This window comes from Meles meles, chromosome 11 (assembly GCF_922984935.1).
Source record: "Meles meles chromosome 11, mMelMel3.1 paternal haplotype, whole genome shotgun sequence".
Classification (NCBI taxonomy): Eukaryota; Metazoa; Chordata; class Mammalia; order Carnivora; family Mustelidae; genus Meles; species Meles meles.
Genome location: NC_060076.1, coordinates 95,633,866 through 95,776,595, shown reverse-complemented (window position 1 = coordinate 95,776,595; position 142,730 = coordinate 95,633,866). Strand labels below are relative to the sequence as shown.

Sequence of the window (142,730 nt, the reverse complement as noted above, 5' to 3'; positions counted from 1 at the left end):
GTTATTTGGCCCAAACCAGAGTTCTCCCTTTTTATCAAACCAACAAGTATTAGATTTCTAATACTGTTTTTCCTTTTTGGGGGCCAATTTTTGGGGTCTCTGTTCAATTTTTCCAAATTATCATTTGGGAAAACTTCCCTTTGAACTTGACAGAGGTCTGGCTATTGGCCTCTTTGAGAGCAGCATTTGGGGCAGAAATGTCAGTGAGGTGGTTTCCTTTGGCCTCCAGGGAGTCACATCTGGACTATCCAGGAAACTTGGTAATGGCCTGAGCAGCTGCAAAAGTGTGGCATGTAATAAATTTTTGTTTTATCTTCATCCGAGGTAAATTTTGCTGTTTCCATAATATTCCAAAGTCATGAGCTACTACAAGATGTATCAGCCATCTGTAGAAATGTTTATGATTTTCCTTTGGCCAAAATACAAGGATGGTGAGAAGGAACCCCATCCTTAACTAAGAGGGCGGTGGCAGGAATGGCTGTGAAGCAAGGGGAGATATACGTGAGCCATATTCAGGGTCTGGTTGTTGGCTGTAATGCCCTACAGGGCGATGATGGTCCCCGGTGGGGTGAGCGCTCCAAGGGCATTCCTTCCCTCTCACAAAGAAAAGGGAAAAGGGAAGTTGATGGTAAGATGTCCAAAGGCAGGGCCTTATTAGGCTTTTCCTTGAAGTCGCAAACGCTCTGTCATCCTGATCTTTCCAGGACAAGATGGCGGAGAAGTAGGAGGCACCATTTCAACCTGTCCCCAAAGTGAGCTGATGACCCACCAAAGAACTCCGATCACCCATGAAATCAGCCTGAGGTTAGAATTATACATGTCTGGATCTCTACGGAGGCAGAAGACGCCAATGGACAGGTAAAGCGGAGTGGGAGCGTCGGACTGATACCGGAAGATAAACAAAAGGGGGAGGGAGCCACCAGAAGCGACCCATTGGAAAGTAATACCCCAGTACGAGAGTGCCCTGTGACTGGGGACCAGCATTAACTTGGAGTCTGGTTGAAAGTACACATCCTGATCTTTCCAAACGATAGGAAAGATTTTCAGTACAGCAGTAGAGGTTGAGCTGTAGGAGAAAGTTTGGGATCCAGTCTCGACGGCAGTCAGCTAGTCCAAGAAGACCTCGTCATTGGGGTTCAGTTTTAGGTTTAGGGATGTTCAGGATGCCTTGAGGTCTCCCTGGATCCGAATCTAGTCCTGGTCCCAAGATCAGGGGCCCTGAGATCCAACCTGAGTTTGAACACATGGCAGTTTTTCTTTGGAGGTTTTATGTCCCTTGAAAGGCAAAAGTTTTAACAGATGAACGTTCCCTTCCTGTGAAGAGTCTGAGAAGCGGAGCCGAAGAGCTGATCGTTTCCATACTGGAACAGAGTAGAGCCTGCAGAAAACCTTCTGTCGTCCGAATCCGCTCTTAAGGTTTGTGAAAAGTAAGGACTTCCTGCGTTTATCACTTCCAGATTCATGGGGTGGGAGGATGGAACGTTGAGGAAAGGTTGGACCATACGAAGGAAGGCAGAAAAAGGGAAGGAGAGGGAACGTCAGAGTCACTAGGAAGCACTAAATGCAACAGCAGAAATAAATCTAGTATGTCCCCAGGCGGCCTGAAGACGGTGGGGCTGTGTGTTGTCTGGAGAAATGCCTGCAGCACACGGAGAAGGAAAAGTGGAGGCTGGGCAGGCACAGCGGCCAGAGCCGGACCCGCCATGTCGGTCGGCCACGCATCGGTTCTGAGGCCGAAAATACTGGTAGCAGGTAAAGGTCCCAACTACCAGGAGACTGTAACAATTTTAGAAGGTATGTGCCCAATAGTACATAAAATCATACAACATAAAATATAAAGCAGAAACCCGTAGAAATCCCAGGTGAAACTAAAAATTCTACAGTAGTAGTAAAATGTTTCCCAGTGATTCGCCATTTAAGTCACAGCAACTGGGAAATATCTGAACAGCAGGTCTGATCCCTCTGGAGACACGGGCAGAACACCGCACCCTAAAGTTAGGAAATGCACATTCTTTCACAAACGTTTAAGGGAAAACATACAAACATTGTCCATATCCTAGACCATAAAGCTGGTTTCAACGAATTTCACAGAACTGGTACCCGCCTAGACTACATTTTCTGACCACAACTCAATTACAACATAAAACAGTAATGAGAGAAGATAGTATTACGAAAACAGTGCCTGCAGGCTTAGAAACTAATCCGTCAGTGATTCTGCGTAACTGGCGGACAAAGGAAGAAATCAGAAAGGAAGCTGGGAAGGTCGAATGCTCAATCCCCTTGTCCACTACAGCTCCGCGCTGGAGACGGGGAGCGCTCCGTGAACGCCAACAGTCAACAAAGGAGTGTATTGGCTCAAAAAGCAGAAAGCAGAAAATAATAAAAATAATAGCAGAAATGGATTAAAAAGGAAACAGAATACACCTGCAGGGGCTCCCCAAAAGTCTAAAATGGGTTATTTAGGGGCGAGCCAAGGGTGAGTACAAGCAAGCAGCCGGCCTCTGGCACGACTGTCCACCAGGAAAGGAAGACGCTGTGCTCTGGCCGGAGTTGGGGGCGAGCAGGGGGCAACGTCGCTACAGCAGATTCTTTGATCGTCCTGCGACAGTTAGCACAGAGTGCTTTCCCTGCAGCAGATACTGTTCCCGATGCTTTGTGAAGGATGGCCACGGCAGCCCGTCACGATCCTTGTGTTTCAGACGGAAACTAAAGCACAGAAGGTCGGTGACTCACGGAAATTCAATCATCCAATGAACCAAGCTAAGTGTAAGAAGCAGCTTGCTCCTAGACCCCTGACCCCACCCCACAGGGCTGTGTGCGGGCCACAGTCGCTAGACAGGTCTGTTCTGTGGAGAAGGGCTCTGGGCTGAGGGCTGACCGGACAGCGGAGCAGGACTGGATCATCCCACAGTGACCGGCAAGGTCAACAAGCCACACCCACTTACAGAACTTCCAGGAAGCCCTTCCATTGCTTATCTTCAACGGCGAGCAGACAACCGTGGGTCACCTTCTGAAGTGGAAACTGAGACCGAAACAAGAAAAAAGAAGGACTCAGCTTGGAGGAACAGAAGTCTGTAAAGAAAAGAAAAACTCCAAAGTTTGCATTATACCCACAAACATATGATCTGAGGCTAGTATCTTAGAGGAGATAAGAATATGGATATGGATGCCACAGAAAGGAGCGTTCAGAACAAAAGAAAGCAGGAGGTGGGTAATTAAAAACCCAACAGGATGGTTGCAAGAAAAATCTGAGGACATCTCACAAAGGAAAATAATGGTATACAGAAAAGGAGAACAGAGAAAAGTTAAGGGCGGGGGCGCCTGGGTGGCTCAGTGGGTTAAAGCCTCTGCCTTCGGCTCAGGTCATGGTCTCAGGGTCCTGGGATCAAGTTCCGCATCGGGCTCTCTGCTCAGCAGGGAACCTGCCCTCCCACCGCCCCGCCCTCTCCCTCTGCCTGCCTCTCTGCCTACTTGTGATCTGTCAAATAAACAAATAAAATATTAAAAAAAAAGGTTAAGGAAATCAGGGGTTGATTTCCGCAATCGCGGTGTCAAATATGAGGATTTCCAGAGAGCACTGGAGTTAAGTGTTGAGAAGAAGGGGGTAGATGTAACGCAGTCCTTGGAAGACGTTCTTGTGGTTGTTGACCTGACAGTAGCAATAGTATTTTTCCTCGGTGATACGCAAACTCCAAAGTCCTTCTAAAATGGGGCAAGCGGGGTGTGTCCAAACACCTGCCCAGGGTGCTTGCCTCCATCGAGACCCACTGCGTAAGAATGGCACCATTTTTAGCTCTTCAGAGTCCAAGACTGCATGCAAGCCCTGTCAGCGACCCCACGCACCCCAAGCCCTTCGGACGGCAGAGCAACGCCTAGGGCCTCAGGGGCCAAGGGACATTGTGGTGATCCCCCCACCGCTCTGGCCACCCATCCCAGGTCCTGCCCCCGCAGATCTCCATGGGCAAGGAGGGATGATGACAACCGTAACCCCAGGACTCTTCGTCTTTACTCAGAAAGAAGAGTCAAGGGTGAGGAAAGGAGAAAGAAAAATCCCCACTTCTTGGAAGATAAATAAACGCGAAAAGGTGGCAAAAATGTAAAAAGACAAGGAAGGACCCTCCAGTTGATTGTCCGCAGCCCTACCCAACAGAGAGACTTGGATGCCTGAGCAGGTGGGAAGTGCCCCAGCAGCTGAGATGTGGGTTGGACGGGGAAACCATCATGCGGAGTGTGTCCTTGTGCTCTGGGCTTAGCAGAGGGAGAAGCCTGGGATCAGCCTTTGAAAAAAGAATGTTAAGATGGAAAGTGCTCCTGTCCGTGGGGTAAGTGCTGCCCCCCAGCGCCCGTGCATTGGCTGATGGCTACACACAGACAAAACCGCACTGGTGCTCCCAGCCTCGTGGAAAGCCGCCGGTGACCTCCCAGCCTCTCCCTAGAGTGCCGGTCCCAGCGCTTCTCCCACATGCTGTCCTCTGCGAGGCAGGCAGGGCAGTTGCCAAACCCGTAAGGCCAAGATGCAAGCCCAGGCTTCAGACAGAGATGGGGCTGTGGTGACCCCTGCCAGCCACCATCTACACTCCCCAGAACACCCGCAGGCACCACACCGAGTGTGGGGGTGCCACTGGTCACCTTCTGTCCTCCTCCCAGTCTCTCCTCTCGGAACCGGACCATGTGGGGAGATGAGCACAGGCCCTCCATCACCCCCGCTTCTGCTCCTCGGGCCGCTTGCACCCACCTTCCAGGAAGGGGCCTGCCGGGGAGTGATCACTGCCGAGAGGCTGCAGAGTTAAGGGAGACCTCCTAGAATTCAAATGCGTTCCGGGTACTGACACGTGTTTGGGGGCCTGAATGGGGAAGGATCCCTTGGTCTCGATGTTCAGCCCACCGAACCCAAGGAAAGAATTTCTCAGCGAACATCTTTGCCCCTCTCTGCCCCGGAACCCGGAGCTCAGATGGACAGGTTCCACTCGTGGGTCCCCACTCCTGCCCGACCACCCCCAGCGTGGGCCCGACCCAGACCAGGACCAGGACCAGGAGCATTTCAGAAGTTTCAAGTGATTCATCTGAATGGTGCTGGTATGCCTTTAAGGCATTTATAATTACGTGGAGAGATTTAATAAAAAGGACAAGGAAGGAGGTTGAGTCTGGCTAATTATCTGCTCAGAAGACTTCCTGTAAGGTAGAGGATTTAATTAGCTGAATGGTTCTCGCCCAGATGTTGGAAATAAGACTAGTGTCTTTAAATATTTAGGACATTGTTTGAAATGGGTGAATAATAGTTCATGTTCTAGAAGATCCATATAATTAACCATTCTATATTTCTTAAACTTGGCAAATTTCTCCAATTTTTACTATTATAAACAAAGCTCTTATGCATATCCTTAAATATTGTACTGTGTGATGTCTATTATCATTTTTAATCCAATATAATAGGTAAAAAATGGCATGGCATTATTTTAAGTTGCCTTGCTTTTTAAATTTTGAAATGATTTTTAAAATATGTTTATTGCCCATTTCATTGTAACTTCATCTTGGGGTGTGCTTTTTTTTTTTTTTTTTTTAAGATTTATTTTTCAGAGAGAGCGAGAGCAAGGAATGCACACACATGAGTCCAGGAGGGGCAGGGAGAGGGAGCAGCAGACTCCCTGCTGAGCAGAGAGACAGGCGACTCCATCCCAGGACCCCGAGATCGTGACCAGAGCCGAGTGCGAGGCTTTACCGACTGAGCCCCCAGGCATCCCTGGGAGGTGCTATTCATCATTATCTGAATTTGTTAGTTTCTCTGCTATTATAAATGCTTATTTTGCCCCCCACTTTGTCATATGGAGAGTTTTGTCTGCAGTAACTCTCTCCGCCCAACTTATAACAGAGCCCCCTCTTTTCTCTTATGTTTATGCTTGGAACCATTGTCTTAGCCCAAATGAGCACTCCAGTGCTCATTAAGGAAACTAGGTTGTAAGAGAAATACCGACCCCATAGCTAGGAAGAGTTAGGGGCAGGCCTGAACCCCGCTCCCACTGCAGCTCTTCCCCTGCTCCTCAGACACGGGGACGGGCAGCTGGGGACAGGGAAGCCAGCTGCTAATCCAGGAGTTGTCATCCGAGAAGACCTGGGGCCTCCCCAAGCCTTGATCCCTGTTGTGTATCCCAGACCATTTCCTGCCAAGTACCAGTCCTGCAAAGGCCTTCCTCCCGAGAAGACAAATTCTGTGCTGAGACAAAGAAACCTCTCCTTTGGATTCTTTGGCAGCAACAGGAAGCTTGGAGATACCGGCGGCTCACTTCAGAGAAAGAACATGGCCCACTGAGCGTCTCAGCGCGGGAGAGTCCTGGACCCGGCATCACCCCGGGTGTTTATTTTTATTTTTATTTTTTTTATTTTTATTTTTTTTAAAGATTTTATTTATTTATTTGACAGAGAGAGAGAGATCACAAGTAGGCAGAGAAAGAGGCAGAGAGAGAGGAGGAAGCAGGCTCCCTGCGGAGCAGAGAGCCCGATGCGGGGCTCGATCCCAGGACTCTGAGATCACGACCCGAGCCGAAGGCAGTGGCTTAATCCATTGAGCCACCCAGGTGCCCCACCCCGGGTGTTTAATACATGGACGGCAGGTAACTTCTCTCTGATCCCTGCCACAACCTGGCACACGGTGAAGGCCACTGTTTGTTGATCCAGTCTAACGTGGACTCACATGTTCAAGGTGTTTAGAGATGAAGGCAGGGAGTCAGAATGCCCTCACGTCAGCGCTCAGCCAAGCCCTCGTCCTACTGCATCTGAAGGACGGCCACCACATCCCCGGCCACAGAGCTCTGCTCCTGCCGCGTCTAGCCCCGGCCTGGGGAATCCAAACACAACAGATACACGGCGCAGGTCCTGACAAAGTCCGCCTCGCCACCAGCACCTGGCCTGTGCACCCCTTCAGCAGGGACTGTCACCTGGGACAGAATGGGGGTTGGGGGGTCACAAGGACCATAGGCCAGGAGGGTACGTGCTGATCCACACACCTGAGTGGGCTTTGAGATGGACAATACGGACACGGGGACAAGCAGGGGGACCTGGGGACCAAGAGGCCAAAGCCCCATCATTCACAGAAGTTTTGCAGTTTTGCCAACGTGCCCTTCACCTCCCTCTCATTTCCCAGAATGGCCAGGCAGCTGCAGAGAGACGTGTGCGACCATCAGCCGGGGCTTGGCTCCTGCATTCCCAATGGCCCCGGGGCGACGGGTCTCCTGCGTCCACCTCCGAGCAGCACTTGGCCCTTGCTTGGAGAGCGAGTGGAGCTCATCGCTCAATCTGCTGTAGCCTCGGCTTGATTCCCCGTGAGCAAGAGGGTCTTCATTTCTCCAACCATGAGGGACCATGGCCGAAGCTGAGCACACGCTCCGGCTCACGCCCCACCCTCCCTCCCTCCCCCGCTTCTTGGTGCAGGTGAGTGTTGGGAGGGCCTGGGCTACGGTGTGGACTGGAGATGGGGTAAATGTCATCCACCCTCCCGGCTTCTCTTCTCACACCCACCCCTTTCACGCCACAGCCTGCAGAAGCCCCACACGACTGGACATGGGGAGAGGCGGGGAGAACGGGAGAGGGGCCCCGTGAAGGCCAGGCAGAGGCAGCAGCTCGGAGCACAAGGAGAAGAGGGATGAGCTGTTCCAGGTGCACACAGAGCCAGAGTGAGTCCTCATCCTTTATTGCCAGACGCACACCAATCCCAAGCCCCTTCTAGCGTTTATGGGACATTGTAAGTGCTCCACGTTTACCAATTAATAGAAGGCAGGACAGACAGGGTTTAAAAGTCCCTTTTTCTCCCACCTAAGGATCCCCTGTGGGTTCTCCGCACTTTATGACAGACCCCAGCTGCCTGGCCGCTAGTCTGGGGCACGTCTCCAGGGCCAAGGACACAACATTTGCACTTCTCTAATTCTGCCTTAGGCGTACAGGGGGTCCACTGCTGGTCTCCTCTCCTGTCCAGCAGAGAGTTAAGTCACTTCAACATCTTCAGGGGCTGCCCCACAGCTGTGGGGGTGAGGGCTGGGGTGCCCCGGGGCCCCTCGCCAGCATCCTGTCTCTGACGGAGGTGGGAAAACCGCTCCAGAGGCCGGCAAGCTCCTCCACGGGTGAAGGCTGTGGCCACGGCTCCCAGGGTGGAGGGGACGGCGGTGGCTGCTCCCAGGCCCCAAAATGCTGGGGCAGCGTCTGCTGGGGTGCCATCTCGGGCTCCAGCGTGGGAGAAGGCTGCCAGCCCCACCACGGCTGCTGTTCTGAGGGAGGAGGCTGCTCCCACCCCTGCAGGGCACAGTCCCTGTGGGACAGGAGCTGTCCTGGGTCCCCCTGCTGAGCTCCGCTGAAGCCAGCTTCCTGCTGGAAGAGGGGCTGTAGGGGAGCCCGAAGTGAACACAGAGCTTCAGGGCTGAAGGTCAAGGGAGAGTAATGGAAATTTCTGGAAGGCTCGCCCAGCGCACTGACTGGAGTCTCCAGGTCAGGCAAGGCCACATTCTCGTTCAGGACATCAGCATGCCCCGAGGGAAGAGCTTGAGCAGGAGCAGGAGCAGCAGCAGCAGCCCCGGACTCCGCAGAGAAGTGTCCAGCATCGCTCAGGGCCCCCACAAGATTTTGCTGACACGGGCAGTCTGGGGCGCAGCTGCCACACTGAACGGGCCCTGGAAGCTGGGCGTCGGCCTCCACACCTGGCCGCCTCTGGGTGCTCTTCGGGATTCGGGCTCTCCGGTTCTGAAACCAGACCTGGAGGACAAGGATGGCGTGAGAAGGGGAAAGAAAGAAGAGGCACTTTAAAATGAAGCTCCGTCTGAGAAATCATCACCAAGTAGCTGAGGGTAACTATCAAGTGAAACTTCGAGTTTAGAATAAAGGCAAACTCCTTGGCTCGATTGTTCCGGAACATTCCCAGCTCGGCCCAGCCCGCCTTCCAGACAATCTCCCTGAAACACCCACCTGGTCCCCACCTGTTTGTGGGTGTGCACACACATGGGCACACACCCCGCGCTCCTCTGCTGCGTTAGTCAGGACAGCCACGGGAGGCCAGCGGAGGGGGAGCTGTGGCCCTCTAGCAGGTGAAAGTTAGGGACCTACCCTGGCAGCCACAGGAAGCCAGATCAAACCAGACTGGCACCAGATAAAGGCCAGAGACCCCATTCCAGTGATGGAGAAAAGGCACGAAAACCTGCTCCCCACAAAATCCCCTTCCCAAGTAATAGGGACCCTGCTCCCTAGTTAACCACTGTCCATGAGAGATGGATACCCAGGCCTCGAGGGCAGCTCTCCTGAGCCCGCTGGTGCTGGCTTTACTGCACTTTCCTTCCTGCACCACTCTTCTGCGTCTGGGGCTTCCTCATCTTGGGCCAAGACCAGGGCCTCCAGTGACCGGCTGGACAGAGGCCCCAGGGCCCAGGGCCCTGCCCTGCCCAGTCCAGCGAACCGCACCGGTGCTCTGAGGCTCCCGCACCTTCTCTCCCTGCCAAGTGCAACTGACCCTCTGTTATTGGGTCACCTGCCAGGCAGGCGTCCCCTAGGTAGGGGCATGCAGGGTGCTGGGCAGAGGGCACACACCTCCAGGCTCAAGATTCGCACCTTCCCAGGTAGAGCTCGACTGTGGCTACTAATTCTGTCTCATATACTTGAACGTCGCTGAGAGAGCAGGTTCTAAATGTTCTCCCCACAAAGCGATGGTAACCAGTACCTTCAGACAATTTTTTAAAGCTCTGAGGACCTTTGCCCTCCTTTTCACACAATTAAACAAGTATTCAAAATAGTGAGATTTTTTTTTTAAATGTACTGGAAAACTGAGGGCTGAACATGCAGACAGATGGGGCCCAGAGCACCTACTGCCACAGATCCCCGACCCACAGCCTCTGCGGCTCCAACAGTTGGGACCCCTGTCACCTGCTCTCAAACTCCGGACCGGATGCCACATCTGCTCCCCGGACTGGTACACGAGATGTCGCCTCCGGCCAACTGCCCTGGCATCCCGGTGCCCACAGCCTCCCTGGGAGCATGCCCAGACCCGCAGTCCCCATTCCCTGCCTGCCTTCCAGGCTTCCCTGAACCCAGTGACAGGGTTGCACCTTGCCGCGTCCTCCAGCCTCCTTATCTGGGTGGTCTCCTTTCCACCATACAGGGGGTGAGAGAGACACCTGAGTAAAGCCCTTTCCACCCAGGTTCAATGTCAGTTCCTCTATGGGCCACCTGAGCGGTGAGTCCTTGGTGCAACCCAGGGTTGGTCGGGTCTCCTTCGCCTTTATCCAAACACAGGTGCCCCCTCTTCTTTCCCCATTTCGGAGCAAGGCACAGAATCACCAGACCCACACACTCCCCGCCCTGCACTGTGTAGCTTGAGAGGTCGTTTCCGTGCCTGCAGGGGCACCCCGTCCCCGCGGGGCTCCCAAGTGGAGCTCAGCCAGGCCTCCCTTCACTCCTCCAGAACAGAACAGTGACCTCTTTATAGTCCCTGCCACCAAGCAGGCCTTAAGATCCCACAGAACGATGGGATACACATAGGCAAACAACTCCTAGCATTTTCTCTGCGCAGGGAAGAAACAAAGATCTGGAAACTACGAGATAAAGGTGGGCCATTCCCAGAACTCCAACCCTGCACCCTCCCCGCACACACCCTGGCCCCAAGCTAGGCCCAGGCGCTGGTGCTGCCTGTGTGAACCCAGGGAGCCTTCCCACAACCCTGTCTGCAAACCCTGGTCAGACCTGCAGCCCCCAACTCTGCCCCAAGGACTCACACTGGCAGCCGGGGAGGCAGGCCCAAACGACGTCAGTGTTTCTTCCTGGCTCCAGGACCTCCTGGACCTCAAACCCAAAACCCACCCATCCCACCGCAAGTACCGAACGTCTGTGGCCAATTCTCCCATCTATGAAAGGTCATCAGGTCACACCTGGCACGTAGGGCTGTTTGGGCTTCAAGGAGACCATGCCTGGCAAGCCCTTGGGAATGGGATCAGTCCCGAAGGCAGCGCCGCCTCCCCCTCCGAGTGAGGTTCCAGGCGGCTGATAAAAGGCCACTACATCAAACCACTGAGAGGCCTCTAAATCAAGCATCACAGGCATAGGCCTTTCACTAAGTTTTTGTGTCCAACAGCAGGGGGGCTTCTAGGACAGATACCGGAATTCATTTAGAGAAATTTGGTTTTGGTTGCATTTCTAAGAATAGTAAGCCCCAGGGCCCTCACCACCCGGCTTATCTCAGATGAGCCCACCAGGGTGTTTCTGGTAACCTTCTCCCCTCTGGGCTGATTTTCGTCAGCAAACCCTCAAGGGATGTTCTTCCCAGGCAGCAGCCTCTAGATTCATGCCTCCACTGTGATCAAGCACCTCTCAAGGGGGCCCCCCAGGAGCCCGGTGGGGTGACTCCGACTCAGCTGCGCCCGAGAACCACCTGGGGAGACTTCCTAACTCCCAGGACCAGCTTGAACCCAGACTCCACGGACAGCAGACCCCCACCCCGGGGTGACGGCGGTGGGCAGGGGTTTAAAAGCTTCTGCACACCAGGGGCCACTCCCAGAGACCTTGATGGTCTCGGACTGAAAAGCATCAGTCCAGGACAGACATTTCAGTGCTGGCTACACGGCAGAATCACCCGAGGGGGCTTTCCAAACAACCTTCCATGTCGGGGCTCCACTCTCAAATTCAGGCCGCGCCCGCGCTCATCACGGCAGACTTCCTGGAGGTGGGACCCAGTGCCCCGAACGCTGGGACCCAGAGGATTCAGTGATCCCAGACCCGCAGGATCCCTGACACCCTTTTGGGATCCCTGTGAAGTTAAAATCCAGATGTCATCTGCCTCTACCACATTCATTCCCCATTTCCCAGAGGCGCAACCCCGCCCCTGCTCTTCCCACGTTTTCTCATGCTCTCGCAGAGGCGATTTCCGGCTGTGAGGATACGTGTGCTCGTCCTGGTGAGCAGTTTCAGTTAACATGTAATGGGCTTGCTACAAGAATCACTGAGTATTTGAAATTCTGTCCAAATCCAGAACATGATAAATATTTGGCAAAGACAGGCCGGCCAGAACTGTGACCTGTTCCTAAGCACGATCTGTATTCGCCCAGCCCCACGAACGGAGATAATGAACCGTACTGAGAGGATTAACGCGAAGCGGGTGGTTAAGTTCGAGTAAAACCGACTCCTGCCCCACCTTGCCCGCCCTCCAGGGAGCGCAGGTCTACAGTCACCTGGATTCTGGGCTCTGGAATCTGGGTTCGTCTAGCCAGTTCTTCTCGGGCGATGATATCAGGGTACGAGTCCCTCTCAAAGGCCTCGATGAGCACCTTGTACTGGCTTTTGCTGAACTTGGTCCTTCGGCGTCTCCGACCTCCTTGGGGCTCTGGGACAGATACACAGGGGAAGAGGTGGCATTAGTCAGACCCCACCCGTGTCCGGGCCAGCGAGCAGCCTGCATCCTCCCAAGACAAGGCAGGTGCTTACAGGCACAGGACTCAGATCCCTCTAAAATTCCCTCAGTCTCTCCAGAGATGCTGCCCCTGACCCGGGGCCCTCGGCAAAAGCTGCCCGTGAGCCCCCTTCAGCTCCCTCACCCGGGGCTCCAGAGGCTCGTCCTGCCATAGCCGCTGTCCCCCACAGCTGCTCCGTGAACTGTGGGGACAGCTCGCGTTCCCATCAGGTACCGGATAAGCACACCCGGGTCCCCTACCTCTGCTTGCACCCACGATACACAAACAAGAGGAGACGCCAAAAACCGGAAAGTAGTATGAGCAACCTGGGCGTCAGGGAATCTCTGTACGGTAGCATTTTCCTCTGTGACCGGGGGGGAGCCCCCCAGCCCTCAATTTTAACCTCTCCTCCCCCGCCGCCCTGAGTCCGTCAAAGCTGGGCTTACCCTTGACAGGAGACTGAGGCCAGAACAAAATGCACCGGCAAAATACAGGCCCAGACAAGCCCGCAACCCCGCGCGTCCCGCCAAGGCGAGTCACCCACACTTCTGAACTGAATGAGCACCGTCCCACCTTCCTCCTCCTACCACCTGAGCTCCTCGGGGGGCCTCCCAGGGGCCGCTTTGGGGTGTGTGTCTCTCCTTTCCGGGTCTCAGTACCGATGTCACCGTGAGCACAAACCTTCCAACCACACAGCGGAGATCTGCCTAACCCCGCTCCCCGCCAACCCTCCAGAGTGCCCCCCACCCCCGCAAGGACTCACGGTCTGAAGACATGACCACACCACCACCGGGACCTCGGTGGGAACTGCCTCCCTCTCCCCCACCAGGAGTCTTATAGAGAGGTGGAGGGACCCACCCAGTTCAGCCTCTTTTTAGCACTTTGCAAGGCCCACCTCTCTTAACACCATCTTCGCGGGAACGGGTGCTTCCTAGAGTGGCCGAGCCACCCGTCTCTCGCTTCCGTTCAGCGCAGACTCTCCTGGGCCCTGCAGGGCTGCCCACCCGGTGAGCGCACCTACCTCGTGGCCCAAGACAGACTGCCAGGTGTAGACTCCGCCGACCACGCGCGTCACCCAAGAATGCCGTTCTGCGGGGCTCAGTCACCAGTGAATTCAGTGAAAAGAGTGGACAGGAGCACCTCCCCTGACCCCCAGTGCACGCCTCCTGCCCGTGTGTGCTGGGCTGCAGGCGCCCGGGCTGGGCGTCTCACCCCTTCCTCAGCCCCTGCGCAGCCCTCCACGGCTGCTTGCTCCCGCATACCCTCTGAACTATAACGGGCAAACCGTGACCACAGCATGAGCTTTCCATTAAGCAGCTCCACTGTGCCCACCCGGCACACAGATTGTGGGGAGTCAAGGTTTATGCCGAATATCTGAGCCCCGTTTTCTGGAATCTGGGTGGACGGATCAAGTCCCAGTGTTTTCAAGGGCGTGTAAACCTCTGTGAATAGGACAGCGGGCTCAGAAGGGCCCCAAGCTGCACGTTCCAGGAGAGGCAGCGAGGAGCGGAGGCCCCAGTGCAAACCCGCACGTCTGCTGCCTTATCTCCCTCTGCTGCTGGCTTATCTCACTTCCCGATTAGCGGGGCGGGTCCTTAGTTACAACCACATTTTAATGAGCATCAGGTGCTCCTTTCAAACTCCGTAGAGTTTTGCTTTGTTTTGTTTCTGGCTGGATTGATCTGCAAGTGAAATGTTTTGGGACATCCTCACAAGGTCCTCTCAGAAAAACAAAGAAAAAGAAAGAAATTGCTTTCACAAAAGTCTATGCTGAACAGAATGATTTAAATATCCAAAGGAGCAGCCTTGAGAAGATCTCGGGGGCTGAGAAGCAGAGTGGGGCCCTTTGGGAGCTGCTGAGAACCACAGGAATGGCCACGAGACCTGTCCTGATAATTGCCCTGGACAGTCCCAGGAAACGGGTTCCCGCTCTGCGGCCTGTCTGCCGGCCTGCTCCCCGGCTGTAAGGGGGAAGCAGGCCACAAATCCGGAATCCTTCCACTCCTAAAAGGCACCAGTTCTGGTTAGAAATGGTCCCCGAAGCTGTATATCCTTGAAAGACATGCACAGAGTCTCTGCTTGGGTATGTTCAGTATCAGAGAGCCTGCGTGGGACTGAAGGAGTCACCAGATGTGTACTAAAGTCCCCCCCTCCTCTCCTAGGGGACAGATAGACCAGCTACAGCCTAGCTCAGTCCCCTCACCCCAGCTTCACGCTGCCCCATGCCACCCCAAAACGACCACCACCCCACAGTGATCCCCCCGACCTCACAACCCCACAACAACCCCATAAGGACCACACAAGGCCCCATAGCACCCCACACGACCCCCAATGGCCATGATCAACCCTTCCACCCTTGAAAGCTCTCCCTTCTTTTCTTGCCTTCCACAGTCCCACTGAAGAGCTCTGAGGTTTGAGGAGACCCACTGCCCTTGCAGGGACGAGCAGAGAGACACAGGGGAACCGGAGGCACAGGAGGACCAGGATACACGACCCAGTCAGGTGTGCAAGGGAGCAGAAGAAACTGAGAGGAGTGGACGTGGGAACCGGGGGAGGTTTTTCCGGAAGGGAACAACTCCAGCGTTGTTCTAGGAAAGAATGGATCCAGAGACTGAGGGGGCCGTCCCGCAGAGGAATGAGCCCAGAGTTCAGGGACTCTCGTGGACCTCTGCTGGGGCGGAGCCCTGGCCAAGCCGGCCTATGTGTTAGGTGGACCTCCCTCGGCTCTCATCTCTGTTTCTTCCAGAGCAGAGGTCAGGCCCAGGCCCCTCAGCAGACATAGCCCTGGATTCCAGGGGTCTTGGACATGACCTGCTGTCTGTTTCCTCCCCGACACAGGCCATGAGGGCACTTCTATCCCACACAGCGCGTGACGCACGCGTGCTATTGGGCGCCCGCACAAAGTCTGAGCTGGGCTGTGACATGAGCGCCCGCACATGCTGCCTTTTGAACACTCAACACAGAAAACACCTGTAAAGTAGCTCAGTGATGTTTATATTCATTACATGGTCAAAACGATAACATTCTTGATATATTGGGTAAAAGAAAATGCATTAAAATCAGTGTCGCCTGCTTGCTTTTGCTCCAGATGGGAGTCCCGAAGAGCGGGCCCTGAGGCCTCCAGCAGACCTGACCACTGGACAGCAGAGCTGAGGAGCCAGCCAGGCCCGAGGACAGGGGCTTTCTACGTTTCCATGGCGACACCCGGAGGGATGCCAAGATTCCTACAATCATAGATAAATGTTCTCCTCTTTTTCCCAGTCACTTTGGAAATGGTTGACAGTCTTGGCCTCTGGCCCCTCCTGACCTCTCCAGGAGAGACAGAGGACCCAGAACTCCTGGTGAGTTCATTGCTGCCCCGGTGCACAGGTTCCCAGAGGGAGATGCACTTTGGTGATTGTGGACCGTTCCCTTAGTGGGATGGGGGTCGGCTCTCACCCCGTCCTTGCCCAGCCAGTGGTCTTGCCTAAGAACAGAGGAGGGCCTCGGTGAGACACTTCGCTTTGGGAGCCTTGGAGCCTGGGTGTCTGCATCAGTGCGGTGCTGGGACTACAATAGCCTCCCAAAGCCTTTGAAATGCAAATAGACTGGCCCAGACCCATTTGAACCACCACCCAAGTGTTTCAGGGCTCCAGGCAGAGGGTTGCACTAATCCCAACTTTGTTGTGGCTTTTCTCCAAGATTCTTTACCTAAGAGGTTGTAATGGGAGCCAGAAAATTACCATAACTTGCCCTGGGGTTGGGGGTGAAGTCCAGGGGGGTGATGGGGGGGTGGGGATGGGAAATTATGTCCCCAAAGGGACAGCTCCCACTGGGGGCAGGAGCCAACATCGGAACCTGAATCTGAGACTCTGGGTACAGGACAGTGCCCGGCACGGCCCTGGACACGGGGGGGGGGGGGGGGGGGGCGGGGGGGGGCACTGGTCATGATCTCCACGGATCGGCAGGCTCCACCAGGGGGGAACACCCCTTGAAAACCAGGGTCTGGCTAAGGACACACACAGCGCACAGGGGCCCAATCCATTCCTCCACATCTTAAGTTCGTGTCCGTGGTTCCACTAGAAAAATACACCGAACCAACAAAATCAAAGCCAACGATAATCCCACACAGTTTTAAAAACAGTATAAAATTAGAGTAAAACATCTCCTTCCCTGCACCCACGGCCCCTAACGCCCGCCCCTCCAATGGAAAGCCCAGGGGTAACTGCTCACATCGTTTTGCCGCAGTTTTCTCGTGTTTCTACACATAACATCTTACTTGCGAAAACCGAAGTGTGCTCAGCGGTCCGGCGGCGGCTGGTCCTCCTCCGGCCTCACTTCCCCGCACACAGCGGCCCTGCGGACGGACTGCAGACGTGCGGACTCCCGCCGCCAGCTCCTCCTGCCTCCTTGCGCAAACAGGTACGTTCCTGCCCGGTATTTTGGAGGCCGGGGCACGTCCTTCCAGGGACGTGTGAGTGCGGACCAGACTCCGGCCTCGGGTGGTGAGGGGACGGAGCGCCGCCTCTGCCCAGCGGGAGCACCACACCCGGGCTGGCCGGGCCTCCGGGGAAGATGCCCAGGCACAGGCGGGCATCCCAAGGCCGGAAGGGGTCTCACCGACCCAGCAGCCACGGTCAGGAAGGAGGCGCGGGAACCAGTCAGAGGGGAAGAACTGCCCGCGCGGGAGCTTCAGCGGACAGAGAATGACAACTTTCAGAGCAGAGTGTGTGGCCGTGTTGCAGCCAAGCCCTAAATCATCCTTACAAAGTCCTGGGTAAGGCTCTCGTGGCTCTCAGTTCCCTCTTGGGCAAGCAGTCCACCTGCCAACTCTCAATGTTGCCTTTTCTTTTTTCCTTAGAGACCTAGAGCGAGGGAGCACACCTGGGTGTGCGGGGGAGGGGCGGAGGGCGAGGGAGACAGAAACTTAAGCAGACTCCCTGCTGAGCGCAGAGCCAACCCACCCGGAGATCAGGACCTGAGCCAACCCAAGAGCTGGGTGCTTAACCGACTGCGCCACCCCAGCGCCCCTCCATGTGTCCTTTTTACACTGCCTGGAAGAGCTCTGACCCAGAGCACAGGTGTCGAGGGGGCCGCCCGGCTGTCAGCTGTAGCGATTGCTTGAGGAGGGAATCTGTTAAAGGACGTATTTCTGAAGCCACCAGACACAAGACCAAGGCCATGGTGACGAGACTTGGGACAAGATAGGCTCAGGGCCCATTTGCAGTCCTGTTCTCGCCGCTGCCCCCAGGTGCCCGGCATGGCGGTTGTTGGCTATTTCAGTTATGTGCTGCGTGACCTGACTGATACCTTAAGGCCTCTTCTGGAGGTCGACCTGGACTGTCCTGAGTTGTTCGGCCTGAAGGGAAGGGCATCCTGTGAAGAGCAGACTCCACCCCTGCACCCCCAGGAACCTGGTGCCGGGGACCCCTCTCACTGCGGGCTTGGCGAGTGGCGCTCCTGCAGCCGATTCAGACCCCGAGCCTGGTGCTGCGTCCGCACACTGATGAGAGCGTCTGAGCATCGCCGTGTGGTTTCTAAATGACTGATTTGGGGCTAAGCTGTCAGCATCACATTCCTGCTGGACCAGTGGAGGTGACCAGTTCCAACAGGATGGGTCCTTTTGGTAAGTACACGGGAAGGCTGCGGTGGAGAGAAGCCGAGGGAGCCAAGGGTGGCTGGGACAGTAAAGGTCACCATGTTGCCATAACAGGGGCCGTGTCCGCGGATGGCCTGTGGGTGGGCAAGGTCTGGTGGACTTGCTCCTGGCCTGACACGTCCACAGAGGGGTCTGTGTGTGAGGCCTGACAGTGAGGGGCAGCGGGTAGCCAGGGGGCAGAGCAGGAGGCCGTGGGGGAGGCAATGGTGGGGGGAGCGGGGGGCGGGTATGCCGTGTGCAGAAGCAGAAGCCGTGTTCTGGGAGTGGTGAGCACCGCAGCAAGGGCCCTACCCCGGGAGGTGCAGGTGGGTCACGCGGGGGAGACCCAAGAAATGCCTCTGGTGCTCGGTGTGTTGCGGAAAAATCTGAAGCGGCCGAGGCAACTCAAGGGGCACACGGAAATTGGGAGAACGCAGCTTTGTTGTCCCCGGCGGTCTCAGTGGGGTCGTTCCCCAAAGACTGAGCACCCGGCAGGGTTAGGGGTGAGTGTTTGTGGTTATGGGGGATGGGGGATGGTAACGGGTCTCTCAGGGTTGATTGACCCCCTGCTGGAGTATAATCTATAGGGAAGCTTTCAGGAGAGCGCTAAGTCACCCCAGGGAACTTGTTTTCTTTTCTTTTTTGGGGGGGGCTTGTTTTCTTTTCTTAACCAGGCGGGATGGTCATTTGGTCTTTTCTTCTGTCTCAGCAGGAGCAATGGAGAGCAGCGGGCAGGGAGGGGCTGAGGCCTGGGGATCTCTATCCGCCTCATGTCCCCCTCTTGATCCGCAGGGGTGCCCTAGAGATCATTGTTGTGTGTTGAGAGACGGTATCTCTAATGAAACGGATGAGGCTGTTGCGGAGACAAGGACCGAGGGTAACTAGGAGAAGTAGGGACAATAAAGGCCCTGCTAGGGGTAATAGCCAAGATGTCCACAGTGATGGGTGATGTGAGTCCCAAGATATGAGATCTTCTCGACGACGCTGGGTGCGTTCCCGGAGCTCGCGAACCCTGGAAGTGACGATCCCGGACTGGCTGATGGAGTAGCCGCATCCTTCCTGTGGGAAGAGATGGGTTCCTCCCTTCTCAGCAGTGAGGAGATCTAGAGCTCGCCGATTCTGGAGGGCTGTTGCCGCCAGACGAGAGTTGTGTCTGGGGGGATGTTAATGAATCTGCGATCCGTTCCATGTCATCGTTGAGTTCCTGTGAAAGCTTGAAGTAAAAGTTACGCAGTCCCCAGGCCCGATGTGCCAGCGGCTACGCCAGCGAGGATTCCGGCCCCAGGAGGAGGGTAAGACTACTGCCCGTGGGCTTCGGTGGTGAGGAGAGACCTGGGGCCGGAACTGGACATCTGAGTATAGTGAGGCAGAGGGGGACAAAAACACAAGTATGCAACCAGAAGGGGCGTTACTTTCGTTGCGGCACCTGAAGAGAAGGTTGTTTTCGCAGGAGACGAAGATGCCGGTGGGGGCGATGCGGTCAGGTAGAGGAGCCGTGAAGTGCTGGCAGCCTGGGTCGGGGGCCGCGATGCAGCCAGGGGGAGGAAGGCAGGTTAGATTGTTAGCTGGAAGCAGCGGGACTGAGTTTTGTATGGGGCCAGAGCTCACAGGGCTTGTATTATTGGGCAACGGCCAGTTAGGAGGGACAGGGATACGGAAGAAAGCCGATCGACTCAAGGGGAGACAGACCCAGCAGGCGGAACCAGTAGCGGAATGGGTCGAGTTGAGCCCTACGTGGTAGGAGGTGTTCAAGAGCTGGCGAGCACAGTTTTGAATGGTTGGCCCTGGGCGAGTGGGGTTTATAGAAGAGAACCTGGGCGGCGGAGGGGGGTCTCTCCCGGCAGAGAGTGAATGTCGTTCCAGGGTCCCTCCTGGAAACATACAAACGCAGTCCCCGCGTCGTGGCCGGTTCCAGTAGGAGCCTCCGCAGTTTTGTGAGGTAATTGTGAGTGTTAGGTTAGCCTGGGACATGTAAACTGGGGAGACCCGAAGATTGCCTGATGTCACCCACGGGGCCATGGTCTCACACCCCCACTGGTCACAGAAGGTTTCCATGCGTTCGTCTTACCCCTGGTCTGGGCAAAGTTCCATCTGGTGTCCCTGTTCTCTACGGAGCCTCCCTTCAAGCACTTGTTCCTTGAGCGGAGGCAGGAGTTGGCATAGGGATATCTGGAAGGTGGGACACTCGCAGTGGTCTGGTTCCGAAGGACTTTGTCCTGGCCTCCCCAAGTCTGGGTTAATTTCCAGTCGTATGTTGTTGGGTTAGTGGGGGTCCTTGGCGGGAAGAGGCAGAGGAAACTTAGTAGCCATAACGTGAGGCTCCAGCTGGGTTGAGAAAGGAGAGGAGGTATTTTTGAGTTAGGGGCCCGCCCGTCTTTAGAGGGATCTTCAGAGGGTTTGATGGTCACGGATGTGGGGTCCAGGTAGCTTGGTCCGGGTTTGCCTTTTTCACTCGCGAATGGTGGATCCATGGTGTGATGTTGGTAACCTGAGGGCAGTGGGAGTTAGGAGAATTAATGTATGTGGGCCAGTCCAGGTTGGGCGAAGGGGTTCATGTTTCCAATCTTTTACCCAGGCTTCATCTCCAGGGCGGAAGGAATGGACAGGGGTTCCTAGGGACATAGGGGCCCTCTCTAATATGTAGGCATGGAATTCTGTGAGGATCTTTCCTAGGGATAACATTGGGTTCTGGAGGTGTATGTGTCTCCTAAGACATTAAGGTTGCCTGGAAAGAACACCACTGTGGGAGTGACCTGCCATAGAGTATTTCAAATGGGAGAATCCATTTTTCTGAGGGGACAGCGGGAGCGGAGCCCTGCTAAGGGAAGTAGATACGTCCACCCTACGGAGGTCTCAGCATGTAATTTGGACAGGGTTTCCTTGAGGGTATGCTCTACTTTCCCTGAGCTCTGAGGCCGGTAGGCTGTGTGGAGTGTCCAGGAGATGTTGAGGGCTGAAGTTAACTCTGGTAGAACTTCAGAGATAAGAGCCCGGCATCGTCACTGTGTATGGTAAGCGGGATCCCGTACCGAGGCACGACCTCCCGGAGGAGTCCTCTGGTGACTTCTCTGGCCTTCTCAGTCTGGGTTGGATATGCCTCTATCCATCCTGAGAAGGTACAGACCAGAACTAGCAGATATTTTAGACCTCGGTAAGGGGTCATCTCTGTGAAGTCCACTTCCATCCAGGTCTTCGAAGGGAGCCGTCCCTGTGCGCTGTACTCCGGGGGGCGGGGAAGGCCCCATTTTTGGGTTGTGTCCAGCACACATGGCGCACCGATCTGTGAGCGACCTGCATAAGGTTGCGAGTCTGGCGATGTAGACGTGTTTTGCCAGCAGTTTTTCAAGCCCTGTTTTTCCCCAGTGTGAAGTTGAAAGTTGTTCAGTGACGGCAGAGGGGGCGAGGTTTGTATAAGCGCCCATCTGGGAGGATCCACCACCCCTGGGGAGGTGAATGGCTCCCTCGGTTTTGGCCCCGTCATCTTCAGCTGCTGTGTAAGTGGGATTTCATAAGGAGCAGGTAACGGGTGCTGTAATGGCAGGTTGTCCGTCTTGGGCAGCTTCCCTGGCTGCCTGGTCAGCTAAGCGGTTCCCTGTAGCTGGCTCGGCATCTCCTTTTTGGTGTCCCCGACAGTGGATGATGGCTAAGCTCCAGGGCGCCCATACTGCATCTGACAACTGGAGGATTTCATTTTTGTTCTTGATGGTTTTTTCATCGGATGTGAGGGGTCCTCTTTCTTTGGAGATTGCCCCATGTATACTCAGAGTGGTGAAGGTGTATCTTGAGTCAGTATATAGGTTGACCTGTTTGTCCTTAGACAGGAAGAGAGCCCGAATGAGGGCCCAGAGTTCAGCTCTCTGAGCTGACAATCCCGCAGGGAGTGCTTTGGCTTCTAGGACTTCTGTAGCCATGGTAATGGCATAACCCGCTTTTCTTAGGCCATTGCTTAGGAAGCTGCTACCGTCAGTGTATAGGGTAAGGTCAGCGTTCATCAGAGGGAATCCTGGAGGTCCGGCCGGGTGCGTAGACTTCAGTTATGATTTCCAGACAGTTATGTTCTGGCTCCCGTTCCACCGTTGGGAGGTATGTGGCCGGGTTGAGGGCCTGCACAGTCTGTAGGTTTATGCAAGGATTTTCTAGAAGTAGCCCTTGATACTGAGTGAGCCTGGTGTTTGATATCCATGTCTGACCCTGACTGTTCAGCAGAGTGATCACTGAGTGGGGGACTTTTACTGTGAGCTGCTGTCCTGAGTGAACTTGTCAGGCTCCTTGATGAGAAGTGTGACAGCTGGCAAGGCTCGTAGGCAAGGGGGCCATCCGCAGGCGACAGGGTCTAATTTCTTCGACAGATATGCAGTGGGCTTTTCCCAAGGGCCTTTTGGTTGGGTTAGAAGTCCTAAGGCAATTTTGCTTTTTTCATGAACATACAGGCAGAAGGGTTTCCTGGTATCGGGTAGGCCTAGGGCTGGGGGCCTTCCAAGTAAGCCCTTGACTTCCTTGAAAGTTTTCTCTTGTTTGTCTTCCCATTGTAGAGGCTGATTATCGGGTCCCGTTAGTGAATCATACAGGCGTCTGGCCATGACTGAGAACCCTGGTATCCAGATTCTACAGAATCCTGCAGCCCCCAGGAATTCACGCCAAGCTCGTTTGGTAGTGGGCTGTGGGAGGTTAGTTATCACGGCCTTTTGTTCGGGGCTGAGGGCCCATCTTCCTTGAGTTATGAATCCTAAGTATTTGACCTCTTGTCTACATAACTGAGCATTTTCCCAGGATGCTTGATATCCTCTTTTTGATAAGTGATATAGGAGGTTGAATGTTGCTCGGTGGCAGGGTTCCTTAGTTGGGCTGGCGACGAGGAGGTCGTCAACGTACTGGAGTACCATGCAGCCGGTTTGCTCCCTGGGGAAGTCAGCCAAGTCAGAGACCAGGGATTGACTAAATATTGTTGGTGAGTTTTTAAACCCCTGCAGAAGTCTGGTCCAGGTGAGTTGCATCTGGTGTCCCGGGCTGACATCAGTCCATTCAAAGGCAAAGAGAGGTTGACTTACAGGGGCTAGGTGAAAACAGAAAAAGGTGTCCTTTAGATGGAGGCAGATAAACCAGGCAGCGTCTGGCAGGATCTGGCTTCAGAGGGTATAGGGGTTTGGGATGACCAGGTGTAGAGTCTGAGCAACCCAGTATATGGCACGCAAGTCCTAGATGGGTCGGTAGTCACCGTCGGGCTTTTTGACTGGGAGCAGTGGAGTGTTCCAGGGAGACTGGCATTTGTCTAGAGTGCCTGCTTCTTTTAGTCGCTCTGGGTGGGCCTGTATGCCTGTTTGGGCTTCCTGTGAGATCGGATACTGCCTTTGCCGTTGCAGCTGTGTTCCAGCCTTTAGTTCTGTAACGACGGGAGCTCGCCAATTGGCAAGTCCAGGAGGGTTATCTTCTGTCCATACGTTGGGGACTGCAGTCCGGTAGGCCTCGGGGTTTGTCTGAGGGTGTTCTTGTTGGAACAGTCTCCATTCTTCGTCCCGGGGTGTGTTGAGGGACAAGATGAGTTGAGGTGTGGTTGGGGTTTAGATTCATGGTGGCCTGTCCAGAAGATTTGAAGGAGATTTGTGCTCCTAATTTTGAAAGCAAATCTCTTCCCAGTAAAGGAAGTGGGCAGTCTGGAACATATAGAAATTCATGGGACACAATATGTCCGCCTAGTTAACAAATTCAGGATTGGCAAAAGGGTTGGCTTATGGCTCGATCCCCTGTGGCACCATGATGATTACGGTTCGTCCTGTAGGAGGTGCCGCTGGTGTAGTTACTACCGAGTGTTCTGCCCTGGCATCCGCCATGAAAGCGATCTTTTGGCCCCCACATTTGCATCAACCATGGGCTCCCGGGGGCCTAACGTTAATGAACCCAGTCCCCATCTGTTCGAGTCTGTGTTGGCTAGTCCAATAAAGTCTGGATCCCGGTCTGCCTGGGTTTCACGTCGGGTGGAGGACGTGAATGGTTTTGGCCTTCGGTTTGGGCATTCGTTCTGCCAGTGCCCCGTTTCCTCGCAGTACGCGCACGGTCCTTTCTGAGGGTTCTGCGTTGTCGAGGCTGTCCTCTTCACCGTTCTGGGGGTCCTCGTAGTTGAGGGTTTTGTTGAAGGGCTGCAGCCAACAGGGTGACCTTTTGTTTCATCTTCTTTTCAGCCTTGCGTTTTGCTACAGTCTCTTGGTTTTGATAGACCTCATTGGCTATTTCTAGTAGCTGGGTGGTGTTCACCCCAGCAAAACTCTCAAGTTTTTGGAGCTTGCGACGGATATCAGGAAATGACTGCGTCACGAAGGCTGCATTTACCAACCGTTGGTTCTCCGGTGCTTCTGGATCAAATGGAGTAGATGCGGAAAGCCTCACAAAGCCGCTCATAGTATTACCAGGAGTTTCTTCCCCGTCTTTTGAGTCACATCAGCTGTGTTTGACATGTTAGTAGGTTTCTTGCACCTTGTCGGAGACCTCGCAGGATGGCTTCCTGGTAGCATTTGATGGCATTACGGCCTTCTTCCATGTTGAATCCCAGTCGGGGGAATTGGTGCAGACTCCTGAGCCCATCCCTCGGTACTCATAACGCCTGCTGGAGCCGCCGCCTCGAGCCACTTGTGCGCCTCCTGAAGGATTCTTCTCTCCTCCGTGTTGACGATCTTCCCACGTTGGTCGGTGGGTTTGGAAGATGGCTTCCATGAGGTCAGTCACTGCCGGTGGTTTCCTGAATATGCGGGAGTATGAGGTTTCCAGTTTAGGAGGCCGGTAGTGGTGAAAGGCTGATAACATGACGGGCCCGCCCGGTCGGGGGGTGCCATCTGCACCAGTCGTATCGGGACCTCAAGTCTCAGAGAGGGGCATTTGGTAAGCTGGGATCTCCCATGTTCGGAGGCGGTACGTGGTGTTTCGGGGTTTGGGTTCCGGGGCGGTATCCCCACCACGAGTAGTTGGGGGCAGTACAGAGGCTGCTAGTGAGACCACTGATGGTTGGGGATTGGAGGCGGCGGGGAGACTGCGGGGAGACTGCAGCCACTGGTGGAATCCGCGGTGTCGGAGAGGCTGCAGTTGTGCGGGAACGGGGAGGTGGGGATGGAACCGGAGGCGGCGGGGAGACTGAGGGTGGGGGGTGCCAGGTCCCACTTCAGGAGCAGTTGGGGGGGCGGAGGAACATGCGGTGGTGGAAGCTCTTTCTCTGGGGCCCCCCGACGTATGGCTTTATTCCGAGGACTTCTGTTTGGTTGAGCGACGAGGATCCTGCACTGTCCCTTACTGTTAATGCAGACCCGTACCCAGGGAGGAAGGGTTCTAGCAATTTCTAACCAGGAGTCAATATATGGAAACTGATCTGGGTGCCCTGGGTTTCCCGTGACCCTGTGATAAACACGTCAGACGGAAGGCAAATCTAAGGTTCTTCTGAGGGCCATCCAACATCAAAACTAGACCATTCTAGCTTGCAGAGGGTCCTAAGTTTTCCCAAGGTTATATGGACCCTGTAGTCACTGCTGAAGCCCTTTTTAAAGGTTGTTTTTTTTTAAAGATTTTATTTATTTATTTGACAGAGAGATCACAAGTAGGCAGAGAAGCAGGCAAAGGGGGGGGGGGGGAAGCAGGCTCCCTGCTGAGCAGAGAGCCCGATGCAGGGCTTGATCCTAGGACCCTGAGATCATGACATGAGCCGAAGGCAGAGGTTTAACCCACTGAGCCACCCAGGTGCCCCCCGTTTTTAATTTTTTGAGAAACCATCACCCCATGTTTTCCTGGCCCTGTGGGGTTTTGTTCAGGTTCTAAGGGGTTCCCAGCCCTACAGTAGGGGTCCCCAGACCCTGCTGGGTACCCTGGATGGCTGTGGCCCAGAGTCTGGCACACCATTTGGGGCAGGCCTCTCTCGGGAATACCACTGCTTCCCACCAGCGTGACCCTTCTGTTCTCTTCAGCGCGGGTCTGGGAACCAGGCGTCCCCGGTTTGCTCACTTATCTCCGGTCCCATCCCCGACATTTGTAAAGTAAGACCCACTTGTAGGGCTGTTACTGATTTGCCAGGCAATTTTGAGAAGGAAAATAAAAAATAAAGTGCAAATTCCATTAAGGCTGAAGGAAAGGATGTCACCCCACAGTATGCCTTTGTGAGTGAACGTAAATAAAAGAAACCTCACTGAGAATGGGCTTCGGAGGCCCTGAAGGGGGCACTCTCACGCAGGCGCCTCTGGGCACTTGCACCACTGGCGGGAAGAAGAAAACTACCTTGACAAGGGAGAACATTTTGCACATAGGAATTTCATCTGCTGCTTTATTTATGTATTTGTTTTTTAAATTCCAGTAAAATTAACCTACAGTGTTATATTAGTTTCAGGTGTACGATATACAGAACCAACAATTCTAAACATTTCTCAGTGCTCATTAAGGTAAGTGTACTCTTGGGACTCCTGGGTGGCTCAGTGGGTTAAGCATCTGCCTTTGGCACAGGTCATGATCTCGGGGTCCTGGGATCAGGCCCCATGTCGGGTTCCTTGCTCATCAGGCAGTCTGCTTTTCCCTCTGCCTCTGCCCCTCCCCTGACCCCGCTCATGTTCTCTTTCTCTCTCAAATAAAAAAATAAAATCTTGGGGCGCCTGGGTGGCTCAGTGGGTTAAGCCTCTGCCTTTGGCTCAGATGACGGTCTCAGGGTCCTGGGATCGGTCTCAGGGTCCTGGGATCAAGCCCCGTATCGGCCTCTCTGCTCAGCAGGGAGCCTGCTTCCCCCTCCCCTCTGCCTGCCTCTCTGCCTACTTGTGATCTCTCTCTCTCTCTCTGTGTCAAATAAATAAATAAAATCTTTAAAAATAAATCTTAAAGGAAAAAAAGGTAAGTGGACTCTTAATCACCATCACTTGGTTCACCCATCCCCCACAGACCTCCCCTCTGATGACAGTTTATTCTCTGTAGTGAGAAGTCTGTTTTTTTGTTTGTCCGTTTTACCCTTAATTTGTTTTGTTTCTTAAATCCTACATGAGGGAAATCATATGGTAGTTGTCTTTCTCTGACCTATTTCACTTGTGGTTATACCCTCTAGATCCATCCATGTTGTTGCAATTGGCAAGATTCCATTCTTCTTTATGGATGAATAATATTCTGTTCTGTTCTTCATGCATTCATCTGCTGGTTGACTTGCAAATATTGAACCTCCTCTTGATCTTGGTGAATGATTTTTTAAATATATTGTTGAATCCTGTTTGTTGATATTTTGTTGAGGATTTTTGCATCTATGTTCATCAGAGATATTGACCAGTATTCTGGGGGGTTTTAGTGCTGTCTGTATTAGTCTAGAGTATCAGGGTAATGCTGGCATCATAGAATGAATTTGGAAGCCTTCCTTCCTCTTCTATTTTTGGGAATAATTTGAGAAGAATGGGGATGAACTCTTCTTTAAATATTTGGTAGAATTTGAGAGCCTGGATGACTCAGTTGGTTAAGTGACTGCCTTCAGCTCAGGTCATGATCCTGGAGGCCCGGGATTGAGCCCCACATTTGGCTCTCTGCTCAACTGGGTGTCTGCTTCTCCTTCTCCTACTGACCCCTCTCCTCTCGTTTTCTCTCTCTCTCTCTCTCCCTCTCAAATAAATAAATAAAATCTTTTAAAAAATAAAATTTGGTAGAATTCACTTGTCAAGCCTCTGCTCCTGGACTTTCTTGTATTGGAAGTTTTTTCGTTACTGATTCAGTTTCATTGCTGGTAATCAGTCTGTTTAAGCTTTCTGTTTCTTCCTGATTCAGTTTTGGTAGGTTATATATCTTTGTAGGAATTTATCATTTCTCCAGGTTGTCCGGTTTGTTGGCATGTGATTTTTCATAATATTCTCGTACAATTGTCTGTATTACTGTGGTGTTGGTTGTTATTTCTTCTTTTTCATTTCTGACTTTCAGTTCTCTCTTATTCTCTTTTTTATGAGTCAGCTAAAGGTTTATCAATTTTGTTCATTTTTTTAAATGAACCAACTCCGTGTTTTATATATATAGATAGATAGAGAGAGAGCTAGATATGTCTCTCTCTATTTATCTTTATGTCTGCTCTTATCTTTATTATTTTCTTCCTTCTGCTGGTTTTGGGTTTTGTTGTTCTTTTTCTGGCTCCTTTAGGTGTAAGGTAGGGTTTATTTGAGACTTTCCTTGCTTCTTGCGGTAGGCTTGTATTGCTATAAACTTCCCCCTTAGAACAGGTTTTGCTGCATCCCAAAGATTTTGGACCATTGTGTTTTTATTTTCATTTCTTGTCAGGGAGGGAAGGAGTATTGTATACCAGATTAAATGGACAAATTCATGAGAAGACATGGATTCTTAAAACTGTTTCAATAAGAAACAGAAATTTTGAACAGGTCTATAGCAAGTAATCAATAATCATAAAGCTTCCACAAAGAAAACCTAGGAACAGATAGTTTCACTGGTTCATTCTTCCAAATGCTTAAAGAAGTAACATTAATCCTTACAAACTCTTTCAAAAGATAGAAGAGGGGGGAACACTTTCCAGCATGTTCTATGAGGCCAGTATTACTCTGATACCAAAACTAAATAAAGATATCACAAGAAAACTGCAAACCAATATCCTTTATGAATGTGGATTTTTAAAACTTACTGGAAAAAAAAAATACTAGCATAATGAAGCTAATACCAGTCGAATGAGAAGACAGGCCTCTCCGTATTAGGAGAAAATATATTTAAAAGACATATCTCATAAAGGACTGTTATCTAAAATGGGCAAATGATCAGAACAAATAATTTGACAAATAAGATATACAAATGGGTATATAAGCATATGCAAAGATGCTTCGTGTCATATGTCATTAAGAATCCCAAATTAAAATCATAACAAGATACCACCACACATCTATTAGAATGGTGAAAATTAAAAACACCGACAATATCAAATGCTGGTGATGATGTAGAGCAAGGAAAAAAGCTCATTTATTGCTTTCAAGGAGGCAGAAATGGTGGTCACTTTGGAAGAAAATTTTGAAGTTTCTTGTGAAACTAAATATCCTCTTACCATTCAATTCAGCAACCGTGCTCCTGTTTGGATATCTACCCAAAGGGGTGGGAAGCTTTTGTCTACACAGCACCTGCGGATGGATGTTTATAGCAGCTTTTTTCCATAACTGCCAGAATTTGGAAGAAACCAGGATACCCTTCAGTAGGTGATTGGATAAATAAACCTTAGTACATCCAAACAATGGAATATTACCAAGTGCTAAAAAAAATGAGCTAGTGCACTTTTGTGCTACATGTCCTGGGCATATGAGGTGTTAGTGGGCAGCATCATGGATTAGGTGATGCGGTTCATTGAGCCAAGTCGGCAGTTTGAGAAGGACTCAATTTGTCCAAAGATACACTAAACCTGGTAGAAAAGAATTCCAGAAGATTGCCATGGCAACAGCAATAGGATTTGCTATAATGGGATTTATTGGCCTTTTTGTGAAATTGATCCATATTGCTATTAGTAACATCATTGTTGGTGACTGAATACCTTTTAAATTTTTTTAAAAGATGTATTTATTCATTTTAGAGAGAGAGAGCAACAGAGAGAGCAAGTGCAGGGAAGGGCAGAGGGAGAGAGAGAAACTCAGGCCGATTCCTCACTGAGCTCTGAACCCAAAGTGGGGCTTGATCTCAAGATCCTGAGATCAGGGCTTAAGCCAAAACCAAGTCATTCGCTCAACCAGCTGCGCCACCCAGGGACCCTGAATACCTTTTTAGAAAAATTTTTCATCTTGGGCGTTGGGGAACAAGTGAGGATTTGAGAAGCTCCTGGAGTAACAATTTGCCTGTATGTTTTCTGTTTTTCTTTCATTTCTTTTTTGTTGTTGTTCCAATGTTTTGTATGTTAAAATAATTTCAAAATAGGGGCGCCTGGTTGGCTCCTTGGGTTAAAGCCTCTGCCTTCGGCTCAGGTCACAGTCCCCGCATTAGGGATCTCAGATCATCGAGCCCCGAATTGGGCTCTCTGCTTGGTAGGGAGCCTGCTTCCCCCTCTCTCTCTGCCTGCCTCTCTGCCTGCTTGTGATCTCTGTCCGTCAAATAAATAAACAAAATCTTAAAAATTTTTTTCAAAATAAAAAAATAAAAATAATCTATCAAGCCATGAAAGGACATAAAGGAACCTGAAATGCTACGTGAAAGAAGCCTATCTACAGAAGGCTATATACTGTGCAATTCCACTCCATGACATCCTGGAATAGCCCAAACTAGGGAGACAGTAAACAATTTGGTGGTTGTCAGGAATTAGGGGAAAGGGTTTGAATAGGATAAGCACAGAGGATTCCTAGGGCAATGAAACTATTCTATATAAGAGTGTAATGGTGGGTACATGTTATTAAGCATTTGTCAAAATCCATTGAATGTACAACGCCAAAAGTAGTTCTTAATGTAGACCGTGGACTTTGAATAATAATAATGATGTATTAGTGTTGGTTCATTGGTTCTAATAAATGTACCACTCTGGAGCAGGATGTTGTTGGTGGAGGAAGCTGTGTGTTTGTGAGGAAAGGGAATATATGGGAACTTTGTATTTTCTCCTTAATTTCATTGTGACTATAAGACTGCTCTGAAAAATAAAGGATGCTTTTCTCAAATGAGCTTATGCATAATGACTAAGTGAGATTTATCCAAGGAATGTCAAGTGGGTTCAAAATAAGAAAATCAAGCAGTGTAATATACCATATTAATAAAGGACAAATTCCACATGCTAACCTCCATAGACACAGAAAAGAAAAACCACACTGAACAAATCCAAAACCCTTGCGGGATAAAAATATCCAACGAAATAAGAATAGAAGGGAACTTCTTCAATCTAGTAGAGGCATCTGTGAAAAATCCCACAAGTGATATCATGCTTAATGGTGGCAGACTGAAAGTTTTCTCTGTAATATCAGGAACAGGACAACCATGTCTGGTTTCTTCACTTCTACTTAGCATTTTACTGGAGGTTCTAGCCAGGGTTATTAGACAAGAAGAAATAGAAGGCATCTAGATTAAAGGACAGATGTAAACTATCTCCATTTATGGAGGACATGATTTTGTATGCAAAAAACACCAAGGAATCCACATGAAAATGATAAAAGCTAATAAAAGCGTTCAGCGATGTTGCACTGAAAACTACACAAAACATCACTGAAGGAATTAAAGAAGATCTAAATAAATAGAAAGGCATCCTGCCTTTATGGAGTAGAAGACAATATCTTTAAGATGGCAAAACTCCCCAGATTATGTACAGATACATTACAGTCCTTACAAAATTTAGTTCACTTTTTTGGTAGAAATAACAAACTGATCCTAAAATTCATATGAAAATGCAAGGGACCCAGAATAGCCAAAAACAATCCTGAAAAATAGGGACAAAATTAAAAGATTCACATTTCCTGGTTTCAAATTTTACTGCAAAGCTACAGTAATCAAGACTGGGTGATACTGGCATAAGAATAGACAAACTAGTGGAATACAATTGGTAGTCCAGAAGAAAAGCCCATGTATTATGGTCAGCTGATTTTTGACAACGGTTCCAAGACAATGCAAAAAGAAAGAAATAGTCCTTTCAGTAGATACGCTAAGACAACTGTATATCCACATTCAAAATAATGAAGTTGGACCTCTGTCTCAAACCACATCAAAAGATGAACTCGAAATGGGTCAAAGAGCTAAATGTAAGAGCTAACCCTCTGAAACTCTTAGAAGAAAATACAAGTCTTGTGGTCTTGGATTAGTCAGTGGTTTTTTAGATATGACGCCTATAGCAAAAGCATCATATCTTTTTTCATTCATGCTTGAAATTTGAAATGAAATTTGTGCTTCAAAGAACACTATCAAGAAAGTGAAAAAACTCCCAAAATAGGAGAAAATATCTGCAAATCACATATTTGATAAAAATGTAGCACCCACAACACATGAAGAACACTTTCAGGTCAACAATATGAGGACAAATATCCCAACAGACAATGGGGAAAGGGCTTGAAGAAATACAGATGGTCTACAAGCGCATAAAAATATGCTCAACAGTATTAGTTATTACAGAAATGCGAATCAAACCACTGTATGCTCATTGTATCAGGGTGACTGAAATTTAAACAGATGGTCAACGTGTTGGCAAGGATGTGGGGAAATGGCAACTCTCATACACCTCTGGTGGGAATGTAAGCAGGTGCGCCACTTCGGACGACAGTGTGGCAGTGACTCAAAGAGTTAAACATTGTCACCATGTGGCCACACAGTTCCACCCCTACATGTATACCTAAGGAACCAAAAACATAATTTCACACGAAAACTTGTACACAAATGTTCATAGCAGCGCTATCTAACAGAGCCAAGAAGTGGAACCAATCAAAATGTCCATCACCTAAGGAATGAATAAACAAAATGAGGTATGCCCATATGATGGATATGATTTATTCATAAAAAAAGGAATGAGATACTGATATGTTACAACATGGATGAACCTTGAAAACATGCTAAGTGCAGAAAATCAGACACAAAATGTCACATATATGATTATATGAAATGTCCAAACTAGGTGAATTCATAGAGATAGAAAGTGGATTAGTGGTTGTCCAGGGCTGGGAGAAGAGGGAAAGGGGGAACGACTGCTAATGGGAAGGGGTGGAGACCACAGAGGTAAATTCTATTCTCTCCACCTATCAGAGATAAGGTACCATTAGCACAACTTATCACTAGTGATGTCAACCTTGATCTCCTGGCCGAGATGATCTGTCAGGTGTCTCCCCTGCATAGTTCTTGTAGTCACTTTCCATACTGTCCTTTTTGCCAGGAAGACACAATGTACCATGTGCACAAAAGATCGGGGAGTCACCCTGCACCTCTGAGATCAGAGTATCTACATAAATTATTTCTTCTGCATAAGATACTTTCCATTATCCTCCATCTGTTTATTTATTCAATCATTTATATTACTATGGATCCATGGACATTTACTTCTACTTGGGGCTATAATACAATACTACATTATTTATTTTGTCGGTTGAACAGTTACAGCGCTGGCTGTTGGGAGCTCTTTCGTTAGCTCCTGTGAACTTTTTTTTCTAAGCATTTTTTTTCTTTTCATTTTCAGTATTATCTGTGACTACTTTGAGAATGACGTCAAACAATGCTATAATTTTTGCTTTCAAATATCAAACAATTTTTAAAACCCAGGTGGAGAAGAAGAATCTATCATATTCACCAAATATTAACCTGTTCAGCTCCTCTTTTTCACTCCCGACATTCCCTGCTTTTCTTCTGTTATCATTTCCCTTCTGTCTGCAGGACTTCCTTTAGCAATTCCTCTAGGTGAGGTCTGCTAACAACAAAACCTCTGTCTTCTTTCCTTTGAGAACGTCTTCATTTCCCTTTGATTTCTGATGGATTTTCTCACTGGATATGGAATTCTTCTCTTAGCACCTGAAAAACGTGGTGCCACTTCTCTGGCCTCCATGGCTTCTGGTGAGAAATCACGGTCACTGGAGACATTGTACTCTGGGTGGGCAATGTATCGTCTCTCTGTGGGTGCTTTCAAATGTTCTTTTCCCTTTAGTGTCCAGAAATTTGATTATGATAGTTCTGGGAATGGATCTCTTTGAGTTTATTCTGTTGGAGGTTCACTCAGCTTCTAAAATCTGTGCATTGTCTCCCCCTCCCCCAATTTATGAAGCTGTTATTATTTATCCTAATGTTTTTCAAATACATTTTATTTATTTGAGAGGGAGAGAGGGAGCATGAGGGGGGAGGCAGAGGGAGACACAGGAGCAGACTCACTGCTGAGCAGAGAGCACAGTGCGGGGCTGGATCCCAGAACCCAGGAACCATGATCTGAGCTGAAGATAGATGCATAACTGACTGAGCCACCCAGGTGCCCCACTCCATTCTTTTTAGATTTTTAATAAAAAAAAAAAATTTATTGTGGAGAAAAAACAAATATACAATTTACCATCTGAATAATTTCTTTTGTGTGTTGAACCATTTTTAAGTGTACAGTTCAGTAGGGTTAAGTATATTTATATTGTTGGGCAACCAATATCCAGAACTTTCCATTTGGCAAAATTGAAATTTTATACCCGTGAAACACTCCCTATTTCCCTCAGCCCACTTCCTTCCAGCCCCTAGCACTGATCAGTCTGCTTCCTATTTCTATGAATTTGACTATTCTAAATAACTCATATAAGTGGAATCCTGTGGTATTTGTCTTTTTGTGATTGGCTTAATTCACTTAGTGTAATGTCCTCAAGGTCCATTCATGTTGTAACATGTGTCAGAATTTCCTCCCTTTTTAAGGATAAATACTATTGTAATCTACATATATACCACACTTAAAAATCCTCTTCATCGGTTGATGGACAGCTGGGTTGCTTCCTCCTCTGGGCTGTTGTAAATAATGCTGGTATGAAAATAGGTGTACATATATCTCTTCAAGATCCCGCTTTCAGTTGTTGTGGTTATATACCCAAAAGTAGACTTGCTGGCTCATATGGCAGTTCTATTTTTAACTTCCTGAGGAACCACCATGCTGTTTTCCACAGAGGGTGCACCATTTTACGTTCTTTTGTGTCTAGCTCCTTCACTCACCTTGTTCCGGTTCATCCGTGTTGTTGCCAGCGGCGATGCTCTGCTCATGCTCATGACTGTGTACTTCTCTACTGGGCGAATATCTCACAGTTTACTCGTCCATGCTGCTGTAGACATTTGGGTTGTTTCAGGTTTAGTGTATTAATGAGTGCTGCTATGAACCTGTGTGTCCTTCAGGAACATACATATATTCACTTCTGCCACGTTTAATTCCCAGGGACGGAATTACTAGATTATACATATGTGTGTGTGTCTATCTATTTATTTATCTGTAAATATGTAAAATTGCCACACGAGTTTGACAACGATAGTGTCAAACAGTGTTCAAAGTGGTTTTATGAACTTGCACTCACATCAGCAGTGTGTGAGAGTTCCGGCTGCTCTACGTCTTTGCCAGCATTTGCTATTGTCTCTCTTTTTAATTTAAATGATTCCGGGTGGTTACAGCAAAATTATGAGCTTTTTAAAGATTTATTTATTTATTTAGAGAAGAGAGCATGTGTGGGGGGAGGGAGAGAGACAAGCTGACTCCCTGCTGAGCATGAAGCCTGATGCTGGGCTCAATCCTGCAACCCTGAGATCATGACCTGAGCTGAAATTAAGAGTCGGACATTCAACCAGCGGAGCCATCTAGGCGCCCAGTACAATTACGGTTTTAATTTGAAATTTCCTGATGGCTAGTAACGTTAGCACAGAATTTGTCAAACACTGATTGGCTATTTGGTATTGCCTTTTGTGAAGTGCCTGCTCTAGGTTTTGTCCATTTTTTCTGCTTCCCAATTGTTTTATGAGTTTTTTCTAAGTTCTAGATAGGAGCCCTTAATATATGTATTTTGGTGTCTTCTCCCTTTCTGTCGCTTTCCTTTTCACTCTCTAGTGGTATCTCTTGAAAGACAGAGGTTCTCACTATAGATAAAGTCCAATTTCTCATGTTAGTACTTACACTTTCCCTTTTAGTACTTTCTATAACCTCTTTAAGAAAAATCTTACTTAACGCAAAGTCATTAAGATATTCCGTTTTCTTCTAAAACCTCATTGTTTACCTTCCATATTTAGTTTTTGCAGTTCATCTGGAATCAGTTTTTGTGTAGGGTGTAAGGTTTGGGTTAATATACATGTTTTTCTTCATATGACCTCTCATATGACCCAGGATTATGTTTTGAAGACCATCCTTTTCCCATGCCACATCCTTTTCCTCACCGTTTGTAATAGCTACAAAATATTCCATGCTAAGGCACTCCCATAATTTATGTACCCATTCTTCCGTGGGATATTTGGGTTATTTCTGGCCTCTGCTATCTTCAGACAGCAGACGATATCCATTCATGTATGGATATCAAGGTATTCTTCTGAAATTTTTAAAACAAAGATGGAACATCTGAGCTAGAAAATATTTACCTTTTTGAAAAATTAATAAATGATAAGGTTCAAAACACAATGAATACAAAAAGGCCCAGAGAAAACTTTACCTCCTACCCTGTCTCCAGTTCTTCCAGTCCCCCCACCAGGTAACCACAATTCTGAAATTTGTGTATCTTTGCAGATATCTTGTAATGGATGAACAGACATTAGACTCTTTTTTTCTTTTCTTTACACAGCTAGGGGCACACTGTATGCTCTGTTCTGCATCTTGTCTTTTAAAACAATGTATCTTAGAAGTCTTATTGCTGCACATTAAAAAGCATCCTAGTTAATTTCTAGGGCCACATATTCCACTAGGTGGGCGTGGCCATCATCTAGGCAGTCGCCTCCTGTGGACATCTGCAGTGTTTACTATTTTTTGCTCTTCCCACAGCGCTGCCGTGAGTCACTTTGCACGGGTCATCTCACGTGTGTGCAGTACACCTGTTGGGGAATTTCTGGAAGTGGACTCACTGAGTCCAGGGATATGCATCTGTAACTCCTCAGCATTGCCAAGTTACAAAGCTCCTGTTTTCCCATAGCCTGACTAACAGACTTAGATCTGGGATCGTTAGTCACTTGATAGGTGGAAAATTGTAGGTTATTTTGCATTTATCTTGTCTGTGAGATTGAGCATCTTTTCAGGGGTTTAAGAGCAACTTGTGTTTTCTGTCAGTGCCCTTTGATGGTATGCACTTATTCAGAATCAGTCATGCGAATTCCTCCAAATATTTCTTTATGAGAAGCCTTGGGCATGGACTTTCTGGTTAGAGTTTGAACTTTTTAAAAGATGTGCTTGCGTGTTGTCAAGTTCCAGAAGGGAGGCCTCACTGACTTTCCCTCCACAACCTGGCCCTGAACCAGACTCCCAACATTATTGGCTCCAGAGAGACCTGGAAACTGGCGCGACTGGGGATCCTGGCCCGCTGGGACGGAGCTGGCTCCGCCTCTCCAGGAGGCCCCGCCCCGTCGCTAGGAGGCCCCGCCTCAGTCACGCAGCCCCGCCCCCACCTGCAGGCCTGCCTATCGCGACGCGCAGCCCCGCCCCGCCCATCTGGCCGCGAAGCCCCACCCCCAGGCTGCGCGGCCCCACCCCCCGCTGCGTGTCCCAGCGTCGCTGGTCACGTGACGTCTGGGAGGCGCGGGCAGGGGGCACCGGGCGCCATAGTTCCGCGGCCCAGGTACCGGAGCCCTCTGGGCACGGTGGTTTTCTCCGAATGTAGTAGGCTGCAGCCTGACCGCGGGGACCCGGCGAAGGCGTAGACGAGGCCCGGACGCCGTCCCCAGCTGCTGCCGGCCGCCCGGGCCGGAGCTGGGCGACAGCCCGTTGCTAGGCAGCGGCGTCGGGCCGGCGGGGAGGGGCGGGGCGTGCGGGGGCGCGGGCATGGACCAGTACTGCATCCTGGGCCGCATCGGGGAGGGCGCGCACGGCATCGTCTTCAAGGCCAAGCACGTGGAGGTGAGCAGAGCCGCGGGGCGGCGCGCGGGCCTGCCTTCTCCTTCCAGCCGTTCCTGGCCGGGAGACCATCCCCCGTGTTTCCCGTGCTCACGTCTGCACCGCTGCTCCCGCCTCCCCGCCCCGCTTCGTGGTGTGCGCCCACCGCTTAGGCCGCCTTCAGTGGGGGCCGTCAGGTTGCGGTCAGCTGCCCGCCCGCCCGCGATGCCACCGCAGTCGTCCGCGAGTGCCCCAGGGAGCACTCGGAACTGTTCGCGCAGCTCTGCAACAGCCGAGTCCCAGGCTGGACCTAACTTCCCTCCAGAACGGGGTGGGGGCGCTTCCCACTTCCACGGGGGCCTCGGGCCTCTGCGTCCCCCCAGATGGCGCCTGCCCCGTCGGCGCACCCCCTTCCCCAGCACGGGACGGGTGGCAGTGTCTGCGCTCTGTCCCGCAGACTGGAGAGATCGTGGCGCTCAAGAAGGTGGCCCTGCGGCGGCTGGAGGATGGCATCCCCAACCAGGCCCTGCGGGAGATCAAGGCTCTGCAGGAGATCGAGGACAATCAGCATGTGAGTGGGACTGGGCTCGGATGGTCCCTTTCCGGAGCCTCCCTGTGCCCCTCCCGCACCCCTCCCTTACTCCCTGTCTTGTCCACCTCGGGCCCGCTTACGTCATTCTGCACGCATTCCCTCTTACTCACGCACTTACTTCTTCCCGTACTCTTCATTCGTTCATTTATTCACTGACTTCTTTTCATAAAACATTTGAAGATTTGTAATGATAATGATAACTGCCTCTATTGAGCTTCTGTTCTGTTCCACAGGCCGGGTGGACTGTGTTAGGTCCATTGTCATTCTGGGTTATCCACTGCTCTGCAAGGCTGAGTTCAGGATCTCCCTGTTCTCTGGCCAGGGGAGGAGGCTCGTCCACCAGCTGTGGGCAGGCAGCTGGTCCGCGGAGGCTTTGGATGCGGTCTGATTGAGGAGTCCAGATGTTGTAACCTGGGAGCCGTCCCTCGGCTGTACCCTGTGCTGGGCATGGGCCCCAGTTGGGCTTCTGATAACTTAAGTGCAGTAGGGGAGATGCTCAGAGGCGGTGGGGCCCACGTGGCCGGGTTCTGCTGTGATGGGGCTGGATGTGCTGTGTGCACGCGGGGAGGGACACGTACACCCCCAACCTCATGATCTTCCCTGCTTTCTCTCAACCCTGAGGAGTGACAGTCTGTTGTCCTCTGGAGATATCCGTGCTATATCGCATATATAAGAAAAGCGTGTTGTAAAACAGTTTATAAAGCACATCTAAAAATACGTCGTCCAGTTTTGTATGAAAATGCGTGTATACATATACACGTGAATACGTATTAGGACAAGCCATATCTGTTGTAAAGTCTGATAGAATGTACTCTAAGGTTGATTGTAGGTGACAGGATTTTTCTTTTGTTTTTTTCTTTATAATTCTGTGTATTACCTGAATGTATGTGTGTGATCTGTGAAATGACTGTGTGCTGCCTTTAGAGTCTGAAAACCAGCAATAAGCCTATTCACCTTTTCTTGAGGACAGTCCAAGGGCACGCAGACAGCCCACATGTGGCCGGGGCGGGATGGGGGGTGGGGAGCGCGTAAGAAGGCTGGCGACAGAGGCCCTCAACCCGGTCAGCAGCCGGAAAGATTCTACTGTAAAACCCTCCAGATTAAGCCCAGGCCACCTGCAGCTCTCACCGGGCCGGCAGCTGCTTCCTCACTGTTCTCTTCCCTGTCAGTGTAGACGGCGCGCACTTCCCTTCTGGAAGAGCGCACCGGCTTCTCCGGACGCGGACAGCACCGGCCCCTCTCTTCACTCCTTCCACACACCTTCTGAGGTGCCTCCACAGCACAGAACCGAGCAAATGTCCTTCCCCTAGAGGAACCCACATGCCCGCATCCCTCCAGCCTCCTTCCTGTTCCCACCTCTGGCCTTCGTGCTTGCTGTCCCTCTGCCCTCAGCTCCTTCCCATGTCCCTGCGTGGCTGACCCCTCCGGTTTGATCCCGTCTGTCGTCTTCAGAACCCGGACACTCCCGGGGCTGTGCCTGCTCTTGTGTCAGACGGCTGTGTCTCTGCTGTGAGCTCCTGAAGGTCGTCAGGACCTGCCAGCCCTTGCCACTGCTCACTGCGGAGCTGCCTGGTCCTTGTGACCCCCGTGGGCCCTCAGGAAGTAGGTGGGACGTGTCTCCTGATGCTGGGACTTCACGGCCCTACAGGACACCAGAGGAGACCTGTGCTGTGTTGTGTTTACGTGTGTGAGAGAGAGAGAGACCCTCCCCCCCCCCACCCCCCCCCCCCCCGGTGATTCTCTGGTTCCTGGTCTGGGTGGATGACCAGACCCTGCCCTAGGCGACCTTCCATAGACCTCCTTTCCTTGAGTGGAAGTGCAGCGTTAGACGGGGACCTGCCTTCTCTCCAGAGCGGGCAGCAAGTAGGGAACCCCGAACTCCCCTTCTGAGCGCAGATCCTGCATCTCCTCTGCCCGTTTTGTCCTCGGTCAGGGCGGAGGCTGGGCGTCCGGGGAGGGTCTGAGCATGGTGGCCCAGGGCTGACAGCGTGCCCGCCCCGCAGGTGGTGCAGCTGAAGGCTGTGTTCCCGCACGGCGCGGGTTTTGTGCTGGCCTTCGAGTTCATGCTGTCGGATCTGGCTGAGGTGGTGCGCCACGCCCAGAGGCCGCTGGTCCCCGCGCAGGTCAAGAGCTGCCTGCAGATGCTGCTAAAGGGTGTCGCATTCTGCCACGCCAACAACATCGTGCATCGGGTCAGTCTCGGCGCGGGCTGCGGCGGGACCTGTGGGGCCAGCCCTTGAAGAAGGTGTGGCCGGACGGGACCTGTGGTGTGGTCACACCAAAGAGTAAGTGGCCCTGAGGATGGGGAGCCGGGCTGACCTATGTGCGTAGCCTGCTGAGCTCTCCTCCCAGGGGCCTCTGGCAGACCGGGAGGAACTCACGCCTCCTTTGGTGCGCTCAGGACCTGAAACCAGCCAACCTGCTCATCAGTGCCTCAGGCCAGCTCAAGATAGCGGACTTCGGTCTGGCCCGGGTCTTTTCCCCAGACGGCAGCCGCCTCTACACACACCAGGTGGCCACCAGGTAGGGAAGGCCAGTTCCCAGGCAGGGCTTGGCAATGGGCGGGTCCCAGCTCCTCACTGGGGATGAGATGCTTCTGGACCTTCAGTTCAGATATTGCTTGTGGGGCTGATGTGGGGCTGGGGTGACCTGTCCGGGCAGCCTTCTGGCAGACGGGCAGCCTGGTTGTGACTGCCTCCTCCCCCCACCCCCCACAGGTGGTACCGAGCCCCTGAGCTCCTGTACGGCGCCCGCCAGTATGACCAGGGCGTTGACCTGTGGTGAGGCTCCTGTGGGCTGGGCGTGGGGGAATCTGGGTTTTTCTCCTGGGCTTTGGGGTTGCTGAGCCATTTGGGGTGTCTTCCCTGGTTGGAGGACCTCTGAGGAGTTTGAGGTCAGTTTTCCTCTCTGACATTTTTGAGCTGGGTGGGGGTTAGGTGTGTTCAGGGTGGGAAGCTTGCGGGCTGGAATGAGGGATGTGGTCTGGGGTTCAAGAAATATGGATCATCCGCATCACCGGGCAGGGGGTTGCGCATACCCCAGGCGGTGAACTCTCCAGAGGCCCGGATCTCTCTGAGCCTTTATTTGGGCCAGGATGGTCTGTACATGCCTAAGAGCTTGAGATGTGGGGGCTCTAGTGGAGGTGTGGCCCAGAAGGTGGGGAGTGTGCGGGGGCGGCTGCGTGTTCCAGAAATGAGGCTCTGAGAAGTCTCAGAACTGTTAAGGGTGTTGCTGTGTTTTCTAGGGTTGAGGCCAGTGAGCTCTTCGGTAGGAGGATGCGTTCTAGGCTTGTGGTCTTTGTGTATGAATTTGTATTCCTAGAGCTGAAGCGTCTGTGCTGTTTCATGGTGCCTCGGCTCCAGTGTGCGGGTGTGGGTGCTGTGTGGGGAGATCTGTGTCCTTAGTGTGAGGCGACAGAGCTGCGGGGGGAGATCTGGGTCCCGGTGTGAGATCTCTGAGCTCTTTGGGTCTGTATCCACAGGGCTGTGGGCTGCATCATGGGGGAATTGCTGAACGGATCCCCTCTATTTCCTGGGGAGAACGATATCGAACAGCTTTGCTGTGTGCTTCGAATCTTGGGCACCCCCAGTCCTCAAGTCTGGCCGGTTTGCAGGGGTTCCCAGTGGGGAGGGGGTGGGGGTAGAGGTCCTCCCTTACCCCCAGTGGCCATGCCTGCCCTTTCCTGCACCTTGTTCTCGTGGCCCCATGTCGTCTCGACCTCCCAGACCACTGTCCTGGCCTCCCTTGGGGGCTTTGCTCTTCTGCCTTGGCGGGTGCCTGAGGCCAGGTCCTGCCCCTTCCCTCCCAGCTCGCTTGCTGGCACTTCTCCCCGAGCTGGGTATGGCGCAGGTGCCTGAGGCAGGGAGGGGATGTGGGATTTCAGGAGTGCCAGCGGGAGCGGGAGCTGCGGGCGAGAACGAGTGGGGGGCCTTGGCGGGGCCTTGGCGGGCAAGAACTGATGATGGTGGTTCCAGGAGGTCGCGGAGCTGCCCGACTACAACAAGATCTCCTTCAAGGAGCAGGCGCCTGTGCCCCTGGAGGAGGTGCTGCCCGACGCGTCTCCTCAAGCCTTGGACCTGCTGGGGCAGTTCCTCCTCTACCCCCCGCGCCAGCGCATCGCGGCCTCCCAGGTACGGTGACCCGCTGTCCCTGATGCTCCTCGCGCGGGCCCTGCAAGTCCAAGGCGGAGGCCCCTCAGTGCCGGGCTGGAACCAGAGCCCGGGGGGGTCACAGGCAGGTCAAGGGCCCCAGGCCCACCTTGCAGAAGAGAGTATCTGGATTACCGCTGACCGGCGCCCTCATCCCTTCAACAGATACTCCGCACCTGCGCATGCCTGGTATCATCCTGGGCCCTGGGCGTGGGGAGTTGGGACTGACTTTGGGGAGTGCAGGTTTAAGCAGGGGAGAAATGGTGAGCAGAGTCTGGCAGGGGGGACCCAGAAGGGTGGGTCGTGCGGCAGGGAAGGATGGGCTTCTGGCCGTGGGCTGCTGGCCAGTAGTGCCAGGGCCTCTGTCCTGGGTGTACCCGTGTCCCCAGCCTCACGGCTGCTCTCGGCACTAGCTCCATGAGTTCTCGCGTCATCAGGGTGTCTAAAGTGGGCGGAGGTCATCTGACCACTTCCCGCAGTCTGAGCCCCTGCTCGCTGCCTCTCCCGCAAGCAGAGCCCAGGTCCGAGGGGCCCATGGGTGTCACACACTCGGGGCCATCACCTCTGGCCCTGCCAGTTCCTGCCCCCTGGGCTGCAGGTGCACTCCGTGTCCTCGAGCCTCACCCGCGCACCTCTCAGGTCTCTGGTCGATCCCCGCTCTGCAGGCCTGCGGCCTCTCCAGCGTCCCTCACCCTTGCTGTCTCTGCCGCAGCCCTAGTCACGTGACGCACCCTGTGTCTTCCGCCTTTATCTTGTTGGCCACCCGCACCCCTGACTCGCGGAAGATTTCTCAAGGGCAAGTTCTTGGTTCTTGCAGCCCCTGGAACAGCGCTCAGACGACGAGCACTCAGATGCTGTGGGAGCGAGCCTCGGGAGGGGAGCGCTCAGACTCCCGCCTCCCGGGGAAGTGCGCCGAGGCTGGGATGATGAAGTGACTGATTTCCTTCTGCTGTCCCTTGTTGCTGCCCCCAGGCCCTCCTGCACCAGTACTTCTTCACGGCTCCCCTGCCTGCCCACCCTTCAGAGCTGCCGATTCCCCAGCGCCCAGGGGGACCTGCTCCCAAGGCCCACCCAGGGCCCCCCCACGTCCATGACTTCCACGTGGACCGGCCTCTCGAAGAGTCACTGTTGAACCCAGAGCTGATCCGGCCCTTCATCCCGGAGGGCTGAGACGTTGGGCCAGCCCTGCTGTCCTGCTCCCCAGAGCCCCCCCAGCCTTGTTCTTCTCCTTAGCCTGACTCGACCTCCCGTGGCCTCTACCCAGCCCCCCCTTGGTCCCCTCCATGCCTGGTCCCGCTCCCAGCCAGGCGATGAGCACGTCCAGCCACAGCAGAGGAGACCAGCAGCCTGCGCTGTCAGCTTCCCATCTGTGCTGCCGACTCTGTGGGCTTGGGGCTGTGCTTGTCACGGTGCTGGTCCTTCAGGCCCTGGCCTCCCAGTCAGGGATGGTCCCCGTTCAGGGGAGCACAGAGTGTAACGATGTCCTCACAGTGGAACACAGGCAGAAGGGCAGGTTTGTTTTGGTTTTGTTTTCAGAGGCATTAAAAGCTAGTTCAGTTTTGAGATTTATTAGGAAAAGCCCAGGTAGTTCTGCCTGGTGTCTGCCCCCTTCCGTTCCTCTTGAAGGAAGTGACTGAAGTGGCATCGGTTCCTGGCCCTTGCTGCTCTGTGGTCATGAGGAAAGTGCACCCATTCATGGCTACTCTGGTCCTGGGGGCTTCGTACAGTGGAGCTTCCATTTGGAGGCTGGGGGGCACAAGTCAAGCCCAGGGATGGCTTAGGTTGGGGACTGATCAGGTTTAAGCCTGTAGCAACATCTACCCTCAGGATAAGGGTGAGCCAGGACCAGACCGGTCACCTCCTTACTCAGATACAGAGCAAGTGAGGAGATAGGCATTCCTGGAATTCACGTCTTAATTTAGTAAATCCAAATCCAAGCCCAATCAGCCCTTGTTTGTTGTTTAATAAGATTTGATAAGCCATTTCTACAGTGTGTACGGAAATAGAAGGGTTACGAGAAGGCAGCAGAAGAGGAGATAAAGGGAAGGACTCACTCTGTTAGACCTAATGCGGTAGCACTCAACAGTTGGGACAATGCAGTCTTAGTTCAGGAAGAATTAAAAACAGCGGAGAAACTCAGTGGTCTTTTATTTGTAAAATACCATTTTGTTCTTCATGTGGGTGAGCTTCTGTGGACACTGAGGACGGCTCATGGCCCTCCAAGCTCCTAGGCCAATGCAAAACACGGTAGACTCAGTTGTTGCTTTCAGGGAGAGGTGTGATGCGTGAGGATGTGTGCCTGTTTCTCCAGCCACGTCTGGCAGCTCTGTGTCGCTACCTTCTGGGAGCGCTAAGCTCCGTATAAATTTGAGCTTGTACCCACAGCTCTACCACTGACCCTGACCTTGAATGCCAAGGTCAGAGTGAGGCTGGGGATCACTGCCAGGTGAAGTTCACTGTGAGGGTTCCGGGGCCAGGATCAGGTGAGGTAGGGGAGATGGCAGAGGATAGCAGAGCTGAGGGGTAGAAGCAGGGCGATTGTGAAGGAGAGGGTCCCGGTCAAGGTAAGGGTGAGTGTCAGGAGCCGGGGCGGCCCGACCGAGGTGAAGGAGAGGACCTTGTCAAAGGCCGAGTCAAGAGGGCAAAAGTGGAGACGAAATGCAGGACAGGGCATTTACTGGCAAGGGTGAGGGCAACGGCCAGGGCTGGGGAGGTCCTCGCCTCACGGCCCCTGTCGTGAGCGTTAGTGCAGGGGTGAAGGTTAGGGCGAGGGTCAAGGGGGCGGGGAGAAGCGGGGCGGACTGGGTACTGCACAAGGAGGAGCGCTGTCCGGCTGGAAGAGATTTGCCGCAGAAGAGCTGGAGCATTGCGGGGGCGGGGTCTGCGGGGCGGAAGCGTAGGGGGCGGGGCTCGGCCCGTGGGGCGGAAGTGCGGCGGGATGGGCGGGGCAAGACGAGCGGAAGTACCATGGGACGGATGGGGTTTTGCCGAGGGTAATGGAAGTGCCGTGGGGTAGGCAGGGTTTGGCCGGAAGTGTCGCGGGCTGAGAGGGTTTGGCCTGTGGCCTGAACTGGCCGTGGGATGGGCGGGATTTGGCCTTCATGGCGAAAGCGCGGCGGGATAGGCTGGGTTTGGCTGAGTGGGGCGGTGGCGCGGTGGGGCGGGCGGGGTTTGGCCTGCGGGGCGGAAGAGCGGCGGGATGGGTGGGGTTTGGCTGAGTGGGGCGGTGGCGTGGTGGGGTGGGCGGGGTTTGCCTGCGGGGCGGAAGAGCGGCGGGATGGGCGGGGTCGTGTCAGCTCTGCGCAAGCGCGGTGAGGGGTGTTTTTGCCGGGAGGCGCAGAAGCGTGTGGAAGGTGTGGCGGGTGTGAGGGGCCGGGTCGGCCGGGCGAGATGGAGCCGCGGCTTGGACTCCACGAGCTGCTGCACGTTTTCTCCTTCCTGGAGGCCCGGGACCTGCTCTGCGCCGCGCAGGTGGACAAGGTAGCGCGCTCTGTCCGGGGCGGAGACAGGGCTGGCTTTATGGTGCTTAGTGTTCGCGGTTGGCCGTGCTCGGGGCTTGGTTGCCCATTTAGGAGGCGGCGTCGGCGGCCCTGATGCCATGGTCGGCAGAGGGCGCTCGCGGCCCCCGGGGTGTAACCTGCGCGGCTTTTGGGGGAGCAGCTCTGCAAGCCGTCGGCCCCCGGCAGCGCCCAGAACTCTGCTCGGTTCGCCTGCAGCGGGCGCCCTGCTGTCAGCTTTCACCGCTAAGACGGACTTGGGCACCAATTTCCTTGCCCCTCCCAACTCCTCTGGAATATTCTGGAATTTCCCTCCGGGGCCTGCCTGGGAAGCCAAGGTTTTCCTGTGAGTGGCACATCCTCTGCGCTCAGGACGCTTGCGCACCTGCAGCTTGGCTGTGCTTGCCCAGGCCGGTTAAGTGCATCCACCTGCGCGGCCGCGCCCCTGTGCACCTGCGCGGCGCTCTTCCCAGAATCCACACAGCTGAGTGTAGAGCGTGTTTATAACGCCTGCTTTTCCATTACCCGGGTTCATGACCGCGAGCAGGATTTCTGTGTTTTGCGTCTTGTCTCTAGCACCCAGTGGATTTCTCGGCATTTAGTGTACCCTGTGTCAATACGTGCTGAGTAAATGAGTTTCGTTAAGGCACTGAAAATGCGTTTGTTAACCTTGGAAATGAAACTGCCAGTTATTTTACCAGCAAAAATTTATTTGGGAATAGCAGAGAATTGAAGTTATGCTGGATTTTCATCCCTTTGTTACCAGTAAGGAAACAGTGTCACGCAGGCAGTCCCCCATTCAGGGCTGGAATTGGATCCTGGGCTGTTTTCCCAGCAGCAGGCTAGGGATAGTTTAGGTGCAGAGTCTGGAAGGAGGGTGACTTAAACCGTTGGATAGCACCAGCTTCTCTGGGTAAGATGAGGTAAGATGGGTAAGATGAGGTCAGTAATCTTTGCCTCACGGGTCGTCATGAAGGCCAGGATCTAACAGAGGTGTCCTCAGCGGTGGGTAGTATTTTTCTGGTCATATTACACATTATATTTCTGTGTTTGGGAAATAAGGTCTCGGTTGGGTTTTGAAGTGGGAGCTAAAGAAAAGGAAAATGTGTAAATCTTCTTGCCTGACTTGGCTTGATTTTTGCAAAATATAAATTTTACATTTCTACCAAGAATACCGAGGAACTTTGATCTAGCAGATGACCAAGGGCTGTGGAGGTGGGGACCTGGGCTCAGAGGAAGGTGGTTCCCTCTGCCATGGATCAGAAAGCCAGTTTCTGGGATGGGGTCCTCAGTGGAGCTGGACCACAGACAACTCCAGAGTGGTTCCTGCCCAAGCTGTGTGGGTTTCAAAATCCAGGCTGGCCGGGGCTGGAGAGGCCAGTCGCAGGACGCAGCTGTGGGCCTGTCGGAGGGCAGGCATGGCACTCTGGTCCCCTCCCAGGCCTGATGCTGAGCCTCTCCCAGATGCTTCTGCAGGGGGCGGTTTCTGGAGCAGGGCTGACAGTGTGTCCCACTCCCACTCCCCCAGGGGGCTGTTCGGGTCCACCATTTTGACATCTCTGGGATATCCTCTAGGCCAGTGCAGCAGCCATTTTGACGGAAGCCAGTGGTCCTAAGACAGTGTCGCCTTGCGCTCCTCCAGCCAGTTCCCGAGTGACTTCTCGCAGTTCTCACAAGTAGGACTTTGCGATTTGGGTCTAATCCGATCTCTAGCTCCTTTCCCCAGAACCAGTTATGGCAGAACACTCCTTCCTTTTTTCTTCCATCAGAATCTTTGCTGGAGTAGTCTTACCTCTCCCTGGAGTGCTCAGTCCCAGCGGGGGCATGATCAGTAGTCGCTTCGGAACCCCTTGGCTCCGTTGAGTTGGACATTCTCTTCTTTTTCACTCATTTGGTTGTTTTTATTGGACTCTTCAAATGTGTCTGGCTCCGCAGGGCGAGTCCCCATGCCTGCGGGCACTGAGTCTGGTTCAGGGCTCTGCCGCTTGCGCAGCGTCGGGGCCGGCTGGCTGCTGACTGCCGTTGACTGACGTTCTCTTCTGTGCTCTCTTGTTCTAGGTCTGGAATGAAGTTTCAATGACCAAGGAACTGTGGAGGTGAGTGAAGGAAAAGCCAAACGTGGTCAGGAGAGTGTCCCACAAACGTGAGGGGGGCACTGGGAAAGGGTTTTGAGCACTGTTTCTGCTTTGATGAGTTCACAGGAAAGGACAATCCGCAGCAGGAAACTCTTTCCCTCCCCCTCCCGTTAGGCTGTAATACTTCTCTTTTAAATAGTGTATTGAAATGCAAGAGTTTTATTAATTGAATGGGAGGGCGATACGCGGCAGGAGTACAAAACTCGGGCAGAAAGATACTGCAAATGCGCCCGGCTGGCTGACAAGACCGTCCACAATCTGCGTTAATTTGAAGTCGGGTGCTGTGACAGCAACAACACAGAGCTGTATGAGCACGTAGGTACTAGATTAAAATAAAACCGGGGCGCCTGCGTGGCTCAGTCAGTTAAATGTCTGTCTTCGGCTCACACCACGATCCCGGAGTCCCAGAAGGGGTTCGGGCTCCCTGCTCGGTGGGAATTCTGCTTCTCCCTCTGCCTCTGCCATTCCTGCAGCTCATGCTCTCTCGTGTGTGTGTGCTCACTGTCTCTCAAATAAAATCTTTTTAAGATTAAATTTGAAAATAAAAAATATTTTAATCATTAATTATTACATTTTTCTTTCTTATTCATTTTCCCTTTGAAACCTGACTTCTTTGTCCCAAGAAAGGAGTGTCGGGTGGTCTGTCTCTTGCTGGATGTGAGACAGACTCTAGCCTTGACTGTCAGCTGGGAGCTGCCGCAGCTGTTCACACGTGAAGGGACTGACAAACGTGAGGGAATCTTTGCTTCATGGGTTTTGTTTCCAGGATGGCTGTGCATTGAGATACTTGAGAATTCTGGAAGGCCAGACGTGCTGTATTTAGCGTTCAGTGTCCTGTAGTATCTGTTGCTTTTCATTCACTCGTTACTGCTAATGATACTAGTTAGAAAAATTATACTGATCCCTTCAGTTAGTTTTGAAGAGAACTTTTCCTGGCTTTCTGTATTTACAGTTCGGAGGAGTGTACTCTAGATGGAACATCCAGTTCTCGAGATGGGTTTTTCTGTAGGGGTGGACAGGATTCTGTCTTTGCCAGATACGATTCTCAGCGACTTTGTGTGATAGGAAATAAGTGCACTGGCTGGCGGGTTGGTGCGAGTATCTGCGAAGCCCCGGCGGAGCGGCACGCATGCGTGGAAGTCGGTGGGACGCCAGACCAGCCCCAGCCTTCGTGCTCATCTCCGCTGCTCAGCTAGGAGAGGAGTTTCTGTTTGAGTGACAGGAGTGGCTTTCTTCCAGCAGTTCGGAACATACCTTCTGTGGTTTATCGCTGACCTCCTCATGTATGTCATGTGTTGCCTTGTCGTGCCTCTGATTCCTCCAGTAGATGGTTTGGCTTCTGTGACCCGGTCACCGGTGGGTTTCCATTCGTTACTATTTCATACCGTTTGCTGCTAGACCGTTTAGCATTCAGTCACTCAGCATTGTAGCCTTGAACCGCGTTCTCCTAAAAACAGTGGGTTTACGTTTCTGGAGTGGGGACAACAGCATTTCGGGAGCACCGTCCTCTGTGGTCACATGCATGTATCATTTCTTTCTTTTTTTGTTTGTTTTGTTTTGTTTTGCATGTATCATTTCTGATGCTGTGTCTCTCATGGGTGCCAGGCCCCAGAGTTTCTCCAGGCCCATTAGAAATTCTCGGGAACACACCAAATGAATGTAGTTAACTGGTCATTTGTTTTCTTATTTTTATTTTTATAAAGATTTTATTTATTTGACAGAGAGATTGAGATCACAAGTAGGCAGAGAGGCAGGCAGAAAGAGAGGAGGAAGCAGGCTCCCCGCTGAGCAGAGAGCCCGATGCGGGGCTGGATTCCAGGACCCTGGGATCACAACCCGAGCCAAAGGCAGAGGCTTTAACCCACTGAGCCACCCAGGTGCCCCGGTCATATGTTTTTAATGTGTACTCTGTAATTTTAATTGAGAAAGCTGGTTTCTTTTTTTAATGCCTCGTGACCTTTTAAATTCTGCCTTCAACACGCTGAACATTAACTTTTGGTTAGAAGTAAAGTTGCAAATATTTGCTTTTATTTAAGGTACATAATTGCTGTTGTGTACAACGGTTCGTTACTAATTGCTATCTGAAAAGTTTTGGTATCACAGTATTTTTTTCATTTGATAACATCGAAATTCAAGGGGTATATCACATACTTTATTCATATTCATACTTTAACCTTTTTGATGGTCTTCCTTTGTTTGTTTTAAAGATTTTATTTATTTATTTGACTCAGAGAAAGTACAAGCAGGGGGAATGGCGGGCAGAGGGAGGAGAAGCAGGCTCCCTGCTGAGCAAAAGGAGCCCGATGTGGGGCTGGATCCCAGGATCCTGGGATCATGACCTGAGCTGGAGGCAACCGCTGAACCGACTGAGCCACCCAGGCATCCTGTTTTTTTTTTTTATTTTTTTGTTTTTTCTGTTTTGCTTGTTAGTTTTAAAGATTTTATTCATTTGTCAGAGAGACAGATAGTGAGCACACAAGCAGGGAAAGGGGCAGGCAGAGGGAGAAGCAGGATCCCCGCTGAGCAAAGAGCACAACGCAGGACTCAGTCCCAGGATCCCCGGGATCCTGAGCCAACGGCAGCCAGTTAACCCACTGAGCCACCCAGGTGCCCCTGTTTGTTTTTAAAGTGGGCTCCACAGCATGGGGCTTGAACTCATGACCCTGAGATCAGGACCTGAGCTGAGATCAAGAGTTGGCTCTTGATTGACTGAGCCACCCAGGCGCCCCAGTCTGCCTTTGTTTTTTCAAATCCTTTGTTCTTTTCTTCTTCTAAATGTTGGTCACGGGTCCTATTTAAGGTTTGTGTAATAGTGTGTAATGGCTTTGAGTACGTAGAAATAGACTTTACTTCCACAAAGAAACGTGACTTGACTTTTTCTGAAGCCATATTATCTTCTTGGTCTAGCTTTCATTTTCGCACATTTTGATTAAGATAGGGTATAAGAAATTTCCCTTCTTATTTCAACTCGAAACCAACAATATAAGGAGCGGTGCTGGGAGCTCGCGGACACTCGGTCTGAACATCCAGGGGGTAGAAGCGCTGGCGAAGTCGAGAGCTCGTTTTTGGCCGAAGGTACAGGGTTATGCAGCTCCGGGCGGATTCTGGCAGGTAGGAATTTGGGTTCAGCATAGCCAGACCACTTGCTTTTTCCTGACTTCCATGTGAAATCTGATGACTTCTCCATGTGGCAGCCGGTCCGCGTGGGCTGGTCCTCTGCCCGCGAGCAGAATATCCAGGGTCCGTTCCGCGCACAGGCTGCCAGCATGCTACTTTTTTTTTTTTAAGTTGAATTTTTAAAAATATTCAATTTGTTATTTGAGAGAGAGATTGAGAGAACAAGTAAGGGGAGGGACAGAAGCAGCCGCAGGCCCCCTGTGGAGCAGGGAGCCCGACGCGGGGCTTGATCCCAGGACTCGGAGATCATGACCTGACCCCCCGGGAGCCTGGCGTTCCAGGACGCACAGGAGAACCTTCACCCTGCGCGGGCACTGCTCTTTCTCAGCGTGTGCGGGGGCCTGACGTGGAGGTGCTCAGTGGACGGAGAAGCTCTGACGACTGCGTGGCGTCCTCACCGAGGCCGTGGGCCGTGAGCCACGCGTTTCCCACCTGAGCTCGTTAGTGTTCTCGGTGAGCGAGGAGTGCTGGGCCGGGCCGTACTGTGCGGTGCCAGAAGCCTCTGCCCGAGCAGCCTCCCGGCCGTCTGCCCACCAGAAGTCCACTCTCTGTGCTCAGGTTGCGCCTTTTGAAATGGCACGTTTCTCCCATGAACTTCCATTTTGCTTCTCCTCCTAACCACTGGCCAAGGGTGCCCTGTGGTAGGAGCCACATCTCCCTCACTGTGGTGCCCACAGACTGACGCAGAGTCCGTAGTTCTGTCCAGTGTTGTGAGCTAACGCTCTTGTTCTCAGAAGCCTGGTGACGAAGCTGCTATCCTAGACTCGCCAGCAGTCGCGTGGAAGCTCAGAATGCAGGCTCTGGAACATGGTGGATCTGAAATTTTCTCCTCTCTGAAAGCAGTATGTAAAGACACAAATTGTCAAAATCGATTTTTCAGAACTCTGGAAATTAACGAGAGACTTGCAGTAGTCAAGGAAGTGTTCATTCAAGAAAAAATATCTGAATCTTAGAACGGCAGGTTTTCTTGCGCTATTCCCATAAATGTCTCCAGGCTTGCGTTAGTCTTGAATGTCATCGGCTCACGATCCCCGTGAAACCAGGAGCCTGGCAGTCACTGGAGGGGAAGGAATGGGATAGGACTCTCATTACCAGAGAATTGTCGTTACTTGACCTGCTGGTATTTCTTGGAAGACCCCTACTGTTTTTATTTGGTCTGACTTGGAGTTCACCCAGTGTGAAAGCCTCTCCTTCGGGACCCTCGTCAAACAGTTAACTGACACCTGATTAACGCTGTGGCTGTCAGAGCTGATGGACAGCAGCCGAGCAGGTAGGCTGGCCGGAAAGCTTAGAAGGAGAAGCTGAGAATGTGATATCTTTAGGGGCTTGGGCTTTGAAAAGCTCTGACACTTGCCTGGGAATCAAAAAGCCCAGCCACATGCAACGGGGCTGTGCACAGATTCAGGGGAGACCTAGGAAGGCTCTAACTCGCTTGTTTGGCTGACCCGGAGGTTCTGCGTGAGCAGGAGGTGAAGGCCTGGGTACAGCTGTAGCTGCCGTACCGCGCGTTGAATGCGCGCGCCAGTACGCGCAGGGGCCTTTTGGGGAAGAGCAGCAGACTTCGTAGTTCCAGGCATTTGGGAAATCCATGGCCAGTCACTGGTGAGCTCTAATTTAAGCAGAGATTTCAGTGACCATATGTGACAAAGAACACAGTCTTTTCGGAGTTTGTTCGTAAATGTTACTAAATAAACAGTAACAGCGCATAGGTGAAACAGCAAATCTGGGAGGGTCAGATTTCCAGGATTCGACATTATTTAAAATGTTCAGTTTTCAACAGAAGTTATGAGTCATGCAAAGAAATAAGAAAAGTATACCTTACGCAGGAAAAAAGCAAACAACAGAAGCTTTGAGAAAATTTAAATTAGCTGTTTCCATTATGTTCAAACAACTAGGAGTGACCATGTGCAAAGAACTAAATAGAGAATATCCTTGAAGAGTAATTCTGAAAATAACTACGTAGAAATCGTAGAGTAGACAGTGATACTGTAAAAACCCGGGGCTTAACCACAGACGGTAGAATCAGTGAATTTAAAGATCGGTCGATGGAGATTAGCCAGTGTGAAGACTAGAATGAATATGAAGAAGGAAGAAAAACCAACGGCCTAAGAGACCCGTGGGACACCATCAGGCACGCCATCATTGCGTAACAGGAGTCCCAGAATGAGAGGGAAAAGGGAGAAGGAATAAAATATTTAAAGAAGTAAGGTCTGGAAACTTCCCAGATTTGATCAAGGATGTTAATTTGCACATGCAGAAGCTCAGTGAGCTGCAAGTGGGATAAACTCAGAGTCCACGTCCCCATGTCGTCCCAGTGTGGCAGGCAGCACGGCGGCCGCGTCAGGGTTTAAAGATTTTATTTACTTGTCAGAGAGAGAAAGAGAGTGAGCACAAGCAGGAGGAGTGTCAGGGAGAGGGAGAAGCAGGCTCCCCGCGGAGCAGAGAGCCCGATGTGGGGCTCGATCCCAGGACCCTGGGATCACGACCTGAGTCGGAGGCAGGGGCTTAACCCACTGAGCCACCGACAGACGCCCCAAGAAATACTCTTGAATTATAGTTACATGACCAAAGCTGTATGCCCTTGGCCTTGGATCAGTTAAAACCCCTGTTACGTACAAGGGGTTGTCAGAGGACCTACTTCACGGAGGTGTCGAGAAAACTGGCCGAATACCGGAGAGGCACTGCCGCGGGGCGGTGGTGAGCACGTGCTCGGTGTCCTCTCATCGCCATCCCCGCTCAGCAGCGGAGGCAGCTGAGGCCTCCGTAGGCGGAGTGCATTGTACGGGCCACGAGGTGGTGAAGCCGGGAATCAGAGCTGGTCCTGCGGGCATCATCTTACCTTCTTCTAACACCTGGCCTGTCTTGCCTGAGATCATGGATGGGTCTGTTTTCCAGGCAGCTGTGTCTGAGGCGCTGGTCCTCATGCAAAGCCTCCCAGATGACCTTGGGCACGCAGACGTGGAAACAGTACTATCTCTGCCGGGCCGAGCTGGAGTTCCGAATGGAATGTGGGCGACCGGAGAAGGACTTCATCTGCAAAGCCATTGCTGGGCACAAAGGTATGGCTGTGAGCTTTCCTGCTGCTCACCTGCCTGGGTCGAGTGCCCCGGGACGTGGTGTTCGGCCAGAGAGGGAGGGGCTGCTTGATGAGCACTTGCCCTGCTGGGTTCTGGATTTGGCTTAGTCATTTGGTGCTCGAAGTCACCCTCGAAGGGACCGTTACGTTTGTTTCAGGGTAGAGAGAAACAGAAGGCAGGAGAGTAGGGAGTTGTGGCCCTGTGGCTGGTGAGAGGGGCGGTCCTGGGTGTGAGGCCTGTGGCCACTGCTGTCCCCGAAGGAGCGCTGTGTGAGAGAGGGAGGAAGGAGTGTAGTGTCCTGCCTGTCTTTCCCCAGTCTGCATGTCCGCATCCCAGACATACGTGTGTGCGTTCAAGGCGAGTCTCTGTTCTCTCTAGGAGGCATAGACGAGCTGGCCTACGTCTCAAACAGCGCGTGCCGGTTTGACGGGCAGGAGAAGTCGGTGGTGTGCACCGTGTCCTCGGACAGCACCGTGCGTGCCTGGGATGTGCAGGAGGTGAGCTGGGGCGGGGGGTGGGCAGGGCGCAGCTCACAGGATCTTAGTGAGGTCCTTCCCCTTCACCAGCCCGGTCAACCCCCAGTGGGCAGCTTCTAGGTGGCGGGATCCCCACGGTACAGACGAGAAGTGTGGGTTGTGCTTGGAACTCCGGTCCGATTGCAGAAGGAGCCTGGCTTGCCCTTGACTCTGTGTGGCCTGCCTCGGGGAGGAGGGCACGAGCGGCAGGGGCGAGGTGGCAGTCCCTGCGCCCGGTCCCGCCGTATCCACGGTGGAGCCAGTGTCCAGGCCTGGCCGTTTTGCCCCAACAGTTGCCCCTTGAGTTACCCCCGTGTACCATTAAGTGCTGAGACTGGCATGTCACACTTGGTTGTCACCGTAGTGAAAAGGCTTTGCAGTCCGTTTTCTCACGGATTCTCTGAGCGGCCGAGCAGAGCGTGCGTCGTCATCCCGGTTTTACAGACAATCGTCTGAGTCGGAGGGAAGTGTCTCCGAGTCTTGAACCATGTGGTTCCCTGTAAATCCAAGGCTTCTGCATGCATAGAACCCAACCTCCTGTACAGGCGTTTTCCTGGAAAGCTATAGATTTTACTTCCTATTTTTGAAAGCCCTGGACTGGCCAGGTAGGGTCAGTAGTCGTAGAGTCATGTAAGCTATGAGGCAAACTGACATGCGGCTTTTTCTACAGTTAGTATTTCTTTTTTTTTAAAGATTTACGTACTCATTTTAGGGCGCACACGAGCAGGAGGAGCAGAGGGGGACTCAGACAGACTTCCCCATTGAGCGTGGGGTCTGTTGCGGGGCTCGATCCCACGGCCCATTGTGATCCCACCGGAACTGAAACCAGGAGTCAGACACAAGCGGCTGCCCCACTCAGGTGCGCCAGTAAATCCTTCTTTTCAAAAATGATCTTAGTTTCCACATACCGTAGTCCGTAAGACCATGCTTTTGACGGGTCATGTTGGTGTCTGGTCTGGCTTTTCGTGCCGCTGCTCATCCACTGTCCCTGGAGAGTTCTAGGGTGCGAGTTAGTCTGTTTCTGGCCTCAGAGTCCTGGTGCCGCCGGCAGCCCCCTTCGACCCTGCGGCAGGCGCGTTGCCCGGCAGTCGCTGGTGGGCGAGTTTCTGCGCTCTGACCCCTGCGCCCCGCTTCTACCCCGACACCAGGAGGGAGTCTCACTCCTCTTTCACTAACGCTGGTGGACACGCTGTGCTCCCTGCGGCTCCTTGCCGTCCCCGTGTCACGTGGCTGTTCGAGCAACAGAAATCAGCTGAGAAAGGAACTCATAGAGGAATCCCGAGTATTGTAGTTGGAAAAAAGAGATAAAGATCATGGTGAAATGAACATGTGATAGAAAAAGCATCATAATGACCCAGAATGGGGATGGAAGCCCGGGGGCAGGTGTGGGAGACCAGGAACAGAACGTTGCAGATGGTTCCCTGGTGTCCTGCCTTCAGGTGCCCTGGGCCCAGGGCATCGGCTCTTTCCCACCAGTTCCAGTTCTTACAGTCCTCGGAAAGACCATGGACTCGCCCAGCTCGGGCCTGGGCCAGGGCACCTCACAGGAAGAGGGCTATTTTAAGCTGACGACACAGACATGCTGTGTGAACCGTTCTCACCCACGAGCCGGAGTCAGCTGATCTGTAGAGCAGGGCTGCCGAGGGAGACGGTCTGAGTGACGGTCCGCGTGCAAGGCCTCTGGATGCAGCCGTGTGGCCCAGGCCCCAGCTGCCTGCCCAGCCTGGCTTAGCAGAGCTGGGGGCGACCACTGTGTGCACGCCGGCCCCCATCCCCTGTCCTGGTGGTGCCACTCGGTGCTTGGGGATTTCCATACACCCCCAGTTCAGCCACTGCTGTGCCCCGAAGCCCCACATCCGTGTCGGGCTCCGCACCGCGCTGTGGCTCCGTGAGCGTGGGGCCTGTGCTCTCTCCGCCTGCGGGTCCCCAGGTGCCCCAGGCGAGGTTCCTGCGTCTGTGAAAAGAATGCCCCCGTATACATTATTTTTTCCCTGTTGTTGTTTCCCAGGGCGCAGAGATCTGGTCGAGCCCTGTGCAGCCTGCCGCTCTGGTGAACTTGGTGACCTTCCCTCGGCTGCAGCTGGTCGTCACCGCGGACAAGCTGGGTCTGATCAAGGCGTGGAAGGCGGAGAACGGCAGGGAGTGGGCCTCCTTCTCCCTGCCTGCGCACTCGTCCGCCTTGCAGGCCTGCGACCGTCCGGAGGGCCCCTTCCTGCTGGTGAGTCACTGGCTCTTGGGAGCCTCCGCAGGTCTAGCTGTCTCCCAGGGTCATAGACAGTCTGGGGCCGTGACTGCTGTGACGGGTGGCGCCTGGAGCTAGGCACTTGATACGGCAGAACAAGCCATTGTTCTGCTGCTTGGTCCCCCGTCCTCTGGTCCAGCTCAGCTGCCCGCAGCAGCCTGTCTCCCCAGCCCTGTCTCTGCCTCTCATGAGCCGTTGCCGAGACCCAGCCGTGGGCTGCCTGTGGGCTCTGCGTGCCCTGTTCTCCTGTCCCCTGACCTCGCTGGCCAGCTCTCTTCTCCCTGTAGTCCTCTCATCTGCGTTCTTCCTTCCTTCCCTTGTTTCAAGTCCCAGTAAGGCCCAACTCAGGAGAAACTGAGGCACGTTTGACAAATGTGAGCACTTGCCCAGGACGCCAGAAGCCTGTGTTAACCTGAATGTCCATTTAGAAGTGACTCCTGGGCATTGGGAGGGTTTGGCCGGGAAAAACAAGGACAGCGGGCAGTGGCTCTGAGCTGGAGGCGGTGTCCCCACCCCTGGGGAAGGAGGCCCTGGGCAGGCTGGCATCCTGTCTGGGGCTCAAGAGGAGCAGACGTCCGGGAGCAGCTTCATATGCGCGCAGATCTGACTGGAAGAACTAAGCTTAGCACAAGTAAGGAACATTTGGTGAACGAGATTTCACATAAACCATTTGGCATCTGTCAAAGAAGATTTCAGAGTGTAACTGGGATCCCCAGACCCACCCGAGAGTCTGTTGTGTAGACGAAGAGCCCGCCGTGGTTCCCTGTGGGAGTGGTGGGCGGCGGGGCTCCCGGTTACTTGTCTGCCGGGACAGCCGGGCAGGGCGGGATGCGGACCCCGCCGGGTGACAGCAGAGGAGCCAGAGCGAGCATCTGACCCAGGGTTCAGGAGATCCGGAGACAGAGCGGAGCCACCGGCACTGGGGTGGCCTCGCCCCGGAGACAGTTACCCCACGGCGGCTGAGAGGCCCGAGCCCTCTGAAGGCCCAGGGCCCCGGGGAGCGAGGGGCTGTGAGGTCGGAGCCCTGTGCCTCCCCAGGCCTGGGCGGGGTGTTGGGTGCTGCAGCCGCAGGAGGGCCTGCAGGCGGGCCATGTCCCCCCCCGGCTGTGGCCCGGTGCCCTGGCCGCCTGGGAGGAGTAAGCGAGACTCCTTCCTGGGGAGGGATAACGTCACCAGAGGCCGTGTGCGATTTCCGTTTTGAAATGCGGTTTTCAGCACATACTTGGCACTAACTAGTCACATGAGAGATGAGAGCATAGGAGCTCGAGTGGCGGGTGAGCCACGGATGCTGGGGTGCTCACCCGCCGGCACCCCCGTGCTTGCTGTGTTTGGGGAGGTGGATTTCAACAGAGCTCAGAGCCCTGAAAACTGACATCACAGATTCAGAGAGGAACCAAGTAGAGATTCCAGAATAGCAACACTGAGTACGGAGGTGTTTGTACTCAGTGGCTGGGTTTCACAGCAGGACGGACAGTGGAATCGCCCCGGGATTTGGGGGCAAACGGGAGCTTGTGGGCCTCAGGCAACATCCCATTTCTTAACTTGGGTGGCAGCGTGAATATTTGCTTTGTAATGATGCATCGAGTGTTGTGTTTGGTTTCGTGCACTTTTCTGTGTGGTGTTTTCTGTGTCAGTGAAAAAGTTAAGAGGTTACTTGGAATGAAATACAGATACTGAGTGAGGCAAATGGGAAAAGGGTAGGAGATGTAGACCAATCCTTCTCAGGCTTTAGGGGCGTGTGAACCACTGGGGGTGTTGTTTGTTTATTTTTATTTGTTGAAGATTTTATTTATTCATTTGACAGAGATCACAAGTAGGCAGAGAGGCAGGCAGAGAGAGAGGAGGAAGCAGGCTCCCTGCTGAGCAGAGAGCCCAATGCGGGGCTCGATCCCAGGACCCTGAGATCATGACCTGAGCCGAAGGCAGAGGCTCAATGCACTGAGCCACCCAGGCGCCCCTCGGGATGTTGTTTAAATGTAGATGGCAATTTGGTCGGTTCCTGGGGATACCTCGATTCTAACTTTTTTTTTCTTTTGTGTGTGTGTGTGAGAGAGAGAGAGAGAGGCAAGCAGGGAGGGAGAGAGAGAACAGCTCGTGCAGACCCCCTGCTGAGCGGGGAGCCTGTTACAGGGCTGGATGTCACCGGGCTGGATCTCAGTACCCAGAGATCACTAACCGAGCTGAAACCCATTCAGACCCTAAACCGACTGAGCCACGCAGGCGCCCCCTGGAGTCTGGCGTTTTAAAAGTGTCTTGGGAGTAGCAGTGCTGCGGGTCTGCGCATGACACTGAGTAGCAAGACCGTGAAGGATCCATGGAAAGTTCTAGTACACGGTGTCAGGAGCAGGTGAGGGAGTGAATGGGTCACAGACACCATCGGACGGGGTCGTGGCAGGTAGTTCTTGCAGACAGACTACGGATGTTGGTCCATGGAATCAAGAAGCCCCAAGTGCCCCAAGTAGGAGAAACGAAATGACGTCTGCCGGTGGGGCTGTCACAGGGCTCCGAGGTTCCCCGAGGAGCGAGGGAGCCCATCTGGGAGCTGCCAGAGCACGTGGTCTCCCTGCGGGTCCGAGCCCTGCGGGCGGCGGTGAAACTCGAGCATCGCGGAATAGGATCTTGAAAGAAAGAACTGCTCGCAGGAAGCCCGTGACAGGCCCCCAGGAGTGGCGGGGAGCGAAGGCATCTCAGACAGCCAGAGAAGTGGCCACAGCCCCGGCAAGAGCGCGCGTGCGACCCAGAGCAGGAGGGGACGAGCGGCGCCGGCAGGAGCAGTCCCAGGCGTACCAGCTGCGCCACCGCAGGAACCACGTCCTGTGGCTTCTACGCTGCAGGCGGCGAAGGAACATGGCATTAGCGTTTGCGTGAGGAGCAGGTTAGGAGGAGCTGAATGGCCCGGGATTCTCGAATTGCCTGGAAGCCTTCGTGTACCAGTGGGCAGCGACGTCTGCCAGGCAAGGCTGTGTGCAGGGCCCTCCCTGATCCCCAGAGGAGAAGCGAAGGACCGTCGGGCCTCGAAGTCCTAAGAGCAGAAGGGGCGGGATCAACACCGACCCCCAGTTGGGCTCGATTATCAACAGTGCGGAAGCTCCATGATCTCCCAGAGGGTCTGCAGGGGCCATCTGTCACAGAACCAGGCTTTCGGGGACAGAGGCTCCTGGGAGGCAGGTCTGAGTGGCTGGAGGCCGCAAGGGGGAGCGATCGGCCTGCTCTTTGTGTGGTCGGGGTGGGGTGCAGGCAGGGCTCCTGCGGTTTGAGTTCTCCAGGGGTGGCTTTTACCCGCTTGCCCAGAGGGTGGGATGGGCAGGACGAAAAGCCACCTGTCACCAAACATCAAAGACAGAGTCAAACTCCAGTAAGTTTCCCTTCTGGTGACTTTTCTGTAATTCTGTCTTCGGGCTGATGGCTGAAATGTGCACGTTTTATATCCTTGAACCCGGACTTGCATAAGCCAGCCGTTTGCATGGTGCTCTGGGGGCGCGTGCTAAGGCCGGTGCCCAAGGGGAGGTTCTCCTGTGTGACTCGTTTGGGAGGTCAGCGTTGTGTATTGAAGAAGCAAAGTGAGTGCCTGGCCACTGTAGGTATGTCTGGGTCTCCAGAGGCTTTGGGGCTGTCTGACATGTGCAGAGACATGTATGATTGCTGCTGATGTGTTGGGGTGTCCGGGAGGCAAGACTTCTGAGGTGCTCACCAGGAGGGCAAATTGGGGATGAGCAGCTTTGTTTCTGGCCACGTGGTGGCAATCCCGGCAACGGCCGGAGAGCGTGCCCGGGCCTCCGCCGTGGATCCTTAGCAGGGGCTGCCAGGGCCAAGGTGACTGCCTGAGCTGCGGCTGTTTGTGCTGACCGTGGGGTCCGCCCTTTCTCAGGGATATTCCAGTTGGAGGGGGCACGGCAGTGGGCTCTGTCGTGTGTGGTGGGAACTCCCTTTCTCGTTCACTCGGAGGGTGCCCTTCTCCAGGGTCCTTGCATGTGGCAAGGGCCTGAGGACAACAGGAAGCTCCTTCCTCCTGCAGAGGGAAGCCCAGCATGGCCGGAACCTGCCTGGACTCTGGAGATACCAGTTTGCTCTCAGCAGGGAGGCTTCGGGGGTGGGGCAGGGGCTTCGAGGCGCTCCTTCCCATCCTGAGGCCTCATGCCTACCTGGAAGTCGGGGGCTCAGGGCTTCTGAGCACCAACCTCAGCACAAGGGCTCAGATGCTAATGGGGTGTTAGGTGACCCGAGATGGCAGACTTTGGCCAGAAGCAGTCGTCTTCTTGGGGTTGCCCTGTAGGGGGATGGAGCAAGATCAGCCCCTGCCAAGATTGGTCTCAGCTTGGAGATGGCTGACTCTGTCTGGGCACCAGTGGGGTATGGAATCCAATATCCCCTTCACGTCTACCCAGAGTCTCAGAACGTGACCTTGCTTGGAAATGGTATGCGGTTAAGGATCTCGGGTAAAATCATCTGGGTTTAGGCTGGGTCCTCTGTCCAATGAGGAGTGTCCTCGTAAGAGGAGGAGAGAACACATACGTAGAGAAGGCCGTGTGCATATGGGGGCAGACAAGTCAAGGAAAGCTCTAGAGCCTTCAGATTGAGAGGGCCCTGCTGGCACCTGATTTTGGTTCTAGCCTCTAAAATTGTGAGAGAATAAATTTCTGGTTTTTTAAGCCACCCGATTTGTTAGTGCAGCAGTAAAAATTAGTGTAAGACCCTGAGACAGAATACTTGGGGCCCTGGCTGGCTCAGGTAGTGTGGGCAAACCACAGGCTGGCTCAGCGGGTAGGGTTGGAGGTTCAAGCCCCACATTGGGTGTAGAGATTACTTACAAATAAAATCTTAAAAAAAAAAAAAAGGGGAAACAAAAACTCAGAACCGCTTACGAAAGTTTGGAATGAAAAGGAGGGAAAATGAGGCACTGCAGAGGCTAAGCGAAAGCAGGCCGATAAGCTGTTGGTGTTAGAGCACAGACTTCAAGATAAAACTCGTCAGGGATATTAGAAGGAGCTTTTGTAATAATAACTAGATTAGCCTTCCAGGAAGACAGAGCAAGGCTAAAATTGGCCTAAACACATAGAGGACAAAGTGTGTGGAATTCAAGAAATGGTCAAATCTACAGGCGTTGTGAGAAGTTGGTTAACCCAGCTGAAGGGAATGATCTGGGTGGACCCACTGAAAGCGTGGAAGGCAGCGAGTTTCCTCAGGCTGGACACACAGGTCGGAGGCCAGAGTCCTGGGGGGCACTCACGTGAACCCCCCCCAACTGCCGTGTTGTGTGGGCCTGGGAACTGGGAACGCCCCAGCACCCACCACCAGGGAAGCCTCAGTTTCGCCTGCAGCCACAATGGCCCGAGCTGCCAGCAGCTCCGCTGGGCCCCGGGTGAAAACCTGGCGCCTCGGCTCCCTGTGACTTCTCTGACGCACGGATTATGTAGAGACTGTACGTGTAGATCATTTAAAGTTAAATTACATGTGTGTGCAAGGTCAAGATCAAGGTTCATTTTTACTTACGAGTGAGTTTCCAGAATTTGTAGGAAAGGCCGTCCTTTCTTCACTGAACTACATCAGCACCTTTCTCAGAAGGCCAGCATCGTGTGGGTCCGGTTCTGCTGTGAGGACAGACACAGGCTCTCGCTGGCTGTAGACTTGTAAGTCAGGACCTCCAGCATTTTCGTATTTCAAAAATAGATGATTTCTGTAAAAATTTTCAAGTCAGCTTGTCAATTTCTTTAAAAAAATTTTTTATTATGTCAGTGAGCCAACATACAGTACGTTGCTGGTTTCTGCTGCGGTGTCCCGCAGTTCGTTAGCTGCCTGTGACACCCAGTGCCCATCACCACGCGCCTGTCAGTGTCTTTAATGAAACCACCTGCTGGGGTTTTGATGACCTTGAATCTGTAGACTGATTGGGGACAACTGACATCTGTGTAGTCTCCTAAGCCACAAACATGGCATATCGGTCACTGCTGGATGGGCCCTCACTTTGGTCTCTCAACAGAATTTTGTAGTTTTAAGTGAACAGGGCTTGCATATATTTTGTTAAAATTATTCATTGTATATTACGCTATTTTAAATGTCATTGTTTTAAAATTTAATTTCTGACTTTTTCATTGCTAGTCTGTAGCGTATATAGGAATATGTAAATATAGGAATAAAATAAATAAAATATCTGTATTTATAAGGAAGTTGCTATATCTGCTGTATATAGCACACATGGGAGTTACTTCTGTATAAATATGCGGAAGAATACATTTTGAATTTTGTAATTTTACCTCCTGTCTAGCAGCCTTGCTGAATTCACTAATTTCATTTATTTATTTATTTTAAAAATATTTGATTTATTTATTTGACAGAGATCACAAGTAGGCAGAGAGGCAGGCAGCCACCCAGGCGCCCCCACTTATTAATTTAGTAGGTGTTGTTTTTTGTTTTTTTGGTAGAAAATTTTCGTAGGTAGATAAAGATTTCTTAGGACACAAAAACACAAACTGTACAAGTAAGAAATAGATCTGTTGGATGTCATCAAATTCAGAAATTTTGCACTTTTTTTAAAGATCTTATTTATTTATTTATTTGATGGATCACAAGTAGACAGAGAGGCAGGCAGAGAGAGAGGGGAAGCAGCCTCCCTGCCGAGCAGAGAGTCCGATGCTGGGCTCGATCCCAGGACCCTGAGATCATGACCTAAGCCGAAGGCAGAGGCTTAACCCATTGAGCCACCCAGGCACCCCCAGAAATTTTGCACTTTGAGAGCATTGTTTAGCAAAAGAAAAAGCAAACCTTGGGCTGAAGAAAATATTTGTAATAATGCAACCTCCCTTCAGGACTTTGTCCAGGATATATATTATCACTCAGTAGGTGAGCCCGACCTTTGAGTGAGGTGGAAGATTGAAACGCTTCACAGAACACGAACGGGCAGCCATTAGCACACAGAGAAGCCGCGCACCAGCGGCCATCCGTGAAACGCAGTTTAGAAGAGCGGTGCGGGGGCGCCTGGGTGGCTCAGTGGGTTAAGCTTCTGGCTTCCGCTCAGGTCATGATCTCAGGGTCCTGGGATCGAGCCCTGCATCAGGCTCTCTGCTCAGCGAGGATCCTGCTTCTCCCTCTCTGCCTGCCTCTCTGCCTACTTGTGATCTCTCTCTGTCAAATAAATAAATAAAATCTTTAAAAAAAAAACCAAAATGCGGTGCAATAGGGCACCAGATTGATCTGAAGAGCTGAAATCAAACACGTGTTTACAAAGATGTGACATGATACTTCAGAGAATTGTTTGGCAGTTACTTTAATATTAAAAAACGCTTACCTATTATCTAGCAGTTCCTCTTTTAGCTGTTGACTAATGAGATATGAAAATCTTTACACAAAAAGACTGACACAAATGCTTGTGGGAGCTTTAGTAATAGCCAAATGGGATACAACCCGAGTGCCTGTCACAGGTGGGTTTATAGAAACGGGGCGCGCTCAACAGCGGCCGCTCCTCAGCACGGAAGAGGAACAAGGCTGCATCTGCGCAGCGGCGGGGATGAACCTCGGAAACGTGCCGAGCAAAAGCAGCCACAGCAGAGTCTGTGTGTATCGTGGGAGTCCGTTGCGGGGAGATTCCGGTCCCGACAGAACCAGTCTGCGCTGTCAGCCCAGGGGTTCTTAGGGCTTAAGGGACACAGGAATTTTGGAGATGATGGAGTTGTTCTAGAACCGGATTATGGTTGTGGTATCCAGGAAGTCTGGCTTCCCTTACTCTTATTTTTTCAAGTTTCCTTAGCTACTTTCCTGTTTATTTTTCCATATGAATTTTGGAATAAGATTTTGTCTCCTGGAAAGAAAATGGTATTTTCATTGACATTGAGTTCATAGAGAAATACTAAACGTGGCGAAAATGGACATCTTTATGACGCGAGTCGGTCTGTCCAGCAATAAATGATGTATTTCCATTGGTTCAGGTTTGCTTTTTTATGTCCTTCAGAAGTGACTTCCAGTTTTCCTCAGATAAATTTTGCACATTTCTTGTTAACCGTATCCCAAAGCATTTTATCATTTGTTCCTATTCCATTGATACAGGAAAGTATTTTCTGTTCCCTTGTTTCTAACTGGGTGGTGTGTGTTTAGTGAAAGCTGTGGTCGTGTTTTATACTCTGTCATCTTACTGGATTCTACCTGCCTGTATTTTATAATCGATTCTCTCAGTTTTTTTAGGTAAACACTTCATCGTCTGTAGGTAGAGATATTTAGTTTTTCGAGCCTTAGACATCTAGTTGCTTTTTCTCTGGCTTCTCGGCCAATACTTCAGCACAGTATTGAGTGGTTGCATTGGTGGCCACTTCTCCTCGTAGCGGTCTGGGTGGGATGACTTGCGGCTTCCCTGTGGGGCTGGAATGCTGGCGTCCGGAATGATGTTCACGCAAGAGCCATCAATGGCCATTTGAGTATTTTCGAAAATCATGCTAAGGTGTAGAATTTTGTGAAAGGCCTTTTCAGTATGCAGATATAATTACAGAATTTTTGTCCTTTGGTTTGTTATGGTGATTTATTGGATTTTTAAAATACAAATTATCTATACATTTCTTTTTAATGTGCTGGTGAATTCTAAATGCTGTTTTACCAGGATTTGGCTCTGTCAACGGGAGATTGGTCTGTAGTTTTTTTGGTCTTTCTTTATCAGGTTTAATAATAAATGCTGTACTTCATTCAAGGAATGTGAACATTTTTCTGCTTTTTTAACGCCCTGGAACAATTTGGGATTATCTGGTTTTCCAGTTTGGTAGAATTTGCTGGGAGGGAAGAAACCTTCCTCCTCCTGCTGGGATATTAAGTAGCAGCCTCCAGGAGGTCCCTCTCTTCCAGTTAGGTCTGGTTGACAACCAGTGCTGGGTGTGAGTGCTCCCCCTGCCAGCCTCTGAACTCCACTCTAGACAAGGTTTCCTTTTATTAATTTTCACAGGGATAGAAGTATCTGTTGCTGGATTCCTGCTTTGGGCCTGGGTCCTCCCTTCCCCGTTATCTTGCTTTCCACGGGTTTGCGTGTGCCACTCCTTTAATGTTTTCTCATGGTTAACTTTTGTGTTTGTTTTTTTTTTTTAAAGATTTTATTTTTAAAGATTTTATTTATTTATTTGACGGAGAGAGAGATCACAAGCAGGCAGAGAGGCAGGCAGAGAGAGAGGAGGAAGCAGGCTCCCTGTGGAGCAGAGAGCCCGACGCGGGGCTCGATCCCAGGACCCTGAGATCATGACCTGAGCCGAAGGCAGCGGCCTAATCCACTGAGCTTCTTGAATATACAGTTTCCTTTTGTTCATCAATGTGATTTTTTTTTTTTTTTACTGATAAAGTGAGTTAAGCCATGTATATATATATTTTTTTAAGATTTTATTTATTCGACAGAGAGAGAGAGAGATCACAAGTAGGCAGAGAGGCAGGCAGAGAGAGAGGAGGAAGCAGGCTCCCCACCAAGCAGAGAGCCCGATGCGGGGCTCGATCCCAGGACTCTGGGATCATGACCCGAGCCGAAGGCAGAGGCTTTAACCCACTGAGCCACCCAGGCGCCCCTAAGCCATGTATATTGAACAAGGTATGTGCCTGATCTCAAGTTTTGTTTTACCTCACGTTTATGGTGTGACAAGGCACATTCCTGGGCTCCTTTCTCCCAAGTATGTTTTCCCTTTTTTATGTGTGTGTTTTTGGGTAAAGGTACTATCTTTTGTTATTTAGGAAGGGTTGTATTTTTGTTGGGGTGGTTACCTTTGTCTTAATACTTTCTGTCTCCATTTTTCCTTTTCAGGCCTATGGACTATTTTATTTCTTTGCTTTATATGATATCCCTTTCCTCCCATGGTGATCAGTGAACTTACTCTACTTTGATCCTTTTGCCTTCTCTTCCCATGTTTGAAGATCCACTTTCCTCCTTTCTGAGAACATGCAACATTTACACACTGTTCTTGTCTTTTTTTTAAATTATTTGACCCACAGTGTACTGTGTACTGTACTTATTTGATTAATTATCAAATAATTACTGTACAGTAATTATTACTGTAAATAATTAAATAATTAATTTAAATAATTAAATAATTACAGTAAATAATTACTGTACACAGTGTACTGTACTGGTGTAACAGCGTTACACCAGTTCTGGGACGTTTTTCCCGGTATCTTGTGGTCTGGTGGGGCCCATCCTATAGTAGATCCCCTAGGAAGTCACTCGGATGCATCCTTGCAGGTCCGATGCTGCTTTCTGTAGCTTGGGGGCTTGAGAATGGCCTGGTTGGGCCTGAAATCCCTGGCTCATATTTGTTTTGAATTTTGTGAAAATACTGTTTCACTGTGTTTCTGTCGAGAAGTCTACTCCCACTTCGACTTACTTTCCTTGTTACACACTTGGACTTGTTAATCAAAGGCTTGCAGGATTTTTGAAATACATGAAGTCTAGTAGTTTTACTCTGAGGGGTCTCTGGTGACCATCCTGGATTGACTTTTTTCCAGGAACAGATTTATCCTTTTGATAGATGGATTCAGGTTTTCTTTTGCTTTCAGGAAGTTTCATTGTGTGTGAGTTGTAAGTATTAGTCTGTTAATTGCTTTTTCTCTGCAGGAGCTTCAGTTGTACGTTTACTAGATCATCTTTGTCCGTCCTCTTGGACCCCTGCTCTCGGATTTGTATGAGCTCTTTACTCCATCTTTGTTCTCCTGCCTGTTTTCCTTCTTTTTGGTGTCCTTATTGGCCCAGTAGAATATGCTCTCTTAAGCATACTGCTCATCTTTCTTAAGATAACTTTTTCTTCAGTATTCTTCCTGAATTAATTTAGCTCTTATTTCACATCTTGGCTTTTTGTCCATTTCGGTTTGAGTGTCGAATTTCTAATTTGGGGTATTCCTTTTTATCTGCACGTGCTTATTTTATGATGTTTGATTCATGCTGGGGTGTAGCTACCAGTCTTTGATTGTTGGTTATTCTTTGGGGAATAGTTTATCAGCTAAAATGTTTTCTTTCTCTCTTTCTTTCTTTCCCTTTTTTGTAAAGACTGTTTGAATGTTGCCTGCCATTTTCTGAGCATTTTGTAATTTTTGTGTTTTCCTGGCTAGTAAGAACAGGTGTCTTTATGGAAATTGACCAGAATAGAAAGTCCAGAGAGCATTCCCTGTGTGCCTGTGTAAAGATGTCCTTTTATTCTTTTAAATTTTTTTTCTTTTGGTGCTGAAACCCGGGAACAAACCATAAACATGTCCTTTTAAAATAGTAGGTGAAGGACGAGCTATTTGAGAAATGGAACATATGGATAGGAAGGAAACAGGTTAATCCCATATCACTCTGTTGTAGAAATATATTTAAAGTAATTAAAAACTAATGCAAAAGACATAGTATAAAATTCTCTCAGGAATATATAAACGGTTTTTGAATCAAGGAAAATTACATAGGTTTGATTTGCCTAAAAATCCAAAACATCTGAAACAGAATATTTTAACATTAAGATACATGAAAATTGGGATGCCTGGGTGGATGTTTGTTGGGCGGCTACTTTCGGCTTGGGTCGTGGTCCTGGGGTCCTGGGGTCCTGGGATCGAGTCCCACATCTGGCTCCTGGCTCAGCAGAGAGCTTGCTTCTCCCTTCCACTCTGCCTGCTGCTCTCCTTGCTTTGTTATCTCCTTCTCTGTTAAATGAATAAATGAAAAACCTTAAAAAAAATTCTTTAAACAAAAATACATGAAAATTATGAGAAAACACTGAATCTTCTTCTTTTTCAAGATTTTACTCATCTATTTGACAGACAGAGATCACAAGCAGGCAGAGAGGCAGGCAGAGAGAGAGGGAGGAAGCAGGCTCCCTGCTGAGCAGAGACCCGCCCCCCACGTGGGGCTGGATCCCAGGACCCTGAGATCATGACCCGAGCCAAAGGCAGAGGCTTTAACCCAGTGAGCCACCCAGGCGCCCTGAATCTTCTTTAACAAAAGCACTGATATCAGATGATATGAAGCATAGAATCTAGTTGAAAAAAAAAAAAAAGGTATGAGTAGTCAGTTCACAGGAAACAGCACAAATGGCCAGTAATATGCAGTGACTAACCCGTAATCAAGAAAGTGACAGGATGAGGATTTTCGTTTTCAAAGACTGGCATTACAAGTAGTCAGATATGGGTATTTTTATACATGGTTGGAATATATTGGTATTTTATATACGTGGCAAATAAGATTGGCGCTTTTTTGAAAAGCTTGTTTTTTTCCCTGTTAAGTCCTCAGCGTGACCCTCTTTGACCTGACCAGGCCAGCTCCGGGGGTCTCTGGGAGGAAGTACTGGAATCGTGGTCCAGAGCTTCCGTGTGGGAGCACTTAGTGCTGCAGCAGTGGGACTTGTGAACAACTTGAACTTCCCTAAGAGTGAGAGGAAGTAAAAAGTGGTGGGAAATGGCTCCTTGGAAATATTTCCAAGGAGCGTTAGAAGCTGTAGACAAAAGGCAGTTTGTGGCTACTTCAGCGTAGCTGATGGAAGGAGCCCCTGAGGTCGGGCCCTGGCTGCTGGGAGGAGGGAGTAGAGGGTTTGCTCCGAAGGCTTCCCTACTATCGGAGCGCGTTTGTTTCTGGCACACGAAAGCGCCATCGCCCCAGCATTGTCAGGCGGTGGACCCCTGCCCTTGGGGGAGGCTGGGTGCTGACCACAGCCTTTGCTGTGCAGGTGGCCTCTGCCGAGGGCATCCTGTATGCGCTGACGGTGCCCCACCTGCGGCTGCTCTCCAGGACTGGGGTGTTTCCAGGCAGCCCCACCAGCCTCCTCTGCTCTCCTGACTGCCAGTGGGTGTTCGCTTCGACCCAGGACTCAGACCTGGGCCCAAAGGTCAGTGGTGAGCTGCGCCCTCTGCTCCAGGGTCCTGGCTTTGTGCACATAAGGTGGTGGGTTCTGTGCCCAGGTTTGTGGATGTGTCTGGGAAGGCGACTTCCAGTAATGTGAAAGGCTGCCAGCAGCGCCTGCAGACAGGATGGTCCGGGACAGAGGAGTCGTCAGGAGCAGACTTCGAGTGGGTAGGACAGGAATCCAGAGCAAGACATTGACCACAAAAGCACACCAGTGACTACACTGCTCAGAGCTCCAAGAGCCCTTAAAAACACCGCAGAGCCGTTACTCAGTTGTCCTGCCACAGTGACCGACCCAGTACTGCTGTGCAGGCTGTTTGCAGCGGGGCCTGGCTGAGCAGTCTGGAGAGCAAGGCACACAAGGGACGTGGGTGACGTCACCGGTTGTGGGTCTGCGGCCCTCCTGGGTGCTTCTCTGCGGCATGGACCACGTGGTGGTGTTTCCTCAGGTGTTCTGCACTCGCTCCCTGCTCGCTCTGGGGGAAGAGGAGCCTCCCGTCTCTACCACTCTGCCCATCTGGCAGACTTCCAGAGCCTGCTGGGCCCCTGACGAGACGGCCAGGCTGATGGTGCTGCACAGAAACCATGACAGCGGGCAGCTGGCCATCACCACCTATGAGCTGGAGGCCAAACAGTCCCAAGAGGGAGTGGACGTTGTGGGTAAGGGTCCCTGAGCCAGGACCATGCCCTTCGCAATGTGGCTTCCTTTGGGGCACTTTTCTTCCCTCTCAGTGAATACAGGGGTCCAACAAATGTCTTGTTGTTTGTGCATGTGCTGGCCGAGTGGTTGAGTGCTTGCCAACTGCCGGGCCCTCTGTGTGGCCCTGGGATCCCGACACTAACCACTGGCCACTTACAGTCTTGCCTCTCCTCACTGTCTTGTCACAACTGTGGCAAACACAGTCTTTTGGTGCTGAATGTGCACAGAGATGAGTAAAAGCCACAACTGTAGTTTCCCCAAGGAGCTCGCAGCCAGCAGGAAAATAAGACCTGCAGTCATCTCTTTTGCTGCCTTCCCTGCCTCCCAAACTGCACTTCATGGCCGCTGGCCTGCCCTGTGGCCCCTAGTGTTTTTTCCTTTTGTATTACATTAATTTGTTTTCATGTCATCTTTGGACTGTAAACTTTACTCTGAGCTTCCTAGCAGCTGAGGAAAAAAGGGAAACAGGATGTGTACTCTGATCCCTTGTTTGATATGAGCATGAATTCTTCAAAAGAGGTAATTTTTTTTTCCTGCTGGTAAACCATAAGGAAATGATTCAGTTCATTTAAAAAAATGCTATTCAGTATAAAAGACAGTATCATCAGTAATAGTTTTTGGCAGATGTTATAAATGTCCTAGTTCTCGTGGGGCTCTTCTCACATCACCCTGTGTAGCTGGGGAAGGGCAGGGGGCAAACCCTGGGAGGTACTTGGGCCAGATACCATCACTTCCACATGCATTTTGCCTCGAATCTTGACAGTCCCCTTAAGTAGGGCACCGTCCTGCATACTGGAGAGCGGATGGCTGGGTGGCTTCATGGAGTAATTGCATGTGTGACCACAGAGGTCTTGCTCTCGTCAGCATCCCACAGCATCTTAGGTGAGGCACATGTACTCCACACCCCCAGCTGCTGCTGAGAGATGACACTGTGTGTTTTCATTTCCAAAAGTGCAACAGATTGCAAGTTTTCTCCTGCCAGACACCATGACGCCTCCTCACCTCATGAAGGCCCGCGGCTCTCAGGTGATCCTGCTGGTGTCGGGCTTGGAGCTGGTGCTCTTCACCATGCAGGGCCTGCAGCTGGCAGCCTTCCAGGACCACCAGAAGCCCATCACGGCCCTGTGGGTGGTGAGTGTGGGTCCGCCCGCCTGCACTGTGGCCCCAGCTCCAGGGCCCACGGCTCTGCCTCACTTGGCTTCTCATTTCAAGGACGAGAGTCGAGTCCTCACTGCTTCCTTCGACCTCTCCCTGCGAGTCTACGTGTGGAGTAAGGAAAATCTGCTCCCTGTCCTGAAGAGCTGCTATCACCTGCTCGGGGGCTCCCACAGATGGGCCAGGTAACTGCTCCCAGTTCCCTTCCCTTGACCTGTGAAGCGGCCTCACCCGGCCTGCCAGCAGCAGCTGGAAAGGGTGTGACTGGGCTTTGGGTCTCAGCCTGGCCTGTTTTCGTCATCGGGGGCCTGAGATAAGTCGCTGCTCAGATGCCATTTCCTCCCCTGCTGAAAAGCAAAGATGCCAGGCATCATCTACCTCATCTCCTCCAGTGTACACCACCGGCACCTGCAGTCGCTGCCACCCACTCTCCCAGATCAGACAGAGGCTCTGAGATGTGGCTGTTTTGCCCACAGTCCGGCAGGGACGCACAGTGACACCCAGGCGGGCCTGGCATGGACCTGCAGCCCCACTCTCACCTCCTGCCCTGAGCCACACGATTCCAAAACCACGTACCAAACGCAGGTGGTGGTGGAGTCAGTGGGGGTGCGATGGGAAAGTCCCAAACGGTGTGGTTTTGCTTTGAGTTCCGTCCTTCGTATTTCGGAATCATTCGTTTCTTCTTGCCAGATGGAGTTCTACGAACGGACGGGGCGGACAGGTATGCCCTGGGCTGCTCGCAGTGAGACGGCTGACCGCCTCATTTACTTGGTGTGAGGCTGGGGTGATTTCAGCTTCCCGTGGCAGACCTTGTACTGTCGCAAATGAAAAATGAAAAACACCAAGCCCCAAACCAAATACTGAAAAAACTACAGATTTCTGTAACAAACCTACCTCATTTCTGAGTTTTCAATCAGTTGTTATTTGAAGATATTAAAACTCCTAATTCATATAGAAAAACTTCATTCCTTTTAGTAAACCAGCTCAACTTTCTGATAAGAAGTAGAGATTGAACATAAGTCTTCCGATAATCAGTAAGCTGTAACGCTCTACTGACTTGCTAAGCAAAGCATAGAGGACGGCCCGCTGCTCTCATTCTGAGAAGCTTCCGTCACCTGCTTTACTCAGGATTCCTCCTTCAGTTCCTTTGAAGTTGGAGGCCACGTTCACATCTCCATTGCTGTATTTTTGCTAGTTAATGACCTTGTACACTTGCCCCTTCATGCGCTTGCCCTGAAGGGTGGGGGCATCATGGCCTCACCATGCTGAGTCTGCATGTGACCAGAGTTTGGCATCTGTGACAAGCCCCTTCCGTGGGAAAAGTCCCACTTAGATGCCACAGCCACTTGGACCGTCGTGATGGCTCCTCCTCCGGCGGCGGGAAGCCTCTCCCTGCTGAGGGACACAGTGTTGACGCTTGTACTCGTCGTCACTGGAGAGCGACCAGGAGGGGAGGTTGCCCTTGAGGGGCTCGTGCTCCCATTCTGGCCTCAAAATATACCTGGACCCACTCTTTTCTGTGTGTGTCCGTAAAGAATTCTCTACATCATTACTGAGTGGTTAGAGCATCCTCTCACTGAAATAACACCGTTCTCAACTTAGCAGGCAAGTGGCACTTTTAGAAAACTTCCTTTTTACATGCCTTTTAACTGCACCGTGTGCATTACACAACAGGACCCCTGTGCTGAGCACGTAGCACTGGGAGAATCTTTCACACGTGCGTTTTTACACACTGAATTACATGGACATAGAATGGAAAATGTCCTTCACTGAACTGTGATAAGTAGCACACCTAGAAATACCTTTTCAGAAGTGTGTTTTACTTAGGACCCTGGAATGGATCATGATTTTTAATTATGCCCCTTTCCTGATTCAGAACAGATTCCTACAGAAATCCTTAGTTGCGTGGCAATTTCTTTTGGGAGCCTCATCTGGCAACAGTGAGCCCAGCAATCCTGCTTCATGCTGTTCCCCATAAGCTTTTTGGGGGACCCAGCAGCTTTTTGAATGCTGCAAGACATAAACAGTACTTTCTGAGGGCTTTTCAGTTTCCTAAAATGTTATCATCTGTGAATACATAATACATAGATCATTCTCTCAAGAAAACAGGGAAATGGGTGTGTTAGAGGACACTGACCAGCAACCCAGCCACATACCCCCAGGTGTCTATGCAGGGGATATGTTATATCCAAACAAGGGCTTGTACATGAATGTTCTTAGCAGCTTTATTTTTGTCGTTTTTAGTGTGGAATTTATTCTAAGCTAAAAGGTAGTTCACGGTGCTCGCTTCGGCAGCACATATACTAAAAGGTAGTTCACGAAAACCAAAAAGTGGCAATATTTTAGAAGCGATCTGTAGCCAAAACCAGCTTTTACAGAAAACTCAAGTCCTTTGTGTGGTTTGGCTGCTGTGGTTGTCTCCACACTGCTCGCTTGCTGTCATGCCTCAGAGCAGCATTTTCTGCCTTTTTAGGCAGAGACAGCATCGTGGAAAATGATGGCTCCTGTGTTGATGTCTTTCACTGAAACTGGCTGGGAATGGATGGCCTGATTCTCGGTTCTGGGGAAATGACTACCCTCTCGAGATTGGATGAGGTATATGTTTTCTATTGGACGTTTCTAGACTTCCTGCAATCGTAATTCGGGCAGCTACCCTCAGGAGGGTACAAAGCTGATACTCCCACTCCAGAATGTGAGCGTGTTTGCTAATTGTCAGGAATGAGCGCAGGTCTCAACACGGATGGGGTGTGCGAGGATGGAGAAGGTCCGGAGCTTGTGTTCCATCTTTGTGTAAAGGCTTACCTCCCTAAATATGCGTCTTCCTCAAGTTAACACACAGCCCATCCCTTCCTTCCGCAGTGGATTCACCCACGTGGAAAGCGACAGTGTGAGCATTGTAGGTGTGGAAGCCAGAAACACCGGGACGAGCATTCTGAGGTCATACTGCTTCAACATCCAGCATGGCTCAGATGATTGTGTCAACTGATGATCATCTCACTTTGGTGAAAAGCTTGTCTGCATACAAACTGATTATTTTATCAGCATTGGAAAAGGAAGGAGCAGTTCTCATAGGCCTCTTATGGGCCAGGCACTGTGCTATGTGGTCTTTTGTTTTTTGTTTTTTGTTTTTTTTAATACAACAGGCCTATGAAGGATATATGATGTGTCTATTTTTCCAACTGGGAGCCTGACCAATAACAGAGTCACCCGTTACTGGCCTGCTGTCTGGCTGCCATGCCACCTGCCCAAGCTTATTCAGACCAGTAAGTGGGAGAGAGGAGTGGATGCAAGGAGGCCCATGTTCAAGGTGCTGGGCTTGTATCCTCATTGTTTTGTTGTTCACATATGTAATAAAGTAAGGAACTGTTTTTTCCCCCTATTCTGTCACGTGCTTTAGACACACACTAGTAAACGGTTGTGTGGCGCCGCGCCGCAGAACCGTAGGGCACCATTTTGTATTCTGTGCAAGTGGCGGCCCCAGAGGTGGTCCGCAGGGGAGTCCCGGCTGCTTTGGGGGCTATCAGTTGAGTTCCCAACGGCAAGTGACAGGAGAGAAAGCTGGCCAACACCAAGAAAGGAGTTTACTGGCAGGAAAGAGAGCTGTGCACTAGGTCAGTGGGAAGGCTGGAGAAACCGACGCGGACGCACGGGAAGCAGGGCAGCAGGCAGCAAGCAAGGCCTCGCCTGCCGTCGTTTTCCCGAGTACTGCTGCCGCTGCGTGCGTGACCCTGACGCTGTCTGAAAACGTCCCCGCTGCTCGACACTCAGAACACCAGGATGCGTGTGTTTCTGGCTTCACCACATGCCCGCGCCGCCTGGGCAGGATGGGAGAGAGGGACCTCTTCAGCTTCGATGGAGTGGCTCCCAGTTGACTTGCACTCTGAAAAAGTCTTCAAAAATAGGAAAACTTCTTGAGAGCCAATGAGGGTTAAAACCTCTCGGTTACAACCTGTTGCTCCAGCTGTGCGGTACCACAACCCCTCAGCTCCTGAGCCCCATACAGACAAGCCCAGATACAGTCATTTCCTCAAAAGGAAAAAAAAATCGGTGGCCTCCCCCCACCTTTAAAATCTAAGATAAGGCTTATTTTGGGATCATTTCAGGTTTACAGAAAAGTCGCAAAGGCAGTGCTGTAAGGTATATGGATATACCTTTTGCGCGGCCTCCCCCTGGGGTGAGTATCTTACGGAACGGATATTTGGAAACCCAGGGTCTTTGTCATCTCGAAGTCAGAACGCCGCTAACCCTATTGCAGTCCGTCTGGTAGTCGGTCCTGGCGCATCCTGCATGAAGCCGTGGAGGAAAGGGAGAGGAGACAAGAAATGAGCTAAAATAAACACATTGCACGGCAAGAAAGGAAAGAGCTGTTTCATTCAGAAGATGAAGAAAGTTCAGGTAGGTTGAGATACGGTTTTTGGTGAAGGCACATGGTAAGAGGCTGGAGTGTTGGCAAAAGAGGGGAGGTCAGCTAAGGGACTGGTGAGTGTATGGGCCACCTGAGAGGTGTGGACATGTGACTGGGAAAGCAGCGGGGTCAGTTCTTACGGAAGGCCACTGGCCAGAGCCTGGCACGTGCTGGCTGCAGCATTAGGATGGTGGTGTGTCTGGCTCTGGTGGCCCTGCCCAGGGACACCTCTGTGGGCTCCTGCTTTGGGTGTGATGTAGGAAACTTCTGGAGGGAGTCCTAATGGGAGCATAGGAAGCTTTTGCGGAAGGTGTGTGTGAAGTCTGGCCCACAGGCTCCTCACGTCCTGTAAATCCAAGTTCTGAGGCTTCCTTCCCCTCACATGGCAAGGACTGCTGCTGCTGGGGGAGCACGAGGGCCTCAGTGGCACCTCTGATTCCTGCCAGGAGGCAGACAGCCTTCCTCTGAGCCTCTGTTACTCCAGGTGCAGCCAAGATACTCTGTATTAAGCAGAAACAGAAAACATGAAGAACTTTCCCTAGTACCTGGCCACAAGCTAAGTCTTAACAAATTCCAAAATAGTAATTGCTAACTACAAAAATTGCCTTTTGAATAGTTAAACCAAACACACACACATACACACCATTAAAACTCACTTTTAAATAACTGATGAGTTAAAAAGAAAATCTAAGCAGGAATTATGAAATATCTTGGAAAATAATTTTCTTAACTGGATAAAGGGAGTGTGAAAGACTGCAAACATGACTAATGATAGGTAATCAGAAAAATTTCTACTGATGTTAGAAAAGTGTAAACATGATACTGATCACCATTAAGTATTGCCCTTGATGTACTAATAAATGTAATACTTTTTTAAATTCTAAAAAAAAAAAATTAGACATGGGTATGTGTGCTGTAATTTCTAAATAGTACTATCTCCTTTAGAAACCTAAGAAAATCATTAGAATTAACAAATCCTGATTGGTGAATAGGTTATTTGTATACTGAAATCAGCATAACAAAAATTAGAAAATATAGGAAAATTATCCCATTCACAATAACACCAAAAACTGTAATATCATGGGATTTAAAAAGAGAAAACTTTATGAAGAAAAAAAAACAGCTTTTCTAAAGGAATAAAGAATAGAGATAACTTGTGTTCGTGAATAGAATTACTACTTTAGTGACCATATATTGGAAGCAATACCAATATAATTGCTACTGTTTTTAAAATGGAGTGTAACAAGATTACCAGATGTATGTGGAGCTGTAAGAGGACAAGAGTAGCCAAGACAGTCTTGCAGGGGAAAAAAGGGCAAAGGAAGGGATAGACCTGTTCTGTGACTTAGGAAGACAGAATTAGACCCTGTCACTGAGACAAGTGGCATCAGCGTGTGAAGAGACAATAGAGGATGGAGGCCCAGGTATGTTTGGAGCTTGGGTATACAATGTAAGTCAAGTTTCAGGTCAGAAATGATGCTTCAGTAAGTGATCTTGGAAGGACTGGCTATGCAAATGGAGTAAAATCAGATTTCTCCTCGTGCCATGCACAAACCATTTTTGTGTGTAAAGGATCTAAACAGCATTTTTTTAATCTTTTTTTTTTTTGAAGATTTTATCTATTTATTGGAGAGAGAGAGAGAGGGCTGTAGCAGGGAGGAGAGGGAGAGCAGGCACCCCGCTGAGCAGGGAGCCCGACGTGGGACTCGATTCCAGGACTCTGGGATCATGACCTGAGCCGAAGGCAGTCACTCAATGAACTGAGCCACCCAGGAGCCCCTAAACAGCATATTTTTTAATTATAGGGGAGGAGTTATAATTTATAAATAAAAAGTTATATTTTGTAATTATAGGAAAATTAGAAAAGGCTTTTTAGAGCAGGATTAAACAATACAAAAGCAAATCCCATAGTGAAATAGTCATATCAAAATTTAAATTTTCTGTACAAGTGACAACATAACCAAAATTAACACATGCCATTGACAGCAAACCCCAAATTGAACTAAGAGGAAACATAATTCACAGAAGAAACCAAACCCTAAAGTTAGGGGGAAATGCTCAAAATCATTAGTAATTACAGCTGAATAAAACAATAATGACCTATCACTTTGCATTAAGGATGCTCACTGTTTGCAGACGCACGGACACGGGACCCAGTGATGGAGGCTGCCTCCGTCCCGTTCGCATCTGAACGTCTTTGGCCAGTCCAAAGTAGGTGGTCCAGTGGTGCAGGGTCCGGGTACAACTGCCTCGGCTCCCTACCAGGCCCCCAGCCATCCCCTGTTCTGGTCAGCACTAAGCTGCCTTCTCTTACTTCCTGCACCCTTTGCTCTGAGGGTGTAGCTCTTTGAGGTCCTTGCTCACTGTGGGCTCACTCCCGTGTGCCGCCAGTATGCACCGTCCAGCACCTAGGTGGCTGGCAGAGAGCTCAAATGCCCTGCATTGGGTGCCTCAGCTCCAGGTGCGGGGCAGCTTGGTGCAGCTGGGGTGCCAGTGCAGGAGAGAGGGACTGGTTGAGGGAACTGGAGGTGTATAAGTTTTGTGTCCCAGCTCAGTCCACCCTTTGCACCACCCCCTCCCATCGTGTACAGCCCTCAGACTACATGTGGGACCTGCCATCCCTGAGCCGCCTCCTGCTGAGAACAAAGGCATCCTTACTCTGCAGGTGTGACCAGAGTCCCAAAGTTGACAACCTGTTCTGGATGCCTGTGGCAAGAGCCCCTCACTTGGATTCCCTTTAAGTAGCACTTTGGGCTATCTGGGTTGTTTGGTGGGGTGACCCAGACCTTCATCCCCAAGTGATGGTCGTGGTGGTTTCCCTTGCTCATAGAAAGTCATTGCCAGTTTCTGCACCTAGGTTGTAGACACACCCTGCCGTGCTCGATTTTCTACTAGCAACCTTCGTCCCTGGGGTTTGTCAGTTACTGTCGCAATCATCAGAACCAATCCTTTCTTTGCCTGTTGGGCCAAGAACATTAGAGTCAGGTGGTAACCACAGCTTCCCCTTAAAGGAATTCTTGCGTGACCCTGAAAGAACTGTCTCCACTCCCATCTCCAGCAGCTAGGACTTAACCTACAATCCCTGAGAGTGCCAGGTTGCACGAATGATAAACAAAACATGCAGGGTTGCTGGCTGTCGTAATTGGGGCCACTCCTACACCTGTTGGTCCCCAGACTCCTGTACCGTAGCAGTAGTGGCACTTCATCGGTCATCGGTTCAGAATTTGTGCCACATCCTGGATTGGATGATGGTATCCAGGCCACATTAAGTGTTGACCCCCTGGCCAGCACCTTAGTAACCATCGGTAGGCCATGTCACCATCACATCAGGCCAGTTAATCCTGGATGATGGTCTGGGACAAGACCAGTGCATTCCATAGGCATGAGCTCATGGTCACACCTCCTCTGGTGGAAAAGGAGTCCTTCTGAGGCAGTACTGGGGGATATCACAGGTAAGGCATTCTGTGAGTCTTTGGGGATGGTGCAGAACCATAGGCAGGGGTCATAAGGACAAAATAGTGCCCCATGATTAATGGTGCCGAGTTGATAGCATCAGTCTGCTGTCCACTGGACAGGCCTTCAGCTATGGTGGTAACATGAGTCTTGGTATAGGAAGTCCTTGCCATTGAGCCTATGCTTAGCTGTCATCCCGGACACTGTTCCCGGGCCTTTGCACAAGGACCGGATGGGTGAGAAGAGTCTGCCTGGCAGCCAGAGGATGGTCATCCTGTTGCCGTATTCTTGAAAGCCTTCCCTGTAGTACATGGTCTCTGGTGGGCTTCCAGATAAGACACAAAAATCTCATGCTGTTTTCCCTCCTCCACCTTTCTTGGACCTCCAGTTCGACCCTTCTGGGTCAGCCATCTGCCGCTGTCAAAAGTCCATGTGTCTCGTTACCTCCAGTCATTTTCTTTCTTATGAATGAATGACTGAGCCACTCTCAGCTTGGTTCATTCCTTTCACAGTGTCTTTCAGGGACATCCCCAGAGGTGCTGTAATGAGGCAGCAGTGGCCCCACAGGCCATTTCCGCCCACACCCACACAACAAGCCAACCCGGTTGTGCTTCACTCTGAGTCCTTTCCTCATGCTGGTTATTGGTCGGAACCCCCCAAGAAGCATGGGTACTGTCAGGAGAGGCAGCACAGGTAGGAATCTGGGTCACCTGTGATTCACTTGGGCCCTATGGTCCAGTCCCAAATGGGCCATTGCCATTGCACAAGAGATCACTGCTGTGCACACTGAATTCTCTGATGGGCAGATCATATCACATCTAGCTTAGGGTGGGAAACTGGTCCATTCCCTCTTTATGTCCTGCTGTTGGGTGATCTGTCACTACCAGGGCACAGGAGCTGCTCTTCACATGACTTGTTCTCCTCCCTAGAAGGCACATATTTATTCCAGAATCTTAACCTCTCTGTTCTGTCTTCCCTGTTGGAGCTTTCCAGATTCCAGACAACATCCTTACCAATCCGAGATCTTGCTAGCACCTTCTGACCTGCTGAGTTCTAGGATCAAGAAGGAGGGTATCCTGTGCCACAGCTAGGGTCTGCTGTAGGGTCTGCTCTGGCTTTGTTTCTGGGCCCCTGAGAATCTGGCAGCTTCTGGGGTTGCGCAGTATATGAGTCAGAGGAGTATTCCCAACTTTGGTACTTGCTGGATCCAAATTCAAATTCCAGAGAGACCCACAAAGTGTTATTTTCATTGTTTTTGTTCAAGTGGAGAGAAACTTGAAGTACAGCAGCTTGTCCTTCACCTGAGAAGAAGCATCTCGACACACCTTTTACCTTCCCGGTGCATGCCCACCCTGGCAGATGGCCACAGATTCCTTTGAGGAACGACTGAAGGACTATTCATTGTATACATTTGTGATGGAGTTTCAGGAATGTCACTGAAGGGAAACTGACCTTCTTTTCACTGAGTGTGCTCTGGAGTCTATAAATTTAGAGCTGGGAACTGGGTGTGGGGTCCCAATTTTCCACCAAGGTGGAAGGCAACTACATTTTTTCCCTCTTTATATAAATAAGTTAGTGTCCTAGGGAGTTGTGGTGTAACAGCCACTGCCTCAGATCCCTCCAGGTCATACCATCTTGACTGCCACGCTGACTCTACTGGGATGGCTTCAGATATTTTTACTCAAGTAAAATTTGTGAATCAAAGGATAGTGCCCCAGGTAAATCTTGTCGGGTCTTAAATTCTACCTTCCCTCTTTGAACACCAGAATCCGCTTTTACACACACTCCTCAGGCTCTATTATTAGGCAGGTCCTGTAATTCCTTTGTTTTGTAGGCACTTTTTCCCTAAAGCAGGGTTTGTATTTCTCTCTTCAGGCTCTGCTGGTACCTGATTCTTGATACCAACCTAGAGGCAATGAGAAGTGAGGGGAAGGTCCTGAGGAGGACAAACATCATCATTCAAGGCATCTACTTCAGGTGAGGCTAACATGGAAGGGGATGTTTCTGCCATCAGAAAGGGTTCAGGGAAATGAGTGTGTATGTCCTGATTCTCAGATTATCCGCCAAGTATCTCAATCCCAAATATTAGAGTGTTACTCATCCTGCAACTGGGCCTGATTTTCACTAAGACCTGCTGAAGCTGTACACGCAGACTTCTTTGCTTTCCATCCTGTGCTGACAGAAGATAAGGTTCTTTGACTTTGAGATTTTCTCTGACGTTGGAGGATGACTATCATTTACTTTTTTTTTTGTAAACTGAAATGGTACTGAATTTCATCCAAGTGCTAGAAGGGCAATTAATTCAGGTGGGTCACTGACAAAGAGAAATAAAACAGGAGTACTCGAGAATCCAAGAAGGTGCACAAAGTTTCTTCCCAGTATGGGCATCAAAGGAAGATACTTCCTTTGTAGGAACACAGAGAACACTTAAAAAGAAAAAAGAAATATACTGGGAAGTAAATCAAGTCTCAATGAATGTTAAATAATTAATATTCAAAGTATGTTCTCTGACCACCATAAAATTATTTTAGAAATAAATGACAACCCTCAGTTTGTTTTCCAGAGTCCATAGTCTCTCATGGTTCATCTTCCCCTGTGATTTCCCCCACTTCGTTTTTCCCTTCCTTCTCCTGATGTCCTCCATGCTGTTCCTTATGTTCCACAAAGAAGTGAAACCATATAATTGACTTTCTCTTCTTGACTTATTTCATTTAGTATCTTCTTCTTGTTCCATCCATGTATTCATCCTTTCTGTTGGCTGAGTAATATTCCATTGTGTATATGGACCACATCTTCTTTATCTATTCATCAGTTGAAGGACATCTCAGCTCTTTCCACAGTTTGGCTATTGTGGACATTGCTACTATGAACATTTGGGTGCATGTGCCCCTTCTTTTCACTACATCTGTATCTTTGGGGTAAATACCCAGCAGTGCAATTGCTGCATCATAGGGTAGCTCTGTTTTTTAACTTTTTGAGACACCTTTACACTGTTTTCCAAAATGGCTGTACCACTTTGTATTCCCACCAACAGGGTAGGAGGGTTCCCCTTTCTCCACAACCTCTCCAACATTTGTTGTTTCTTGCCATGTTAATTTTTGCCATTCTAACCGATATAAGGTGGTATCTCAGTGTGGTTTTGATTTGTATTTCCCTGATGGCTAATGATGATGAATATTTTTTCATGTGTCTGTTGGCCATTTGTATGTCTTCTTTGGAAAAGTGTCTGTTCATGTCTTCTGCCCATTTTTTGACTTGTTTTATGGGTGTTGAGTTTGAGAAGTTCTTTATAGATCTTGGATACCAGCCCTTTGTCTGTAGTGTCATTTGCAGATACCTTCTCCCATTCCGTGGGCTGCCTCTTTTTTTGTTGACTATTTCCTTTGCTGTGCAGAAGCTTTTTATCTTGACGAAGTCCCAAAGGTTCATTTCAGCTTTTGTTGTTTCCCTTGTTTTTGGAGAAGTGTCTTGAAAAAAAGTTACTGTGGCCAATGTCAAAGGGTTACTGCCTGTGTTCTCCTATAAGATTGTTATGGATTCCTGTCTCATTGAGGTCTTTCATCCATTTGGAGTTTATCTTTGTGTATGGTGTTAAGAGACTTGTTGAGTTTCATTCTTCTATATGTAGTTGTCCTATTTTCCCAGCACCATTTATTGAAGAGACATTTTTCCATTGGATAATTTTTCCTGCTTTGTCAAAGATTATTTGACCATAGAGTTGAGGGTCCACATCTGGACTCTCTGTTCTGTTCCATTGATCTATGTGTCTGTTTTTGTGCCAATACCATACAGTTTTGATTACTACAGTTTTGTAGTATATCTTGAAACTTGGGTTTGTGATATCTCTAGCTTTTGTTCTTCTTAATCAAGATTGCTTTGGCTATTCTGGGTCTTCTGTGCTTCCATACAAATTTTAGGATTCTCTTCTAGTTCTGAGGAAATATACTACTGGTAGTTTGATAGGGATTGCACTGAATTTGCAGACTGCTTTGGGTAGTATGGACATTTAATAATATTTAACAATTTAACATTAACATTTAACAATATTATTCTTCCAATCTATGAGTATGGAATATCTTTCCATTTCTTTGTGTCATCATCCATTTCTTTCATCAATGCTTTATATTGTTCAGAGTCTAGGTCTTTTCATTCTTTGCTTACATTTATTCCTATGTATTTTATTCTTTTTGTTGCAAATATAAATGAAATTTTTGTAATTTTTCTGCTTTGTTATTAGTGGACAGAAATGCTACTGATTTCTGGATGTTAACTTTGTTGAGTCATGTTCCCTGTAAGCCCACTTTGTTGAAGTTTTTATCATGAATGGATGTTGAATTTTGTGAAGTGTTTTTCTGCATTTATTGGGATTATATTTTCTCATTTGTTTTGCTGATGTGTACCACAATTGATTGATTTGCAAATATTGAACCATCCTTGCATCCTTGAAATACATCCCAATTGATCATGATGAAATACCTTTTAGGTATTCTTTTTTTTTTTTTTTTTTTTTTTATTATTTTTTATTTTTTTACCTTTTAGGTATTCTTGAATGTGGCTTGGTGCTATTTCATTGAGGATGTCTACATGTCTGTTCATAAAGGATGTTGTCTTGTAGTTTTCGTGTGTGTGTGTGTGTGTGTGTGTGTGTGTGTGTGTGTGGTATTTCTGATATTTATGGTTTTGGTATCAGGGTAATGCTAGCCTCCTAGAATGTATTTGAAAGATTTTCTTCCTCTTCTATATTTTGGAAAAGTTTGAGGATAAGTATTAACGCTAACGTAAATGTTTGGTAGAATTCACCTGTGAATTCATCTGGCCCTATACTTTTATGTTTTGGAGATCTTATGATTATTGATTCAATTTCGTTAGTAGTAGTCAGTCTGTAAAAATTTTCTATTTCTTCCTAATTCAGTTTTGGAAGATTTTATATTCCTAGGAATTTATCCATTTCTTTTAGGTATTCTAATTTGTTGGCATATAGTTTTTTGTATTATTCTCACATAGAGTTTTTTGTATTCTTTTTTTTAAGATTTTATCTATTTATTTGACAGAGAGAGATCACAAGTAGGCAGAGAGGCAGGCAGAGAGAAAGAGGGGGAAGCAGGCTCCCCGCCAAACAGATCCCAGGACCCTGGGATCATGACTTGAGCCGAAGGCAGAGGCCTTAACCCACTGAGCCACCCAGGCACCCCTAGTTTTTTGTATTATTCTGTTATACTTCTGTATGTTTCTGTGGCATCAGTTGTTACTTCTCTCTTGTTTTAGATTTTATCCATTGGGGTCATTTCTCTTTTTTTCTTGATGAATCTGGCTAATGGTTTATCAGTTTTATTTACGTTCTCAAAGCGCCAGCTCTTGGTTACATTGATTTTTTTTCCTTAAGTCTCTATGTCATTTATTTCTCTTCTGGTCTTTATTATTTCCTTCCTTCTCCTCACCCTGGACTTTATTTTTCTTTTTTTACTTCCTTTAAGATTAGATTTTCTGAGCTTTTTTTCTTATTTTGTGAGGGATGTTTGTATCACTATTTTTCTTTAGAATGGCTTTCAGTATATCCCAAAGCTTTTGGCCCATTGTGCTTTCATTTTCATATATTTTAAAATTCATTCTTTGATTGCTTCATTGAACCATGTTGTTTAGTGTCATATTGTTTAGCCTCCACATGTTTTTGCCTTTTTTCCAGTTTTTTTTTCTTTCCTCATGTGATTGTTTGTTTCATACCATCGTGGTCAGAAAAGATGCATGGTATGATTTCAGTCTTCTTAAATTTACTGAGGCTTGTTTTGTGGCCTAAAATGTGATCTGTTCTAGAGAATGTTCCATGTGCACTTGAAAGAAATGTGTGTTCTACTGTTTTGGGATGGAATGATCTGTATATATCTGTAATGTCTATTTGGTCCAGTGTGTCATTGAAAGATGTTTCCTTATTAATTTTCTGTCTGGATGATCTATCCATTGAGGGAAGTGGACTGTTGAAAGTCCCCTGTCATTATTGTATTACCATCAATTTCTCTCTTTATGTCCATTAATATGTGCTTTATATATTCAGATGTTCCTGTCTTGGGTGTGTAGATATTTATAATTATTATATTCTTTTGTTGCATGGATCTCTTTATTGTTATGTGATGCTGTTCTTTGTCTCTTGGTAAGTCTTCCTTTTAAAGTCTGTTTTATCTGATACAAGCACTGCTAGCCCAGCTTTTTTTCCCACTTCCATTTGCATGGTAAATTCCATCCCTTCACTTTCAGTCTCTGTGTTTCTTTAGGTCTGAGTTGAGTTGCTTTTGGGGTGTATGTAGATGGTTGTTTTTGTTTTAATCCATTCCACCACCGTAGGTGCTTTGACTGGGGGACTCAGGCCCTTTATTTTTACTTTTATTAAGTTCGGGTAGCCTGCATATATTGTATCATTAGTTTTTGATGTAGTGCTCAGCAGTTCCATTGAATGTAACAACTATTTACATTTAAGGTGTATTTTATTTTTTTAAGTTTTATTTAAGCTATAGTTAATACACAGTGTGATATAGTTTCAGGTGTGCAGTATATCGATTCAGCACTTCTGTACAACACCCAGTGCTCATCACAATAAGTACAGTTTTTTCCTGTATTTTTTAAATTATGTCCAGTTAGCCGACATACAGAATAAGCACACTTCTTAGTCCCCATCACTTATTTAACCCATCCCCACACCAACCTCCCCTACAGTAACCCCCAGTTTGATCTCTATAGTTAAAAGTCTGTTTCTTGGTTTGCTTCCCCTTTTGTCTTTTTCTCCTCTTTGCCCATTTGTTTTATGTATTAAATTCCACATATAGATGAAATCGTATGGTATTTGCCTTTCTCTGATTTTATTTCACTCAGCATAATACTCTGTAGTTCCTATCATGTCACTGCAACTGGCAAGATTTCCTTCTTTTTTACGACTAATATTCCAGTGTGTGTGTGAGTGTGTGTGTGTGTACACAACAGCACATTCTTTATCCACTTATCAGTCAGTGGACACAGGCTGTTTCCATAATGTGTGTGTGTGTGTCTGTCTGTCTGTCTATACATACGCAACACATCTTTATCCATTCATCAGTTGATGGACATTTGGACTCTTTCTAGAATTTGGCTATTGTAATAATGCTGCTGTAAACACTGGGGTGCATGTATCTCTTTGAATTAGTATTTTTGCATTCTTTGGGGAAATACCTAGTAGTGCGATTGCTGGATCATAGGGTAGTTCTGTTTTTAACTGTTTGCTCCATACTGTATTCCAGTGCGGCTACACCAGCGTGCATTCCCACCAACAGTGCAAGAGTACTCCCCTTTCATGGCATCCTCGCCAACACCTGCTGTTTCTTGTGTTGTTGATTTTAGTCATTCTAACTGGTGTGAGGTGGTATCTCACATTAATGAAAGACAAGAACCATATGATCCTCTCAACTGATGCAGAAAAAGCACTTGACAAAAACAACATCCTTTCTTGATTAAAAACTCTCCACTTTGGGGCGCCTGGGTGGCTCAGTGGGTTAAAGCCTCTGCCTTCGGCTCAGGTCATGATCCCAGGGTCCTGGGATCAAGCCCCGCATCGGGCTCTCTGCTCAGCAGGGAGCCTGCTTCCTCCTCTCTCTCTCTGCCTGCCTCTATGCCTACTTGTGATTTCTGTCTGTCAAATAAATGAATAAAATCTTTAAAAAACAAAACAAAACAAAAAAACCTCTCCACTTTGTAGGGATAGAAAGAATATACCTCAACATCATAAAAGCCATATACAAAAATCCCACAGTGAATATCATCCTCAACAGGAAAAAACTGAGAGTTCTTCCCCTAAAGTTAGGAACATGGCAGGTATGTCCACTCTCACGACTTGTTCAGCATAGTACTAGAAGTCCTAGCCTCAGCAATCAAACAAAAAAAATTAAAAGACATAAATATCCGCAAACAAGAAGTCAAACTCAGTCTTTGCAGATGACATGATACTTTATATGGAAAACCCAAAGGACTCCACTCCAAAGTTGCTAGAATGGATACAGAAATTCAGCAAAGTTTCAGGATACAAAGTCGATGGACAGAGATCAGTTGCATGTTCTGTAGGCAGAACAAAGGGAAATCAAGGAATTGACGCCATTTAAAATTGCATCATTGTAGTTTTGATCTGTATTTCCTGGATAATGAGTGATGCTGAGCACCTTTTCATGGGTTTGTTTGTCATCTCTAGGTCTTCTACGGAAAAACGCCTATTCATGTCTTCTGCCCATTCCTTGGCTGAATTATTTGTTCTTTGGGTGTTGAGTTCTTTATATATCTTGGATACTACCGTTATCAGATATATCACTGGCAAATAGCTTCTCCCATTTTCGTAGGTTGCCTTTTAGTTTTGTTGTTCCCCTGAGTAGAAGTTTTTTATCTCCCTTTTATCTCCCTTGTAGAAGCTTTTGTCTCCCTTACCTCAGGAGACATATCTAGAAAAATGTTGCTCCCATCAATGTCAGAGACATTACTGGCTGCGCTCCCTTCTAGGATTTTTATGGCTTCAGGGCTTACATTTAGGTCTTCCATCCATTGAATTTATTTTTGTGTGTGATGTGAGAAAGTGGTCCAGTTTCATTCTTTTGCATGTTGCTGTCCAGTTTTCCCAACATCATTTGTGGAAGAGACTGTCTTTTTCCATTGGATATTCTTTCCTGCTTTGTTAAAGGTTAATTGACCGTATACTTGTGGGTTCATTTCTGGGTTTTCTGTTCTGTTCCATTGATCTATGTGTCTGTTTTTGTGCCAGTGCCGTACTGTTTCACTACGGCTTTGTCATATAACTTGTGACACCTCCAGCTTTGTTTTGCTTTTTCAAGGTTGGTTTGGCCATTTGGGGTCTTTTGTGGTTCCATACGGTTTTACAGTTGTTCTAGCTCTGTGAAAAATCCTGGTGCTATTTTGATAGTGATTGCCTTAAATATTTAGATTGCTTTGGGTAGTATAGACATTTTAAGAATATTTGTTCTCCCATTCCATGAGTATTGAATGCCTTTGCATTTCTTTGTGTCATTTTCAATTCCTATCATCAGGGTTTTAGAGTTTTCAGAGTATAGGACTTTAACCTCTTTAGCTAGGTTTTTTATTCATAGGTATCTTACGATTTTTTGGTGAGGTTGTAAATGGGATTGATTCCTTAATTTTTTATGCTGTTTCATTACTGGTGTACAGAGATGCAACAGATTTCTGTACGTTGATTTTGTATCCTGTGACCTTACTGAATTTATTATCTGTTCTAGCAGTTTTTTAGTGGAGTCATTCAGATTTCTATATAGAGTATCATTTCGTCTGCAAATAGTGTAAGTTTTACTTCTTTTCGATTTAGATGTCTTTTATTCTTGTTGTTGTCTGATGGATGCAGTTTGGACTTCCAGTACTTATTTTTTTTTCAAAGATTTATTTGACAGAGAGAGCGAGACCACAAGTAGGCAGAGAGGCACGTAGAGAGAGGGGGGAAGCAGGCTCCCTGCTGAGCAGAGAGCCCAATGCGATGTGGGGCTCAATGCCAGGACCCTGAGACCATGACCTGAGCTGAAGGCAGAGGCTTAACCCACTGAGCCCCTCAGGCGCCCTTTCCCGTACCGTATTAAATAACAGTGTTGAGAGTGTTCATCCTTTTCTTGTTTCTGGCCATAGAAAAAGGGCTCTCAGTTGTTCCCCATTGAGGAAGATAGTAACTGTGGCTTCTTCATAGGTGGTCTTTATTATGTTGAGGTATGTTCCCTCTAAACCTGCTTTGTTGAGTGTTTTTTTTTTTTTTTTTAATCACGAATGGATGTACTTCATCAGATGCTTTTTCTGTATCTATTGAGAGGCTCATATGATTCTTGGTCCTTTTATTAATGTGTATCACACTGATTGATTTGCGAATACTAAACTGCCCTTACAATCCAGGAATAAATCCTGTTTGATAATGATGAATGATTTTTTAAAGTGTGTTGTTGGACTCACTTAGTATTTTATTGAGAATTTTTGCATCCATGTTCACAAGGGATACCGGCCTGTAGATTTCTTTTTTAGTGGAGTCTTTATCTGGTTTTGATATCAGGGTTAATGCTGGCTCCATGGAATGAATTTGGAAGTCTTCCTTTTTTTTTTAAACAGTTTGAGAAGAATAGGTATTAACTGATCTTTAAAGGTCTGGTAGAATTCACATATGAAGCCATGTGGCCCTCGACTTTTGTTGTTTGGGAGTTTTTTGATCAGTGATTCAATTTCTTTGCTGGTTATCAGTGTGTTCAAGTTTTCTATTTCTTCCTCTTTCTAGGAATTTATGTGCTGAATGCTCACTCTGCTGTTCTGATTTTGCTGCTCTATCCTTCAGGCGAGTTGTCTGCAGAGGCTGCCCTTGCCTGCTGGGGGCAGTGTTTGTTCCCATGCCCGAACGTGTCAAGTTTTAACTAGGTGTGCTCTGTTGTGCTTGTGGAAATGAGACCTGACACCACCTCCATCAGGACTGAACCCCTGCAGAACTCTTTGGTTGGAATATGTGTGGGCAGGGGTTTGTGCTGCTGTTTGTGGGAAGGGCCTACCGCGCTGGGACTGAGGTAAGCGTAACTGAAAAGGGCAGGCCCCCTAGAGAACAGGGCGGGCGGGGCTTGGTGTCAGCAAGTTGGGCAGCCGTTGTAAGTGCTGCGCTGCTTCCCAGGGTGGCTCTGTGGTTATGCTGAGGGGCGTGTGTGGGAAATGGTGCTAGCCAGCTCCTTTGTCCCCACAGAGGTAGCTCCATGAATGTTGCTTCTCAGAAGACACCTCTAAAAAGAGCAAATAGTCTCATCCCTGTGTGCCCCGAGTGTTTTTCAAGTAGCTGTTTCGGTGCTGTCTTCCCCCAGAATGTTTGTCCGCCTTCTCTCCCAGAGCAGTGCAGTGCCCTCTGGGCTCTATCCTAGCCGCCTGCCGACCTTTGAAACACTAGGCTTTAGTGGGGCCGCCTGGGTGCTCAGGAGGTTGGGGCCTCTGCCTTCGGCTCAGGTTGTGATCTCGGGATCCTGGGATTGAGCCCTGCATTGGGCTCTCTGCTCGGCGGGGAGCCTGCTTCCCCCTCTCTCTCTGCCTACTTGTGATCTGTCAAATAAATGAATAAAATCTTAAAAAAAATAAAACACTGGGCTTTAGGGACATGGTGTTGGCAGAGGCCTGCGCTGGCCTCCTGGGGGGTGGGGGCTGCTGTGCTGGGACGGAGGCAAGCCTGACTTAGAAGGGCAGTCACACCAGGGCACAAGGGATGGAACTTGATGTGATCAAGGCAGGCAGCTGCTGTTGGTGCTGTGCCGCTTTCTGCAGGTGGCTCGGTGTTTACGCCAAGGTGTGGCAGAGGGAAAGGGTGTTAGCCAACTCCTTTGTTGTCAGAGGGGACTCGGTGAGTGCTGTCTCTCAGGAAGGCACTCCCAGGAAAAGCAAATAATCTGCCCCCAGTGTGCCCGCAGTGTTTTTCAGATCTCTGTGTCCATGCTGTCTGCCTTCTCTCCAGGAGCAGTGCAGTGCTCCCCAGCCCCCCATCCTGGGCTCTACCCCAGCCAAACCTGCTGACCTTTAAAACTCCAGGCTCTGCGTGCCACTGGTTGCAGGAACAAACGAAGTTCAGCCTTCTCATAGTCCAAGCCACTGGCTTTGGGCAAGATGTTCTTACTCATTCTACCATGTGCTTCTCTCTCTGGCCCTTCTCCCCAGTCACAGCTGCCTCCCTCCCACCCTCCCTGTGATCCCTTTCTCCCCTAAACCGTGTCTCCAAACTTCCCACCTTCTTTGATGTGGACTTTTCTCTAACTTTAGTTGACATTTTGTTCAGTCTTCCAGTCGTTTTCTGGGGTATTTAGTCTGATTTGATAGTTGTCTAGCGCGGCTTGTGGGCTAGGAGAGACTAAGGTCCCCCTAATCTGCCGCCATCTCAGGACTCCGGTAGCATTTCTTACAAGGCTGGTTCAGTGGTGATAAACTCCATTATGTTTTGTTTGGGAACCTGTTTATCTCCCCTGCAGATCTGAATGGTGACCCAGCGTCTGGCTGTCCCCTAGGTAGAATGTGTGTGACTTCTGCTGGCTGCAGCTGTGGCTGGCATTGGCTGGGGGCCCACGTTGGAACCCTGTCCTGCTATCAGCTTTAGCTGAAATGGATGCCGGTCAGTGAGGTCCCTGGGCCCTCCGTGCAGCAGGTGCCCTCGCGAGATAGCTAGGTCTAAAGGGGCTGCCTGCTCCGGTGTCTTGAAGCTCTGCACACAGAGGGCACTTTGGCAGGAAAGCTGAAGCTGAAATGGGTGTTATGTGAGATGTCCCAGGGCTCTTCACACAGAAGGTGGCCTGGCAGGGTGAAAAATGATATCGGTCAGATCTCAGGGCTTTAGAGTTCCATGCAGCAGGCGCCCTGGCAAATTAGCTAAAGCTTAAGTGGGTGGAGACTGAGGAGTCCCAAGGTTCTGAGCAATGAGGGCACTCTGGAAAGATCACTGAAACTGAAGCAAGTGCACGTCAGGCATTCTCAGGGTTCTCCATGCTGGGGGTGCCGTGGTAGAGCTGGAGCTGAGGTGGTGTGCAAGGCAGGAGGTCCATGCAGAGGGTACCCTGCACGACAGGTAACGCTGAATTGAGTGTAAGCCGGGGGAGCCTGTGGCTCTGTCTGTGCAGCCGGCACCCTGCCAGGCAGCAAAAGCTGAAGCGAATGCAGGCTAGGGCGTCCCAGCATGCCATGCACACAGGGCACCCAAGCAGGATAGCTGGAGCTGAAATGGGTGCACGCTTGGGTATCTGAAGGCACTGTGCAGGGGGTGTTCTGGCGGGGTGGCCAGAGCTGAAACAGTGTGAGGGCCAGGAGGTCTCTGAGCTCTCTGTGCAGAGGCCACACTTGTAGGGTCGCTGAAACGAAAGTGGACCGAAGCTGGGGAGACCTGGGGCTCATGCACAGAGGACACCTTGGCAGGAGAAAGTGCAGTGGCTGTAAATGGACATTTCAGGACTGTCTGCACGGACGGTATGACGGGGGGGGGCAGCTGGAGCCGAGGTGCGCTACAGGCCAGCAGGTCCTGGGGTGCTCCGCACAGGGGCACCCTAGCAGGACAGCTGAAGTGGGAGTGGGCTGAGGCGGTCTGTGGGCTTTCTGTACGAAATACACCCCGGCGGGCAGGATAGCCAAAGCTGAAATGCTTGCAAGCCAGATGACCCTGGCGCTCTCAACACTGAGGGTGACCTGGTAAGACAGCTGAAGCCCACCTGGGTGCAAGCCCGAGGTTTCCTGGTGTGCACCATTCTGTGGCCAGTCTGGTGGGGCAGTTGCGGTTGGTGTGGGCTAGGAGTGTTGTACTTTCGGAGGCGGCAGGCTGCTTAGGGCACCCGTACTGTGCTCTGGTCTTTGTTTGGGGGGGAAGGGAGTGTTGACCAGGCCTCTCAGCCCCTCCCGCCCGGAGAGTGTTTCAGCAGCTCTGGGGTGCTGGGGCGGCTGTATATGCCAGCTGCTGTTTCCTCTTGCCATAGCACAGCTGGGTCTGGTCTGGACTTGTGGACGCGGGGCTCACGGAGGTGGCAAGCCAGCTGTGGCATCCAGACCTGCTGTAGTCTGGCTTTTAAGGTTGACGAGGGAGTGTAAACCACGTCTGTCTCCGTACCTCCAACCCAGAGAGAATTTCTGCAGCCTCTCTGCCATTTGGCAAAGTTCAAGCGTCGTCCCTTTTATATGCTAGTTGCTCTCTTATTGCAGCTTTCTTTTTGTGTCCGAGGACAGACGGATTTGTCTCCAGTCCCTCTCTACTGTTTCTCCCCCTGCGGTCCGCAGCATCAGGGTAGGTACTCCCTTCGCTCCCAGATCTGCAGCTCTTACAGTTTTCTTTGGCTGTTTAGTCTTCAGTTGTTTAGAAGCTGCTGTGAGCCCTTAGTTCCTCAGGAGGAGCCGTTCTATGAATATGTGTATCTTCATGTATTCGGTGAGGGGGTGAGCTCAGGGTCTTCCTGTGTTGTCATCTCGGACCAAACTCCTTTGTGTGGTTTCAGTATTAAGATAATGCTGGCCTCGCTAGAATCAGTTGGGAAGTGTCTTACCCGCTTTAAGAATTTATGAATAATTGGTGCTGTTCTTTCAAATGTCTGGCAGAACTCACAAGCCAAAAGCCATTTGGTTGTTGGCTTTTCTTTATAGGAACTTTCATTGTGCATAATACACACATAATGTAATTTTTTTAATTGTACATAATACATACATAATGTAATTTTTTAAAATTTAAATTAACAAAATATATTATTAGTTTCAGAGGTAGAGGTCAATGATTTGTCTTATATAGTACCCGATGCTGCTTACATCATGTGCCTTCCTTAGTGTCCATCACCCAGTTACCCCAATCCCTTCCCTCCAACAACACCCTGTTTTTTCCTATGATTAAGAGTCTCTTATGGTGGGGCGCCTGGGTGGCTCAGTGGGTTAAGCCTCTGCCTTCGGCTCAGGTCATGATCCCAGGGTCCTGGCATTGAGCCCCGCATTGGGCGCTCTGCTCAGCAGGGAGCCTGTTTCCCCCACTTTCTCTGCCTGTCTCTCTGCCTACTTGCGATCTCTGTCAAATAAATAAAATCTTAAAAAAAAAAAAGTCTCTTATGGTTTGTCTCCCTAATTTTGTCTTTTTTTTCCCTCTCTTCCCCTATGGTCATGTTTTCTTAAATTCCACATATGAGATCATATAATTGTCTTTCTGACTTATTTTGCTTAGCATAATACCCTCTAGTTCCAACCACGTTGTTCCAGATGTCAAGATTTCACTTTTTTTAAAAAAAGATTTTATTTATTTGACAGAGAGCACAAGTAGAGCAGCAAGCAGAGGGAGAGGGAGAAGCAGGCTCTCCACTAAGCTGGGAGTCTGATGCGGGTCTAAATCCTGGGACCGTGACCTGAGCAAAAGGCAGCCGCTTAACCAACTGAGCCACCCAGGCACCCAGAATTTCACTTTTTGATGGCTGAGTGGTATTCCATCATGTACACATACATACATACATACATACCACATCTTCTTCGTCAGTTCATCCATCCGTGGACATCAGGGCCCTTTCCATAGTTTGGCTATGGTGGACATTGCTGCTATAAACGTTGGGATGTAAGTGCCCCTCCGGATCACTACATCTATATCTCTGGGGTAAATACCTTATAGTGTAATTGCTGGGCTGTAGGTTAGCTATTTTCAACTTTTTGAGGGAACTCCAAAGTATTTTATAGACTGGCTGTGCCAGCTTACATTCTCACCAAAAGTGTAGAAAGGTTTCCTTTTTTGCACATCCTCCCCAACATCTGTTTCCTGACTTGTTAATTTTATCCAATCTGACCGGTGTGAGGTGGTGTCTCAGTGTGGTTTTGATTTGTATTTCCCTCATGCCAGGTGATACTGAGAATTTTTTCATGTGTCTCTTGGCCATCTGTATGTCTTCTTTGAGAAATGTCTGTTCATGTATACTGCCCGTTTCTTGATTGGATTATTTATCCTTTCATTATTGGGTTTGGTAAATTCTTCGTAGATATTGGATACTAGTGCTGTGTCATACGACATTTGCAAATAGCTTCTCTCATTCTGTCAATTCTCTTCTGCTTCTGTCAGCTAGTTCCTTTGCTGTGAAAAGTTTTTTACCTTGATGAAGTCCCAATAGTTCATTTTTGCTTTTATTCCCTTGCCTCTGGAGACCTGTCTAACAAGTAATTGCTGCAGCCAAGGTCTCACAGAAGTTGCTGCCCATCTCCTCCTGTAGGATTTTAATGGATTCCTGTCACAATTTACGTCTTTCATCCATTTTGAGTCTTTTTGTGTGTGGTGTAAGGAAATGGTCCAGTTTCATTCTTCTGCATGTGGCTGTCCAATTTACCCAACACCATTTGTTGAAGAGACTTTTTTCCATTGAATATTCTTTCCTGCTTTGTCAAAGATTAGCTGACTATAGAGTTGAGGGTCCATTTCTGGGTTCTCTATTCTGCTCATTGATCTGGTTTGTTTTTGTGCCAGTACCATACTGACATGATGATGACAGCATTGTTTTTTTGTTTTACAATTTTTTTATTATGTTAGCCATAGTACATCATTAGTTTTTTGATGCAGTGTTCTGTGATTCATTGTTTGCATATAATACCCAGTGCTCCATGCAACATGTGCCCTCCTTAATACCTATCACTGAACTAACCCATCCCCTCACCCCTTTCCCCTCTAAACCCCTCAGTTTGTTTCCCAGAATCCATAGTCTCTCATGGTTCATCTCCCCCTCTGCTTCCCCCCCTTCATTTTTCCCTTCCTTCTCCCAGTGTCCTTCATGCTAGTTCCTATGTTCCACAAATAAGTGAAACCGTATGATAAGTGTCTTTCTCTGCTTGATTTATTTCACTTAGCATAATCTCCTCCAGTACTATCCATGTTGGGCAAATGTTGGGTATTCACGCTTTCTGATGGCTGAGTAAAATTCCATTATATATATGGACCACATCTTCTTTATCCATTCGTTTGTTGAAGGACATCTCAGCTCCTTCTACAGTCTGGCTATTGTGGACATTCCTGCTATGAACATTGGGGTGCACATGGCCCTTCTTTTCACTACATCTGTATCTTTGGGGTAAGTACCCAGTAGTGCAACTGCTGGGTCATAGAGAAGTTCTATTTCTAGTTTTGTTTTTTTTTTAATATTTTATTTATTTATTTGACAGAGAGAGAGGTCACAAGTAGGCAGAGAGGCAGACAGAGAGAGAGGGAGAAACAGGCTCCCCACTGAGCAGAGAGCCCGATGCGGGGCTTGATCCCAGGACCCTGAGATCATGACCTGAGCCGAAGGCAGAGGCTTAAACCACTGAGCCACCCAGGCGCCCCTCTATTTCTAGTTTTTTGAGGAACCTCCACACTGTTTTCCAAAGTGGCTGTACCACCTTGCATTCCCACCAACAGGGTAGTAGAGTTCCCCTTTCTCCACAATCTTTCCAACATCTGTTGTTTCTTGCCTTGTCAATTTTTGCCATTCTAACTGGTGTAAGGTGGTATCTCAGCATGGTTTGGATTTGAATTTCCCTGAAGGCTAATGATGTTGAGTATTTTTTAATTTGTCAGCCATTTGTATGTCTTCTTTGGAAAAATGACTGTTCATGTCTTCTGCCCATTTTTTGACTTGATTATCAGTTTTTTGGGTGTTGAGTTTGAGAAGTTCTTTATAGATCTTGGATATCAGCCCTTTTTCTATAATGTCATTTGTGAATATCTTCTCCCATTCTGTGGGTTGCCTCTTTGTTTTGTTGACTGTTTCATTTACTGTGCAGAAGACTTCTATCTTGATGAAGTCCCAGAAGTTCATTTTCGCTTTTGTTTCCCTTGCCTTTGGAACTGTGTCTTGAAAGAAGTTGCTGTGGCTGATGTCGAAGAGGTTACTGCCTATCTTCTCCTCTAGGATTTTGATGGATTCCTGTCTCATTGAGGCCTTTCATCCATTTAGAGTTTATCTTTGTGTATGGTGTAAGAGACTGGTTGAGTTTCATTCTTCTGTATATAATCGTCCAATTTTCCCAGCACCATTTATTGAAGAGACTGTCTTTTTTCCATTGGATATTTTTTCCTGCTCTGTCGAATGTTTGTTGACCATAGAGTTGAGGGTCCATATCTGGGCTCTTCTGTTCCATTAGTCTGTGTGTCTGTTTTTGTGCCAGTACCATGCTGTCTTGGTGATCACAGCTTTGTAATATAGCTTGAAATCAGTCAATGTGATGCCCCAGCTTTGTCACATTGTTAGTGTATAGAAATGCAGCTGATTTCTTTGCATTGATTTTGTATCCTGTCACATTGCTGAATTCCTGTATGGGTTCTAGCAATTTTGGGTGGAGTCTTTTGGGTTTTTCCCATAAATTATCATGTCATCTGCAAGAGTGACAGTTTGACTTCTTTGCCAATTTGAATGCCTTTCATTTCTTTCTGTTGTCTGATTGCTGAGGCTAGGACTTCTCGTACTACATTAAACAATAGCAGGTGAGAGTAGGCATCCCTGTCATGTTCCTGACCTTAGGAGAAAAGCCCTCAGTTTTTCCCCTTGAGAATGATATTCGATGTAGGGTTTTCATAGATGGCTTTTATGATATTGAGGTATGTATGTTCCCTGTATCCCAAAACTTTGAAGACTTTTTTAATTAAGGAAAGATACTGTATTTTGTCAAGTGATTTTTCTGCATCAGTTGAGAGGATCATATGGTTTTTGTCTTTTATTAATGTGATCTAACACATTTATTGATTTGCAAATACTGAACCACCCCTTGCATCCCAGGAATAGTGTAATCCCAGTAGTTTATTTTTGCTTTTATTTCCCCTGCTTCAGGAGACATATCTAGAAAGAGATTCTTATGGCTGATGTCAAGGGAATTACTGCCTGTATTCTCTTCTAGGATTTTTATGGGTTCATGTTTCACATTAGGTCTTTGACACACTTTGAATTTACTTTTGTATATAGTGTAAGAAAGTGGGCTGGTTTCATTTTTTTGCATGTAGCCACCTAGTTTTCCCAACACCATTTATTGAAGAGACTTTTTTCCCATTGGATATTCTTTTTGCTTGGTCAAAGATTAATTTGCCATATAACTGTTGGTGTATAACTGGGTTTTCTCTTCTGTTCTATTTACCTATGTGCCTATTTCACTACCATACTATTTTGATCAGTATATACTATTTGATCAATACAGCTTTGTAATATCACTTTAAGCCTAGAATTGATACTTCTAGCTTCTTTTTTCTTAAAAAAATTTTAAAATTCATTTTAACTAACATACAGGGTCTTAGTAGTGTCAGAGGTAGAATTTAGTGATTCATCAGTTATATACAACACCCAGTGCTCATAAAGTGCCCTCCTTAATGCTTATCGCCCAATTATTCCATCCCCCACCCACCTCTCCTCCAGTAACTCTCAGTTTATTTCCTGTTGTTAAGAGTCTTATGGTTTGTCTCCCTGTTTTCATCTTTTCCTTTCCTTCCCCTACATTCATCTGTTTTGTTTCTTCAACTCCATATATGAGTCAAATCATACGGTATTTGTCTTCCTGACTTACTTTGCTTAGTGTAATAACCTCTAGTTCCATCCACATTGTTACAGATGGCATGATTTCATTCTTTTCTACAGCTGAGTAATATTCCATTGTATATGTATACCAACCACATCTTTACCCATTAATCTGTCAATATACATCTGGGCTCTTTTCCAGAGTTTGGCTATTGTGGACATCGCTGCTATAAACAGTGGGGTGCATGTGTCCCTTTAAATCACTATGTCTGTGTGCTTTGAATAAATACCCAGTAGTGAAATTGCTGGGTCACACGGTTTCTCTATTTTTAACTTTTGAGGAACCTCCATACTGTTCTCCAGTGTGGTATGCCTGCATGCATACCCAGGTCTAAGTCTAAGGTCATAGCCTAAGAGGGTTCCCCTTTCTCCACATCCTTGTCAACATCTGTTGTTTCCTGATGTGTTAATTTTAGCCATAATGACTGGTGTGAGGTGGTATCTCATTGTGGTTTTGATTTGTAGTTCCCTGATGGAAAGTGATATGGAGCATTTCCTCATTTGACTGTTGGCCATCTGTAGGTCTTCCTTGGAGAAGTATCTGTTCATGCCTTCTGCCCATTTCTTGACTGGATTTTTGTTCTTTGGGTGTTGAGTTTGATAAGTTCTTTATATGGATACTAGCCCTTTATCTGAAGACATTTGCAAATATCTTTTCCCATTCTGTATGTTGCCTTTTAGTTGTGTTGACTGTTTCCTTTGCTTGCAAAAGCTTTTTATCTTGTTGAAGTCCCAGTAGTTCATTTTTGCTTTTGTTTCCCTTGCCTTCGAAGTCTTGTCTAGTAAGAAGTTGTTGTGGCTGAGGTCAGAGAGGTTGCTGCCTGCATTCTCCTCTAGGATTCTGAAGGTCTCCCATCTCACATTTCGGTCTTGCGTCCACTTTTATTTTTGCGTATGGTGTAAGAAAGTAGTACAATTTCATTCTTCTGTATGTTGGTGTCCAATTTTCCTAGCACCATTTATTGAAGAGACTTTTTTCCACTAGATATTCTTTCTTGCTTTGACAAAGATCAGTTGGCTATAGAGAGTTGAGCGTCCATTACTGTATTCTTCTCTTCCATTGATCTGTGTGTGTGTGTTTGTGCCAGTACTATACTATCTTGATGATTACGGCTTTGTAATACAGCTTGAAGTCGGAACTGTGATGCCTCCACCTTTGGTTTTCTTTTTCAGAATTACTTTAGCTATTCAAAGTATGTGGTTCCATATAGATTTTAGGACTTTTTAAATTCTACTTCTGTGAAAAATGCTGGAGGTATTTTGATAGGTATTGCATTAAATTTGTAGACTGCTTTGTGAAGTACAGACATATTAACAGAATTTGTTTTTCTAATCCAGGAGCATGGAATAACTTATTACTATCTCTTTTTGTCATCTTTAATTTCTTTTATCAGTGTTTCATAGTTTTCAGAGTACAAGTCTTTCACTTCCTTAAGTTTATTTGATATTTTATTATTTTGATATTTTTATTATTTTATGACAATTGTAAATGGAGTTGTTTTCTTATTTTCTCTTTCTGCTTGCTTCATTATTAGTGTATAGAAATGCAGCAGACTTCTGGACATTGAATTTGTATTTTGCAACTTTACTGAATTTATCAGTTCTAGTAGATTTTTGGTGGAGTCTTTAGGGTTAGCTTTCTCTATAGTATTATATCATCTGCGTATAGTGAAAGATTTACTTCTTCCTTACCATTTTGGATGCATTTTTTTTTTCCCTTTTTCTTATCTGATTGCGGTGGCTAGGACTCCTAGTACTAGTTGAATAAAAGTGGCAAGAGTGGACATCTTTGTCCTGTTCCTGACTTTAGGGTTAAAGCTTTCAGTTTTTCCTGATTAAGTATGATACTGGGGTTCTACATTGTGCCCTTTATTATTTAGGTATGTTCCCTCTAAACCTATTGTGTTGAGGGTTTTTAATCATAAATGGATGTTGGCATTATCAACACATTTCTGTATCTATTAAAGATAAATTTCTTCATCTATTGAAATGACCATGTTTCTTTTCTTTTATTAATGTGGTAGGTCATGTTGATTGATTTGTGAAATTGAACCACCCTTGCAACCCAGAAATAAATCCCACTTTATCATGGTGAATGATTTTTTAAATGTATTGCACATTTTACATCCTGGTTTTTTATTGAGATTTTTTGCATCTGTGTTCACCAGGAATATTGGCCTGTAGTTCTCTTTTTAGTGGATTCTTTATCTGGTTTTGGTATTGGGATAGTACTTAAATCTTATTTAGGATTTGTATGCTGAGAATTACAAAATGTTGCTAAAGGAAAAAAGACACAAATAAATGGAAAGAAATCCTGTGTTCGTGGACTGGAAGATTTAATGTTAAGATGTCAAAACATAGGACATAGTCCAGGATAGCAGAGGAGTAGGAGACCTTAGTTTTGCATGATCCCAAGAGCACAGCTAGATAGCTATCAGATCATTCTGAATACTTGTGAACGCAACTGGATATCTAAGAAAAGAATAGCTGATACTCTATGAAGAGAAAAGTGACCACTTTCTGGAAGGTAGGCAATATGGGACAGTGAATCTGAGGCGACATACGAGAAGATAAACTGGGGGCGGGGAGGGAGCCTCTTGTCAGCCGACTACCAGATTATAGCAGTGGAGCATAAAATCAGAACTTTCAGTACTCTGCTCCACTGAGGGATGTCCCTGCCTGAAAGGTGCTCAGGTGGTGAAATGGGTTGGAATCCTAGGTGGGACAATGTGGTCTCCGGATCCTCAGGGTCACAGAAGGAGCTGGGGTGCCTGAGTGTGGCAAAGCTCGCAGGCATCAGAGCGGCGAAAGCTGGAGGCAATCAGCTTAACCACGAGTGGGCTTTCAGCTTAGGGTTGCCATAAACCATGAACCACACCATGATCAGGCCACTGCTCTTTGAGCAGAGGCCCAGCAAGCAACAGAACCATTGCAAGACCACCCCCCCACCCCCGCCTTCCCCGGGGAGGAAAGGCACAGGTGTGTGCTACAGGAGTTCACAGGGTTTGGAGACTTAAAATGGGGTCAAATGACATTGAAACACTCAGTCACAGGCTGGGTGAACATGGAGTGCAGACAGAGACTAAGGAGAGAGGAGTGAGTCATTGCTTTTCTTTGAGGGTATGGTGAGAAGTGGGGCTCCACGCTTTCAGTTCTGGGGCTGGAGACTGGGAAGCTGCCATTTTTTAAAAAAGATTTTTATCTATTTGAGAGAGTGAGAGAGAGCACAATCAGGGTGAGGGGCAGAGGGAGAAGCAGACTCCCTGCTGAGCAGGGAGCCTGATGGGGGGCTCCATCTTGGGACCCCGGGATCACAACCCGAGTCAAAGGTAGATGCTTAACTGATTGAGCCACCCAGGTACCCAGGAGGTTGCCATTTTCATTGTCCTCCAATAAGCAGCATGGACAGCCTTCAGGGAACAAAAGCCACAGAGAACAATCTGGAGCAATTTACATAGCCTGACCCTCTGTGAAGGGCAGTGCAGTTCAGCCCAGGGCAAAGATACCTGAGAATCAGCATAACAAGTCCCTTCTGCAGAAGAGCAGGAGAAACATCCAGCCAAGACCAAGTTTTCCAATCACAAAGAACTGCATAACTCTAGCACTAGGGGAAAATAGTATAAAGAATTTATGGTTTTTCCCCCATGATTCTTGAGTCATTCAATTTTAATGTTTTTCAACCCATTTATCAACTTTTTAAAAAAATCTTTTTTACTTTTCATCTTCACAGTTACATTCTATCCTTTCACTGTATTTAATTTTATTTTTGTATATATGTGTTTTTCTTTTGGGAGCAGCTTCTTCTAACAGACAAAACTGCACTTAGGATAGGGCTCTGTTCTGCTCACTTGTCTGTTTATATTCCTTTGTCTTTTAATTTTCATTTTACAGTTACATTCTATCCTTTCATTGTATTTATTTTTGACAATATATAGTTTTTTTTCTTTATAATTTTGGGATCTAGTTTTCTAGCAAATGGACCAAAATGCATACAGGATCCATTACCTTGATCTGAAAACCAAAGACCCCACCAAAAAGGAGAATTGTAAATCAGTATCTCTGACAAACATGGAAGCAAATATTCCCAACTAGACACTAGCATTGGCTAGTATCCTACTGAGGATCCAACAGTACAGTAAAAGGATTCTTCACCACGACCAGGTGGGATTTGTTCCTGGGCTGTGAGGGTGGTTCAACAATTGCAAATCAATCCGTGTGATACACTGCATAAATAAAGAACCATCTGATCCTCTCAACAGATGCAGAAAAAGCATTGACAAAGTACAGCAACCTCTCTTGATTAAAACTTTCCAGGGATAGAGGGAATATACCTCAATATCAAAAGGCATCTATGAAAAGCCCACAGCAAATATGCTCAATATTAAGAGATTATTATGTTATTCATACAGTACATCATTAGTTTTTGATGTAGTCTTCCATGATTCATTGTTTGTGTATAACCCCCAGTACTCCATGCAACCACTTTGGAAGACAGGTTGGCAGTTTCTACATAAAGTTAAACACAGACTTGCCATAGGACTCTGAATTAATCACACTCCTAGGTAATTTACCTCAGCGAATTAAAATGTAGGGTACACAAAAACCTATTTGCTGAAAACCAATGTTTACCACACCTTTGTTCATCGTGAAAAACTGGATGCAACCACGTTGTCTTTCAGTAGGTGAATGGATAAACTGTGGAACACCCAGTGGGATACTGTTTGGCGAAAAAGGGACTGAGCTACTGATTCACACATCAACATGAAGAAATCTGAAATACATTTTGCTAGGTGAGTGAACACAGATCAAAACAGCTACATGTTGTGTGAGTGTATTCACATGACATTCTGGGAAAAGCAAAACTAGGGGCAAAAAAACCAGATGGGTTGTTCACAGGGTCTGGGGGAAGGGGAAATGGTTAATTGCAGAGGGGAAGCCTCGGGGAATTTTAGGTGATGGGATTATCCTGTATGATCCTGGAGTGGTAGATACAGAATGCCAAGCAGCTGCCAAATGCATAGAACTTGGCAGTCCAAAGATTGAGCTTTAGCATATGCACATTTCAAAAAATCATCCAGAGGGGCACCTGGGTGGCTCAGTCAGTTAAGTGTCTGCCTTCAGCTCAGGTCATGATTCTAGGGTCCTGGGATGGAGCCCACTTTGGGCTCCCGGCTCAGCGGGCACTCTGCTTCTCTTTCTCCCTCTGTCAAATAAATAAAATCTTTTAAAAAATAAAAAAAAGAACTGAGAGCTTTTCCCCTAAGGTCAGGAACATGACAGGGATGTCCATTCTCACAACTCTTCTACATAGTATTGGAAGTCCTAGCTTCAGCAGACAAACAAAAAGAAATAAAAGCTATCTGAATTGGTGAAGAAGAAGTCAAACTTACTTTGCAGAGGACATGATACTCTATGTGGAAAATCCAAAAGACTCTACTCCCAAATTGCTAGAACTCATACAATTCAGCAACGTGGCAGGATATCAAATCAATGCACAGAAATCAGTTGCATTTCTATACACTAACAATGGGAATGAAGAAAGAGAACTTATGGAGTGGATCCTATTTACAGTTGTGCCAAAATCGTAACGTATCTAGGAATAAACCTAACCAAAGAGGCAAAGGGTTTGTACTCAGAAAACTATAGAACCCTCTTGAAAGTAACTGGAACACACAAAGAAATGTAAAAATGTCCAAAGGAATATTGAAAAAGAAAACCAAAGCTGATGGCATCACAATTCCAGACTTCAAGCTGTATTACAAAACTGTAATCATTGGATTGTTTTCCTGCTTTGTCGAAGATTATTTGACCAGAGTTGAGGATCTATATCTGGGCTCTCTTTTTTTTTTTTTTTTAAGATTTTATTTATTTATTTGACAGAGATCACAAGTAGGCACAGAGGCAAGCAGAGAGAGTGAGAGGGAAGCAGGCTCCCTGCCGAGCAGAGAGCCCGATGCGGGACTCGATCCCAGGACCCTGAGATCATGACCTGAGCCGAAGGCAGTGGCCTAAACCACTGAGCCACCCAGGCGCCCCTGGGCTCTCTATTCTGTTCCTTTGATCTTTGTGTCTGTTTTTGTGCCAATACCATGCTGTCTTAGTGATCACAGCTTTGTAATATAACTTGAAATCAGACAACATGATGCCCCCAGCTTTGTTTTTCTTTTTCAGTATTTCCTTGGAAATTTGGGGTCTTTTCTAATTCCATATAAATTTTAGGATAGTTTGTTCCAGTGCTTTGAAAATTGCCGGTAGAATTTTGATCGGGATGGCATTGAAAGTATAGCTTGCTCTGGGCAGCACAGACGTTTTCACAATGTTTATTTTTCCATCTTTTTGCGTCTTCTTCACTTTCCTTCATAAGTGTCTGTAGTTCCAAGGGAACAGGTCCTTCTCCTCTTTGGTTAGGTTTATTCCAAGGTATCTTAAGGTTTTTGGTAGTTTCATAAATGGAGTCAATTGTTTAATTTCTCTTTCTACAGTTAATTGTTAGTGTATAGAAAAGCAGCAATTTCTTTGCATTGATTTTTGTATCCTGCCACATTAGTGAATTGCTGTATGAATTCTAGTAATTTTGGGGTGGAGTCTTTTGGGTTTTCCACATAGAGTATCATGTCATCTGCCAAGAGTGAGAGTTTGACTTCTTTGCTGATTCAGATGCCTTTTATTTCCTTTTGTTGTCTGACTGCTGTTGCAAGGACTTCTAGTACTATATTGAACAATAGTAGTGAGAATGGGCACCCTTGTCATGTTCCTGATCTTAAGGGAAAGAAAGGTTCTGTTTTTCCCCATTAAGAATGATTTTCACTGTGGGCTTCTCATAGATGGTTTTATAGATTTCCAGGAAGGCATCCATTTCTCCCAGGTTGCTTAATTTATTGGCATATAGTTATTGATAATTATTTCTAATAATTATTTCTATTTCCTTGATGTTAGTCTCTTCAATAAATGGTGTTGGGAGAATTGGACTACTATATACGGAAGAACGAAACTCAACTATTCTCTTATACCTTACACAAAGATATATTCTAAATGGATGAAAGACCTCAATGAGACAGGAATCCATCAAAATCCTACAGGAGAACATAGACAGTAACCTCTTTCACATCAGCCACAGCAACTTCTTTGAAGACACAGCTCCAAAGGCAAGGGAAACAAAATGAACTTCTGGGACTTCACCAAGATAAAAACCTTCTGCACAGCAAATGAAACAGTCAACAAAGAGGCAACCCACAGAATGGGAGAAGATATTTGCAAATGACACTACAGACAAAGGGCTGATATCCAAGATCTATAAAGAACTCAAATTCAGCACCCAAAAAACTGACAATCAAGTAAAAAAAAGGGGGGGGGCAAAAGACATGAACAGACACTTCTCCAATGAAGACATACTGATGGCTAACAGACACATGAAAAGATGTTCATCATCATTAGCCATCAGGGAAATTCAAATCAAAACCACAATGAGATACCACCTTATATCAGTTAGAATGGCAAAAATTAACAAGGCAAGAAACAACAAATGCTGGAGAGGCTGTGGAAAAATGGGAACCCTCCTATCCTGTTGGTGGGAATGCACGGTGGTACAGCCACTTTGGAAAACAGTGTGGTGGTTCCTCAAAAAACTAAAAATAGAGCTACCCTGTGACCCAGCAGTTGCACTACTGGGTATTTACCCCAAAGATACAGATGTAGTGAAAAGAAGGGCCACATGCACCCCAGTGTTAATAGCAGGAATGTCCACAATAGCCAAACCGTGGAAGGAGCCGAGATGTCCTTCAACAGACAAATGGATAAAGAAGTTGAGGTCCACATATACAATGGAATATTACTCAGCTGTCAGAAAGGATGCTACCATTCGCATCAACATGGATGGAACTGGAGGAGATTATGCTAAGTGAAATAAGTCAAGCAGAGAAAAACAATTATATGGTTTCATTCAAATGTGGAAATAAGGAATAGTGTAGAGGACAATAGAGGAAGGGAGGGAAAACTGAATGGGAAGAAATCAAGGAGCCAAACCATGAGAGAGATTCTTGATTCTGAGAAGGAAAGGAGGGTTGTGGAAAGAAAGGTGGGTGTGGGGATGGGGACTAATAGGGAATGTGATGTGTTGAGCACTGGATGTTCTACACAGCTGATGAATCACTGAACACTACATGTGAAACTAAGATATGTTGGTTAATTTCATTTAAACATTTTATACAGTGCAGGAGATAAAAAATCTAAAGAGCAACCTACTGAATAGAAGATGTTTGCAAATGACTTACCCAATAAAGAGTTTATATGCAAACTATATAAAGAACTGATACAACTCAATACCCAAAAAACAACAACCCAATTAAAAAATGGCAGAAACATGAACAGACATTTCTCCAAAGGGCATCCAGATGGTGAACAGACTTGAAAAGATGCTCAACATGTGTCACCACCAGAAAAATGCAAATCAAAACTACAATGAGATACCACCTCACACCTCTGAGAATGGGAAAAATCAACAAGCTAAGAAACAAGTGTTTGTGAGGATGTGGAGAAAAACTCTTACACTGGGGGTGGGAATGCAAACTGGTGCAGCCACTGAGGATAACAGTATAGAGGCTCCTCAGAAACTTAAAATAGATCTACTCTACATTCCAGTAGTAACACCAGTGGCTATACACCAAATAACAAAAATATGTGTACCACCCCTCCCCAGATGTTTATATCAGCATTTACAATAGCTGAATCATGGATGCAGCTCAAGTGTCCACTGATAGATGAGGAAGATATGGTGTGTAAACACACACACACACACACAAATATTATTCAGCCATGAAAAAAGAATAAAATTTTGCCATTTGTAAGGATATGGATAGAGCTAGACAGTATAATCATAAGTGAAATAAGTCAGAGAAAGACAAACCATATGATTTCTCTATTTGGAATTTAAGAAACAAACAAAAATGAACAAAAGAAAAATAGAAAAAAAAACAAACAAAAAACAAGAGGCTCTTAACTATGGAGAACAATTTATGGTTACCAGAGGGGAGGTTGGTAGGAGGATGGCAGAAACAGGTGATGGCAATTAAGGAATGCACTGGTCATGATGAAGTTCAAGTGATGTATGGAATTGTTGAATCACTATACTGTAAATCTGAAACTAATATACATTATGCTAATTACACTGGAATTTAAAATTAAACGAAAAAAAGAAAGACACAAATTCAAAGACATTCCATGCTTGTAGATAAGAACTACTATGTTAAAGTGTCCGTACTACCCAAAGCAATCTACAGATTAAATGCTATCAATCAAAATTCCAATGGCTTTTTCACAGAAATAAAACAGTCCTAAAATTTGCACGGAACCCAAATAGAGCAATTTTGAGAAAGAACAAACCATCATGCTTCTTGATTTCAAATGATCTTACAAAGCTTCAGTAATTAAAACAGTATAGTACTGGCATGTAAAAATAGACACATGGATCAATGGAACAGAACAAAAAGCCCAGAAATAAAATTCATGCACATATTATCGATTAATTTATGGTAAATGGTATGCAAGAATATGCAATAAGGAAAGGGCACTCTTTTCAATAAATCGTTTTGGGAAAACCAGACAACAAACTTATACCATACAGAAAATTAACTCAAAATGGATTAAGGATATGAATGTAAGACCTGAAATCATACAACTTCCAGAGGAAAACAGGGTGTATTTAAGCTCTTTGACATTCCTCTTGATGCATTTTTTTAATATGACCCAAAAGCAAAGACAAAGCAAAAATAAGTGGAACTACGTGAAAGTAAAAGCTTATGGACGCAAAGGGAACCATCAACAAAAAGGCAACCTACAGAAGAGAAAATGTGTGCAATTCATATATCTGATAAGGGATTAATATACAAAGTATATAAACAACTCATAATTAAAACTTCTCTGCATAAAAGAACATTATCAATAGAGTGAAAAGTGAATATAAAATAGTGCAGTCACTGTGGAAAACAGTACACTGATTCCTCAAAAAACAGAAGATAGCTACTATAGGATCCGCTAATTTCACTTCTGAGTATATACCCAAAAGATATGTGAATGGCAGCATTATTCACAATAGGTAAAAGGTGAAAGCAGCTCAACTGTCCATCAACAGATGAATGGAGAAACAAAATGTGATACATACAAACACACACACACAAACACACACAATGGTATATTACTCAGCCTTATTAAGAAGACAAATTCTGATACATGCTTCAGAGTGTTTGAATCTTGAAGACATTACACTAATTGAAGTAAGCCAATCACAAAAAGACAAATATGGTATGATTCCACCTATATGTGGTATCAAGAGTAGTCAAATTATAGAAACAAAGTAGAATTGTGGTTGCCAAGAGAATAGTGGAATGGGGAGTTATTGTTTAATGGGTGCAGAGTTTCAGTTTGAGCAAATGAAAAAGCTCTGAGGATGGATGATGATGGTTGTTGCACAACAGTGGGAACGTACTTAATGTCACTGAATTGTACACTTAAAAATGGTTAAAATATTAAACTTTATGTATATATTACTCCACTGTTGAAATTAAAAATTTAACCAACAAACAAAAAAGTGAACTCATACAACTCAACAGCAAAACAAACAAAAAAATTCATTTAAAAAATGGGTAGAGGACCTGGGTAGATATGTGCCTAAAGAAGACATACAGATAGCCAATAGATACATGGAAAGAAACCCTACATCATTAGTCATCAGGGAAGTGCAAATCAAAAACTATGGTATCACCTTACAACTGTTAGAATGGCTATTACCAGGAAGACAAAACAAGTTTGGTGAGGAGGTGGACAAAAGTGAACACTTGCATCCTCCTGGTGGGAATGGAAATTGGTGTAGCCACTATGGAAAACGGTATGGAGGTTCCTCAAAATATTAGAAATATAACCACCATATAATCCAGGAATCCCATTTCTGGTTATTTATCTGAAGGAAATGAACTCACTACCTCAAACAGATATCTGCACCACCATGTTCATTGCAGCATTATTTATAATAGTCAAGATAAAGAAGCATCCTATGAGCCCATTGTTGGATAAATGAATAAAGAAGTTGTGAGAAATAATATACATACACACATATAATGGAGTATTATGCACCCATAAGAAATAAAATTCAGCTCTTTGTGACAACATGGAACAGACTCTATAACAGCTATAGAGAACAAATAGATGGATGCCAGAGGGGAGCTGGGTGGTGGGGATGGGTGAAAAAGTGAGAGATTAAAAGTACACATACCTGGACAAGCACTATGTAATACATGGAATTTTCTTTTTAATTTATATTCAGTTAACCTACATATAGTACATCATAAGTTTCAGATGTAGAGTTCAGTAATTCATCAGTTGCATGTAACACCCAATTCTCATCACATCATGTGCCCTCCTTAAATACATGGAATTGTTGAATAACTGTATTGTATACCGGAAACTAATATAACACTATATGTTAACATTAGATAAGAGTGTGGACTTCAGGAAACAAACTGAGGGTTTTAGAGGGGAGGGGTTGGGAGGGAATGGGTGAGCCTGGTGATGGGTATTAAGGAGGGCACATATTGCCTGGAGCACTGAGTGGTGCATAAATAATGAATCTTGGAACACTGAAAAAATTATAAAGTCTAGTTTGTCCAATATAAAAAAAAACTAAAAATTTCTACAAAGGTACAAACTTCCAGTTATAAGTTCTGGGGATGTAATGTATGGCTTGGTGACTACAATTAACAATACTGTATACTTCTAAGGGAGTAGATCTTAAAAAGTCTCAAGAAAAAAAAATTCTACCTGTGAGATGACTTATCATGATCATTTTACAATAATACATTTATCAAATCATATTGTTCACAATACTATATGTCAATTACATCTCAATTTTAAAAACCCTACATATTCTACCTTAGAGAAAATAGAAACAATGAAAAAAATGGCAATGAAGCCAACCCAGGAGGAGCTTTTTTGATGTAATCACACCACTACCTCTCAAGGTACCACCGTGAAGCTACAAAAGCTGTAAACCACCTGCCCTAGACAGTGACAATGGAGCAGGTGGTCCTACAGTGAAACACAGCAACATTATCAAACGGGCAGAAATGGGCTAAATGTGTAATACAACTGACATCTATTTTTTTAAATTTTTATTTATTTTTTCAGCGTAACAGTATTCATTGTTTTTGCACAACACGCAGTGCTCCATGCAACACGTGCCCTCCCTACCACCCACCACCTGCTTCCCCCAACCTCCCACCCCCGCCCCTTCAAAACCCTCAGGTTGTTTTTCAGAGTCCATAGTCTCTTATGGTTCGCCTCCCCTTCCAATTTCCCTCAACTTCCTTCTCCTCTCCATCTCCCAATGTCCTCCACTGACATCTATTTTTGAAATAACTTGGCCCACCAGTGAGGATCCCGTGTGTGAGTGCCCCACGGCCAAGGATCTAATTTGGTACACAGCTAAATGAACAACTTTTCAAACCACCAAGACCACCTGTGAGGCTCATTCCACACCCACGAAAGCACACTGAATGCAATCTGTGGGAAGCTCAATCACTAATGCACAATAATCTGAGCTAGAAGGAACACACAACTGCTCACCAAACCAAAGCTGCAAATGGCCTTAGCCATCGTAATATATACCTAAACAGACTACTCCGCACTGGTCTTCATTCTGACAACTTGATTTTGGTGCACATATGCATAATAGTTCTCCCCTTGCCAAAGTTTCCAGTAAACCTCACTCATCAACATGCACCTACTCCCCTTCAACAACATTCAGCAGCAGCACGGACATCCATGAATCTGTGTGAGGCTAGTCATAGAAATGTGTGGGCAGTGGTGGGCTAAAATCCACTTAGTCAACCCAGGTGTGGAGTGTGAAGTTAACGCCCATGCCCATCAGACAATGACACCACTTGGAACTGTGTTAAGCCACATAAACTTACCTTTCTCAGGAACACAGAGCATACCGGGAGCAGAGGGAGTCTGGTGGACCTGAAAGAGAACCAAATGGCCTCCCTATCACAAGCTTTCCTCCAACCTGGCATATACATATACTTGTATCTGGGTCAAAATCCCAGTAAATTTTTACTCAGCAAGGGAATCTCCCAAGTACTTGTGTCTACAAACCATGCTAGCTCAACCTCTCCAATGCCACAAACAAGTTCTCCAGCAGTCCCCCTGGTGTTAACCACTCTACAATCACCAATTCTGAGGACAGCAGGTGTGCAGTACACCTCACAACAATTAAAACAGCTGTGTCCATGGAATTATCCACAGAAACTAAACTGCCAGGGACTGGAACTCTTGGCTGAATGTTAGTGTACTTTAGGACCATGATAATAGGTAATTGCAAAGCCTTAGATTTCTTAAGTGCTGTTAAGGGGGCAGGGAGGGTCTGTACACTTGCTAACATATCTTGCTGCTTCTGCACTGGTAATACTCATCAAGCTTTAACAGATAGCCAGGGACGTACATCAACGGGGCCATAATACCACTTCACTGACTAGACAGATTAAACAAGTAAAAATCTCCTTTTCTGACCTCTTCTCCTGGACTTCTCCCCCAGCTGGCTGTACATAGGCTTTGAAATCCTGCTTTGTGCCTTTGTAGGATATGGGATCTTTAGAATGCTTTATTACTGGCTCCAGATTCAGGAAATACAAAGTAACACACAATCGCAACTATAAAACAAACAAGGAGTCAGCAGATCAGCTGTTGTGTAAATGAGCCAAAGATGCCCCATATATTGGCCCCAATGCTGTTTATTTCTTCACAGCAGGCTGAGACTTCTAGTTCAAAGCATACTGGTACCAAATTTAATTTTTTAAAACATTTTTACATATATGCTTTAAATACAGTCCAAATAAGCCCACTTAAAGCCCAGCTGCTTTGCACACCCTGTAAAACTGCACCCAACATTTGCTAGCCACAGATAAGGCAGACATTGGTGTTGTAAAACACTCCACACTGCTGCTGCCTTTCAGACCACATGAGCGTGCCCAAATTTATGTTGTCATCCTAACCCCCAGTATCTCAGACTGTGATTTTATTTGGAGATAGGGTCTTTAGAGAGCTGAAGTCAAATGAGGTCGTTAGGGTGAACCCTAATCCGATGTAACTGTGGCTTTACAAGAGGAGATCAGGAGACAGACAAGCACACAAACAACCCTACGAGGATGCAGGGAGAAGGCAGCCACCTACAAGCCAAGAGGAGACCTCCAGAGAAACCTGCCCTGCTGACACCTTGACCCTAGATTTCTAGCCTCCAGAACTGAGAGAATCAATGTGTTTAAGCCAGCTAGTTTGTGGTACCTTGCTACAGCAGCCTGAGCAAACCAATGTACCTTCCATCTTGTTGCTGAGCAACACTGCCTAGACACCTACGCTGCCTACCTGAAACCTCCTCTCTCCTAGGAGTGCCTATGCCCTGTTCCCCTTCTGGGCAGTAGTCCTGTGCCACTGCCTCTAGTAGGTCTCCTCCTGTAAAGGACTTTGCCCCTCATGCAACCCACCAACCACCACCCAAATAAAGCTGACTGTGTACTTCTGCTGTCTGTGGTCATGTTTTTTTCTTGATCAGCCTTGAAATCCTCAAATTCACTACATTCTATCTCTAGAGCTCACTTTTTTAAAAATACATGTATACACGTTTCTGTTTCAGGTGACTGAGATCTAGCTAAGAAAGTTGTCTTATCTCAGATCCAAGAATGATGACTCATACTATGAGTGTTGACAGAATCCATAATGCCATTTCTTAGCCCAGAAGCTCCAGTTGTTGCCTATTCCCAGAAATGACCACAGCAGTTCTAATAATGAATTTCAAAAATGTGTTACATGTTGTGCTAAGACACATACGTGACATCACAGGAAGACCTCACGACAGTCTTCTGTGTGAAGTACTATTATTCCCATTGCACGGTTGAAAAACCTAAGCAACTTATGGAACACAGAGGGTATTTTAAGTGTTAGCTAACTTGCCCAGTATAACACAGCAGTATCTGTCAGAATCCATGTCTGCTGGATGGCAGAGCCTGAAGAAGTAATAAAGACATGCCGCTTAATCCCAAAGGCTTTCAAGAAATAGGCTGCACTTGCTCTGCTGTCATCCAGAAAATACATCACAAGAGGCTGCTAAGAATATACCTATTTGAATAACATGTATCTTTAAACACGTGACTGGTAAGTAAGTCATGACTAAATAGAAAATGTGTCTAAGCCCCTAATCACCTAGGTATGCATTCTGATTTCTGGATCCTTTTTCTGTGCTGCAGACACCTTCTGAAGTAGTACTGTGTTAACAAGCTCACAGTTGGAAGGGACTTTGGAAATGGTCCAGTCCAGTTCTCACATTACAACCTTGCAAAAAGCTAAGACCCAGGGATGGAAACAGACTTGCCTAGAGACCTAGGATGTTAGTAAAGAGCTAGGAATAGAACCAGAGCTCCATTACACAGTAGTTAAAATAATTAATCAATTACAATACTATCACCACGTTGGGGTATCTGCCATATGCCCTGTATATATAGTATCTCATTTAACCCTTAAAGCAATCTTTTAATAATAGAGGTGTTATCTCCATTTTGAATGAGACAAAGGGGTTTCTAAGTCTAGGATCACACAGGTAACACATGGCAAAACAAGTTCTTTTATAAACTCAAGATTCTATGCTTTTCCTAAGTTTTGCCTCAACTTTTATTTATGCTATTAAAGTACAGGAAAATAATTGTTATCAATGAGAAAGAAGGCAAATATATGATGTATTCCATGATCAATATCAGAACAACCTCTATAATAGCTAAGCTTTATTTTTGTCTTAAGGAATGTCTGAAAGCAAATAGTGTATGCACTGCATGTTACCACTTCAAGTTGTAACAGTACAGGGTCATCTGGAAACAAACAAGGCCTTATTCTCTCTTTTGCAGGAGAGTTCTCTGTTGACTCCCTTACAGACATTCTACTTGGATCTTCAACTGTATCATCTTTTTTCTTTTTCAACTTGTCTCAGTGGTTCCTTATACTGTTTTCTTGGGTCATACAGAGATAGCAGGGGATGCAGATGTATTTTGTATTGAGCCTTTCCCACAAATTCCTCACCCATAGTGGCACTGGTCAGCAGAAGGGCAGTTGAATGAAATAGCCAGTTGTCTTGTGAAGCTTTGTCAGAAACTTCATCAGAGCCGCATTTTCTTTATCAATTTCCCTGAACTGGATAGCTAAAGCCTTCTGGAGTTTTTGAATGTGGAGCCTAGTCCTCTGCTCCTCTCCAAGATTGTTCACAAGGGCCTTCCGCAGGCATATGGGATCTCCTACCATCAAGGTGAGCTTCTTCACTGTGTAGGCCATTCCACCCATGGTCAAACTTTGGCAGGGAAAGTAAAACAGGAGAGAGGCTTCCCATAAATGTCTCAGCAAAACGATTCTCCTGTAGTTTGGAATATTAGAACCATGACACCATGGGAACAGAGCCCTGCAGAATCTTGGGGCTGAGTGGCATCAGAGATCCATCCACTTAGCCTGAACTCTTGCATTTGCCCATCAGAAGATTCTAAGCTTGCATATACTTTTAGTTTAGAAACAGAGATGAGTGTTTCAACACATCTACCACATTTCAACACAGTTACGACATTACCAGAGTGGTAAAAGGGTACCTGCCACTGTTTTGTGGTTACACGTTTGTTGAATGGTTAAGTACCTTTGGACACTCATACACAGGACACAAATGTTTACAGACAGAGAAAAATAGAAAGTAGAGTCCATAATTCAGATTAGTTTTAGAAGCCTTTCTTAATTCCTTCTGTGAATACAGAAGGGCCTTCCGCTAAATATTTGAGATTATGTCATCTGTCTAGGTATTAGATTGGACTTAAAGGCAAGAACTTCTTCATGAAGTATCTACTTTTCACACAAGAGAGGACAGGAAATAGGCAAATATACATGTATCTATCATATGTGCAAAAAATCTCCGCAGGAAATAAAAACTAAGGAGATGATACAGATGGGAATGGACAAGGGGTGATGATGGGGAAATGGGAACACGGTTGAAGGAACAGAAAGAGGAACACTTGGGTATGCTTTTAATTGTCCTTACATTTAGAAATGTTTGGTTTTCATGTCTTCAAAAATCATTTAAAAAAGATTGGGGGTTGTGTACCCCACACCACCTGTATATTCTAGGATTAAGGAAGAAGTGAATATATTGTGGATAATGACAGCCAGGTTCTCTCTGTTGGAGAAAGAAACTACAGAAAAAGTAAAGGAGGAAGGCTATAATGTACTCTGTGGTGCTGGACTGGAATTGGGAGATATCAGTAGGACATGGTTCTATGAATCAGGTAGGATCTGTGGGTCTATGAATCAGGATTAATTCATAGTTCTATGAATCAGTACAAATTCTTGTGAAGAGTGGACCATTAGAAACTCTGGTCTCCAAAGAGGACTCCAAACTCTCCCCAACATGGTCCGAGGCCCACCTGTTCCTGAACTCAAAATTCCCTCTGGGAAGGGAAGACAACAGATTTCATGGTTCTGTTTTCAGATTTTAGCTATGACTTTCCATAAGCTTTGATAACATTACTTTATTCCTTTTAACGTCATTAGGAGCAGACACACGTATATTTGTTCCAGTCCTCTTTAATCAGGAGCAGAAAACCCGAACAACGTGGAATATTTCTAATTAAGAGGAAAACACATTTTTTTCTTCTAACAAGAGAATTTTACTAATTTTTAACTTTGAACTGTGGCCTTTGGAAACAATAAAAAGATTTAGCAAAACTTGTTTGTATTATCAACTAACTACTAATGAGTACAAATACTTGATAGCCCAATCAGACCACACTCTAAGGGAGTCTGGTGGGTCTTTATGTTTGGGAGGAAGGAGCAAAGGGATCTTTAAAAACATGACATATTTGGGGCACCTGGGTGGCTCAGTGGGTTAAGCCTCTGCCTTCAGCTCAGGTCATGATCTCAGGGTCCTAGGATCGAGCCCCACATCGGGCTCTCTGCTCGGCGGGGAGCCAGCTTCCCCCTCTCTTTCTGCTTGCCTGTCTGCCTGTGAGCTCTCTGTCAAATAAATAAATAAAATCTTAAAAAAAAAAAACCAAAAACATGACATACTAGAAGACATGATCAGTTTGGCAAGAAGTGTGGAAGTGAACTTTTGGTAGAGAAGATTTTTACAAGACAAGATATTGCCTTCAAATAACTCAAGGACTATCACTGGGTAAAGACTGTGTGTACCCTGACAGAAGGACTAGTGTTAGCTGGTAGAGATGGCATATTACAGCTCAGGGTAATGAGCATATCTCCCAGTATCTGGAGGCACCCACTAATAACATATTTTCACTAAAGATATTCAGGAACAATCATAGTAGGGGTGTCATACACAGTAACCACTTATGTTGTATTTTGCAATATATCTCTAAGATCTCTGCTATAGCTGAAATAAGGATGATAACGATCAGCAGTCTGTCATTTGCAACAACACAGTGGCAGGAAAGGATTACTGTTGCTGTCTTACATGTGAGGAAACTGAAGCTCAGCAAAGTTGAACTCTGTCCCAAACTGACATCTAACCTTATGTGACTCCTTATAGCCACTATTCTACCTGCAGAGCCAGGAGCACACATGTGAACTCATGTGAACTCATGAAGCATTTCTGGATACATATATGAAGTAGCATGTGAACAAACCCAACCCTCATGCACAAATGGGGATTTACCCAAGGATACATTCAAGAACTAAGACACGTACAAACACAGAGGTGCACAAACACCACTCTAGAGCAGGGCTGTCCTGTAGAAGTTTCTGTAATAATGAAAATGTTCTAGATCTGTACTGTCCAATACAGCAGTCACTACAATATATGGATTGAGCACTCTGAAAAGCAGCTGGTGTGACCAAGGAGCTGAATTTAAAGTTTTGTTTAATTTTACTTAAATTTAAATTAAGGGATGCCTAGGTGGCTCAGCTGATTAAACATCTCTCTTCAGCTCAGGTCATAATCCCAGTGTCCTGGGATTGAATCCCACATCAGACTTCCTGCTTAGTGGGGAGTCTGCTTCTCCTTCTCCCTATGCCTCTCCCCCCAACTTGTGCTCGCTCTCTCTCCCTCAAATAAAAAAAATGTAAAAAAATTATTTTTTAAAAGATTTTATTCATTTATTTGCTAGAGAGAGAGAGAGAGAGAGAGCATGCGAGAGTACAAGCAGGGGGAGCAGCAGGCAGAGGGAGAAGCGGGCTCCCCACCGAGCATGGAGCCTGATGTAGGACTTGATTCCAGGACCTTGGGATCGTGACCCAAGCTGAAGGCAGCTGTACAACAGATCGAGCCACCCAGGCATCCCTAGAAATTTTTTTTTTAAAAATTCAAATAGCTACATGTGGCTTATGGTTATCATACTGGACAACAAAGGTCCAAACTTACAGGTGGTGACATAAGTGCATGTCCTTAGAACCTAAGACAGGCTAAAGACAGGCACAGAAAGAAGCCCTTGTGCCTTCAGGCACAGTTACAACCAACCAGACATACTGTACTCTTCCAGCCCTCAATCCCTCAGGTGTGCACACAGGGGCATATATGTGCACTCAGTACAAACATGGGCAGAAATAGCAGCATCACCCCTTCACTGCAAGCCAGTGCGGGTGGAGGAGGCATGCCCACCCTAAGACATGCATTCCTGCAGGACTGTCTTGGATTAGGAGAGAGATGTGAAAGTACTTGCAGGGCAAATGTCTGGCTTAGAAGTGGTTCTCTGCAAACTAAGGGGAGACGTCCTTTCCAGTCTGTCACTTGCGCTGAGCTGGCAATTTTCTGTAGTTCTCACAGGGTCCTGAAACCCAGTATCTCCCCTGCAATGTGTGCCTATTAAGCAGGACCTAAAATCCACAGGCTTTACTGCTGCCAAAAGTGAAAGAGTGCTGTATCCCAACAAGTCCCAGTGCCTCTCTGACCTGTGCACAGTCCTGCATGTCTGCTGACCACTAACCTTTCTGTTTTTGCTTGTGCTCCCCTTGCCTTCCTACTCATCCCACATTCCAGTCCTCAGCCTGACCACCAAGCCCTATGTCATGCAAACCTACTATGATAGAGGTCAAAATCCAGATTTGGATAAGAGGGGGGTGATCATACAAAGCTCCAGGAGTCACCATGAGGTCTGATAAGAACAGATGTCAGAAGCATGTGTATGATCCTAGCCTGTCCTTGACCAGGGCTAAATGGACCTCATAGGATTTTTGCTGGCGCAGGCAAGGGTAATCAGACACCACTTGGGAGGTGGTGGAAGATGAGAAGGAACCTGACCAGATACCAAGGGTGGGGAATCTGGCTGAAATGACTTAGCAGGACTCTGGACAATGCAGAGAACTCAGAAGAATGCCAGTTGGAAAGTTCAGAGAACCCTGAGTAGAATCTTCCCAGAACAGAATCTTTGTCAAGGGGAAGGGGCACTTCATTCTCATCCCCCAAGATACCCAAGGAGGTCTCTCAACACACTTAATATCACAAATCTCCCAGTCAATGTGTTTGGGCACTCCTAAATGCCAGTGCCCACTAGCATACTGAGTTCCTTCCTCAAACCTACCACTGAAAACTCAGGATGCTGCTACCACTCCCGTCCAGGATGCTGACCCCAGCCCATCTGAGGCTAACTGGGATGCACAGGACAGGGCAGTCAACACTCACAGCAAGGGCCACTCAGGACCACCAGGAGTTAATACATGAACACCCAAAGAAAGAAGAAAGAGGGGCAGTAGGGGACAGAGAAGAAGTAAAAATGGAAAGAAGAAAAGAGAAAAATCCTACACACCTAGAGTTATACAGACCATTCGAAAAGATTTTGTTTATACAAAGAACAACGAATGTTGGAAAAACCAGCCATAGGCTATGCGCAGCTGGGTCACTCTGGGATTTGGACTTGAAGAGATGAATGATATGGCAGGAAATCACTGCACTGTTAATCTCTGGAGTGACTGAGATAATTAAGGCACCCAAGGCATAGCTCTGTCAGAAGTCCTCAGATCTCTCAGATTTGAGAGAGTCTCTAGTTTATGCATTATAAAACAGGATTTTCACCTTAAGATGGCATTCTGTTTGTGTTGAAGATATTCACAGAACGTTAACAATTCTCCATTCTCTAAAAATTACCCAGTTAACAGATAAGTGGAAAAACGAAAACTGATTAGTTTCTTTGTCCAAAACTGTTTTCAATTTGTGTAATTTTCCAGGAATGTCTGTAATTATCTTATAGAGCAGAGAACAAGAAAATTAATTTTTTTATTATCTTAGAATTTATATTATCAGGTATCTAGGACCCAAACAAAAATACAGGCCAAAACCACAAAATGGTAAAATTTTAAGTGATAATTAATGAACTGCAGTTAGAAATACACATTCCTCTTCACAAAGTCTAGTAAATTTAATGAACCTTTCTTGAGTCTCATGGATGTACTGGCCTATCACTTTTATAACTGGGTCTGTTGTACTATTTTATAACATTTCCCTTTTGCCACTTTAATGTTTACAAACAACGATCACAGCACTTCCCAGGTAGGATCCTCACACCATCCCTGGAAGTGAGTGACAGACATGTTCATGTTATCCTCATGCACCTGCCAGCAGCTGAGTGGTAGTGAGAGCTGGAGTGTGCCACCTCCACACTGTTTTCCACAGCAACTACACCAATTTACAACCCTACTGAGAGTGCGAGTGTTCTCTTTTCTCCACATCCTCACCAACACTCATTATTTCTCAGACAAAACAAGAGTTTAAATAGAAAAAAAGTTACAAGAAACAACAAAGGACATTATATGTTAATAAAAAGTTCATTATAGCAAGCTAAAACAATTATAAACATTTATGCACCTACTGACAGATCATCAGAGTATATAAAGCAGAAACTGACAGAGTTGAAGAACTACTTCTACGATAATAGTTGGAGACTTAGGGGTGCCTGGGTGGCTCAGCTGGTTAAGCATCTGACTCTTGATCTCACTCAGCTCAGGTCTTGATCTCAGGATCATGAGTCCAATCTTCACACTTTATTAAAAAACAAATAAATATAAATATTTTGGGGGCAAGACAACAGCAGAGTAGGGGACCTCGTTTCATCTGGTCCCTTGAATTTAGCTGGATATCTATCAAAGCAGTATGAACATACATGAATTCAACCTGAGATGTAAGACAATTTATCTGGATGTCTACAAGCAGAAAAACAACTACTTATTGCAAGGTAGGAGGTAAGGAATCTTGAATCTTTGGGGGAAATATCAGAAGATAAATGGAGTGAGGAGGGAGCCTCCATAAGCCAGCCACCAGAAAGTGATATAACACCAGAAGGAAAATCAAATCGGGACCCTTAGAAATCTGCTCCAGTGAGAGGCATCCCTTTCAGAAAAGGACACCAGGGGTGAGGGGCGCCTGGGTGGCTCAGTGGGTTAAAGCCTCTGCCTTCGGCTCAGGTCATGATCCCAGGGTCCTGGGATCAAGCCCCGCATCGGGCTCTCTGCTCAGCAGGGAGCTTGCCTCCCTTCCGCTCTCTCTGCCTGCCTCTCTGCCTACTTGTGATCTCCATCTGTCAAATAAATAAATAAACTCTTAAAAAAAAAAAAAGAAAAAGAAAAGGGCACAGGGGATGAGTGGGGCAGAATTCTAGGTGGATAACTGTGGTCCCAGGATCCCAAGAAACTCAGAAAGAACAGAGAATCCTGAACCAATAGAGTACCCAAGCAGTGGAGTGGGGAGACTGGTTATAGTCAGTGAGCCCAGAAGGGACTCCCAGCTCTGGTCGCCATAAACCCCAAGTCAGACCAGTAGGGAGACTGCTCTCTGCCTGCACACCCTGAAAAGGACTAGAAGGTGGGAGCTGATTAACATCCAGGGGAGATACAAAATGGCTGTGGCGATAACTGGGCAACAGCTCTCAGGGTGGCAGCAACCCTGGGAAGGACACTAGGGTAGCACCCAGCCATGACCTGGGAAGAGTGGAACTGGGTGCATGCGCGAGCAGTCACAAAGACACAAAGCACAGAGATGCTCAAGGGTCCCCAGAATTCCCCTGGGAGAGTGGCCGCGGGCACAAACCTCAGGATTCAGGGGTTTGGCACACACAAAGGCTGCATCCATGACTGGAAAACAACTCTCAGGGCAGTGTCTCTGCCAAAAGGACACTGGGATGGTACCCAGCCTTGAGCTGGGAGCCTTGGAAGACGGCACATACATTAGCCCATGGCTGCTCACAATTGCAAAGGCAAAAACCACAGAGATGCTGGCGGGCAAAGGAAGTTATCCCCAGAACTCCCCTGGGAGAGTTGCAAATAGCGTGAGTCTGTGGAGTTTGATACATACAGAAGTAGAGATGGTTTGACCTGGAGGATTTATTGAAGAATGGGGACCACGACTTTGTGGCTCTGGGCCAGAGATTACTGTACGGCCATATTTGCTCTGACCCTCTAAAGAGATGCGGAAAGCCTCCATGGAACAAAAGCCACACAGACAACCAACTCACATTAAGCCCATCCTCCTGACAAGGGGCGAGGCAACTCCACCCAGGCAAAGACACCTGAGAAGCCGAGCAGCAGTTTCCTCCCCGAAAGACAGACGAGAGGAACAGGTGAATGACAAGCTCCAGCACCAGGGGAAAATAATATATTGAGCTCCAGGTGTTCCATCATGATTTGTTTATATTTCAAGCTAAAACTTCACATTTTTTAAAACCCTGTTCCCATTTCAAATAGATTATTTTCCAACTTATGTTAAGTTGCTTTTTAACTTTTTTCCCCACATCTATGTTTTATAGATTTACGCCCCATACTAGTCCATTTTTCACTCTATTCAACATTATCTTGATATACATATATGAGTTTTGATTCCACTGTAATTTTGGAATATAGCGTCTTCTAACACAGATACCAAAAAGCAAGCAGGAACAGGTAGATTACCCTGCTTTGTCTACCCTGGGAGATTATAGTCTCCCCCTTCTTTTTATTGTTTTGGATCATCGTGGCTTTGTTTGCATATCTGTAGTAGCTCCCAACCACTACAGATTTTTTCTAGGGCGCATTTTGTTTGGGTCATGGTTGATATTTTGGACTCTGTCCATTCACTCAACCATCCTTGGCAGAATAGGAGGAGGAACTCACAACAAAGAAAGAACCACAGACAATATCCTCTGCCACAGAACTAATGGATATGGATATATGCAAGATGTCGGAGACAGAATTCAAGATAGCAATTATAAAGCTAATAGCCAGGATTCACAATAGAGAATCACTAAGGGCAGAAATGAGATCTAATCAGGATGAACGTAAAAATGCTATGAATGAGATGCAGTCTAAACTGGATGCTCTAAAAGCCAGGGTAAATGAGGCAGAAAAGAGAATAAGTGATTTAGAAGGTAGGCTGATGGGAAAGGAAGGAAACTGAAGAAAAGAGAGAACAACAATTCATAGCACATGAAGAGAGACTTAAGAGACTTTAAATGATTCATTGAAAAGAACCAATATCAAAATCAGTGGGATAAAAGACAGGTGGAGAGAGAGAAAAAGAGAGGGCTAGAAGGTATATTTGAGCAAATGATGGCTGAGAACTTCCCTAATCTAGGGAAGGAAACAAGCATTCACATCCAAGAGGCAGAAAGGACCCCTCCCCAAATCAATAAAAATAGATCAATAACCCAACATACAAAGGTGAAGCTTGTGAATCTTAAAGCCAAGGAAGCTATCCTGAGAGTAACTAGGGGGAAGAGATTTCTTATGTATGGAGGGAGGAACATCAGAATAACATCAGACCTATCAAGAGAAACCTGGGAGGCCAGAAAGGACTGGCGAGATATACTAGGTAAAAGAAAATGCAGCCAAGAACACTTTATCCAGCAAGGCTGTTATTCAGAATGGAAGGAGAGATAAACAGGTTCCAGGACAGACAGAAACTTAAAAAATATGTGACCACCAAGCCAGCCCTGCAAGAAATATTAAGGAGGATCCTGTAAGTGAAGAGAGACCCCAAGGGTAACACAGACCAGAAAGTAACAGAGACAATCTACAGAAACAGGGACTTAACAAATACCACAATGGCACTAAATTCTTTTCTTTTTAAGATTTTATTTATTTATTTGACAGAGAGATCACAAGTAGGCAGAGAGGCAGGCAGAGAGAGAGAGAGAGAGAGAGAGAGAGAGAGAGAAGCAGGCTCCCTGCTGAGCAGAGAGCCCCATGCGGGACTCGATCCCAGGACCCTGAGATCATGACCTGAGCTGAAGGCAGCGGCTTAACCCACTGAGCCACCCAGGTGCCCCGTAAATTCTTATCTTTCAATAGTTACTCTAAATGTAAATGGGCTGAATGCTCCAATAAAAAGACACAGAATATCAGATTGGATAAAAAAAGTAGGACCCATCCATATTCTGTCTACAAGAGACTCATTTTGAACCTAACACACCTCCAGATTGAAGGCGGGGGGTACTACTTACCATACCAACGGATCTGAAAAGGAAGCTGGGGCAGCTATCCTCATATCAAACAAATTAGATTTTAAACCAAAGACCACAGTAAGAGATGCAGAAGGACATTATATCATACTTAAAGGTCTATCCAACAAGAAGATCTAACAATTATAAACATCTGTATCCTCAACATGGGAGCAACCAATTATAGAAACCAATTAACCAAATTAAAGAAACATAATATTGATAATAATACATTAATAGTAGGAGACTTCAACACTAAGCAGATCAACAAAGGAATCTGAATGACACACTGGACCACATGGACTTCACAGACATACAGAACATTCTATTCCTAAAACAAAAGAATACTATTCTTCTCAAGTGCACAAGGAACTTTCTCCAGAATATGTCACAGATGGGGTCACAAATCAGGTCTCAACTGATACTAAAAGATTGAGATTATTCCCTGCGTATTTTCAGACCACAATGCTTTAAAACTGGAACTCAATCACAAGAAGAAATGTAGAAGAAACTCAAACACCTGGAGGATAAAGAGCTTCCTGCTAAAGAATGAATGGGTCAGCCAGGAAATTAAAGAAGACCTTAAACAATTCACTGAAACTAATGAGAATGAAAACACATCAGTTCAAAACTTACGGGAAACTGCAAAGGCAGTTCTAAGAGGAAAGTACATAGTCATTCAAGCCTCTCTCAATAAATTAGAAAAATCCCAAATCCAAAAGCTAACCTTACACCTAAAGGAGCAGGAGAAAGAGCAAATAAAGCCTAAACCCAGTAGGAGAAGAGAATAAGATTAGAGCAGAAATCAATGAAAAAGAAACCACAAGAATAGTAGAACAGATCAATGAAACTAGAAGCTGGTTCTTTAAAAGAATTAATAAGATCAACAAACCCTTAGCTAACAGAAAAAGACCCAAATAAATAAAATCATGAATGAAAGAGGAGACATCACAACCAACACCAAAGAAATACAAACAATTATGAGAACATATGAGCAACTATATGCCAACAAATTAGGCAATCTGGAAGAAATGGATACACTCCTGGAAACTTAAAACTACTAAAAACTGAAACAGGAAGAAATAGAAAACTTGAGCAGACCCAAAACCAGGAAGGAAACTGAAGCAGTAATCAAAAACCTCCCCAAAATACAAGACTCCAGGGATAAAGGGCTTCCCAGGGCAATTCTACCAAATATTTAAGGAAGAAATAACACCTATTCTACTGAAGCTGTTTCGAAAAATAAAAATGGAAGTAAACTTCCAAATGCATTCTATGAGGCCAGCATTATGGCATCACACAATATGGTTTCACTCATAGTTGGAATATAAAGAACAGTACAAAGTACAATGTGTGTGGGGGGAATTGAATGGGAAGAAATCAAAGAGGTAGACAAGCCATGAGAGATTCTTGACTCTGGGAAGTAAACTGAGGATTGTGGAAAGGGAGGTTTTGGCGGGGAGAGGCAACTGGGTGATGGGCATTAAAGAGGGCATGTGATATGATGAGCACTAGGTGTCATACTGAACTAATGAATCATTGAACATTATATCAAAAAACCAATGATACACTATAACTTACCTAACTGAATTTAAATAAAATTTTAAAGGAATAAATAAATAAATAATAGTTGGAGACTTTAACACCCCTCTCACAGTAATGTATAAAACCATTAAATAGAACATAAGGATACAGACAACATAATAAACCAATTGCATCTGTCATATACAGAGCACTCCACCCAACAACAAATTAATACACATTTTTCCTCTGGGATAGGCCCTACATTAGGAAAGAAACTAAGTCTATAGATATAAAGAAATAGATATCATACAAAGTATCTACTCTAACCATGGTGGGATGAAGATAGAAATCAGTAACATAAAAAAAATGGAAAATTCACAACATTGTGGAAATTAAACAACAGTTTTAAACAACTAGTGGATAAAAAATAATAAGAGAAATTAAATAATACTTAACTGAGACTTAAACGATGATATAACATAACAATTTGTGTCACACAATGAAAACAGTGCTAAGGGGTAAATCTGTAACTATAAACACATTAAAAAACGAGAAAGATCTCGAATCAACAACCTAAATTTACAACTTAATGAACCAGAAAAATCAACTAAACCAAACCCAAACTAGCAGAAGGAAGGAAATAATAAAGGAACTAGATAAGTGAAATAGAGAACAGAAAAATAGAGATAGTCAATGAAAAATTAGTTCTTTGAAAAGATCAACAAAATTGACAGTTATAGCTAGATGGACTAAGGAAAAGGGAAGACTCAAATTGACATCAGAAATGAATGTGGGGACAGTACTACTGATCTCAAAGAAATAAAAGGGATTATAAGAGAATAACAAAAAACTGTACACTAAAAAATTAGTTAACCTACATGAAAGAGACAAATTCCTAGAAACACAAAACCTACCAACATTACAGCCATGAAGAAAACAATCTGAATAGAACTATAATTAGTAAGGAAATTGAATAAGTAATTAAAAATTGCCCAACAAAGAAAACACTGGACCTGATGGCTTCAATGGTGAATTTTACCAGACATTTTATTATTTTTTAAAGGTTTTACTTGACAGAAAGAGAGATCACAAGTGGGCAGAGAGGCTGGCAGAGAGGCAGGCAGAGAGAAAGAGAGGAGAAGCGGACTCCTTGCCGAGCAGAGAGCCTTGATCCCAGGACTCTGAGATCATGACCTGAGCTGAAGGCAGAGGCTTAACCCACTGAGCCACCTAGGCACCCTTACCAGACATTTTAAAGTACAGTATCAACCCTCCTCATACTTTTCCATATTAATTGAAGAGATCAGTTCCTAATTCATTCTATGAGGTCAACATAACTCTGATATCAAAGCCATGCAAAGACAGCAGAAGAGAACTAGAGACTAATATCCTTCATAAACACTTATGCAAAAATCCTCAACATAAAAGCAAACAAAATTTAGCAGTATATTAAAAGGATTGTACAGCATGACCAAATGGGATTCCTAGAATGTAGGGAAGGCTCAACAAAGAAAAATCAGATCATTATACCACATTAACAGAACGAAGGGAAAAAACTCACATGATAATCTGAATTGATGCAGAAAACGCATTTGACCAAATTCACATTCTTTCAAAATAAAAACACTTTACAAGACAGGAATAGAAGAAAATTAATACTACATAATAAAGGCCATGTAGGAAAAACCCACAGCAAACAAGGTGAAAAGACTGAAAACTTTTCCTCTAAGATCAGAAACAAGGCTGGCGTGCCTGGGGTGGCTCAGTCAGTTAAGCGTTCAACTCTTGATTTTGGCTCAGGTTATGATCTCAGGATCCTGAGATCAAGCCTCAAATCGGGCTCCATACTGGGCATGTTAGTCCCCTTCCATGGCTCATGCTTGCACATGTGCTCTTGTTCCCTCAAAGAAAAAAGAAAAAAAAAAAGAAAAGAAACAAGGCAAGGATCCTCATCTTCACAACTTCTATTCAACAGAGAATAGGAGGTCTAGTCAGAGTATAAGCAAGAAAAACAAACAAAATTATCTTTGTTTGCAGATGATATATGTAGAAAACCTTAAAGATTCCACAAAGGAATTGTTAGAATGAATCCAGCAATGTAACAGGATATAAAGTCAGCACACAAAAATCAGTTTCATTTCTATACACAAAAACGAACAATTTGAAAAGGAAACATAAAAACCGATTCTATTTACAATAGCATCAAAAAGAATAAAGTACTTAGGAATTAATCAAGGAGGTGAAAGACACAAAACTCCAAGACACCACTGAAAGAAATTAGGAAGACAAAAATGAATGGAAACATATCCCATCCTCATGGATTATTAGACAATATTGCTAAAATGTCAACATTACCCAAAGATTCAATGCAATACCTACCAAGGTCTCAACGGAATTTTTGCCGAAATAGAAATAGAAAAACCTACTCTAAAATTTATATGGAATCTCAAGGGACCCTGAATAGCCAAATAATACTGAAAAAAGAACAAAATTTACACTTACTGATTTCAAAATTACTATAAAACTACATTAATCCAGAGTGTGGTACTGGCATAAAGAAACCACATATGGACCAATGGAATAGAACAGAGAGTCCACAAGTAAACCCCTGCATTCAGTCAAATAATTTTTGACAAGAGTGCCCAGACCTTTCAATGGAGAAAAGTCAGCCTTTTCAACAGACTGGATATGCATGTGCAAAATAATGAAGCTGGACACTTACCTAACACCACATAACTAAAATTAACTTAAAATGGATCAAGAACTTAAATTTAAATGTGAGACCGAAAACAAAGTTCTTAGAAGAAAACACAGGACTAAAGCTTCATGCCACAGGATTTGGCAACAATTTTTTCTTTCCTTTTTTTTTTTTAAATTATGTTCAGTTAGCCACCATACAGTACATCATTAGTTTTTGACGTAGTGGTTCAACAATTCATTACTTGCATATAACACCCAGTGCTCATCACAACTTGTGCCCCCCTTAATATGACACCAAAGGCATAGGCAATAAAAAATAGAAAATTGGACATTATGAAATTTTTCAAAAAATTTTTAAAAATGTAAGTTCAACTTAATTAACATGCTGTGTTATTAGCTTCAGAGATAGAATTTAGTAACTTATCAGTTACATACAACACCTGGTGCTCATTCCATCAAGTGCCTTTCTTAATGCTGACCACCCAATTATCCCATTCCCCTATCTCCCCTCCAGCAAATCTCTCGGTTTATTTCCTATAGTTAAGAGTCTCTTATGGTTTCCCTCCCTGTTTTCTTATTTTATTTTTCCTTCCCTTACCCTATATTCATCTGTTTTTTTTTTGTTGTTGTTCTTAAACTCCACATATGAGTGAAATCAAATTTTGACATCAAGGGACATTATACACCAAGTAAAAAGGCAACATACAGAATGGGAGAAAACATATGAAAATCATGTGTCTGATAATGGATCACTATCCGAAACAGAGAGTTCCTAAAGCTCAACAACAAAAAACTGATTCAACAATGGGTAGTTGTTGTATAAAAAGAAGATATAAAAATGGTCAATAAGCGGGGGCACCTGGGTGGCTGGCTCAGTGGGTTAAGCCGCTGCCTTCGGCTCAGGTCATGATCTCAGGGTCCTGGGATCGAGTCCTGCATCGGGCTCTCTGCTCAGCAGGGAGCCTGCTTCCCTCTCTCTCTCTCTGCCTGCCTCTCTGTCTACTTGTGATCTCTCTCTCTGTCAAATAAAAAAAAATGGTCAATAAGCACATGAAAAGATGCTCAACATCACTTACCATTAGGGAGATCCTAAGCAAAACCCCAATGAGATACTACCTCACACCTATCAGGATGGTTACTGTAAGGAAAAAAAAAGTGTTGGCAAGGACTTAGTGCACTGCTGGGAATGTAAAATGGTATGGCTACTGTGGAAAACAGTATGAATGTTTCTCAATCAATTAAAAATAAAATTACTATAGGACCCAGCACTTAAATTTCTGGGAGCATAGCCCCCCCCCCCAAAAAAATAGGGTCCTGAAGAAACAGTTGTACACTCATGTTCATAGCAGCATTGGTCACATTATTTGAAACTACCCTAAATATGAGATCTGGGGTGCCTGGGTGGCTCAGTGGGTTAAGCCTCTGCCTTCAGCTCAGGTTATGATCTCAGGGTCCTGGGATTGAATCCCGCATCAGGCTCTCTGCTCGGCAGGGAGCCTGCTTCCTCCTCTCTCTCTCTCTCTCTCTGCTTGCCTCTCTGCCTACTTGTGATCTCTGTCAAATAAATAAATAAATAAATAAAATCTTTTTAAAAAATAATAAATAAATAAATAAATACAAAATCTGAAACCAAAAACTCATAGAGAAGAGCACAGGCTGTAATTACTCTGATACTGGCCATAACATTTTTTCTATACCTATCTCTGAGGCAAGGGAAATAAAAGCAAAAATAAACTATTGGGATACATCAAAATAAAAATCTTATGTGCAGTAAAGGAAATAATCAACAAAACTAAAAGACAACCTACTGAATGGAAGAAGATATCTGCAAATGACATATCTGATAGGGGCTTAATATCCAAAATACACAAAGGACTTACACAGGTCAACACCAAAGAAACAAAAAAATCCAATTTAAAAATGGGAAAAAGACATGAATAGACATCTCTCCAAAGACATACAGATGGCCAAAAGACACATGAAAAGACACTCAACGTCACTCATCATCAAACGCAAATCAAAAACACAATGACACATCACCTCACACCTGTCAGAATGACTAAAATCAAAACAAGACAAAACAAGTGTTGGCAGTGATGTGGAAAAAAAGGAACCCTCACACACTGTTGTAGATATACAAACTGGTGAAGCCACTAGAGATCCCTCAAAAAATTAAAATATAATTACCCTAGGTGGCTGCCATGTCTATTCTCACCCCAGCAGAAGTCTGAGGTTTTATTCTCTGAAGAGGTTTCTGTACTACAGGATACCAGGCACATACCCTAACTCCAAAATTAACCCAACCCTAACATTTGGAGAGGTCTCTCAACTTCAGGATACCAGGCACATACCCTAAATCCCAACTCCTAACTCCTAACCAATAACCCCTAATGGCTAAACCTGACTCAAACACTAATCATAACCTCAGCAGAAGTCTGGGATTTTATTCTCTAGAGAAGTCTCTGACCTGCAGAATACCAAGTATATACCCTAACACATATCTTAACCCTAACTCTAACCACCCTAGATATGAGAAAGTAGCTTCTGGAACATGATAAGGAGAGCTGAGAAGCAGCCTAGTCATCCTGGAGATGACCCCAGGAGATGAATTCGTAGTGGAAGTGTATGTGAAGGTAGAGATAAAAACAGAAGGACCAATTCAAGATCTATTTAAAGAATACTTAGGTTCCCTAATACACTTCTTGCCTCAGCTTTGTAGATGATTGCCATGTCTGCTCTCACCCAAGCATAATTCTGGGGTTTTATTCTCTGTATTATTTGTATTCTCTGAACAGCAAAATACCAGGCTCATACTATAACCCTAACCATAAACTTAACCTTAACCCTAAACATAACCCTAACCCTAAACCTAATCCTAACCCTAGCTTCTGAAGAATTCTCTGAACTGAAAAATAACAGGCACATGTCCTAATTATAATCCTAACAGAAACCCTAAATCTGAGAAAATGGGTTTCCAGAATACACACTAAGAAAAAATGAGGGAAAAAAATAGAACTACCCTACAATGTAGTAATTCCACTACTGTATTTACCCCCAAAGTAAAAAAAAAATACTGAATCAAAGGGATGTACCCAATGTTTATAGCAGCATTATCTACAATAGCCAAATTATGGAAGCAGCCAAAGTATCCACTGATAGATGAATGGATAAGAAGATATTGTATACACATATAATTTAATATTATACAGCCATAAAGAGAATGAAATCTTGCCATTTGTAACAACATAGATGATCTAGAGTGTATGATGCTAAGTGAAACAAGTCAAAGAAAGACAAACTCCACATGATTTCACTCATGTGAAATTTAAGAAACAAAATGAATGAATAAATGGGGGAAAAGAGATAAGCCAAGAAACAGACTCTTAACTGTAGAGAACAAACTGATGGTAGGTAGGGGGATGGGTGAAATAGGTGATGAGGATTTAGAGTATATTTATCTTGATGAGTACTGAGTAATATATGGAACTCATGAATCATTATGTTGTACACCTGAAATGAATACAACAATGTATAAAATAACAAAAATTTCTGTTTTAAGCCAAAGAAGAAAGAAAATGAAAAAAAAAATGGAAAGTTTGAGAACTTTCCAACCTAAGGAGATATTTGGACATACAAGTTCATGAAGCTACTAAATCATACCAAAATATCAATCCAAAATGATCTCAAAGATGTATTATTAAAAAACTGTCTAAAGTCAAAGGGAAGGAAGTAATTTTATTTTTTATTTATTTTTATTTATTTATTTGACAGAGAGAGAGCATGCGCACAAGCAGGGGGGAGGGGCAGACAGAAGGAGAGAGAGAAGCAGCCTCCGAGAAGAGCAGGGAGCCCGATGCAGGACTCAATCCGAGAATCCTGGGATCATGACCTGAGCCAAAGACAGTCGCCTAACCAACTGAGCCACCCAGGCACCCCAAGAATGAATTTTAAAAGCATTAAGAGAAAACCCTCACATATAAAGGAGCCCCATAAAGTGCTATCAGTGGATTTCTCAAAAGAAATCCTGCAGGCCAGGAGAGAGTGGGATGATAAGTTCAAAGTGCAGAAAGAAAAAAAACTGCCAAATAAGAATATATTACCCAGCAAAGATGTCTTTCAGAAGTGAAGGAGAGACATTTTCTCCAAGAAATAAAAGCTGAGGGCACAGATCTATACTGGACCTGCTTCATAAGAAATACTGAAAGTTCTTTTTTTTAAAAGATGTATGTATGTATGTATTTTGAGAGAGAGAGGGAGGGAAGGAGCATGAGTCTGAAGGGCACTGGGAGAGAGAATCTCAAGCAGACTCTGTGCTGAGCATGCTTGATCCCATGACCCTACTAACATCATGACCTGAGACAAAACCAAGAGTCAGATGCTTAACTGACTGCACTATGCAGATATCCACAAAAGTTCTTAAAGTTGAAAGGCACTAACTGATAAAGTGAAAATGTATGAAAATATAAAACATGCTGCTAAAAGTAAGTATACAAATTTAGAATAGAGCAATAATGTAGTATGGTGTTGTGCAAATAAGCTACCTCTAGCACAAAGATTAAAGAATAAAACTATTTCTTAAAAGATTTTGTTTATTTGAGAGAGAGCAGAGTGAGGGAGAAAATGAGTGGGGCAGGGGAGAACAGAGGGAGAGGAAGAAGCAGGTTTCCCTGCTAAGCAGGGAGCCTGAAATGGACACTGGGATCATAACCTGAGCCAAAGACAGACACTTAACTGACTAAGCCACCCAGGCACCCCTAAAGAATAAAAGTATTAAAAACAACAATAGTTGAAATGATTTGTTAAAGAATACTTAATATAAAAAGATGCAATTTTTGACACCCAAAACATAAAATGAGATTAAAAATGCGAGATTATAAATGTGAGAGTAAAAGGGTAGAGTTTTTGTATGCAACTGAAATTAAGTTGTTATCAGCTTAAAATAGACTGTTTTATCTGTAAGATGTTTTAGGTAAGTCTCATGGTAACCAAAAAGAAAAATCTGTAGATACACAAAAAACAAGGAGAAGAGCATTAAAGTATACCATATAGAAAATCATCAGTTTACAAGGAAAGACAGCAAGAGATGAACAGGGAGCTATAAAATAGCCAGAGTACAATTAATAAGATGACATTAGTAATTCCTTACCTATCAGTAGTTTCTCTAAATGTAAATGGATTAATTTCTTCAATCAAAAGGCATAGCAGATGTATTAAAAAAAAAAAAAAAAAAGACACCCCCTCCACCAAAAGACCCAACAATATGCTGTCTACAGGAGATTAATTTCAGCTTCAAGGACACAAAAAGACTGAAAGTGAGGGATGGAAAAAAAATCATCCATGCAAATGAGAACATGAATAGCTACACTTAGATATATAGACTTTAACTCAAATACTGCTATAAAAGAATAAGAAGGTCATTTATAATGATAAGGAGTCAATTCATCAAGAAGACATATCATAAATTTTTATACACCCAACATCAGAACACCGAAATATATTAAGCAAATACTAACATATTGGAAGGGAGAAATAGACCACAATACAATAATAGCAGAGAATTTCAACAATGGATAAATCAGTTAGACCAAAAAAAAAATCAGTAAGGAGACACTGAACTTAAACCATACTTTAGACCAAATGGACCTAACAGATGAATAAAGAGCATTCCATTCAACAGCTGCAGAACATGTGTTGGGATGAGCACTGGGTGTTAAATGCAACTAATGAATCACTGAACACTACAACAAAAACTTTTGATGTATTATATGTTGGCTAACTGAACATAAGGAAAAATAAAATTAAATAAATAAATAAAAATTTAAAAAAGAATACACATTCTTCTAAAATGCACATGGGCTATTTTCAAGGACAGATCATATGCTGGGTCACAAAAGAAGTCTTACTTAACAAACAGATGAAGACTGAACTCATATAAGCATCTTTTCTAACTACAATGTTATAAAACTAGAAATCAGTAATAGGAGGAAAACTGCAAAACTCACAAATGTGTGGAATTAAACAACACACTCCTGAAAAACCAAAGGGTTAAAGAATACATCAAAAGGAAAATAAAATATCTTGAAACATGAAAATGGAAACACGACATACAAAAACTTAAAGGATATAGCAGAGGTAGTTCTAAGAGGAAAGCTTATAATGATAAAATGTCTACATTAAAAAAAAAAAAAGATCCCAAATAAACAACCTAATTTCACACCTCAAGAAACTAGAAAAACTATGCCCAAAGTTAGAAAAAGGAAGGAAAAAGCAAAGATCAGAGCAAAAATAAATAGAGTCCAGAAGAACAACAGAAAAGTCCAGGGAAAGTAAGAGCTGATTTTTGAAAGGATGAACAAAATTGACAACCCTTGAGTAGACTAAGAAAAAGGGACAAAAACCTCAAAAGCAGAAATTAAAGAGGAGATATTACAACTCATACCACAGAAATACAAAGGATCACAAGAGACTACTATGAACTATTATACACCAAGAAACTGTACATCCTAGAAGAAATAGACAAGTTCCCACAAACATACAACCACCCAAGACTGAATCATAAAGACACAGAAAATCTGAACAGACAAATAAGTGAGGACAAGTATAAAACCTCCTAACAAAGAAAAAAAGCGCCCAAAACAAAGGGTTTCCCAGGTGAATACTACTAAAGATTTAAAGAAGAATTAAATTTGAATTCTTCTCAAACTCTTTCAAAACACTGAAGAGGAGGGAGCACTCCCAAACTCATTTTATAAGACCAGTATTACTCTGATACCCAATCCAGATTAAAACACTACAAGAAGAGATTACAGACCAGTATATCTGACAGATATAGGTGAAAATTTCTCAACAAAATACTAGCAAACCAAATTCAACAGCATATTACAAGGGTCATAACCAGAATCAAAGGGGATTTATTCCTGGGATGTAAGGCTGGCTCAACATATGAAAATCAATAAATGCAATACACTACATTGATAAAAAGATAAAATAACCATCTCCACAGATGCAGAAAGAAGCATTTGACAAAACAAAACATACTTTTATGTTAAAAACTATCCAAGAGGGCGCCTGGGTGGCTCAGTCATTAAGCATCTGCCTTGAGCTCAGGTCATGATCTGAGAGTCCTGGAATCAAGTCCTATGTCAGACCCCCTGCTCAGCAGAAAGCCTGCTTCTCCCTCACACTCTGCCCCTCTGCCCCACTTGTATTCTCTCTTGCTGTCTCTCTCAAATAAATAAAACCTTAAAAAAAAAAAAAACACTATCCATGAATTTGGTATAGAATAAAGACAATTTTTAAAATTTTATTTTTTCCAGTGTTCCAAGATGTTTATGCAGCACACCCAGTGCTCCATGCAATACGTTCCCTCCTAAGTACCCACCAACAGGCTCACCTAACCCCCCATACCACTCCCCTCCAAAACCCTCTGTTTCTCAGAGTCCACAGTCTCTCATGGTTCGTCTCCTTGTCCAATTTCCCCCAATTCACTTTTCATTTCTTTCTCCTAAATGCCCACTGTGTTTATTCCTTGTGCTCCACAAGTGAAACCATATGATAATTGACTCTATCTGCTTGACTTATTTCACTCAGCATAATCTCCTCCAGTCCCGTCCATGTTGATACAAAAAGCTGGGTATTCATCCTTTCTGATGAAGGGCATCTTGGCCCTTTCCACAGTTTGGCAATTGTCGCCATTGCTTCTGTGAACATTGGGGTACAGATGGCCCTACTTTTCACTACATCTGTATCTTTGGGGTAAATACCCAGTAGTGCAATTGCCGAGTCATAGGGTAGTTCTATTTTTAATTCCTTAAGGAATCTCCACACTGTTTTCCAGAGTGGCTGTACCACCTTGCACTCCCACCAACAGAGGGTTTCTCCACATCCTCTCCAACACTTGTTGTTTACTGTCTTGTTAATTTTGGCCATTCTAACTGGTGTAAGGTAGTATCTCAACAACTAACACCAAGGAAATAGAAACAATTATTAGAAATTATTATCAACAGCTATATGCCAATAAGTTAAGCAACCTAGAAGAAATTGATTCATTTCTGGAAACCTATAAACTTCCAAGACAGAAACAGGAAGAAATTAATAACCTGAATAGACCAATATCTAGTAACGAGATTGAAACAGTGATCAAAAACTCCCAAAAAACAAGAGCCCAGAACCTGACGGAGTCCCTGGGGAATTCTACCAAACATTCAAAGAAGAAGTAATACCTATTCTCCTGAAGCTGTTTCAAAAAATGGAAACAGAAGGAAAACTTCCAGACTCTTTCTATTAAGCCAGCATTACCCTGATCCCCAAACCAGGCAAAGACCCTATCAAAAAGGAGAATTTCAGACCAATATCCCTCATGAATATGGATGCCAAGATTCTCAACAAGATCCTAGCTAATAGGATCCAATAGTACATTAAAATGATTATCCAGGGAGATGGCGAGGAGAAGGAAGTTGCGGGAAATTGGAAGGGGAGGTGAACCATAAGAGACTATGGACTCTGAAAAACAACCTGAGGGTTTTGAAGGGGCGGGGGCGGGAGGTTGGGGGAACCAGGTGGTGGGTAATAGGGAGGGCACGTATTGCATGGAGCACTGGGTGTTGTGCAAAAACAATGAATACTGTTACGCTGAAAAAAAAAATAAATCAATTAAAAAAAAAATGATTATCCACCATGACCAGGTGGGATTTATCCCTGGGATGCAAGGGTGGTTCAACATTTGCAAGTCAATCAATGTGATAGAAAAAATCAAGAGAAGAGAGAGAAACCACATGGTCCTCTCAATTGATGCAGAAAAGCATTTGACAAAATACAGCATCCATTCCTGATTAAAATTCCTCAAAGTATAACGATAAAGGGAACATTCCTCAACTTCATAAAATCTATCTATGAAAACCCCACAGCGAATATCATTCTCAATGGGGAAAAGTTGACCGCCTTCCCTTTGAGATCTGGAATATAACAAGGAGGCCCACTCTCACCACTCTTGTTCAACATAGTACTAGAAGTCCTAGAAACAGCAATCAGACAACAAAAAGAAATAAAAGGGATTCAAATTGGCAAAGAAGAAGTCAAACTCTCTCTCTTCCCAGATGACATGATACTTTGCATGGAAAAATCCAAAAGACCCCACCCCCAAACTACTAGAACTCATACAGCAATTCAGTAATGTGGCAGGATACAAAATCGATGTACAGAGATCAGTTGCTTTCTTATACACTAACAATGAAAATATAGAAAGGGAAATTAGAGAATTGATCCCATTTACTATAGCACCAAGAGCCATAAGATACCTTTTACCAAAAAGGTAAAAGGATCTATACTTGAGGAACTACAGAACAGTCATGAAAGAAATTGAAGACATATAAAGATGGAAAACCATTCCATGCTCATGGATGGGAAGAATAAACATTGTTAAAAGGTCTAGAGAAATCTATACTGCCTAGAGAAATCTATACTGCCTAGAGAAATCTATACTGCCTAGAGAAATCTATACTGCCTAGAGAAATCTATACTGCCTAGAGAAATCTATACTGCCTAGAGAAATCTATACTTTCAATGCCATCTCAATAAAAATTCCACCGACATTTTTCAAAGTGCTGGAACAAACAATCCTAAAATTTGTACGGAACCAGAAGAGACCCTGAATCACCAAGGAAAATGTTGAAAAAGAAAAACAAAACTGGGGGCATCATGCTGACTGATTTCAAGCTTTACGACAAAGCTGTGATCACCAAGACAACATGGTACTGGCACAAAACAGACACACACACCAGTGGAACAGAGTACAGAACCCAGATATGGACTCTATTGTCAAATAATCTTCAACAAACCAGGAAAAAATATCCAATGGAAAAAGGACAGTCCCTTCAATAAATGGTGCTGGGAAAATTGGACAGCTATGTATAGAAGAATGAAACTCGATCATTCTCTTACATCATACACAAAGATAAATTTGAAATGGGTAAAAGACCTCAGCGTGAGTCAGGAATCTACCAAAATCCTAGAGGAGAACACAGGCAGTAACCTCTTCGACATTGGCCACATCAACTTCTTCCAAGACATGTCTCCAAAGGCAAAGGAAACAAAAGCGAAAGTGAACTTTTAGGACTTCATCAAGATAAAAAGCTTCTGCACAGCAGAGGAAACAGTCAACAAAACAAAGAGGCAACCCATGAAATGGGAGAAGATATTTGCAAATGACACTATAGACAAAGGGCTGATATTCAAGATCTATAAAAAACTCCTCAAACTCAACAGATGATCCCATCAAAAAATGGGCAGAAGAAATGAACAGTCACTTCTCCAAAGAAGACACACAAATGGCTAACAGACACATAAAAAAAAATGTTCATCATCATTAGTCATCATGGAGATTCAAATCAAAACCGCATTGGGAATAAAGGCCATTTATGACAAGCCCATGGCTAACATTGTACTCAATGGTGAACACTGAAAGCTTTCCTCCAAGATCAAGAAGACAAGAATGTCTACTCTCCCCACTTTTATTCAATAAAGTATTGGAAATCCTAGCCAGAGTGATTAGGCAAAATAAGAAAGAAAGGGCATGCAAATCAGAAGGAAGAAGTAAAACTGTCTGTTTGTAGATGATACGATCTTATATACAGATAATCCTAAAGACCCCACCAACAAACTGTACTGATAAATTAGGTAAAGCTGCAGGATACAAAAATCAACATTTCAGATTTAGTTACGCTTCTATACACTAGCAGCCAAATATCTGAAAAAGAAATAAAAAAGAATTTCACTTGCAATAGCATCAAGAACAATAAAATACTTAGGAATAAATTTAACTAAAGAGGTGAAAGATCTAAACACTTAAGACAGTAAGATTTTGAGGCACCTGGGTGGCTCAGTAGGTTAAGCCTCTGCCTTTGGCTCAGGTCATGATCTCAGGGTCCTGGGATTGAGCTTTCTTCTCAGCAGGGAGCCTACTTCCCCCTCTTTCTCTGCCTGCCTCTCCGCCTACTTGTGATTTCTGTCTGCCAAATAAATAAATAAAATCTTTTTTTGAAAAAGTAAGATTTTGATGAAAGAATCTGAAGAGACAAACAAATGGAAAGATGCCATCTTCCATGGATCAGGAGAATTAACATTATTAAAATATCCACAGTACCCAAGGCCATTCTATTTTCAATGAAACCCTATCAAAATCTCAATAGGATTTTTCACAGAAATAGGAAAAAAATCCTAAAATTTGTACAAAGTCAGAAAGACCACAAATAGCCAACGCAATATGGACAAAGAATAAAGCTGGAGGTATCAAACTTCCTCATTTTCAACTTTATTACAAAGCTACAATAATCAAAACAGTACAGTACTGGCATAAAAAAAGACACACAGCCTAACAGAACAGAGTAAATATCCTAGAAATAAATCCATAAATACAGTCAACTAATATTTGATAAGGGAGCCAAGAGTACTCACTGGGGGAAGGACAGTCTCTTCAATAAATAGTGTTGGAAAAACTGGATAATCACATGCAGAAGAATCAAATTGGATCCCTACCTTACTCCACTCACAAAAATTAACTAGAAATAGATTAAAGATTTAAACACAAGATCTGAAACTGTAGAACTCCTAGAAGAAACCACAGGGAAAAAATAATCTTGGCATCAATCTTGACAACAAGCTTTTTAATATAAGACCAAAACCAGCAACAAAATCATAAACAAAAAAATGGACATCAAACTAAACATTACTGCTTTAGCAAAGAAACATTCAACTAAATGGAAAGAGAACCTACAGTGAAGAGAGTTAGTACTCCAAATATATAAGGAATTCATACGACTCAGTAACAAACCTCCCCCCCAAAATAACCAAATTAAAAATGGTCAACCGGGGCACCTAGGTGGCTCAGTGGGTTAAAGCCTCTGCCTTCAGCTCAGGTCATGATCCCAGAGTCCTGGGATTGAGTCCCACATCGGGCTTTCTGCTCAGCAGGGAGCCTGTTTCCTCCTCTCTCTGCCTGCCTCTCTGCCTACTTGTGATCTGTCTGTCAAATAAATAAAATCTTAAAAAATAATAAAATAATAAATAAAAATGGTCAACGGACCAAAACAGTTTTTTAAAAGACATGCAAATGACTCATAGATATATGAAAAGATGCTCAATATCAATAATCATCAGTGAAATGAAAATAAAAAACATAGAAGTGATGGGTATTAAGGAGGACACTTGTTATGAAGAGCACTGGGTGTTACATGTATGTAATGAATCACTAAATTCTGCTTCTGAAACCAGTATTACATTATGTGTTCGATAACTAGACTTTAAATAACAATTGGAAGAGGAAAAAACCACACTGAGATATCACCTCATACCTGTTAGAATGACTACCATCAAAAAGACAAGAGATAGCAAATTGAGAAAAGGGAACCCCGTGCACTATTGGTGGTAATGTACACTGGTACAGCCACTATGGGAAATATTATGAATGTTCCTCAGAATTTTTTTAAAATAGCACTAACATATGATCCAGCAATCCCACTTCTGGGTATATATCCAAAAGAAATGAAATCACTTCATCAAAAAGATAGTTCCACTCTCATATTCACTGCAGCTTTCTCAACAGCCAAGATATGTAAACAACCTAAGTGCCCATCAACAGATATATGTATAATTACACACTGGAATAGTCAGCCATGAAAGAGAAAGAAATCCTTCCATTTACAACAATATGGATAGACTTTGAGGGCACTACACTAAGTGAAGTGAGTCAGAGAAAGACAAATACTACTTATTTCATTTATACAGGGAATATAAATAAGCTAAACTTGTGGAAACAGAGCAGAATCATTGTGATTGCCAGAAGCCAGAGAGTGGGGAAAACAGGACAATGTTGGTCGAAGATGTAACTTTTCATTTATAAGACAAGTAAGTTCTGGGGACCTAATTTACAGCACAGTGACTATCATTAACGATATTACATTGCTAAGAAGATCTTAAATGGCTTAACTATTAAAAAATGATGTGAAGTGATGGTGGTATTAATTAATCCTCTTGTGACAATCATTTAACAATATATAAGTATACTGAAGCATCACACCGTACACCTTAAGCAATGTTCTATGTCAATTATATTTCAATAATGATGGAATAAACCAGTAGCCTACTTCTGAATCAGCGCTATTGGCTTAGATGATCAGACTCATTCCCAACACAGTCTAGTGGAGGAAGACTCCCCTTGCTCACATTTGGGGAAACCCTCTGCCTTGTATGTTAGCCCATTATTCTAGTAACCCCTGGGGTCCCCAGCCTAGAAGCTAGTCATGTAGGTCTCAGGAAAAAGACTGATGAGATCAACCCTCCTGAGGAAGGCATGAGGTAGGGAATTATGGCCCCTACAGACATACACTATACCACCTTTAAGATGCTATAAAAATTTTAGTTGGAATGCCAAGGCAGCATACAGAGGACATGACACAAAGTGGTAGCATCCAAGTACAACTGTGCCAAAGAAGGTAGTGCCTTCTTGGGCAGAACCACCTGTGTGGTAATATCAGTTGGGAAGCTGAGAGCAGTGCAGAGGTAAGTCCCCTCTACTGAACATTGAGTCGTGCTGCTGGTTGGGCAAATTGTGCTAAAATTATACGCAGGATTTAATTTATAGAGGTGACTGAAAGATGACATGGAGCACCAATGCCACTGAAAGCAGCACTGATTACTTGCATTTCCCCCAAACAGGAGGGCACAGCACACCATGCACAGCCCCAGGGAAATACCAGGTTTGGGCACAAGGCAGAAACAGGAGTAAGGAGGAAGCCTATGCCAGATTCTTTACTGGAGTGTCCATAGGAAAGGCAAGACAGGCAGAATAAATAGTTTAGGATTGCCTGGCTTCAATAGTTCTGGTGGGTTTTAGGCTATAGGGATTGTCTCTTTTTGCCTGGTGCCTAACCCTGGGATGATTTAGGTCAGGAGGAGTATTGGCTTAGTGTGTGAGAATCAGGTATGAATGTTGAAGGAGCATCCCCCTATGCAGACACCCCTATACAGACACCCCTGAATCCATCTGCATAAGGAGAAGCCAAAAATCACTAACATTAACGGGGGTATTCTTTGGCACTAAAGAATGGACCAACCAATTAGGAGCAACATGGTGATTCAGAATGACTAGGCACACATACAAAGACTACAGCCAAAGATGCCCCGCACACAGTTCACGTTGAGACTCCATAAACATACCCACCAATGCCTGAATATCCTTGCTTCACACACACCACAGCCACACACACCAGTGGTAAATACTGGCAAATGCTTCATAAGATGCTCCTTAGGGGTAAGTGGTAAAGGATTAATCTGTGTCATTTAACAATTTACCTGGTGTTAATATTCTCAGCACGACTAATTCCACCTGAAGTCACAGAACTAGGAAGATATATGCACCATTAACTATCGCAAGCCACTACAAGCCAGCTCCATTGCACTCTATCCCCTGTCATATGAACATGTGCACACAATCCACTTGTACCCCAAGTAATACCCTGAACTCTTACCCTGAACAGACAAACAGAAACATACTCACATATTTCCAGAATACATCTCAGAACATACAGTCTTTCATACACCTAAACACATACAGTTGCTATCTGCACCCTGAACACACATATA

The 142,730-nt window shown here is 46.4% G+C and overlaps 3 protein-coding genes and 1 pseudogene across 18 annotated transcripts; 3 read left to right on the top strand and 1 right to left on the bottom strand.

Moving 5' to 3' along the window:
* Positions 1–7,992: 7,992 nt before the first annotated feature.
* LOC123952628 (double homeobox protein 4-like protein 4) lies at positions 7,993–12,582 on the bottom strand. Its single transcript, XM_046021875.1, has 5 exons — positions 12,555–12,582; positions 12,155–12,343; positions 10,896–11,045; positions 8,947–8,957; positions 7,993–8,736 (listed from the first exon to the last, which is right to left on the bottom strand). Exons 1-5 carry the CDS (start codon positions 12,580–12,582, stop codon positions 7,993–7,995), a joined length of 1,122 nt encoding a protein of 373 aa, XP_045877831.1.
* Positions 12,583–28,683: 16,101 nt separating this feature from the next.
* LOC123953357 lies at positions 28,684–30,552 on the top strand (annotated as a pseudogene).
* A 6,595-nt stretch (positions 30,553–37,147) lies between these two features.
* On the top strand, positions 37,148–44,341 carry CDK20 (cyclin dependent kinase 20). 2 transcript variants are annotated; one of them, XM_046023750.1, is made up of 8 exons: positions 37,148–37,468; positions 37,902–38,015; positions 40,040–40,228; positions 40,438–40,559; positions 40,754–40,816; positions 41,518–41,641; positions 42,011–42,166; positions 43,157–44,340. In XM_046023750.1, the coding sequence occupies exons 1-8, from the start codon at positions 37,394–37,396 to the stop codon at positions 43,352–43,354; spliced, it is 1,041 nt and encodes a 346-aa protein (XP_045879706.1). In that variant the 5' UTR covers positions 37,148–37,393; the 3' UTR covers positions 43,355–44,340. The 2 variants fall into 2 exon arrangements, with proteins under 2 accessions (XP_045879706.1, XP_045879707.1); XM_046023751.1 differs by lacking the exons at positions 40,754–40,816; positions 41,518–41,641 and having other exon boundaries at positions 43,157–44,341.
* Positions 44,342–45,495: 1,154 nt separating this feature from the next.
* On the top strand, positions 45,496–105,533 carry LOC123952813 (F-box/WD repeat-containing protein 12-like). 15 transcript variants are annotated; one of them, XR_006820731.1, is made up of 17 exons: positions 45,498–45,664; positions 47,740–47,777; positions 53,889–54,052; positions 54,449–54,567; positions 56,594–56,803; positions 69,466–69,624; positions 70,091–70,301; positions 71,294–71,472; positions 71,554–71,681; positions 74,356–75,891; positions 78,020–78,112; positions 79,867–80,047; positions 80,619–81,072; positions 81,230–81,331; positions 89,694–89,916; positions 103,074–103,184; positions 105,331–105,533. XR_006820731.1 is itself a non-coding variant. In XM_046022353.1 (10 exons), the coding sequence occupies exons 1-10, from the start codon at positions 45,575–45,577 to the stop codon at positions 74,480–74,482; spliced, it is 1,425 nt and encodes a 474-aa protein (XP_045878309.1). In that variant the 5' UTR covers positions 45,498–45,574; the 3' UTR covers positions 74,483–77,561. The 15 variants fall into 15 exon arrangements, 1 of the variants encoding a protein (XP_045878309.1); XR_006820737.1 differs by lacking the exon at positions 89,694–89,916 and having other exon boundaries at positions 74,356–74,759; positions 75,707–75,891; positions 80,619–81,331; XR_006820736.1 differs by lacking the exon at positions 89,694–89,916 and having other exon boundaries at positions 74,356–75,670; positions 75,752–75,891; positions 80,619–81,331.
* The last annotated feature ends 37,197 nt before the right edge of the window (positions 105,534–142,730 follow it).

What these genes read in the sequence shown, in the direction of transcription:
- CDK20 (XM_046023750.1), top strand. Translation starts at nt 37,394, where the DNA reads ATGGACCAGTACTGCATCCTGGGCCGCATCGGGGAGGGCGCGCACGGC. An exon ending in GACCAGGGCGTTGACCTGTG is followed by an intron (nt 40,817 to 41,517) that starts GTGAGGCTCCTG and finishes CTGTATCCACAG; the next exon opens with GGCTGTGGGCTGCATCATGG. An exon ending in CCAGTCCTCAAGTCTGGCCG is followed by an intron (nt 41,642 to 42,010) that starts GTTTGCAGGGGT and finishes TGGTGGTTCCAG; the next exon opens with GAGGTCGCGGAGCTGCCCGA.
- LOC123952813 (XM_046022353.1), top strand. Translation starts at nt 45,575, where the DNA reads ATGGAGCCGCGGCTTGGACTCCACGAGCTGCTGCACGTTTTCTCCTTC. An exon ending in AGCCATTGCTGGGCACAAAG is followed by an intron (nt 54,053 to 54,448) that starts GTATGGCTGTGA and finishes TGTTCTCTCTAG; the next exon opens with GAGGCATAGACGAGCTGGCC. An exon ending in AGAGGGAGTGGACGTTGTGG is followed by an intron (nt 70,302 to 71,293) that starts GTAAGGGTCCCT and finishes CATTTCCAAAAG; the next exon opens with TGCAACAGATTGCAAGTTTT.
- LOC123952628 (XM_046021875.1), bottom strand. Translation starts at nt 12,582, where the DNA reads ATGGCAGGACGAGCCTCTGGAGCCCCGG. An exon ending in ACGAGCCTCTGGAGCCCCGG is followed by an intron (nt 12,344 to 12,554) that starts GTGAGGGAGCTG and finishes TATCTGTCCCAG; the next exon opens with AGCCCCAAGGAGGTCGGAGA. An exon ending in CTCCCTGGAGGGCGGGCAAG is followed by an intron (nt 11,046 to 12,154) that starts GTGGGGCAGGAG and finishes TGCTTGATTTAG; the next exon opens with AGGCCTCTCAGTGGTTTGAT.